At 34.3% G+C, this 144,179-nt stretch overlaps 5 protein-coding genes and 6 pseudogenes across 6 annotated transcripts; 5 read left to right on the top strand and 6 right to left on the bottom strand.

Moving 5' to 3' along the window:
- The first annotated feature begins 18,206 nt into the window (after positions 1 to 18,206).
- LOC120196786 lies at positions 18,207 to 22,292 on the top strand (annotated as a pseudogene).
- A 1,279-nt stretch (positions 22,293 to 23,571) lies between these two features.
- On the top strand, positions 23,572 to 40,886 carry LOC120196787 (annotated as a pseudogene).
- Positions 40,887 to 49,877: 8,991 nt separating this feature from the next.
- On the bottom strand, positions 49,878 to 58,564 carry LOC120196900 (annotated as a pseudogene).
- Positions 58,565 to 62,069: 3,505 nt separating this feature from the next.
- LOC120196597 (receptor protein kinase TMK1-like) lies at positions 62,070 to 65,778 on the top strand. Its single transcript, XM_039198367.1, is given in 6 exon segments — positions 62,070 to 63,187; positions 63,190 to 63,387; positions 63,390 to 64,304; positions 64,307 to 64,552; positions 64,555 to 64,752; positions 65,045 to 65,778. Coding segments are annotated over 6 exon segments (2,853 nt in total). The 5' UTR covers positions 62,070 to 62,421; the 3' UTR covers positions 65,575 to 65,778.
- A 9,488-nt stretch (positions 65,779 to 75,266) lies between these two features.
- Positions 75,267 to 76,683, top strand: LOC120196608 (U-box domain-containing protein 21-like). The gene has a single exon (XM_039198376.1). It carries the CDS (start codon positions 75,295 to 75,297, stop codon positions 76,615 to 76,617), a length of 1,323 nt encoding a protein of 440 aa, XP_039054307.1. The 5' UTR covers positions 75,267 to 75,294; the 3' UTR covers positions 76,618 to 76,683.
- Positions 76,684 to 77,965: 1,282 nt separating this feature from the next.
- Positions 77,966 to 92,235, top strand: LOC120196496 (tRNA threonylcarbamoyladenosine dehydratase-like). Its single transcript, XM_039198299.1, has 11 exons — positions 77,966 to 78,113; positions 78,462 to 78,505; positions 80,402 to 80,501; positions 82,066 to 82,213; positions 83,064 to 83,276; positions 83,954 to 84,088; positions 84,797 to 84,928; positions 85,226 to 85,441; positions 90,170 to 90,294; positions 91,197 to 91,254; positions 91,924 to 92,235. The coding sequence occupies exons 1-11, from the start codon at positions 78,025 to 78,027 to the stop codon at positions 92,032 to 92,034; spliced, it is 1,371 nt and encodes a 456-aa protein (XP_039054230.1). The 5' UTR covers positions 77,966 to 78,024; the 3' UTR covers positions 92,035 to 92,235.
- A 362-nt stretch (positions 92,236 to 92,597) lies between these two features.
- On the bottom strand, positions 92,598 to 98,750 carry LOC120196696 (annotated as a pseudogene).
- Positions 95,524 to 110,168, bottom strand: LOC120196695 (condensin complex subunit 3-like). Of its 2 annotated transcripts, none has more exons than XM_039198435.1 (13): positions 109,710 to 110,168; positions 109,420 to 109,623; positions 109,136 to 109,281; positions 108,776 to 109,050; positions 108,482 to 108,579; positions 106,638 to 106,794; positions 106,135 to 106,562; positions 105,185 to 105,699; positions 105,025 to 105,085; positions 104,634 to 104,912; positions 103,956 to 104,217; positions 103,076 to 103,731; positions 95,524 to 95,536 (listed from the first exon to the last, which is right to left on the bottom strand). In XM_039198435.1, exons 1-12 carry the CDS (start codon positions 110,160 to 110,162, stop codon positions 103,391 to 103,393), a joined length of 3,219 nt encoding a protein of 1,072 aa, XP_039054366.1. In that variant the 5' UTR covers positions 110,163 to 110,168; the 3' UTR covers positions 95,524 to 95,536; positions 103,076 to 103,390. The 2 variants fall into 2 exon arrangements, with proteins under 2 accessions (XP_039054366.1, XP_039054367.1); XM_039198436.1 differs by having other exon boundaries at positions 106,647 to 106,794.
- Positions 101,109 to 102,286, bottom strand: LOC120196697 (probable methyltransferase PMT19). Its single transcript, XM_039198439.1, is given in 2 exon segments — positions 101,109 to 101,610; positions 101,612 to 102,286. Coding segments are annotated over 2 exon segments (1,161 nt in total). The 5' UTR covers positions 102,284 to 102,286; the 3' UTR covers positions 101,109 to 101,121.
- An 18,616-nt stretch (positions 110,169 to 128,784) lies between the features above and the next one.
- On the bottom strand, positions 128,785 to 132,667 carry LOC120196805 (annotated as a pseudogene).
- Positions 132,668 to 140,659: 7,992 nt separating this feature from the next.
- On the bottom strand, positions 140,660 to 142,827 carry LOC120196598 (annotated as a pseudogene).
- Between the last annotated feature and the right edge of the window lie 1,352 nt (positions 142,828 to 144,179).

Genomic DNA, 144,179 nt, shown 5'->3' with positions numbered 1-144,179 from the left:
TGAACATTCTTATGGAAATGAAGGTGAGGAACTCTATTGTGCTGGTAAGTTAACCTGTCTTTAGTGATAACATGAGAATGGGAGATAGAGGGAATCTAAGTTCATAATTGAAGAAGCACTCATGCATAAACAACCAAAATAATAGGTAGTTCGTTAGGTGTGAACAAAAATTGGTTGGATTTTTTTATTTTGAATAATTCGAATTAAATTAATAAAATTATTCGAATTAAAAAGTCACTTTTTTAGTTTGGGTTAAATTCAGATTTTACCAATTCAAAAAACTAAATTTCAAGAAGATATTATTTGGATCTTTAAGAAAGTAATTTGATAATTTTGTGGTTTAGTCATTAATTTTCTTATATTTTTATCAAATTTGAATCATCTGCTCTTAAATGACTGTAGAATACTTATGTAGCTTCAATTATTTTGTTTAAAAATAAATTTTCTCTTTTAGCAATTTAGTCTTTTGACTTTTACGATTTCTTATTTCTTCAATTTCTTCCATTTTAAGTCCATTTTGATCAAATTTTTATCGCATGTTATCCTAAAATGTAGAATACTTGTGTAACTTTAATTTCTATTTTACCAATAAATTATCCCTTTTTAAACTTTACATTTTATTCAATTTGATCATCTAACTACAATATTTTGTAAATTATTTCCACTTATCAATTTCACGACTCCTTTATACTTTCATCAATATTTTTTCTTCATAATTCTTTCTTTCAAAAAATAATATCACATATTTTTTTAATAATTTTAGATGATTTTTTTATAATACAGAAATAACAAATCTAATTTATGGAAATATTGTCCTTATCAACTAGAGCATCAACCTCACTTGGAGGAGAATGGCAAAGAACTATCCTATCGTTTTGCTCCAATCGTTAGAGAAAATAGTTTAAAGTGGAATCAATTTGTATCATAATATTACAAATAATTACAATTAAATTTGAATTAAAACTCACAAAACATGACATAAAAAATTTTAAATAATTTTTTGATTAATATAGGGTGATTACAAGGTAGTATATATTCTAAGATTATCAATAATTTGAAATGAAAACTCAAACACTCTTACAGCCGCTGCTCGAACCTGAGACCTCTAGATATAAAATCATCCCTTTAAATGAAATTTGAATGACAAAATATAGCTCGTCAACTCGACTAAATTTTTCTTTTATTTGACTCAAATGAATACTAACTCTATTATTTGTATCTCACAACCTTTATTTATACAGTAAAGTTCACAAGCTGTCACTAAATAATTAAAAACGATTTTTTATCATTAAACTTCCAAAAATTACAAAATAAGTGAGTAATTATTTTATTTTATTTTAAAATAGATTTGATGTAAAAATAAGTTCTCAAACTATACCTTAAGTTAACTTTAGGTGCCAAAAAATTGTTTTACTAAAAATAGGCGCTTAACGTTTTTTCTTTACACTTTTAGGTGCCTAATCCGTCACCGTAATTTAATAGTTATCTAACACATGTCACTATTTTTTTTCAAATAATAAAAAAAATTTAAACTTTTTTTTAAAAACCTTCGCGTTACCTTACCCTTTTTCCCTCGTCCCCTTCCTCCCCTCCCATTTTCCGCATTCTCCCATTTCCTAGATTCCCTTTTATTCGAATTAAAGAGTCACTTTTTTAGTTTGGGTTAAATTCAGATTTTACCAATTCAAAAACTAAATTTCAAGAAGATATTATTTGGATCTTTAAGAAGTAATTTGATAATTTTGTGGTTAGTCATTAATTTTCTTATATTTTTATCAAATTTGAATCATCTGCTCTTAAATGACTGTAGAATACTTATGTAGCTTCAATTATTGTGTTTAAAATAAATTTCTCTTTTAGCAATTTAGTCTTTTGACTTTTACGATTTCTTATTTCTTCAATTATTCTTCCATTTAAGTCCATTTTGATCAAATTTTTTATCGTATGTTTATCCTAAAATGTAGAATACTTGTGTAACTTAATTTCTATTTTACCAATAAATTATCCCTTTTTTAAACTTTACATTTTATTCAATTTGATCATCTAACTACAATATTTTGTAAATTATTTCCACTTATCAATTTCACGACTCCTTTATACTTTCATCAATATTTTTTCTTCATAATTCTTTCTTTCAAAAAATAATATCACATATTTTTTCAATAATTTTAGATGATTTTTTTATAATACAGAAATAACAAATCTAATTTATGGAAATATTGTCCTTATCAACTAGAGCATCAACCTCACTTGGAGGAGAATGGCAAAGAACTATCCTATCGTTTTGCTCCAATTGTTAGAGAAAATAGTTTAAAGTGGAATCAATTTGTATCATAATATTACAAATAATTACAATTAAATTTGAATTAAAACTCACAAAACATGACATAAAAAATTTTAAATAATTTTTTGATTAATATAGGGTGATTACAAGGTAGTATATATTCTAAAGATTATCAATAATTTGATAATGAAAACTCAAACACTCTTACAGTCTCCGCTGCTCAAACCTGAGACCTCTAGATATAAAAATCATCCCTTTAAATGAAATTTGAATGACAAAATATAGCTCGTCAACTCGACTAAAATTTTCTTTTATTTGACTCAAATGAATACTAACTCTATTATTTGTATCTCACAACCTTTATTTATATAGTAAAGTTCACAAGCTGTCACTAAATAATTAAAAACGATTTTTTTATCATTAAACTTCCAAAAATTACAAAATAAGTGAGTAATTATTTTATTTTATTTTAAAATAGATTTGATGTAAAAATAAGTTCTCAAACTATACCTTAAGTTAACTTTAGGTGCCAAAAAATTGTTTTACTAAAAATAGGCGCTTAACGTTTTTTCTTTACACTTTTAGGTGCCTAATCCGTCACGACCGTTAAATTTAATAGTTATCTAACACATGTCACTATTTTTTTCAAATAATAAAAAAAAATTTAAACTTTTTTTAAAAAAACCTTCGCGTTACCTTACCCTTTTTCCCTCGTCCCCTTCCTCCCCTCCCATTTTCCGCATTCTCCCCTTTCCTAGATTCCCTTCCCACCACCAAAATCTCCTCCATTCCAAATGCCCATTAAATTTAGGGTTAGAAAAGTAGGGTTTAGGGTTTTAGGGGTTTGAGGTAATGGTAAGGACCATGATCAGTTAATGATTGAGCGCTGACAAGTATGTGACCTTTCAGTGGTGGAGATGGTGATTGGAGGTGACCAACAATAGTTGAAAATAGGTTTAATATTAGGGATTTTAGAGTTTTATTTTAAAGAAATCTAGGGTTTTTAAAAAAAATTATAATTTATTTTTTTTATTTTAAAATAAAATTATTAAAACTTTATAAGTCTGACATGTGTCACTTAATAGTCAAATTTAACATCAAACACCTAAAAGTGTAATGTTGGAAACATTAGGCAACTATTTTTTAAAAAAAAATTCTTTAGGCACCTAAAGTCAACTTAGATATAGTTTAAGCACTTATTTTACATTAAGCCTTTAAATAAGTACCACATTCAATGGCAGATGTATTATTTGGTTAGGGCGAGCATGAGTTTTCTTCGAGAAATTACTTATTAATGATTGTATCCACTCTAAAATTTTATTTATGCTCACCATATAAAAACTTTATATTATTAATATATACGTGTGGCCATCATAAAAAAATATTTATGGATGCACACTGACCACGTTGTTAACTTCCGTTAACTATTGTCAAGAGGGAGGTAGATCGCTAGATAACTTTTTATATTCATATAATTTCTTATCATATCATATATTTTATATCATCATAACATAGATATTCACATCAAAAATGAAATACATATACAATAACATGTCAATACATACCATAACATATAACTCAGACACTCATAACAAACACATGTTCATGTTCATGCACAATACTATAGAAAAAAGACTTGTCGCAAGTCTTATTTCCCATTAAGCATCATATATAAAATAATGCGCACTCACCTTGGCCTCACTAAGTTCCAATACATTTTTATAATTTCCTCTCTTGCGATCGAATCATAACTTGATAATCGTTCCGGGACTTGTTCGTGCTCGATATCTATATAATCATACATTGATACATATTAATATACAATTGATATACACTAATCTATAATTTCTTAGACCAAAAGAAAAGTATAATTCTATTTCCCTTGAAGTGCATCGATGCACTACCCATGCATCGATACACAAATCACCTTTGATGTTTTCATTTTAAGGGGGTGCATCGATGCACTCCTTATGCATCGATGCACTAATTGCATTCGATGTTTCCATTTTTAATGGGTGCATCGATGCACTAATTGCATTCGATGTTTCCATTTTTAATGGGTGCATCGATGCACTTCCTGTGCATCGATACACACTGAACAATTCTGGAAATTTACCCTTGATGCATCGGTGCACATTGAATGTGCACGATGCACATAGCCCAGAATTCATTTTTAAGCCCGAAAATCTACTCAAATCAACTCAAATGCTTCATCTTTCATCCCCTTTCATGTTCTCAACTCATATGCACATGCTTAAACCAATTTATATCCATATAAACCATCTTTAACTTCAAAATTCTATTCCTCATATGTAACTCAAGAATTAAACCAACTTTGCAATATGTTTTAATTCTAATTCTATGGCTTCTAACTTCTTAATTATACCCTTGACAAGTCAAATTTAACTTCCAACACTAGTTATGAACTCTATTTCAAGATTTCACCCAAGAACCTCAAATATTTAATCCCTCCTAACTCCATCATACTTTGGTTTTAAGATAACTTAAGCTTTCCTTAAGCTTAGTTATCATCTAATCAAAACCCAACCTTAAAATCAACAATTAATCCATAAACAAGAAACTCACCTTTGAGCTTGGAGATACGGGAGGAGGAAGAAGAAGAAAGAAAACTTTGGATAATTCTCTCATTTCCCACGTGGTTCATTTTCTTATAAAAGGAATACAAAAAATCTTACTTGTCAATTTATCATTTTACCCTTTAATTCATTCAATAATTACTAAATAACCTTCATAATATTTCCAATAAATCATTGAACTATTCAATTATCCTACTTTAATCACCAATTTCTGAAACTTTATAATTTGGTCACTAACCCGGTATTGAGAATGTTACAAATCTCCCATCCTTTAAAGAAAATTCGTCCTCGAATTTTCACTGAACAAATCAATAAGAACATATCTTCTATAGTTCTCATATTACCTCCTTTCTTAATCTTTCATTCCTTTATTTCTTCAACTACCTTTTTCCTTTATACATTTATCTACTGTCACTGATCATATAAACAGTAACTAGTAACTTTAATCCCTTTCTGTCTTTTCTCTCATTCCATTATGCATTTTTCTTTGACCATTTCTATTACTTCATATACTATCACTAATCATGTAGACAATAACATCTATTTTCATCACTTAACCTCATAAATCCCTCTTTAATTGTCTTATAACAATAACCAACTCATTTTCCAACATCATTTGACCGAGAACACAACATTAGATCTTCTTTAAATATAATTAACATACACTTTTAAAGAATCTTTTCACATCACCTTGCACACTTTTCTTACTTCTATATCAAAATTGTCATCTACACTTCCATATAACCTTTATCGTATCTGATCATTTAACTCATCCCTTTAATTTCTTTATTCCATTATTCCTCTATTTATTCCTTATACCCAAATCATATATTTCCTTTCATGTTCATATACTCTTGTCTTATCACCTATACTCATCTCTATGTACCAATCTTCATGGCATCCTCATAACTTTGATAACCCATTTACGTATACAAAACTTCATTCTTTATCATTTCTTATACTTGTATTTTCCTTCCTTAAGGTTCCATGCAAATACTTATCTTCTTTTCTACATCATAGCTATCTGATCAGAATACACAACTATATTCAGTTTCACATCATAATTGATTAACTCAACTCTATCTTTTCCTCCAATTTATAACTCTATCACCACTCTGACAGCTAGTCAATAACATCTGTCCAATCTAGGGCACAAGCCCTAGTCAACCAATCATATACATTCTTTCCAATCGAAATTATCTCAAAATTAGTTTATTTAACTTATCAATTTCACATCTATTCTCATACATCCTGTAATTTTCGTTGCTCAAACTCAACATTCTGACTTTCTTTGTCTTATAATCTGTTCATCGATATACTCATTCTTAAACTTTTTATCAATCCTCAACTTTACTCAAATATGCAAATCCTTACTTCTTTTCCTTTACTACCACATTACTATGATCCAAATATACAACTATATCTAGATCCATTTCATATTTGGTTATCATATCTTGATAATATCTTATAATCTTATAATTCCAGTACATTTTATCACGTACTCTGGTTAGCCAACGCTAACTCTTTCCATCTTAACTGCAAACCCTTATCATATAAACACTCTTGCTTATACACAATACTATCCCTTCGTTTCAAACTCATAAGCTCTGACTTTATACATTTTATACGCTTGTCACTGATACACTTATTCTTGAACTCTTCTACCAATTATCACTGCATCATTTGATCTTTTAACGCTATTATGGTGACACTTGTTCATCTTATTTTATCTTATCCATGAAATAATAAAACTACTCCCTATCACTTTTCCGATTCAAAACAATGAAAACATGCTATCACTATTCTAATGTGATTTCAACTTTCCGAAATCAATCTTTGATCTTATGAGGCATTTCCTGATGTGTCCGCTCTTCATCGTGCCTGGCCAAGGCAGGTGAATTGCTATTACAATCAGATTTACCTCTCACTTCATTTCGAAACTATTGCAATCAGATTTCTAATATCATACAATTATTTTATTAGCAAGACATATACTCCTTACACTTATCAGATCAGAAATTATTGACTTTGTGTTAACATGTACACATTTTAAATCTCATTTATATTCGGTTCAAGCCTAGAATCGGCTAACCTTAGCTCTGATACCATTAAATGTAACACCTCCAACCCGTATCTGACCCGGATCCGAGTCTGAAGTGTCACATTGACTTTTCAAAACCTTTACTTGTATAAAATAGTGAGTAATTTAAAATTTATTATTACATATAACTTATTCAAAACCTTTACCGAACTATTCAGAGCTTATACAATATTATTTTGAATACATGCCAACTAGAACTTTATATATTAAAATACATATTATTCACCTTCTTCTGATCTGACCTTTGGTAAGGAGAACTGACCTGTCTTGCTCCACATTGCTCTTTACTCTTCTCACTTGGTAACCTACGTGTGAAACAATCACAAGCTAAGTCTATGACTTAGTGAGGCAATAAACATAAATATAAACTATAGATTGTAATCATGCATGAACAATTATTACTATCACTCATACCCTTATTCATGTAACGAATCCCTATAACACATATGCAATATATCATTACATATATGAAATATACACACATATATTCATCACTCATCATTTCCATCATTAGCCTTATTCATTATCAATATTATCGTTTATATCACTTAATACATATTCTCTTATACCTAGCATTTTAACAATATTTTACTCATTTAATATACGATCCACATATCATCATATAAATCATATAATATCATTCATAGCACAAAAGCATACAAGTACATGTAATATATTATTGTTATTTTATTAGCCCATGTACACATGTGAGAACTATAGATATGTGAGTCTATAGAGGTTGTGCATAATGCTGTCACCACAGCTTGTATAAATGCACCGAAGTGCCACGTAGAATTTGCACCGTAGTGCACGTAGAAATGAAATGCACCGAAGTGCCATATAAAGTTATCCTAAGGACCAGTAGAAAATTCCTTAAGAATTATATACATATACCAAGGATCAAGTATGTGTCTCAAAAGACCTTACACATGTTCCAAAGAATACATATATGTCCCGAAGGACCGCGTAGACCCTCGACTCTTGGCATGCCAACTATACCCTAGCTCTCATGACACATAACATGGGCATCATCATTTATGTCATTTCACATTTTCATATAAACACGTATTTCACTTCACATAGCACATAGATATTCACATAAGTTGAATCACATATACGTATAAACACGTAAATCACTTTCACATATCACGTAGCTCATATCCACTTTTCATACTATTTCACATTTCCTTGTCATATTGTTTATATCTTATTTTTATGTTATCATATAACTTCTTTTTATTCATATAATTTCTTATCATATCATATAGTTTATATCATCATAACATAGCATATATTCACATCAACCATGAAATACATATACAATAACATGTCAACACATATCATAACATATAACTCAGACACTCATAACAAACACTGTTCATGTTCATTCTTCAGCACAATACTAAAGAAAAAAGACTTGTCGCAAGTCTTATTTCCCATTAAGCATCATATATAAAATAATGTAATCACCTTGGCCTCACTAAGTTCCAATCCATTTTTATAATTTCCTCTCTTGCGATCGAATCATAACTTGATAATCGTTCCGGGACTTGTTCGTGCTCGATCTATATAATCATACATTGATACATATTAATATCCAATTGATATACACTAATCTATCATTTCTTAGACCAAAAGAAAAGTATAATTCTATTTCCCTTGAAGTGCATCGATGCACTACCCATGCATCGATACACAAATCACCTTTAATGTTTTCATTTTAAGGGGGTGCACCGATGCACTCCTTATGCATCGATGCACTAATTACATTCGATGTTCCCATTTTAATGGGTGCATCGATGCATTTCTGTGCATCGATTCACACTGAACAATTCTGGAAATTTACCCTTGATACATCGGTGCACATTGAATGTGCATCGATACATAGCCCAGAATTCATTTTAAGCCCGAAAATCTACTCAAATCAACTCAAATACTTCATCTTTTATCCCCTTTCATATTCTCAACTCATATACACATGTTTAAACCAATTTATATATATATATATAAACCATCTTTAACTTCAAAATTATATTCCTCATATATAACTCAAGAATTAAACCAACTTTGCAATATGTTTTAATTCCAATTCTTTGGCTTGTAACTTCTTAATTAGACCATTGACAAGTCAAATTTAACTTTCAACTCTAGTTATGAACTCTATTTCAAGATTTCACCCAAGAACCTCAAATCTTTAATCCCTCCTAACTCCATCATACTTTGGTTTTAAGATAACTTAAGCTTTTTAAGCTTAGTTATCATCTAATAATCAAAACCCAACCTTAAAATCAATAATTAATCCATAAACAAAGAAACTCACCTTTGAGCTTGGAGATACGGGAGAATGAAGAAGAAGAAAGAAAAGTCTGGATAATTCTCTCATTTTCCACGTGGTTCCTTTTCTTATAAAAGGAATATAAAAAATCTTACTTGTCAATTTACCATTTTACCCTTTAATTCATTCAATAATTACTAAATAACCTTCATAATATTTCCAATAAATCATTGAACTATTCAATTATCCTACTTTAATCACCAATTTCTGAAACTTTACAATTGGTAACTACCCGGTATTGAGGATGTTACATTGATTTTCTCAATCTTCACATTTACATCAACATTGCATCTAATTTTAAATAGAGACATGGAGATTATTGATAATTGTTATTTTTTTAAATGAAGTGTTTACCTAAGATAATATTTTGATTTTATTTCTCTTCATATTTTTAGATTCTTATATTGAATTTTTTTTATCTTTATTGTATTCTATCTTTTTATTTAATGAAAAATTAATTTTTATTTTAAAAGGTACAAACTAAACGACCTTTGTGGTAAAGGAATTGTTATTATTCCTTAAGGTTTCGCATTCGAGCACCATGAATATCAGAGGTATGAGCGTTCAATATCAAATGGACTTTTGAACATCACACGATGGAGAAAAATACGAAGTTGAGGCTGAAAAGAGTCGAAAATCAGCATTGAGCCGTCCAATTCAACATCCATTTTCGCTATGAAATCCGCAGCCGCATTTGTTTCGCGATGGACTTTTGAACATCAATGGACCAAGCTCTGTTCCAAAGTCTTGCAATGGATCGAGCAAGGGCAAGGGTTGTCCATGGAAGGAGGGGGAGAGCAAGTGGAAGGCATCAGAACTGTCAGTTGCATAACTATGCATTCAAAACCATTGTCCCAGACGATCTTGAGCCATTCTAGGATGGCCCAAAGCTCTGCTTCAATTGCCGAGGATTGATTGATGTATCTGTAGAAAGCCAATAAAAAGTCACCAGAGCAGTTATGGAAGAGCCCCCTACTGATCCATGCCCCGATGTATGGGAAAAGGCCCAATCAATATTCAAGCAAATGCTACCATCATCGGGCTTTGCCCATTGCGTGAGAATAGAAGAAGGTGAGGCAGCGCTCCCTGATAGAACCGCCTGCTCAGAGTAGAATCTACTCCACAAAATGGAGTGTAGCAGCGTTTTGTTGTCAACATTCGTTCCTCGGAAAACTAAGACTTACCCGGTTGAACAAGTACAACATTATACTACCCTTATATTAATAAAAAATTATTTTAAAATAAAATAAAAGGGTAAAGTATAGTAATGGTCACTGAACTTTTCTAAAGCTTTCATTTAGGTCCCCCAACTTTTAAAACTTGCAATACAGTCCTCCAACATTTTATTTGTTTGCAATATGGTCCTCGATGTAACCGACCGTTTGATGTCGTTACACTACCGTTAGTACGTTTTCAATATGGTCACTGAACTTTTCAGGCGCTTGCATTTAGGTCCCCAACTTTTAAAACTTACAACACAGTCCTTAATTTTATTCTAAACCCCAAATTCCTTTTCGATATCGAATTTCTTTTTTCGCTTCTCTCTTCTCATTTCCAGTGAAACTTTTCAGTCGGAGATGCATGGGAAATACTAATCTAACTTTGAATTATGTGGAGATGTTAACTTGAATAAGGGTCTATTGAGAGAAGACTCGACCAAGGGACTATCAGGACCATCAACGACTCAAGGTGTAATGTTAGATACATGTCATCTCAGGTGAAGCATAGATGTTCGATGAAATGCTTGTGAGAAAAAAATGGGCTTATAAATGCAGAGATGATAAATACTACTAAGATAAACTACGAATCATTGTTGAAATCACCAACAAAGATGGAATTTTTGTATAAATGGCATGTAATTGTCATAGCGTCTCCCTGGGGATCTGTTATACTTAAAAAAATTAATTAGAGGAAAAGATGATGAAATGTAATTGGAAAACGATTTGATTTTGGAGTCCGCCAATCTTTAAGTTAGGTAGGTTGAAAACCTTAAACGTCAAAAAATGGTATGTGTTTTACCAAATATTCGTTTTTAAGAGTTCGAGAGTCGGTTACATGTGGGGAAGGGTGAACACCCCCACAACACCCAAATTTTGGTACATAAACGATTATATGTTGTTTAAATATTGGGAATTACAAAGTTCGAAAATATATTTAAATTACGAACCTTTTATTCATTTGATTTTATTCAAAAAGTGTAAATTTTTAGATAATTAATGTCCTTTTGTGTGAACAATCTTCGGGAATGCACTTCCTTTGTAGTTAGGAGACTTTCTCATATATTCCCCTAACAAAAGACGTTATTTTGCACTTTTCGCAAAGATAAAATAAAATAAAACAAAATAAAAGTGAAAAGTGGTGAAAAATACTTGGAATAAGTAAGCGTATAGCAAATAAAATTATCGAATATAAAACAACATTTATGTAACAAATCCTAGAAAATACATATTCCCTTTAGTTGGGAGATGTCTTCGTAGATTCTCCTTACAATGAAACTTTGAAATTTTTGTATATTCGAAAAGAATGATGGTTCATAAAAATGTTAATAATTATCTAAATGTGCACATAATAAAACAAAGAAAAATAAAAATTTCCATACAAAGAATACTTATAACAATTACATAATTATATACATACATACATACATGAAATTATAATGATAGATAAAACAAAGTTATAAATTTGGACTAAAAATGCATATTTACAATCATGGCATGCTAAAATACAAATAAAAATAGACATGCTTAGTAAAATAAAGGACTAAATAGCAAAAATAGAAATTTATATGACTAAAATAACCAAAACAGAAACTTAAAGGATTAAAATAGTAAAAATAAAAAGTTAAAGGACTAAAATAGAAAAAAAAATAGAAAGTTAAAGAACTGAAATAACAAAAATAGAAAGTGAAAAGGCTAAACAGTAATTTCAAATAAACCAGAACCAAAATCACAAACATTAAACAGTACATGTACTAAAAATGAAAATAACCCAAAAATAATACTTAGGACGAAAATGAAATAAACAGAAACATAAAAGACTAAAAAATAATTAAATCAAATACCAAAAAGTGACTAAAATAAGATATTTACAAGTGTCATGGCCAGATTCAAATATTAACAAAGATACATAACATACAAAATCAATGACTAAAATGAAACAATCACAAATCACATGAACAAATTAAAAAATAAACAAACATATAATGATATACAATCTGATGACTTAAATATGAATTAAAAATTAAAGGCTCGAAACAAAATAAAATAATATTTCATTCAAATAATTGTACAAGAGTACAAAGATACATGTACCTAAACTGGGATTTACCCCAAATATAAAAACACGTTGGGTGAGTATACAAAGCCACATAGATTTAAGCTGAAATTACCCCTTCACATTAAAAAAAAGCATGTGAGATTATAAAGCTACAAGGACCATCCGAATAATTAACCCTAAAACTTTAAAAAACACAAAGATGAGATAGTCAAAACTGTGTCGTTTTGATCCCAATATTTAACCCCCAAAACGGGCTTGTTTACCTACTTCCTTCCCCATTTCTCATTTGCTTCAAAAACAGAAGGAGAGAGAGTTATAAAACTCTCTCAACTCCCTTCGTTGGGGAGAGAAAGATAGACGCCGCTGGCGTCAACCACGGCGGCTCGCGACGATGACTGTGGCGGCGCACAACTGCCGGAGTAAACCCAAACCCTCAAACCTTCATCTCTTCCCCCAACCTGATTCCTAGCCCACTTTTTCCTAAGACCTCTCCTAGAATCCTAAATCTAGGTTTATACCTTTTGGGAAAACGAAGATCCGGTGACCTCTTTTCGCCTCTGCCAAACAAGGTATTTGGTAAGGCTTCTCTTCCCTTTCATTTTATTTTTCTTTCTTTGAAACCCCCAATCTCTCTGTGTTTGGTTTTTTTCTTCCCCTTCATCGAATGGTTTTCCTCTTTCCATTCTCTATTTTTATCTTTGCATGCATGATTGGTGGATGTTTTGTGATGACTTGTGATATATATACTTTAGGAGATAAGCTTGATATGCCTCGGGATAGGGTAGATTTGTTTTCATTTTTTCTATGTTTTTCTGACTTTGGTGTGACTTTCTATCACTGTGGATGAGGGTGTCGACTCTGAGACGGTCGACGATAGCAACAACACTCACTGTCGGCAGCAGTTAGGTTTAGGATTTTAGACCCTAAATGACTCCTGATCTAGATCTTTATATGGGCCCAAATCTAAGGGTTACAGTTGAGCGGTGCTGGAAATCTACCTGAAACCCTAATATGTTTAAGGTTTCAGGTCGGGTCGGATCTAGGCTCCGGGTTGCAATCGGGCTGAGTATGATGGGTCACAGTTTTGTTGGGTCTTGTACTGGGTTGGGTAATTGGACCCTATTGGGTCAGGTCTTGTACTGCTGTTGGGTTGGCCTCCTGGTAGGCTTGTATTATTGGGCTTCGGTGGCTTGCAAAAATTTGTAATTAAACTTGGTTAATAATAATAATAATATTAATAAAATAATATTTTTGGTAGACTCGGACAAAAATGGGTGTCTACAATAATAATTTATTCGTTTAATCCTTGTGGTTAAATATTTTCCAACAGATGATCAAATTTAATGAAATCCCAAACAGTGCATTCACCTCTCTCAGTCTCTTTCGCTCACATGCACTCTCGTTTGGTTTTTGTTCTTCAATTTTCTGCCATGTAAAATTGTAAACCCAAGCAGTGCTCTATCTTTTAGCCTTTTATTTGCAAAGAAAAAAATGGAGAAAGAATTGTTGGAATGCAACACTGATTGTGTTTATTTCTTAGCTTCTCCCCTCACTTGCAAGAAGGTATTTATTTTCTCTTTTGGGCTATCCGGAAGTAAGCTTTTCCTCTTTCGCACTTTCCCATTTTCAGCTCGCATTGTGTGTTTTTTTTGAATTTTTATGTTTCTGGAACTGCATGTCAATGATCTGGATATTCAGTGTTAGTTTTGAACCAAAACCATTAACTTTTCTTTCTTTCTTCTTAATAAAAACATTTAGTACTCCTTATGAAAGATATTCAGTCCATTAGAATAGAAGTGACAGAGGGTCCTAAACTAATTTTTTTATCTTCTTATTTGTTTTTTCTTTAAATCAGGGATTTGGTTGCGAGTATCAACATAGTGAAATCGTCAGGCTCAATTCAAGATACGGCTGGTACTAGTTTACTGGGAATTGTATTGATCCGACCTGTGGTTTTCAGCGTCATGTGAGCTCGTATTCTTTTTAATAAGTTCATGTTGATTATGAGATTGATATATCGTGAACGAATTGGATTTTTTTTACATGTTTTGGAAATTGAGGACTGTGTTGCAAGTTTTAAAAGTTGGGAGACCTAAATGCAAACGCCTGAAAAGTTCAGTGATTATATTGCAAACGTACTAACGACAGTTGTAACGGCGACAAATGGTCATTTACGTCGGGGACCATATTGCAACAGACTAAATGTTGAAGGATTATTACAAGTTTTAAAAGTTGAGAGATCTAAATGAAAGTTTTAAAAAAATTCAGTGAACATTATTATACTTTATCCAAAATAAATAAAATAAAAAGTGAAAAGCAGTGAAAAATACTCGAAATAAGTAAATGTGGAGCAAATAAAATTATCGAATATAAAACAACATTTATGTAACAAATACTCGAAAAGACATATTCCCTTTAGTTGGGAGATGTCTTCGAAGATTCCCCTCACAATGAAACTTTTTAATTTTTGTATATTAGAAAACAATGATGGTTCATAAAAAAATGTTAATAATTATCTAAATGTGCACATAATAAAACAAAGAAAAAAATTTCCATACAAAGAATACTTAAAATACGTAATTATATACATATATACATGGAATTATAATGATAGATAAAACAAAGTTACAAATTTGGACTAAAATGCACATTTACAAACATATCATGCTAAGATACAAATAAAAATAGACATGCTTAGTAAAATAAAGGACTAAATAGCAAAAATAGAAATTTACAGGACTAAAATAACCAAAACAGAAACTTAAAGGATTAAAATTGTAAAAATAGAAAATTAAAGGACTAAAATAGAAAAAAATAAAAAGTTAAAGGACTAAAATAGCAAAAATAGAAAGTTAAAAGGCTAAACAGTAATTTCAAATAAACCAGAACCAAAATCACAAACATTAAACAGTACAGGTACTAAAAATGAAAATAACCCAAAAATAATACTTAGGACGAAAATGAAATAAACAGAAACATAAAAGACTAAACAATAATTAAATCAAATACCAAAAAGTGACTAAAATAAGATATTTACAAATGTCATGGCCAGATTCAAATATTAACAAAGATACATAACATACAAAATCAATGACTAAAATGAAACAATCACAAATCATGAACAAATTAAAAAATAAACAAACATATCATGATATACAATCTGCTGACTTAAATATGAATATTGAAAATTAAAGGCTCAAAACAAAATAAAATAATATTTCATTCAAATACAATTGTACAAGAGTACAAAGATACATGTACCTAAACGGGGATTTACCCCAAATATGAAAACACGCTGGGTGAGTCTACAAAGCCACATAGATTAAAGCTGAAATTACCCCTTTACATTAAAAAACACGCATTGAGATTATAACACAAGGACCATCCGAACAATTAACCCAAAAACTTTGAAAACAGAGATAGGGAGTCAAAACTGCGTCGTTTTGATCCCAATATTTAACCCCAAAATGGGCTTGTTTACCCACTTCCCCCCATTTCTCATTTACTTCTAAAACAAAAGGAGAGAGTTTTCAACTCCCCTCGTCGGGGAGAGAAAGATAGATGCCGTCGGTGTCAACCACGGCGGCTCACGACGATGACCGTGGCGGCGCACGACGGCCGGAGTAATACCCTCAAAACCTTCATCTATTCACCCTCAACCCAATTCCTAGCCCATTTTTCCCTAAGACCTCTCCTAGAATCCTAAATCTAGGTTTATACCTTTCGGGAAAACGAAGATCCGGTGACCTTTTTCGCCTCCGACAAACGTGGTATTTGGTAAGGCTTCTCTTCTCTTTCATTTCTCTATTTTTCTTTCTTTGAAACCCTGAATCTCTTTATGTTTGGTTTTTTTCTTCCCTTTCACAGAATACTTTTCCTCTTTTCTCTCACTATTTTTATCTTTGCATGCATGATTGGTGGATGTTTTCTGATGACTTGTGATAGATAGACTTGAGGAGATAAACCTGATATGCCTCGGGATAGGGTGGATTTGATTTTTTTTTTTCATTTTTTTCTGTTTTTCTGACTTTGGTGTAATTTTCTATCACCGTGGATGAGGGTGGCGGCTCTGAGGCGGTCGACAACAACAGCAACATTCACTGGCGATGATAACTAGGTTTAGGATTTTAGACCCTAAATGGCTTTTGATCTAGATCATTGGATGGGTCCAGATCCAAGGGTTGCAGTTGAGCGGTGCTGGAAATCCACCTGAAACCTTAATATGTTTAGGGTTTCAGGTCAGGTCAGATCTAGGCTCCGGGTTGCAATCGAGCTGAGTCTGATGGGTCACAGTTTTGTTGGGTCTTGTACTGGGTCAGGTTATTGGACCCTCTTGGGTCAGGTCTTATACTAATGTTGGGTTGGCCTCCTAGTAGGCTTGTACTATTGGGTTTCGGTGGCCTGCAAAATTTGTAATTAAACTTGGTTAATAATAATAATAATAATAATAATAATAATAATAATATTTTTGGTAGACCCGGATAAAAACGGGTGTCTACAATAATAATTTCTTTCTTTAATCCTTGTGGTTAAAGATTTTCCAACAGATGATCAAATATAATGAAATCCTAAACAACGCATTCACCTCCAGTCTCTTCGCTCACATGCACCTCGTTTGGTTTTTGTTCTTCAATTTTCCTCCATGTAAACTTGTAAACCCAAGCAGTGCTCTGTCTTTCAGCTTTTTATTTACAAAGAAAAAAATGGAGGAAGAATTGCTAGAACACAACACGATTGCGTTTATTTCTTAGCCTCTCCCCTCACTTGCAAGAAGGTATTTATTCTCTTTTGGGCTATCCAGAAGTAAGTTTTTCCTCTTTCGCACTTTCCCATTTTCAGCTCACATTGTGTGTTTTCTGTTGAAATTTTATGTTTCTGGAACTGCATGTCAATGATATGGATATTCAGTGTTAGTTTTAAACCAAACCATCTAATTTTCTTTTTTCTTCTTAATAAACTTTTAGTTCTCCTTATGAAAGATATTCAGTCTATTAGAATAGAAGTGAAAGAGGATCCTAGGCTAATTTTTTTTATCTTCTTGTTTGGTTTTTCTTTAAATCAGGGATTTGGTTGCGAGTATCGACATAGTGAAATCGTCAGGCTCAATTCAAGAGACTGCTGGTACTAGTTTACTGGGAATTGTATTGATCCGACCTGTGGTTTTCAACGTCCTGTGAGCTCGTATTATTTTTAATAAGTTCATGTTGATTATGAGATTGATATATCGTGAACGAATTGGATTTTTTTTATATGTTTTGGAAATTGAGGACTGTGTTGCAAGTTTTAAAAATTAGGAGACCTAAATGCAAACGCCTGAAAAGTTCAGTGATATATTGCAAATGTACTAACGATAGTATAACGGCATCAAATGGCCAGTTACGTCGGGAGCATATTGCAAACGACTAAATGTGAAGGATTATATTACACGTTTTAAAAGTTAAGATCTAAATGAAAGTTTTAAAAAAATTCAGTGAACATTACTATACTTTACCCTAAAAATAATTATTCACTTAAAAGTTAAAAGTGATTTACAGCATCATGTTTTCTTAAGATAATTGAGATATTCTTATTCGTCTCTTATACTGTGGATGTCAAATTAAACATCAGATCTGTATATTATAAAAAATAATATATCACCGACACCATTTCACTTCGAGGTAAACCGGTTGTGAACTCATTATCACCTTACCTCGCTCGTCTTTAGCTTAGGACTTGGTCTTCTCTTTTGAAAATAAACAAAATTGGTTTCCTTTCACAAAGTTTTTGCAGTGAGGGAGGAATGGAGAGAATAAGGGCTTATTTGTTTGTCTTAGCCCTTGCGATTCTTTGCTGCGTAGCCCCGGTTAGATCCAGTGCCTCTGATCATCGTTACAAAGCTGGAGATGAAGTTCCTCTTTACGCTAATAAAGTTGGTCCCTTCCACAATCCCAGGTTTATTTTCTTTCCTTTTCCCTCTTAATTTCCCATTTTCATTTTCCTTAACGTATTTTTTCTTTGATTAACAGTGAGACATACCGTTACTTGATTTCCATTCTGCTCCTCAGGTTCGTTTAATTATTTCTGTTTGCTTGATTATTTTTAGTCATTTTTTAGAGAGAATTTAAATGAATTGAGATAATGCTATGCAGCCCCGGTGAAGGAGAAGAAGGAAGCTTTGGGAGAAGTGTTGAATGGCGATCGGCTAGTGAGTGCCCCTTACAAAATCGACTTCTTGAGTGAGAAAGATGCCGAAATTGCTTGCAAAAAGAAGCTCACAAAGGAAGAAGTTGCCAAATTCAGAACCGCCGTATCTCAAGACTATTATTTCCAAATGTACTACGACGACCTTCGATCTGGGGCTTCTTTGGCAAAGTTGATAAGGAAGGCCAGACCGATCCGAGCAACTACAAGTATTATCTTTAAGCATCTCGTATTTGAGATCCTTTACAATAAGGATCGTGTTATCGAGATTAATGTTCAATCTGATCCCAACGCTGTTGTCGATCTAACTGGAGATGAAGCGATCGACGTGGATTTCGTGTACACTGTTAAATGGAAGGAAAGAGAGACTCCTTTGAGAAACGGATGGAGAAGTACTCGATGTCATCTTCCTTGCCACACCACTTGGAGATCCACTGGTTTTCAATCATTAATTCATGTGTTACCGTTCTTTTATTGACTGGTTTCCTTGCCACCATCCTTATGCGAGTCCTTAAGAATGATTTCATTAAGTAAGAATCAATTTCTCTCTGTTTCAATGCATGGAAATCCGCATTCATTAATTCAAATTACATGGCTTTATTTCTTGTTAATAGGTATGCACATGATGAGGAATCAGCAGATGAGGAGGAGGAGACTGGGGGAAGTACATTCATGGGGATGTCTTCAGGTATCCAAAGCTTAAGTCTTTATTGGCAGCAGCTCTTGGTTCTGGCACGCAGCTCTTTACTCTGTGAGTACTGATCTTCTATTTAAGGTTAGTTTTTTGGGTTATTGTTTATAAGCAATCTGGTGACTGACTTATTTGCATCATTTTCCAGTACAATTTTCATTTTTATCCTTGCTCTAGTTGGGGTATTTTATCCATATAATCGAGGAGCTTTGTTCACTGCTCTGGTTGTCATTTATGCCCTTACATCTGGAATTGCTGGATACACTGCAGCCTCTTTCTATTGTCAACTAGAAGGAACAAACTGGGTATGTAATTCTGGTCTCTCTTCCTGTTTCCCAATCTAAAAATTGCTTATTAGTTTAGAGATGTGATTGAGATATTAGATTTTGAAGAATCCTTTTCTGGTTTATGGTAATCCTCCTCCTATCGACTACATGTAAATTGACTATGTTGGTCAAACCTACTAAATTGTTTCGGTTATATAAGTGGTATTGTTGTGTGTTTGCTTTTTCCTTTTTCTATATATTGAGATGAAGATGTAAGCCATTAGGGAGAGACAGAGAAGATTTAAGGGGAAACTTAAGAAATAGGGGGAAAACCAAAGTAATGAATTAAGGGTGAAATTTTCTCATAGTCATTATCCAAAATCCAATACAAATCTAAATAAGCTAGATATTTACTATTAACTAAACCCTAAATAGACAAAATTACCAACTAAGCAAAATAGTAATCAATACATAACAGCCTAAATAACATAACTCTACATGAATGGCATTTAACTCATAAAGTACACTACCTTTGTTCAATTGAATGTTCATATGACTATTTAGAATGTTTCAAAATATTGTCCTCTTCCTAAAATGAAAAGGAAAAAAAATTGCAATGTTACCCTTGGACTTCAGATGGGGTAACTCCGGCCTTTACCTTACCAAAGCATGCTATCCTCATTTTGGAATGGTGACTAATTTGGGAATATCTTTTTGGTTAATTATAATGTTTATTTCTACCCCTTTTTCATGACAGGTGAGAAACTTATTACTGACGGGAAGCTGTTTTGTGGGCCTCTTTTTGTCTCATTTTGCTTTCTTAACACTGTCGCAATTGCTTATAAAGCCACTGCAGCATTGCCATTTGGAACCATTGTGGTGATTTTTCTCATATGGGCTCTGGTCACATCTCCTTTATTAGTATTAGGAGGTGTTGCTGGAAAGAATAACAAGGCAGAGTTCCAAGCTCCTTGCCGCGCTGCAAAATATCCTAGAGAGATCCCACCATTACCTTGGTACCGGAAGACTCTTCCTCAGATGGCAATGGCAGGATTCTTGCCATTCAGTGCTATCTATATTGAACTTTACTACATATTTGCCAGTGTGTGGGGACATAGAATCTACACCATATACAACATCCTGTTTATTGTCTTTATCATTCTCTTGATTGTCACCGCTTTTATTACCGTGGCTTTGACTTATTTCCAACTTGCTGCTGAAGACCACGAGTGGTGGTGGAGGTATGTTATTTGTGGTTTCTGGTATTCATGTATAAAGAAGCTCATGCATTCATAACTGGGCACAAGCAAAAATACTATGAGTACATACATGTGCATGGTTACTTGAAGAATATTTTAAAGTTCTCATAGTGTTGTTCTGATGAGCTCGAATACTCTTTGTTTGTTTATTTGTTGGAGGATTTGAGGTATGCTTGACTTTCAGCTATAGTTTGCAATTTTGCATAATTTATTGTGATATATGGCTCAATTGTTGATATCCCTTTAACAATTGTCCTTTTCTTATCCACTTGTGCAATTAGGGGTGAGTAAATGGTTTAAATGGTCAGTTTGGTCCGTTTCTTTAAACTGACTTAACTGACTATTTAAACCATTTTAATATTCCCTTTCAAGATAGAGCAGACGTGATGTTTGCATTTGCTTGTAATGATATGCCTAAACTTAGAATAAGTTAACCAACAAACTATATACCTTGCTCACTGACCACGATGCTTGTGTATGAATCACAATGTTTATTTTTAAAATGTGGCAAACATTTCGATTTGAACAAAATGTTATCTGCTTGATTAACTCTGTCCAAGGTTTGTAGGAGTTTACTTCTGGAATCTGTGCTCACCCTGACAAGTATTTTATGCAAGAGATTCTCACATGTTCAAAATAATGTCACAGACATCAAGTTATCAGTTTCTTGTCAATCTTGGATCTCGTTTGTAGAATTATTAATATGAATTATTTTGATGATCAACTGACATTCATATAGCATCTCAGGCACGCCAAATAAATCAGTTGTCTTAACTAACATTCTCTTTGATATGTTAGGTCCTTCCTTTGTGGCGGGTCAACTGGGTTGTTCATATATGCCTACTGTTTGTATTACTACAATGCACGATCGGACATGTCAGGCTTCATGCAAACCTCATTCTTTGGGTACATGGCTTGTGTTTGCTATGGCTTCTTCCTCATGCTTGGGACCATTGGCTTCCGTGCATCTCTGTTCTTTGTTCGTCACATTTACCGCTCTATCAAGTGCGAGTAAAGGAAGTCACAAATGTTTTGCCTGTTCAAAAGAGGTAATGCTTATTATTTTGGCTCAATAATAGAAAGCGATGGTATTAGTTCTATGGAGAAATTTCACCATAATTGTCAGTAGCCATTTTCGTACCACAGAAGGAGCTGATTGGGACATTGTACTCTGCTTCTAAGCAGCACCGAAAGTGAAACTTGTATTTTTTTTCCTCATTACACTGACTAAAAACTAAAGCATTTCTCTTGTTTTGTTTATTACAAATTTTGTGATATGAAAAGTTGGATCTTTCTTTCGTTATTTATTTTTCTCCAAATTAGTATGTGATCTAGTAGGGTACAAGTTAAGATATATCTGCAGACAGATTGAATGGGTAAATGCAGAAATTGAGGAAGAAGAATATATTACAGATAACGCTAGGAGGGATTCCAACAAATCACTTGAAAATAATGTCATTAGGCATGAACAAAAAAACTACCGCATCAGCCTGAAACATTAATGGATTGCTCTTCTTTAGGCTTTGTTTCATAAGCTGGAAAGAATTTTTTCAATAAAAATATATTTTGTCAGATTGGTTGACAAATAACGTGTTTTTCTGTCATGCATTGTCTGATAGAGTTGAAAAACTAGAGCAAAAATGAATATTTTTTGAAAAATGGACGCTTGTAACTTTTTCAGTTTTGCTCCTTCCATTGTTGGAATGATTTGGCATTAGAATGGAAGATGTACAATTTTTTTTTGACAATTAAAGATGTTCAATTTCCTACCTCTTTCGTTTAAATTTCATTCTATTTTTCAATCTTACCATTCTTTCACTCAATTAAGAACGCTAAGAGTTGTAAAAGAAATGACAGTTGGAAAAGAGACAGAAAACAACAAGAAGTAACTCATGAGTTGCTCGTGAGTTTTTTTGAGTCAGTATCAAGTAACTCAGTTTAACTTGTTAAGAATAAAAAAAACGAAAGAAAGATCCAACTTTTCATATCAATGTACATGAAAATTTTATGTTGTAATTTAAAAAAAAACAATAACATATAAATGTTAATATTAATAATAATTTAATTTTAAAAATCTAAAAATTTAATATATTATTTTTGAGTTGCTCGTGAATTTTTTTGAGTCAATATCAAATAATTCACTTTAACTTATTATGAATTAAAATTTGAGTTTGATCTCGAATCTATTTAATTCGATAGTTAACTAACTTTGACCGAATTGATCTCATTCAACTGGTGATTTATATAGTCTCATTTACAACGATTGCCTATTGCCCATTGAGACTTGACTTTGACACTACAACGGCATAAAGTATAGGAGATAGGGTTGAAGTTTGATAAGCGAAGTACAAAGTCAAAGATCAGTTCCTTATTTATGGGCACCTTATAAATTCTGCTTTCATAGCAGTTTTCTATCAACTTTCTCTCACCTTACAATGATCTATATATATTAATTTCAATCAAATAATGTCAATCAAATATTTTTTAAAAGCCAAAGTTCCCCTTTGGATGAAGCCCATCGTGGCATCGTCGAATTGACAAACTGCAATATGATCCGATGGAGTCAACTAATTACAGCATCGATGAGATCCAGTGCTTCTGATCATCGTTACAAAGCTGGAAATGAAGTTCCTTTTTATGCTAATAAAGTCGGTCCGTTCCTCAATCACAGGTTTCCTTTCCTTTCCCCCCCCCCTTAATTTTTTTAAATTTTACGAACTTTTGTTTTCCATTAACCTATTTTTCTTTGAATAACAGTGAGACATACCGTTACTTCGATTTTCCGTTCTGTTCCTCAGGTTCGTTTAATCGTTTCTGTTTGTTTGATCATTTTTAGTCTTAGTGTATTTCATTTTTGAGAGTTTAAGATGAAATGAGAAAACGCGGTGCGGCCCCGGTGAAGGAGAAGAAGAAAGTTTTTGGCGAAGCGTTAAATGGCGATCGGCTAGTGAGTGCCCCTTACAAAATCGACTTCTTGAGTGAGAAAGATGCTAAAGTTGCTTGCCAAACGAAGTTCTCAAAGGAAGACGTCGCCAAATTCAGAAACGCCGTCTCTGAAGACTATTACTTCCAAATGTACTACGACGACCTTCCAGTTTGGGGCTTCTTTGGCAAAGTTGATACGGAAGGCAAGACCGATCCAAGCAACTAAACGTATTATCTCTATAAGCATCTCTTATTTGAGATCTTTTACAATAAAGATCGTGTTATTGAGATTTCTGCTCGAACTGATCCCAAGGCCGTCATCAACCTCAATGGAGATGAACCGATCGATGTGGATTTCATGTACACGGTTAAATGGAAGGAAACAGACACTCCTTTTGAGAAAATGTACACGCCAATTGGAAATCCAATGGTTTTACACGCCAATTGGAAATCCAATGGTTTTCGACCATTAATTCATGTGTCATCGTTCTGTTATTGACTGCTTTCCTTGCCACCATTCTTATGCTCATCCTTCAGAATGATTTCATGAAGTAAGAACCGAGCTCATCACTGTTTTGATGCATCAAAATCCACATTTAATTCAAATCATATGGTTTATAGGTATACACGTGATGAGGAATCAGCAGATGATGATGATGATGATAAGACTGGGTGGAAGTACATTTATGGTGATGTGTTCAGGTACCCAAAGCATAATTCTTTATTTGCTGCAGCTCTTGGCTCTGGCATCCACCTCTTTACTATGTGAGTATTGGCCTTCAATTTAAGTTATTTTTTGCTTTTATTCATGAGCAATCTGGTGACTGTCTTATTTGCATTGTTGTCCAGTGCAATTTTGTTTTTTATCCTTGCTTTGGTTGGGGTCTTTTATCCATATAACTGAGGAGTTTTGTTATCTACTCAGGTAGTCATTTATGCCCTTACATCTGGAATTGCTGGCTACACTGCAGCTTCTTTCTATTGTCAGCTAGAAGGAACAAATTGGGTATGTAATACTTATCTCTCTTGCTGTTTCCGATGTATGAAGTGTTTAGTAGTTTTGATTACGCACTCTTGCCGGCTGATCTCAATGAAAAAATGTCGGAACTTAGAACCAAAGCATGAAAATGGTAACTAAAATGTTAATATATTTTTGGTCAATAATAATTATTTTACCCTTTTCTCATGGCAGGTGAGAAACTTATTACTGACAGGAAACTTGTTTTGTGGACCTCTTTTTGTCACATTTTGCTTTCTTAACACCATCGCAATTGCTTATAAAGTCACCGCAGCATTGCCATTTGGAACCATTGTAGTATTTTTCTCATATGGGATCTGGTCACATGTCCTTTATTAGTATTAGGAGGTATTATTGGAAAGAATAGCAAGGCAGAGTTTGAAGCCCCGTGTCACACCACAAAGTGTCCTAGAGAGATCCCACAGCTTCCATGGTACGGGAGAACTCTTCCTCAGATGGCAATGGCCGGGTTCTTTCCTTTCAGTGCCACTTATATTGAGCTTTATTATATATTAGCCAGCGTGTGGGGACATAGAATCTACACCATTTACAGCATCCTGTTTGTTGCCTTTATCATTCTCTTGATTGTCACTGCTTTTATTACCGTGGCTTTAACTTATTTTCAACTTGTTGCTGAAGACCATGAATGGTGGTGGAGGTGTGTTGTTTTTGGCGTCTAACATGCATATATAAATAAACTCATGCATTCACAAGTGGGCACAAGCAAAATACATGAATATATATGCATGGCTGGTTAAAGAATATTTTTAAATTCTCATATTGTTGCTCTGATGAGCTCTAGTATTCTTGGTTTGTTTGTTTGTTGGTGCATGTGTGCCATATTAGTCTTTCAGCCATTGCATGCATAATATCTTCTGATATATGGGTCGGTGTTGATACCCTTTTCATAATTGACCTTTTTTGTCCATTTGTACAATTCAAAACATAGTATAAGAAACCCAACTGAAGTTGCAAGAGTTAATCTAAGTGCTGCAATTTGTCTAGTATGTAGTTGATAAGCTTTTTTGTAGATATGCAATTGGTCTCCGGAGTACTGGTACTATCATACTTAGTCTGATACAAATATAGCAAGCTACTTTCTGATAATTTAATGAAAAGTTTAGGAATATGGACTAAGGGTTTGTTTGTTTGGTTGTAATTGGTTTTTTGGAAATTGAATTCTGAAAAATGAATTAATGAAATTTGAATTCTGGAAAATGAATTATATTTCTGGAAAACGTTTTTCGGAAAATATTTTCCGTAAAATGAATTCCATTTTTTTGAAAAAAATCTGTAAAACGTTTTACGATGTTTGAAAGATGTTTAAACATTTTTTCCACTAGTTGATGAGTTTTTTAAAAATTATTTATTATAGATATTAAATACAATAAATAATATTATTTATCATAAAACTTAATATTATTATTTTTAAAATATTAAAATAATTTATTTATTATTAAATATTATTTTTATAATTTTATTAATAAAAATATTAATATTGGTATATTTTATTGAAATAAAAATATTATAAATTATATTAATTATTTATTAAAGTAATAGTGGTATATTATATTTTAAAAATATTAATTAGTGTATTTTAAATTTCTTTATTAAAATGTTATTAGATTATTATATTAATATTAAATATATAAATAATATTATTCATTATTAATAATTTAATAATATTATTTCTATGAAATTAATAAATAGTATAAATTTTATTAATAATTTATTATATTATTAAAATAAAATATATATCTTATATTATTATAATATAATTGATTATTTTATTATAATATTAAAAATATAATATTATATTATTAGAAATATTAATAAATAGATTTTTAATATTTTAATAATTAATATTTTGATTAAAATGATATTAAAATATTTTATTAATATTAAATTCATAAAATAAAATTATTTTGAGTATTTATTCTTTGAAGTGACAAATTTGGAAAATGACCAACGGAAAATCAGACCGTAAGTCATTTTCCAAAAAACACAAAGGAAATTCTGTTGACCAAGAAAATGTTTTACGTTGACCAACCAGTTTTCTTCTAACCAAACACTGGAAAACATTTTCCGAAAAATGAATTACGTGAAACAAACACGGAAAACATTTTTCGGAAAACGAATTACGTGAAACAAACACGGGATTTCAAGAAAAACCAATTTCGTAATTGGTTTTTCCCCAAACAATCAGACCCTAAATTCTTTTCTTTTAAAGCTTTCCTTCAACAAATCCATGTTTATTTAGTATGAATTTTATATTTTTTTTTCTTGAAAGGGCATTAGCCCTTTAATTGAAGTTAGGTGTATGATATTGTTGAGTTAATCGATTGACGGATTTGGCTAAGAGGGGGTGAATTGGCAATTAAAAATTTGGTGGAAGCTTTTGCAGAAAATTGAAAGTAATTGCACAACGATTTAGAGTGGTTCGACTTTCTCAATCAAAGTCTACGTCCACTACCTTAGCTATCCACACTAAGGATTTTCCAACAAATTCACTAATTTGTTCTTTCTTTTGAGGCCAAAGAGATAACCTTACAACACCCTCAAGAATATATCCAATTCTTGAGAACACTCTTTCCCAGAGAGAATATTACAAATTTGCAAACTTACAAGGAAAACCTCACAAGGTAAGATGTTTGCACAATTCTAGAACAAGAAAAGAACACTCAAAGATAATTACAAATGAGCACAACTGGTGTTCTTGAAAGCAAAATGAATATTGAAAGGAAAATTGGCTTGATTTGCACAAACTTGATGTTTGATGCTTTCTCTCTTGTTTCTCTATAATTTCTTGTTGATCAAGGGCTTCAGAACTTGTTTAAATACACCTTGAATCACTTCTGAACGTTGGGGATAATTAATGAAGATAATATAGCCGTTTAAGTGTGAAAACAATTAATAAAACAGCTTGGAGCGTGGGGGGAATCGGTTCTCCCTCATAGGGGATCGGTTCCCTAAGTGTAAAATTCAACTATTTCGACCGTTGAACAGGGGGGAATCAGTACCCCCTATGGGGGAATCGGTTCCCTCCGAGCATTTTGGAAATCTCGGAGCCAAACCATTCAGGGGGGAATCGGTACCCCCTTGGGGGGGAATCGGTTCCCTCTGAGCAATCTGGAATTTTTGGCTTTGAAATGGTTCGAAATACTTTGAAATATTATTTTGAAATTGTTTTAAGATTAAAACTTAATTTTACACTTAAGTAAGGATTCAAAATGATTTTTGAAATATTTTGAGTAATGTTTTGATATTCGAATAATTATATCGAATATACTTAGAAAAATCATTTTTGGAAAATCTTAAAATTCATTTAACTTAATTTGTTATATCGAAATATCAAAATGTTTTCAACAATCTCCCCCTTTTTGATATAACAAAACATTTTAGTAATTTTAAGATTTTGAAATCAAGTTTTGAAATTACTCCCCCTTACTTTAACACTTCTCCCCATTTATCATTTTAAAACACACTTAAAACACCACACTTCTCCCCCTTTTTGTTAAATCAAAAAGATTCAAAGAAACGTGAAAAATATTTAGCCAATTGATTAGGTATATGTATGCATAAGCTGCTAAGATCACAATCAAGAGAATCGTTAGCCATTAGTTCCATAATCAATATTCATAAATAATGTGGTATGGCAAAATTGGTCATATTGCTAATAATGATGTAAATGATGCAATAATGAATAAATCACACCAAACATATAAGTTCACACCATCCATAAATCAAAACAAATTCATAATCCACAAATTCAAACATTCCAAAATATTCAAAATGTTAAAACAATAAGTTTGGAAAACAAAGTAAAACATTTAATCACATATCCGGATCAAGAGGAGGAAAACGAGCTCGTATAGCGGCCATTTCGTTAGTGAGGTCATTAATACGTGCGTTGGTTGCTTCATTATTTGCATGCATTTCCCAAAGAATTTCTAATTGTTGAGCTCCCATTGTGGATAAATGGGACTCTATAGAATTAAAGCGCGAATCCATGGTCGCATATCGGTAATCAAATGTCTCCATAAAAGATTGAAAATATGAAGGCATTTGAGTCGATTGTTGTGCTTGCTCTTCGGGCTGCTCAGGTTCATCTTCAGCTTCATCGATGTCTCGCATTAATTGTTCGAGATCTTCGTCAGCTTCTGGTGGAGCTTGTGAAGAACTAGCTCCCGGAGTAGTTGCGGAAGATCGAACCCATTCACTGGTTTCTTTATTTTTGACCCATCCCGCTCTTGTTAAAGAAAGAAGAGTGATTTGTTTCTTAAGAGGAAAAGCGGCATCTAGACCAACTCGAAGCTCGGATTTAGAAAAGAGATTACTAAGGATACAACCGTAAACTAGTGAAGAACAGAGTTTCTTATTTGGCACTAGGTTAACGGTTTCAACGATCTCAGCAAAGATAATCTCGGAAAGGTTTATTTTTTATGTTGTGTTCAAAACAATGCAACCACCAAAGGTCTAAAGCTCTAAGAGTAGAATAACGACCACCGGATGGTCGAAACCACCAAGTGATCATGAGATGAAGAAAACGCTCATGAAGATCTAGAACACTTGCACTATCATTCCGTTTATATCGTGAGCCTAACACTTGTTTTTCATTTGATAAACCTTCATTATCCAAGCCTAAGGCATTGGCTATGTAATCCGGATCAAGATGGAAATATTAACCTAGGAGGTAGGAACGTACTCCTATGGTTTTGTTTTTGTCACGATTTTTGATACAAACGACATTACAGTAGAAGATACGAACAAGTTGATGATAGACAACGGGTTCAAGTTCGAAAAGTTTATCAAATTTCCATTCGTGAAAGATAGGGAGATATTTAAAGTTAATAGCAACCATAGTTTGAAGAGATGGGATACGTTCTTCCCTAATCTTATACGAGTCAAAATATTGGTAAAACCAATAACGATAATCTTTAGGACCCGGTTGATTGAAACAAGAATTTTGGATAGTCAAGTTAGGATCCAGATTTAGAATAGGATTTTGAGGAATAGGAGGAGGATTTAGAGGTGGATTTGGTTGACGGTGTGAACGACTAGATGAAGACCTAGCACGTTTAGGATTAGACATGGTGAAGGAAATCGGAATAGATTGGATAACCTGCAATTTAAAAACAAATGTATGCAATTCAATTAATCCCAAAACTCAATTGAGTCCTCAATATTTCAAGGTTCTCTAAATCAATCCTAATGGGCAAAGTTTTTGAAAAACTTTTGAAAAATATGGTTTTGAGAAACAATATATGTATAGTTTTCATAACAACAACATAATCAAAACACAATGATTTGAAAAACAAATTTTTTTTTTAAATTTCGAAAATTTAAAATTTTTGGAAAATTTTTGTGTTTTTGATAAAATTAGTTGTAACATCTAGTTTCTAATAACTAAACAATCAATGCCCGATCACTATTTCAACCTAAAACTAATTAAAATTAATCCTATGTTCAAAAATTAATCCTATGTTCAAAAATCAATGAAATAGAGAGTTTAGAAAAATTTACCTTGAAAGATGAAGATTGAGGGGATTTAGATGTTGTTTGCACGATTTAATGATGATTGCAAGTTTAGGAGATGATATTTGAAGTGTTTTCTGATTAAAATCAATGATTTGAAGGGTTTTGGATGTTCTGGCCCGATTTTAACAGAACCCCAGGGGGTATCAATTCCCCTGTGGGGGGAATCGGTTCCTATTCAAAGGGGGAATCGGTTCCCTCATGGGGGGATCGATTCCCTCTGCACCAAAATGCTAAAATCCGATTTTTAAGCACACAAAATGCTAAATTAATTTTCTCTAGTGGTATAGGCAACTCATATATTGAAAAATAATTATGTTCAAACAATTAAATTAATCTTTAATCGATATTTGAACATAAAATTAATTTTTCATCAAGAATCATAAAATCCCCCTAACTAATAGCAATGAATGCAATTAAAAATTACTATTATGAGCATTTTTCAGTATTTATTAAAAGTGCTGAATTATTTTAAACACTAAGTGAAGATAGGTCAGTTAAACCTAATTCTCTCCTAAGTGTCCAAAACATTTCCTTATCTAAGGGTTTTGTAAAAATATCCGCTAATTGATGCAAAGTATCAACAAATTCTAGAACTACATCTTCCTTAGTGACATGATCTCTAATGAAGTGATGTCTAATTTCAATGTGTTTAGTTCTAGAGTGTTGGATGGGATTTTTAGTGAGACAAATAGAACTAGTATTGTCATACTTGATAGGAATAGTACCTACTTCAATTCCATAATCAAAAAGTTGTTGTTTCATCCATAAAACTTGTGCACAACAACTACCGGCTGAAATATATTCCGCTTCATTGGGAGATAATGCAACACAATTTTGTTTCTTTGAAAACCAAAAAATTAGCTTATTTCCAAGGAATTGGCAAGTACCGGAGGTGCTTTTCCTATCTAATTTACATCCTCCATAATCCGCATCAGAAAAAGCATGCAAGCTAAAGTCTCTAGGATACCAAAGTCCTAAACTAGGAGTGTCCTTAAGGTATCTAAAGATTCTCTTAACAGCTAGTAAATGTGATTCCTTAGGACATGATTGAAATCTAGCACATAAGAAAACACTAAACATAATGTCCGGTCTACTTGCAGTTAGATAAAGCAAAGAGCCAATCATTGACCTATATAATTTAACATCTACACATTTACCTCCTTCATCTAAGTCAAGCTTTGTTGAAGAGCTCATTGGAGTGTCATGAGGTTTCCCATTTTCCAGTCCAAACTTCTTGAGCATATCTTTGACGTACTTAGCTTGATTAATGAAGATGCCATCTGTTCTTTGCTTGATTTGGAGTCCCAAGAAAAATGAGAGCTCCCCCATCATGCTCATCTCAAACTCACTTTGTATTAGCTTAGAAAATTCTTGGCAAAGAACATCATTAGTAGAGCCAAATATTATATCATCAACATAAATTTGAACTACTAATAAATCTTTACCTTTATGCTTTAAAAACAATGTAGTGTCAACCTTTCCTTTTGAAAAACCTTTTTCAATTAAAAAATTTGACAATCTTTCATACCAAGCTCTAGGAGCTTGTTTTAAACCATAAAGAGCTTTTGTCAATTTAAGAACATGATCTGGAAATTTTGAATCTTCAAAACCTGGAGGTTGTTCCACATATACTTCTTCTTTTATAAAACCATTTAAAATGCACTTTTAACATCCATTTGATATAATTTAAATTCATGAAAACATGCAAATGCTAATAACATTCTAATTGCTTCCATCCTAGCTACGGGAGCATATGTTTCATCATAGTCTATGCCCTCTTCTTGAGTATACCCTTGAGCAACAGTCTAGCCTTGTTTCTCACTATATTACCACTCTCATCAAGCTTATTCCTAAATACCCATCTAGTACCTACAGTAGATTTATTACTAGGCCTTTCAACTAATGTCCATACTTTACTTCTCTCAAATTGATTTAACTCTTCTTGCATAGCCTAATCTAATGTTCATCATTTAATGCTTCTTTAATATTCTTAGGCTCTATGCATGAGATAAATGCAACATAATTACAAATATTTCTAAGAGAAGATCGAGTTGTTACCCCTTTGATGGATCACCTATAATTTCACCATTGACATAGTTGTACTCTCTTGGATAAGATATTTCCCTTTCTTCAATGGTTGGATTCTCAAGAGGATCATGAGTTTCCTCATTTTTTGTTTCTTCCTTTGATGATGGTTCTCCAACTTCATGTCTAACATCATTTGTATTTATAACACCTACATCATCATTCATACAAGAATCCTTCCTTGGAAGGGGATTATCATCGAAAACAACATGTATAGACTCTTCTACAACTAAAGTTCTTTTATTAAATACTCGATAAGCTTTAGAATTTAAGGAGTAACCCAGAAAAATTCCTTCATCACTTTTAGCATCAAATTTGCCAAGGTTTTCTTTACCGTTGTTTAAAACAAAACATTTACATCCAAAAGGATGGAAATAGCTAATGTTAGGCTTTTTATTTTTGAAAATTTCATATGGAGTTTTCTTTAAAATTGGCCTAATCATTACTCGATTAACAACATAACAAGCAGTATTTGTGGCTTCCGCCCAAAAATATTTTGGCAAATTATTTTCACAAAGCATGGTTCTAGCCATTTCTTCTAAAGTTCGATTTTTCATCTCAACAACTCCATTTTGTTGAGGGGTTCTAGGTGCTGAAAAATTATGACTAATACCATTAGAATTACAAAATTCAATAAATCCAAGATTTTCAAATTCAGTGCCATGATCACTCCTAACACTAGTTATAGAGTAACCCTTTTCATTTTGGATTATTTTTGAAAATGTGATGAATTGTTCTAATGCTTCATCTTTAGTACTTAAAAATAGAACCCAAGTATATCTAGAATAGTCATCTACCAAGACAAATGCATATTATTTTCCACCCAAGCTAGTAGTCCTAGTTGGCCCAAAAAGATCTACATGGATCAATTGTAATACTCTACTAGTTGATACATCATTAATGGATTTAAAAGAAACACGCTTTTGTTTTCCTTTAGCACAAGCATCACAGATTTTATCATTATCAAATTTAAGCTTAGGCAACCCTCGAACTAAATCACCTTGAATTAGCCGTTGCAAAACACTCATACTAGCATGTCCTAGTCTCCTATGCCATAACCAACTATCATGTTCATCCTTAGCAACTAGGCATAAATTAGTCATATCAAAAGAATCTAAATGCACCATGTAAATGTTTCCTATTCTATGACCAATAAGCATAATCCGATTAGATGCAATGTCAATGACTTTACAACCATTAATTTCAAATAAGACATTGATCCTTTATCGCATAATTGACTAATACTCAATAGATTATGCTTTAATCCATTCACATATAAAACATTCTTAATTTGTATGGAAGAGGTATTACCTATTGTACCAATACCTTCAATGTGACCTTTTGAATTGTCTCCAAAAGTCACTTCTCCTCCATTTTTGGCGTTAAGCTCAATGAACCGGCTTTTGTCTCCGTCATGTATCTTGAGCATCCACTATCAAGGTACCATGAATTTGAATTTGTTTCTCGTGCCTTGTAGCAATGCTCCTTTCCCTACAAACATAGATTAATTTTGATTTTTGGTACCCAAATTCTTTTGGGTCCATATTCATTAGTTTTCAAATCCTAGTCCCCTTAGGTATCCATTTGTGTAGGATATTTTTATCTTTAGTAGTAATGAGTTCTTTAGGAACCCACATACTTCTAACGATTTTTTTCCATTAGAGGTTCTTTGGGGACCTCTATGATTGTAGTTTCTAAAACTTTTTCTAACAAAGTTGGATTTTGAATTTCCACCTTTTTCAAAATGTTTTGTTCCAACTTTATCAAAGAAGTTTTAAGATCATCAATTTTCTTTTGATGATCATCATTGATCTTTGAAAGTAAATTTTGCAAATCTAAATTTTTCTTTTCAAACTCTTCTAGTTTGATTTGCAAATCTTTGATTTTACTTTCAAGATCGTTGTTGGTTTTGGATATTAGTTTGTTTTCATTTTCAATTTTGAAACATCATTTTTATATTTTAAAAATAATTTCTCATAATCCGAAGCCAACCCATTATATTCCTCTAATAACTCATCATAGGATAAATCATCAAAATCAGATGAGTTAGAGGTTACCTTAGAATCTTCCCCAAATGCCATCAAGCACAAGTTAGCTACTTCTTGTTCCTCTCATCGGAACTTTCTTCATCGCTCCATGTAGCCACATGAGCCTTGTGCTTATTCTTTGATTGACCCTTTTTTTCAATTGGGCATCATATTTAACATGCCCTGGCTTTTTGCATTCGTAGCAAATGATTGGGTCCTTCTCTTTCGGTTCATTTTTGAGGCCTTCATTTCGTTTGAATTTTCTTCCTCGATAAGGTCTCATCATTTTTCTGAACCATTTGGCAAACAATGCCATTTCCTCGTCATCGTTATTCGAATCACTCTCATCTTTTATGGATTTGAGAGCAACTCCAATGTTTTTCTTCTTCTCCTTCTCCTTTGGTGTCTCGTCAATTTTGTCGAGGTCCACCTCATCTTCGAGCATCATTTCATGAGTGAGGAGTGACCCAATTAGCTCTTCAAGAGTTAAGGACGTTAAGTCCTTAGACTCGATGATTGCCTTCTTCTTTGATTGCCACGATTTTGGGAGGGAGTAGACTAATTTCCTTACAAGCTTTTCATTTGAAATGATCTCTCCATATGATTTGAGACCATTGACAATCGTTGAAAATCTATCCATCATAGCTTTGATATCTTCATTTGGTTTCATCCTGAAATTTTCATAGCTTTGCGTTAGAATACTAATTTTAGATTTCTTTACCTCATCGGTACCTTCATGAGTGACTTGAAGTTTGTCCCATATTTCTTTGGCGGTTATACACGATGAAACTCTTTCGTATTCATCTGGTCCAAGAGCATAAAAAATGATATGGATGGCTTTGGAGTTGAGCTGGAACATTCTTGTCTCTCCTTCACTCCACAACCTTGGATGAGTGAGAGGTTTGATGTATTCTTCTTCTACAGCATTCCATGCTCCCATGTCACTTGCTTGAATGAAGTACATCATTCTATTCTTCCAATAGGCATAGTTAGCTCCATTGAAGAAAGGAGGCTTGTTGACGGGCATCGAATCGAGACCGGAGTCGAAGTTTGAAGCGGAGACCATTGATGACTTTGATAATCGATATAACTCTTCTCGAATCGACTCAAGATGCGATTAAACCTTCAAATGAGTTAGGCTCTGATACCAATTATTGAGTTAATCGATTGACGGATTTGGCCAAGAGGGGGGTGAATTGGCAATTAAAAATTTGGTGGAAGCTTTTGCAGAAAATTGAAAGTAATTGCACAACGATTTAGAGTGGTTCGACTTTCTCAATCAAAGTCTACGTCCACTACCTTAGCTATCCACACTAAGGATTTTCCAACAAATTCACTAATTTGTTCTTTCTTTTGAGGCCAAAGAGATAACCTTACAACACCCTAAAAAATATATCCAATTCTTGAGAACACTCTTTCCCAAAGAGAAGATTACAAATTTGCAAACTTACAAGGAAAACCTCACAAGGTAAGATGTTTGCACAATTCTAGAACAAGAAAAGAACACTCAAAGATAATTACAAATGAGCACAAATGGTGTTCTTGAAAGCAAAATGAATATTGAAAGGAAAATTGGCTTGATTTGCACAAACTGATGTTTGATGCTTTCTCTCTTGTTTTCTCTATAATTCTTGTTGATCAAGGGCTTCAGAACTTGTTTAAATACACCTTGAATCACTTCTGAACGTTGGGGATAATTAATGAAGATAATAAGCCGTTTAAGTGTGAAAATAATTAATAAAACAGCTTGGAGAGTGGGGGGAATCGGTTCTCCCTCATAGGGGATCGGTTCCCTAAGTGTAAAATTCAAATATTTCGACCGTTGAACAGGGGGAATCGGTACCCCCTATGGGGGAATCGGTTCCCTCCGAGCATTCTGGAAATCTCGGAGCCAAACCATTCAGGGGGAATCGGTACCCCCTTGGGGGGGAATCGGTTCCCTCTGAGCAATCTGGAATTTTTGGCTTTGAAATGGTTCGAAATACTTTGAAAGATTATTTTGAAATTGTTTTAAGATTAAAACTTAATTTTACACTTAAGTAAGGATTCAAAATGATTTTTGAAATATTTTGAGTAATGTTTTGATATTCGAATAATTATATCGAATATACTTAGAAAAATCATTTTGGAAAATCTTAAAATTCATTTAACTTAATTAGTTATATCGAAATATCAAAATGTTTTCAACAGATATGCTACTAGGCAAAGAGAATTTGTTAAGCCATTTTTTTTCTTCTTTTGATACATATTGTTAACCCACATTTTTGTAGGAATGTACGTGTAAGGAAATATATTAAATTAAGAATGCTTTTAAAAGGGTTCTTGTATTTACAATCCCTTACTTTAAGGGATTATTTCTTTCTCTATGATTAGTTTTTTTCCTAACTTAAAGTTTCCTAAGATAGAGTCATAGCTTGTATATAAATATGTAACAAATCATATTGATTAAATATGGAATAACAATGATTTACTTTGATTTATCATATAATATCAGATTAGATTTCGACCATTCTAAATCCTAATCGATGGCCAATACTTCTTCTACTGAGATTACCTCAGCTTCTACCACCACTATTTCTAATTTCACCAAGGAACAAATTGCAGATCTTCAGAGGTTGTTTAGTCAATTAGTAGGGCCTCACTCGGGTAATCTAGCCATGGCTAAACTAGAAGGTAAAAGTTTTCCTACAGCACTTCTTTCTCAACAATTGACCCTTACTTGGGATCTTGACTCCGGGGCTTCAGATCACATGACTGGCAACAGGATGTTGTTTAAAACTTTTTCAACTACATTTAGTAGGGCTATTAAAACTGTAGATGGTTCCTTTTCTCAGATTCATGGACATGGTTCTATCTCTCTCAATAAAAATATACTTCTTGATAATGTCCTTTTTGTACCTAATCTTGCTTGTAACCTCATATCTGTCAGTAAACTTTCGAAGGATTTAAATTGTGCTATCAATTTTAATGAATCTGGTTGTATTTTGCAGGCACTGGACATGAAGAAGATGATTGCCAATGCTAGCTTGCACAATGGCCTCTATATCCTAAATGGTCATCCTTCAGCTTTCGAACAGAAGCCTTCTTACAGCCTTAAAAAAATTGATACTATTATGTTATGGAATTTTAGGTTAGGCCATCCTAGTTTTCAATATCTAGCAAAGTTATATCCATCTCTTTTTATTAATAAAAAATGACATTTGTTTTGCTAAACATACCAAAGCATCCTATTCACCATCTAAATATAAGCCTTCACGCCCTTTTTCTTTGATCCATAATGACATTTGGGGCCCTTCTAGAGTGAAGAATACTAATAGTTGTAAGAGGTTCATTACATTTATCGATGACCATAGTAGGCTAACTTGGACTTATTTAATGAGACAAATCTGAAACCTCTGTCATATTTGAGAGATTTTATACCATAGTTGAGATCTAATTTCATTCCAAAATTCAACTTTTTCATTTGATAATGGCAGTAAATTCTTTGCTACATCATTGGGTGATTTTTTCAAAACCAAAGGCATAGTTCAAATCAGTTCCTGTGTTGACACTCCACAATAAAATGGCATTGCCGAGAGCAAAAATAGACACCTTCTTGATGTTTCCCATTTTCTTCTCTTCACCAGCAACGTTCCAACCTACTCGTGGGAGAGGCCTTATTAACTGCCACATATTTGATAAACCATATGCCTAGTAAGATTTTGAATTTTCATACTCCTCATCCATTTTCTTGGAGAGTTGCTCATACTTCAAGCCTATTTCTTTTATTTTACCTCTTAAAGTCTTTGGTTGCACTATTTTATCCATAATTCTGCTCCTAATAGGTCCAAGTTCAATCATAGATCCCTAAAATGCATTCTGGTAGGGTACTCTTCATTAAAGAAAGGTTATAAATACTATCATCCACCTTCTAAACAATTTTGTCACTATGGATCTCACATTTTTTTGAGCATGACCCCTATTTTCCTAAAGCTGAAATTCAGGGGAGACATGGAATAATTTTCAGCCTTATCATCAACATTAGGTAACCTCTCCTAATTTTTCAATACCTTCAAATTTGTCACCTTCAAATCCACCTTTGTTACCTACACCTACTACCTTTCCTTCCATACCTTCAGATTCTTCTATATTCACTCCTAATAATCATCCTGATACTTCCAAAACTACACCTCCTAAATAGCTTCTGGTTTACACAAGAAAAAAGAAAACTATACCTGAGGATATTCTACAATCTGACATTTGCCGAGAGTTGGATTTAAGTCCAGCTGCCAATGTGGAAGAAGAAGGGAATGAGTACAGTAAGTCCACTTCTCCTAATCTTGATGTTTTTACTATTGCCATTAGAAAGGGAGTAAGGCAATGCACTAAACACCCTATTCAAAGATTTGTTGGTTACAACTCTTTATTGCTTTCTTTCCAAGCCTTTACAGCTAGCTTTAATGAAGAACAAATCCCCTCAAATATTGATGAAGCACTAAAGGATCCTAAATGGAGAAGGGTTATTGAAGAGGAAATCGGTGCACTCGAGTAGAATGCTACATGGACTATAACAGACTTTCCACAAGGTAAAAAATATGTTGGTTGTAAATGGATCTTTGTTGTGAAATATAATTCTAATGGCAGTGTACAGAGATACAAAGCAAGACTAGTGGCTAAAGAATATATGCAAACCTATGGGGTAGATTTTACAGAGACTTTTGCTCTAGTGGCTAAACTCAATATTGTTCGGGTACTACTAAGCCTTGCTGTCAAGCGTGACTAGAAACTACATGAACTTGATGTTAAAATGCCTTTCTCAATGGCAATCTCGAGGATGAGGTCTATATGAAGGTACCACTTGGTTTGGAGTCTATTGAAGGAAATCAGAAAGTGTGCAAGCTAAGAAATGTTCACAAAAGTGATCCTAAGAAATGACTACAGGCAGTCCCTTGCCGATTATACACTCTTCATCAAGAAAAATTTCAGGAACAAAAGAGATATCCTAATTGTGTATGTGGATGATATAATCTTAACCGGAGATGATGATGAGGAAATTAGCAGTTTAAAGACACTCCTAAATATGGAATTTGAAATTAAGGACTTAGGAAAGTTGAGATACTTCTTAGATATGGAGGTTGCAAGATCTAAAGACAATTTTGATTTGAAATTTCTGTGTCAGGGAACTCCTAGTACAATGGATTTTCTAAGGTAAAACTCTTCTTGGTGTTCTCCTTAAACCATACCTTTTGTTTGAAGCTCAATTTGGAAGAACAAAATTTCTAATATAGTTGGCATAAAAATATGCCCTAGAAAACCTCTTCTGTCAGGCAGCACCGTCGAAGCTCTCCCTGTTAGCTTGTTCTATCCGCCTCGCTTTCTCACCCACACATAGGTGCACACTGTTGCATGCAACTGTTGCAGACATAAGTGCACATTTGCATTCATGCACCCAAATATATTCACACTTAAGGGAGACAATGGGGTTGTACCCGAGAGACTGAGGTAATGGAACTTGAAAAATATACCTTTATGGTTCTACTGGATTTATGTTAGAAAAACAAGTACATAAATTAGTAAAACATTAATATAAGTAGGTACATAAGGGCTTATTGCCATACTTGATTTATTACTCCCATTAAAGATAGAGCATGCATGTCATGTTTGCCAAGCTTGTGATAGATGTACCCAACTCTAGAATCAGTTAGTTACCGAACAATTATTTCAGTTTCCCACTGACCTCGCTGCTTGTGTATGAATCACAGTGGTTACTTCTAAAATGTGTGGCATCCTACTATGAATGAGAAAAATGTTCTGGCTGGTTGATTATCACACGTGTCATAACTTCACAGGAGTTTGTTTCTGGAATCTGAGTTCTTTCCAACATGTATTTTATGCATAGATACTAGTGCAAAGAATGTTACAAACAACAATTTAACATTTTCTGTCAATCTTGTGTCATTTGTAGAATTATTAATATGAATTTTTTATCATTAATTGACATTCATATAGCGTGTATGGCACACCACCTTTTTCATTAATCGGCTGATCTTAAACTTACATTTTCGTTGGTATCTTAGGTCCTTCCTTTGTGGTGGGTCAACTGGGTTGTTCAATTATGCCTACTGTTTCTTTTACTACTATGAGCGATCAAACATGTCAGGATTCATGCAAACATCATTCTTCTTTGGCTACATGGCTTGCATTTGCTATGGCTTCTTCCTCATGCTTGGTGCCATTGGCTTCCTTGCATCTCTGTTCTTCGTTCGTCACATTTACCGCTGTATCAAGTGTGAGTAGAGGAAGTCGAAAAACTCTGGTCACAAGAGGTGATGGTTACTATTTTGCTTACTGATATGAAGCAATGGCGTAGTTTATGAAAAGATTTCATAATAACCGTCGACGGACATTTTCATATCACAGGAGGAGCAGATGGGGACATTGTGCACGGCTTCAAAGCAGCAGTGAAGCGCCCGTGTTTGGGACAGGTATGGTATTACTGTTGCGGTGTCTTATGAAATATGAATCATCTAAACTTTACATGATTACGACAGCCAACAGAAACTTGTATTATTTTCATTACACTTGACTAAAACCAACCATTTCCTTTGTGTTTATTACACATTTTGTCATATGAAATCGTATACAAAGTTGGCTCATGTTCTCTGTTCTTTCTTCCATTATCTGTTTCCCCTGATTACTATGGAAACGAGGTAGGGTAGGAGTTGAGGAATCTCTGCACATTTTCATAATTTAGCTTTCCATTGAATGGGTAATGCTCAAATTGAGGAAGAAGGATAAAATTTATGGAAGCTAAATAAAATCGAATTTCGTAGCCAGATCCTCATAAGATTTCATTAGTATAGTATGGTATCTTATAGACATGACAATATTAGATACAGTTATATAATATGACGAATATGGGTTCGAATCGAGTTTAGGATGAAAAAAATCTGTCTCGATCTAACCCGGTATAATATTATACTTATCATTTATATAATTAGAGATAAATAAAAAAAATATTTATTTCTATTTTAATTTTTTTCAATTCCATCTTTATTTTATCTAATAAAAATAAATTATATATTTGCTCTTTCTTTCAAACAAAACTGGATATTTCATCAATTTATTGGTTGGTGTAGTTGGAATAGGCCTTCATGATTATTATGATAAGATCAAGAATCTGTTGAATTTAAACATCGTTAAATCGAATGTAACACCCCCAACTTGTATCCGACCCGGATACGAGTCCAAGATGTCACATTGACTTTTAAAAACAATATTCTTACAAAATAAAAAAATATTTGGACTTATATTAAGGAAATACAATAATATATTGCTGAATTATGTTTTATTATAACAAATTTGAAGAAAACATTTTTATGAATAGTATCGTGAATAGTACCCATTGTTAAAAAATTTAGTATGCTACAGTGGTATCGGTACCCTGCTACAGTGTATCGATACCCTGCTACAATAATTTCGTCCAATTTATATAAAACTTATAAAAACTTAACTTTCATCTCTATAAAGTTACCATTTACATATACACATTTAAAACATTAGAAAAGTCTATCAGAGCATTCGTACTAACACATTTCTTACATGCCAACACACACTATACAACAAAATATATATTGTATCAGTTACTTATAATATGATATTCTAGTAGTGATGTTGTCTTTGCCACTCTTATTTCTGCTCTTCTCGACTCTTGGTACCTACGTGTATATTGCTTACACGCTAAGTCATAGACTTAGTGAGACATAATAATGAACACATAACAATAATATCATGAATATGTACTACAATCAATCCATTATGACATTGCAAAACACATGTAGATACCACACTATGACATATATATGATATGCATGAATGAACGTTTATGTCTCATAAGAGTTTTCCTTTAATTTGTATTTGGATGCCCATGTATATTATTGAGAATAGGAGTACATGAGCACACTGAGGTTGTGCACGAATGATGTTACCACAGTTCGAATAAATTCTCACTACGGGCACTGAATATTTGTCCCGAATGACCACTATGTCTCGAAGGACCACTGATAATCCCTCGACTCTTGGCATGCCAATCATACCTACAGCTCTCATATTAAATAACATGGGCTTAATTATAAATACATTTCTCATTTTTATATATCTTTTATCACTGTCCATGTAAACACATAAATCACTTCATATGCAAATATGTGATCACTCTCATTATTTCACGTACCTGGATCGATTCTTTTATAATGGCCTTCATTCATATAATATCATGTTAAAGCATGAATGAATTATGCATATAATCACTATAACATTAATGCATATATATATATATATATATATATATATATATATATATATATATATGCATATACATGAATTAAAGTCATAAATTCAACTATAAGATAGATTTATCACAAGTCTTATCTCCATACAATTCTATCTAGTATATACACTTACCTTAGCCTTTCTTACTTTGACTCGATCCTAATCCTTCTGTTGTTCCGGAACAGGATTACGCTCTATAACTACATAATAATACATGGATACATATCAGTATACTAATAACATATACTAATCTTTCATTTCTTAAATTAAAGGAAAATTAATTTCATTGCTTATTTAAAGTAGGTATCAGTACCCCCTTAGGTATCGATACCCTAATTGTATTCTGAAAAATTTTACTTTGTAGGTATCGGTACCTATTGAATGGGTATCGATACCCCTAGCCCAGAATTCACATTTTCAGTATGAAAATTACTTCATTTCAACTCAATACTTCATATTTCATCCCCTTTTATAAACCTAACTTACATACACATACTTAGCCTCACTAATATTCATTTATCCCATCTTTAACCTCAATATCCTCTCCTCTTTATGAAATTCAAGAATCATACTCAAATTTCAACATGTTCTAAATTCAATTCTAACACTTCTTATGTCTTAACTAGATTAATGACAAGTCAAATCCAACTTCCAATTCTACTTATGAACTCTATTTCAAGATTTCATTCAAGAACTCCTAATCTTTAATCTCTCCTATCTTCATCATCTTTTGATTTTAAAATAAGCTTTCCTTGAGCTTAGTTATCATCTAATGATTATAACCTAACTTTAAATTTAACAAGAAATCAATTAACCAGAAACTCACATTTGGTTTTATCTCCCACGCATGAAGGAAGAAGAAGAGGAAGAGAACTTTGAAACAACTTTTTCCTTCCTTTCCTCTTCCACGTATGTTAATATAAACTCATCCAAAATTTTAATTATTTTCCTTCCAAATGACAATTTTCTCCTTTTATTCCTCATTCTTTTCAATTTGATCCTACAACACATTTTTCATATAAATCCTTGAACTATTCAATTATTCTACTTTAATCATCAAATTTCATAACTTTACAATTTAGTTAGTAACCTGATATTGAGGATGTTACAAATCTGCCCCTTAAGAAAATTCATCCTCGAATTTTTATTAAGCAAAGAGATGGGGGTACTGATTCCTCATGCGGTCTTCACGTTCCCACGTTGCTTCCTTTACCTTGTGATTCCTCCACAAGACTTTAACTAATAGAATAGTCTTGTTCCTTAGTTGCTTAACCTCGTGAGCTAAGATTTGAACCGGTTCTTCCTTATAAGTCAAGTCTGGTTGAACCTCGATTTTTTCTGGGGCTATAATATAAGAGGGATCGGATATATACTTCCTTAGCATTGAAACGTGAAAGACATCATGAATTTTCTCCATTTCTGGTGGCAAAACTAATTGATATGCCACTAGTCCCACTCTTTTCACGATCTCATAGGGTCTGATAAAACGAGGACTAAGTTTTCCTTTACATCTAAACCTCAAAACCATCTTCCAATAAGATACTTTTAAAAACACTTTGTCTCCAACTTGATATTCTATCTCCTTCCTCTTTAAATCTGTATACGATTTCTGTCTATCAAATGCTTCTTTGAGATTATTCTGAATTATTTGCACCTTTTCTTCAACTTCTTGAATAAACTCGGGACCAAAAATTTCTCTATCTTTAAGCTCGAACCAATTTAGGGGCGTACGACATCTTTTTCCATAAAGAGCTTCATGTGGAGCCATTTTGATACTTGATTGATAACTATTGTTGTAAGCGAACTCAGCAAGTGGCAAGTACCTCTCCAACAATCCTTTGAACTCGATAACACAAGCTCTCAACATATCCTCCAGAATTTGGATTGTTAGCTCGGATTGTCCATCGGTTTGAGGATAAAATGTTATACTGAAGTTCAACCGAGTTCCCAACACTTTATGTAATGACTTCCAAAACTGTAAAGTCAATCTAGGATCTCGATCCGAAATAATGGAAACAGGTACACCATGTAGACATATAATGTCCCTGATATACAACTCGTCATACTTATCCATGGAAAAATCAACTCGTACCGGAATAAAATGAGCTGACTTAGTCAATCTATCTACGATCACCCAGATTGAATCTCTTTTGTTAAAAGTTAAAGGCAATCCTGTTACAAAATCCATCGTTACATTCTCCCATTTTCACTGAGGAATAGACATTGGTTGCAACAACTCTGACTGAAACTGATGCTCAGCTTTGACTTGCTGACAAATCAACATTTAGATACGAAATTTGTAATCTCTCTTCATTCCAGGCCACCAATATCGGCTTTTGAGGTTCATATACATTTTGTTTCCTCCAGGATGCATAGTTAATAAACTACAGTGAGCTTCTGTTAACATCTTTACTATCATCATTATCCGGAATCAATAATCTCGTGAAAATACAAATTCCCATCAGACTTGATCTTATAATCTTTTATTTCTTCGTTCTTTACTTGTTGCAACTTCTTCAAACACATTTCATCTTTACTTTGCAATTCCTGAATTCGATCTAGCCATGATGGCTTGATAGTTAACTCTACACATAATGCACCGCTTCCACTTAACGATGGTCTAGCATCCATAGCTCGTAAGGCTACAAACATCTTTCGGCTTAAAGCATCCGCTACCACATTTGCTTTCCCCGGATGAAAATCAATCACAACATCATAATCTTTAAGAAATTCCACTCATTCTCTGTCTTAAATTTAACTCCTTCTGAGTCATCAAGTACTTTAAACTCTTGTGATCTATATATAAATAACATCTTTCACCATACAAGTAGTGACGCCAAATCTTAAGAGCGAACACCACTGCAGCCATCTCCAGATCATGCGTTGGATAATTCTTCTCATGTGGTTTTAGTTGCCTCGAAGCATAGGCCACCACCTTGCCTTCTTGCATTAATTCACATCCCAATCCATTATGGGATGCATCATTATACACTACAAAGTTCTTGTCAGATTCAGGTTGGACTAACACTCGAGCTTCTATCAAAATCTTCTTTAACTTTTCAAACCTTTCATGACATTCCGGAGTCCAAGAAAATTTTATCTCTTTTCTCAATAACTTAGTTAGGGGTAATGCTATTATCAAAAAGTTTTTAACGAACCTTCGGTAATAATCGGCTAACCCCAGAAAACTCTGAACTTCTGACACATTCTTTGGAACTTTCCACTTTAAAATTGCTTTAATCTTTTGAGGATCCACTCGAATTCCTTCTATAGAAATCACATGCCCGAGAAATGTTACCTCATTTAACCAAAACTCACATTTTGATAATTTGGCATACAACTTCTTGTCTCGAAGAATTTGCAAAAATGTTCTCAAATGTGCACTATGATATTCATTAATTTTTTAATACACCAAAATATCATCGATAAACACCACTACAAATTAATCCAAATAAGGTTGAAATATTCGGTTCATCAAATCCATGAAAGCAGCCGGTGCATTCGTAACTCCGAAAGGCATCACGATAAACTCATAGTGGTCATACCTCATTCTAAATGCGGTCTTTGGAATATATTTCTCCTGAACTTTCAATTGATGATAACCAGAACATAAATCAATCTTTGAGAACACTAAAGCTCCTTTTAACTGATCGAACAAATCATTGATTTGAGGGAGGGGATACTTGTTCTTGATGGTCACCTTGTTAAGCTACATATAATCAATGTAGAGATGTATTGAACTATCCTTCTTTTTTATAAACAATACTGGATCTCCCCAGGGTGAAACACTTGGTCTAACAAACCCTTTATCTAGCAGTTCTAGTAATTGGATCTTTAATTCTTGTAACTCTTTTGGAGCTATTTTGCACGGTGCCATGGCAATGGTTGTTGTTCCTGGCATTATCTCAATCTGAAATTCTACCTCCCTATCCGGAGGCAAACCCGGTAACTCTACAGGAAATACATCGGGAAACTCTCTAACTATTGGAATTTCTTCAATCCCCTTTTCTTTAGCTCTAGCATCCAACACATTAGCAATGAACCCTTGACATCCCTGTAGCAGTAACTTCTTTGTCATCATCAGTGAGATTACATTTGCCAATGGATTCTACCCTTCACTAAACACCATGACCTCTACCTCTTCCGGACTTCTCAACGTTACTCTTTTCAATCTACAATTGACATCCTCGACACACCATATTCACCCGAGCACTGTGCCCTAATGGATTAGTCATTATCACCTCATTGCTAGTAACTTCTAACTAGGGATGGCAAACGGTCGTGTCGGGTGTGGATACCTCCCCCATCCCATACCCACCAATATTTTTCAATCCACCACCCGCCCACCATCCATGATGGGTAAAAATTTTCAAATCCACATCCGCCCACGAGGGTACATTCTCAAATCCATCCCCATACCCACTACCCAACAACAGTGATTCTTCAATAAATGCATGATGATTTCAACCAAATATGGGAATAGGGGATGCATTATATATGTGTGTATTGTTTCGTACTTCAAGCTCAGGCCAACGATCGGTGACAACTCAGTATGGGGCTTGCAGACCATATTTCGCTTGAATAAATATGTTAGGCAATAAACTTCTCGTATCTTCAGTTTTCTTTAGAAATTATAACTATGTTATCCAACAAGAAAATTTATATTGGATTAGAAAAGAAAGAAAACTATGTTTTTTAGTAAAACAGGAAAGGGCAATTGAATTACACACATATGATTCAATGACATTAAATATTTATATTTCCCTATCTGCTTCTTTGAGCTAAATTATTCCATCAAAATCATGAGAAAATATCATCAAATTTAACCAAAACAAAAGCTTAGAACAGTTAAGTTTTGTCGAAGCAAACTAAGATTATTTAAGACCTCCTAAAATAGCAGCTCTCTAGAAAGGAGAATACTACATAGGTCCTTTTTAAATGAGCAAAAAAAATGCAGCCTTTTAACCATAAACGAGAAGACAACCATATCATTACAAAGATTTCTCTTCAATGCATTTACTTATCATAAATAAATGTGAAAGATGTGGGTAGAACATTCATTTACTCATCTATTTATATGTTAACAGTAAGAAAAGTAGTAAATTTGGTGTTTTATTTCAAGATATAGTTTAGAAGGTGCCTAAAACAGGATTCTCGGTAGAGATTAGAAGTAAAAAAACAAATGATATTACTATACCGAACTAAAGAAGCTTACTTGACACATCCCAAAAAATAGAAAAGATGCTTACTTGACTCTATATAAATTTTTTATGTCATTATTCTAATGCCAACTCTACAGTTAGTAAAAGATAAAAAAAATATAAATTTAATTTTAGGGACAAGAATAGGGGAAAATAATATAGCACAAGGAAGACATTGAATCTCTTAACACTTAGTTCAATTCAATGGCGTTAAAAATGGAGGTTTGAGACTCTGATGGCCTAAAACGTGGGTGAGCAGTGACAAGATACTGATTTGCAGAACATTAAGAAATTAAGCTTAAAACAAACATTGAGATGAATCTAAAAATAATTAAAAATCAGTACGAGCAAATAAAATTAAACTCTTAAAACGAAATGCAGAGGAGCTTAAAACGAAATGACTACGGAAATGACTCTTACGAAAATTAAATTTCAAGTAAAAAGGGAAGAAACGTACCTGAATAAGCTAGATAGTGGAGACTAGAGGTTTGAAAGATCGGCGTAGTAACGAGAGGTTTGAAAGAAAAAAAATTATGCATAAACTTATCCCTAATATTTGGTTAAATTACAAGTTATATCTTATACATTATTAGGATTTATAAATTAGTCTCTAAAATTACACCTAAATTCATAATGGTCTAAATTTTAATGGATATTTAGCTGAGTGGGCGGATGCGGGGCGGGTAAGGTCTCAAACCCATTACTCGCCCACTACCCGCGACGGGTACCACTTTCTAAATCCACACCCTCCCTCTACCCACTAAAATTATACCCATCCCCGCCCCAATTGGAGCAGGTGCGGTGTGAAATCCACGAAATTGTACCTGTTTGCCATCCCTACTTCTAACTGAATATTCAATTTTCTCACTAACTTACTGCTAATGTATGAGTATGTAGAACCTGGATCAATCAACACTAAAACCATCTTGTCATATAATTGAAAAATACTTGCTATATTTTCGGTCATCTCGATCCTCATTGGTCTTAAGATTGTACACTCAAGCAGTGGATCATATCTGTTGCAGAGGACTCTGGCTGACTACTTCCTCTCTACCTCTTTCCCTCTGAATTATCGAAACAGATCTCTCTAGCTGTGCAGATTCACTGGCTATCATGGGATAATCTCGAACAAAATGCCTGGTGTCCCCACACTTAAAGAAGGCTCTAGAAATCATTATGCATATTTCTGAGTGATTCATTCCACAATGTGGGTATTGTCGGACTTGGCTTTGGTTAGATCTCCCAGCTCTAAATCCCACTGACTGAGTTTGTCTGACCCTCATCAGATTTAATCCTCTAGCAGAGGAGGCCACTGATTTTGATATAGCTTGAGGTCGAGAACCAACATCTCTGCCCCTTTTTGATGGTTTAGAACTCAATGATCCACCTGTTCTTTTCGATGTATGAGCTCTGAAATCTCCAAACCTCTTATTTTGAGCTCTTTCCAGAGATTTGGCACGATTTACGACCTCTTGAAATGAAGACAATCTCAACACAATCAACATTTCTTTTAACCTTGGACGTAGGCCTTCTATGAACCACTCACAAGCATCATTCTCTATAGGAATAAGCTCGGCAGCGAAACGACTCAACTTGTTGAATTCAAACTTGTATTTATATACAGTGCGATTCCATTGCTTCATATTCATGAACTCTTGATTCATCTGTCGGATTAACTGATCTTCTATGTATTTATGCTTGAATTCCTCTAAGAACAAGGACCAAGTTACTTGATCACCAAACATTCTCAATGTATCGTTGGTCCACCAAATTCTCGTTTGCCCTCAAATCAAGGAGACTACTCCATCCAGCTTGTCAGAATCAGAACAATGAAGTCCCCCAAGCATAATTTTCATGCCATTAAGCCAAAGGTCCACAGCAACAGGACCTTCTTCGACTTCACCTTTAAAATCTGGAGCTCCTAAACCCTTCAACTCCTTTGCAATATTCAATCTAGGAGTTGAAGTGGTAGGAGGTTGGAAACGTGCCAATACCGCATCAAACGTCCTAAAGAACACATCTTGATCAGCTACAAGCACTTCAGAAGGTGCATGTTCTTCACTTTTCTTACATGCCAACACACACTATACAACAAAATACATACTGTATCAGTTACTTCTAATATGATCTTCTAGTAGTGATGTTATCTTTGTCACTCCTATTTCTGCTCTTCTCGACTCTTGGTACCTACGTGTATATCACTTACACGCTAAGTCATAGACTTAGTGAGGCATAATAATGAACACATAACAATAATATCATGAATATGTACTACAATCAATCATTATGACATTGCAATGCACATGTAGATACCCACACTATGGCATATATAAATATTATATGCATGAATGAACGTTTATGTCTCATAAGAGTTTCCTTTTAATTTGTATTTGGATGCACATGTACATTATTGAGAACAGGAGGTACATGAGTACACTGAGGTTGTGCACAAATGCTGTAACCACAACTCGAATAAATTCCCACTAGGGGCACTGAATATTTGTCCCGAATGACCTACGGTTGTTCATTCGGTTAATTCGGTGGCCACCGAACGAATTACCATTAACCGATTTAATCAAATATTTTTTCTTTAACCGTTAATCGAATCGAACTTTTTTCGAAAATATTAACCGAACCGAATAAATTTCGGTTAATTTTTGAATTAACCGAAAATTTTAACATTTTCTAATTTATATAAAAATTAAATATTTTTTAATTAAAAAAAGTTTATAATTAATTTAAATAATATATAATTATAATATAAAAATTTATATAATTTTTTTAATTAATAATATGATTTAGGTTTAAAAGTTATTGGATCTTAAATTATTAATTGGGTTTTAAATGGTTTGGGCTGAGCCCATATATATATAATATATTTAATATTTTTTAATTAAAAAATAGTTTACAATTAATTTAAATAATATATAATTATAAGATAAAAAATTTATATAAAATTTTTAATTAATTAATATTGATTTAAGTTTAAAAGTTATTGGATCTTAAATTATTAATTGAGTTTTAAATGGTTTGGGCTGAGCTCATATCTTATATATAATATATTTAAAATTTAAAATTTAATTTCAGTTAATTCGGTTAATTAACCGATTTCGAACTGAATTTACCGTTAACCGAATTCTACTAATTTTCTTAACCGTTAACCGACCAAACTAATTCGGTGGCCGACAGAATTAACCAAACTAATTCGGTTTGGTCGGTTAACCGAATTAGTTTGAAAACCCTACGAATAACCACTGTGTCCCGAAGGACCACTATGTGTAATATCCCAAATCAGGGCCAGTGACTAAATTGCAAATTTGAAACTTTGTGTTCAATTTAGAAATGAAATTAAAAGTCTCGGATTTAAGTAAAGAATTTTAATATTGGATTAAATAGCAAAGATGGATGAACTAAAGGGGCAAAATGGTCTTTTCATGGGAAAGATTTTTATCTTCCCTTTTTTAGTATTATAAAACGTGGGAAATATGAGAGAGTTCCAGACTTCTCTTCTTCATTCTCTTCTTTTCCACCGTGAAGCCATAAGCAAAGGTAAGATCTCTTGTTAGTTGATATTTAGTTGAATTTAGGATTTGGTTATGATTATTGGATGATAATTAAGCTTAAGGAAAGCTTAAATCATCTTAAAAAAGGATGGTGGAATTAGGAGAGATTAAAGATTTTGAGTTTTGAATGAAATCTTGAAATAAAGTTGAAGTTGAATTTTAAGTTGAATTTGACTTGTCAATAGTTGAATTAAGAGATTTGGAGTGATAGAAAGGAATTTAGAACATGTTGAATTTGAGTATAATTATTGAATTTCATTAAGAGGAGAGGATTTTGAGAATTAAGATGGTTAAATGAGTACAAATGGGCTTAAGTATGTTGTGTTTGAGTTTAGTATATAAAAGAGGTTGAAATATGAAGTGTTTAAGATGAAATGAAGTAAATTTCGTGTTGAAATATTATTTCTGGGCTAGGGGAATCGGTACCCATTCAAGGGGAATCGATACCCCTAAAACGAACCAGAAATTCCAGAATCTCATAGGGGAACCGATTCCCTCACAGGAGGGAACCGATTCCCCTAAAGGAAAATTGTGAATATGGGTTTAATAAGTTTGTTAAGTTGCTAGTATCCAATTACAAGGTGTAGGTATCTAATGATTGCCTCAAAATGTACATTTATGTAGATTTTGCGCGTAAAGCAATTCCGGAACATTTGGCAAGTAAGATCGATCAAGGGAAACATAGAGATTGGAATTGACTAGTGAGGCCAAGGTGAGTGCATACTAGTGACATGTAGTTTAATGGAAATAAGACTTGCGATGAGTCTATTTCCTAGAGTAATATGCATGAAGTCATAGACATGATTATGTGTTGGTTATAACTATATGTGATTATATGTATTACATTGATTGTATGTATGCATGACTAAAGATAATGATATGCTTGTGTATCATATATGATTTATGTAAAACTTTATTATGTAATAATGGAAGAACATGAAATAAGTTATATGATAGAGTCATAAGAAATGAAATGAACATGAGAAAGATAATCAAGTATAAGTCATATGATATGGTATAAGTGATTATAGAGAAATGTTCGGAGACTCTAAGAGAATAGTATAAATTCGAGGGCATAAATAAGGATACATAAGTTATATAGAGAAGATTGATAAATTAAAGGAAACTATGGTTTATGTATTAAAGTGAAGAGCTACAAAGTTTATTAAAAGTATTGTGGAAGTCATGAGAAATTGAACTAAATAAATAGATGGTTTATTGAGTGAAAAGGGAAAATGATAAAATAATGGAAATTATTTCTAGGTTAGAATGATACTAATTGAACAGTAATATAAACTTTATAAAGGAGTACTTGGGTAAAATCTTATATGATACAATTATAGAATATACTATTATATTAAATAGTATATGAGAAATGAGTAAGTTTATAGGTTATTGATAGGACATATAAGAGTATAAAATGTATGAATATGAAAAAGTGAACTAAGTTTAATGATGTTGAACCCTATGAGTAGAAGTTATGTGATTATAAGTAACATGATTATATGATCACAGATATGATACATGATATGAGATATGAGATATATGAAAGAGAAATATATGTTATGAAATATTATATGACTATGCGATTATATGAAAATGTTCTACGCGTAAGTGAACCATGTGTTTATATGTATATGGGATATGTGATTTATATGACGATGAGCTATGTGAAAGAACTACATGACTATGTATATGTGAATGTATGTTAACAAATATTAATGCCCATGTTATGTGTCATGAGAGCTAGGGTATAGTTGGCATACCAAGAGTCGAGGGTCTACGCGGTCCTTCGGACATATGTATTCTTTGGAACATGTGTGAAGTCTGGTGAGACACATACTGATCCTTGGCAAATGTATGATTCTTAAGGAATGATATGTGGTCCTTCGGGACATATATGTATTCTTTGGAACATGTGTGAAGTCTGGTGAGACACATACTTGATCCCTAGTATATGTATATGATCCTTAAGGAATGATATGTGGTCCTTATGGACATTATTATATGGCACTACGGTGCAATTCTACGCGGCACTCCGGTGCAATTCTACGTGGCACTTCGGTGCAATTATACAAGCTGTGGTGACAGCATAGTGCACAACCTCTATAGACTCATATATCTATAGTTCTCACATGTGTACATGGGCTTTGAAAAGAGAACATAATTTGATATAATGATGTGTATTTCTCGTGACATGGTAGAAGTGCTATATGTCATGGTGATATGAGATGCTATGCGTTTATGTATTATATGATTATAGAAATTAGTAATGTATTGTGGCATATTAAAATATATATAATATGTTTATATTCATTATATGCTCATATGACGGAATTGAAGTAATGACAAGGGAATTAGTAAGGATAAACAGGTTTGTGATATGAGAACAATGTATGTGATATATGTATATGATGTGTGATATGAATTGCATGATATGATATGTGTGATAGGGGTTATGGTATCTGTTACATAATATACATGAATATATGTTGATGTATGTAAATGAGTTGTATAATTTGATAGCATAAACAGTCATGCATGATTAGGGTATGAATTCCATTAGATGTGTTTTCTTTATGCCTCACTAAGTCATCGACTTAGCGTGTGAGTGTTTCACACACATGTTACAGAAAGTGAATATAGAAGCTGTGAGGAGCAATACAGGTCAGCATCTCCCTTACAAGATTTCAGATCAGAAAATAGATGAGTTAAATGATTTTTGTTATTTTGAATATAGTTGGCATGTACTAATTGATTGAGTTAAATATGCTCTGATCGATTTTGGTTATTGGGTCAAATTATGTAACTAAACTGCTTTACTTTAATGAAAGTTTAAATTTTCTTTGAATTTTGTCAAGAGTCAAAGTTTGAAAAGTCAATGTGACACCCGGACTCGTATCCGGGTCGGGTACGGGTTGGGGGTATTACCTATGTCTCGAAGGACCACTGATAATCCCTCGATCTTGGCATGTCAATCATACCTACAGTTCTTATATTAAATAACATGGGCTTAATTATAAATATATTCTCATTTTTATCTCTTTTATCATTGTCCATGAAACACATAAATCACTTCATATGCAAATATGATCACTTCCATTATTCACGTACCTGGATCGATTCTTTTATAATGACCTTCATTCATATAATATCATGTTAAAGCATGAATGAATTATACATATAATCACTATAACATACATACATACATACATACATATATATATATATATATGCATGTACATGAATGTAAAGTCATAAATTCAACTATAAGATATAGACTTATCACAAGTCTTATCTCCATACTATTCTATCTAGTATAGTACTCACCTAGCCTTTCTTACTTTGACTCGATCCTAATCCTTCGATTGTTCCGGAACAAGATTATGTTCTATATACATAATAATACATAGATACATATTAATATACTATAACATACTAATCTTTCATTTCTTAAACTAAAGGAAAAGTAATTCATTGCTTATTAAAGTAGGTATCAGTACCCCCTTAGTATCGATACCCTAATTGTATTATGAAAAATTTACTTGTAAGTATCGGTACCTGTTGAATGGGTACCAATACCCCTAGCCCAGAATTCACATTTTCAGTACGAAAATTACTTCATTTCAGCTCAATACTTCATATTTCATCCCTTTTATAAACCAAACTTTCATACACATACTTAGCCTCACTAATATTCATTTATCCCATCTTTAACCTCAATATCCTCTCCTCTTTATGAAATTCAAGAATCATACTCAAATTTCAACATGTTCTAAATTCAATTCTAACATTCTTATGTCTTAACTAGATTAACGACAAGTCAAATCCAACTTCCAATTCTACTTATGAACTCTATTTCAAGATTTCCTATCTTTAATCTCCTAACTTCATCATCTTTTGATTTCAAGATAACTTAAGCTTTCCTTGAGCTTAGTATCATCTAATGATCATACCCAACTTTAAATTAACATAAATCAATTAACCAGAAACTCACCTTTGGTTTTATCACAAACGCATTAAGGAAGAAGAATAGGAAGAGAACTTTGGAACAACTTTTCCTTCTTTTCCCTTCCACGTGGATTAATATAATCCATCCAAAATTTTATTATTTTCCTTCCAAATGATCATTTTCTCCTTTATTCCTCATTCTTTTCAATTTGATCTACACCATATTTTTCATATAAATCCTTGAACTATTCAATTATTCTACTTAATCATCAAATTTCATAACTTAAAATTAGTTACTACCCGATATTGAGGATGTTACATCGAGGACGAAACAAAGAGTCGAGTAGTAAAACTAATTTAACTGACATTTAACACATTTTCGATGCACAAATTCATCCCAAACTGTTCGATGGTGATAAATTCAAACATAAAAATTCCAATTGATGGTTTTCAAAATAAGTTTAAATGTTGAAGAAGATGATGAAAAAAGGGAGGGAGTGTTGTAATTTTTATTTAAATAAATAATTATAAGATTTTTATTTAATATTTTATATCAAATTTATTTTTATTTTATTTTACATAAATCTACAATATTGTGTGAAAAGAAGGAAAAAAATTTATAATAGTATAATTTTATTAATTATTTTAATTTAATATTAAATTTTCTTCAATAAAATTCCACATATTACTTCTTTTTTTAAATTACAAAATTTGTAACATGAAAAAGGAAGGATTATGGTAAGTAAAATATTCTTAACTTAATAATGAGATTTTTCTGAATTTATTTCATTTTTAAATTCTATCAATATCCTGTTTTCCTACCATTTTCCTAACAACACGTCACTCTTTTGTAACGAAATTTCGAGATGAGTTAACGTAATAGACGAAGGGGATCATTGGTGCAACTTTGAGCTCTGAAAATAACATTCGACCCCCCAGAAAAGTATGAATATGAAGCATTCACTAAATTATTCTTCAAATAAATTACATTTGTATTACACTGTGAACTGTGATGCAATTGCAACTCAAGAAATTCTAAACTTCTTTAAAATTCCTTATTCCCAGTGGACGTTTATCGATGGTTTGATCAGAATCAGAGAACAAAAATGCTTGAATTTTGCTTACGATCACCAGAGGGCTTAAGGTGGCATCCACTTTAAATATCTCTTCACCTTCATCTATGTTAAGCAACTCTAGTTGTGATTGCAGAAGTGCCGCCGGCATGAAATGCTTCCCTTCCGCAGCTCGTTTCTCGAGCCTGGCAGCTAGAACATCGGCCTCGGCATCCAATAAAACAAACTGCCCCTACCACCATAGCTCCCAAGAACATAATCTGCATCAGGGATCTTAGAATTTCTCTGTAATGTTCTGCAGTGAAGAACACCCAAGTATCACAGTTTTTCCGCTTCTAATTTATTTTAGGACATCCCGTAGCATCTCTAGCCAAGGAATTCGATCCTCATTTGAGAGGGAAATACCTTGCCTCATCTTTTCTGTGTATTTAAATGGATAAATGTTAGTAACAAATTCAATATAAAGAGAAAACTGTGATTCATGCTCAATGGCCATGTCTACACTTACCTTTGTTCAACAGTGGATGGAAATCATCAGCATCAAGAAAGCTACAGTTCAAAACTTTGGCCAACATGTCACCTTTTGTGCTAGTTACACACACAAAGTAGACGAGCATGAGTAGGGTGATCATATTGTTACCTGTATAATGTATCTATGCTACTCGGACATAGGAGTGAGAGATCCTAATCATGCCACTAAAATTAACCACAAAATAATATATATATATATATATATTAAATTTAATGAACTACAACATTATCAAAAATGCCATACGGGAATCAAGTGAAAATAAGAGACCTATCAAGAAAAATTCAAACAACTTTTGGAGAAGTTCTAGTTGAAGGACTGATCAAAGCAAACAAAAATTACCGCATGGCATAGTAATGCCATTCTCTATCAATAATAACTGTGAGCTCCACATGATCAATTCAAATCCTGTTCAAACAACTTTAGATCATGATTGCTAAAATCTCAAAACCCCATAATTGCAATTTGCAAAAATAATATGGTGATAGAATATGGGTAACATTAATGCCATTCCAGATCTGCACCTGATACAATACATTCTCTTGAGCTTTAATCAAAAATAGAAATAAACAATTGTTCCCCTTCTAATGATTAATTATTGTAGTCAAGAGATGCCTATTAGAAAATATCAAAAGGGTATCATTAAAGTTCATGCTTGGCAATTACTATATTGTTGTTGTTTGCTGCTGTTGGGAATAAGAATGTAGCCATGAATAATTAACAAGAGTCTATGTCTACTTCCCCTTTAATGCACTCTATTCATACCTCTTCTAAGTTGGTAAAAAGGTATAATTGTAGGAAAGAAAATTGTGAAATTGGGTGAAGAGATGATGAAAAGTTACGAACAAGTAAACAAGATGTATCATAAAACGATGGAAATGAAAAGCTTATTATCTGAAACATTCATCGCTGCATGACAGAAACCTATGGCATGATGATGGTTTGATGACATTGAAGATAAATGGAATAAATCAACATATAACCTTTTCTATTCCACATACATTTGAAAAGAAAAAATAATTCCTAGATTCAGCTTTCAATCATGAATGAGAAATTCCTATAAAAAAATCATGAATGAGAAATTACAAAGCAAAAACAAAGGGGGAGCTTACGATTTGCCAGCGCCACTAACTCCCATAATCACAACAGCCCTTCCTACAAAACAGAGGAAATATAAACCGCTAAGGAAGACTAAAGATAACAGATATAAAACAATGGAAATTAGAAGGCGAATATGAGACGAATTACCTTTGTGATCAATAGCCATAGTAAGTCAAAGATAAGATACGATCTTGCCTTCACTGCTATCTGCAAGAGGGGATGCATAAACTATTTTTGAGTCCGAAAGAAAATTCAAAATAAACCCAAACAAAGTTTGACGATGAAAAGGTCGGGAAGAATACAAGTAAAGAAAACAGGTAGAATATATGATAGTGAAAAACAAAGTGGTCCGAGACATGCATTTGAATCAAACTCAACTCCCCATTGCGATCCACGGCGACTGGAAGCAGGCCTCCGAAATACCCAAGAAAATATGGGAGTTGGTCTTGCAGTACTCTTCAAGTAAAGCCCAATTAGAGAAACGAGATTTTAAGAACAGAGGACGTCATGGGGGAGAGAGAGAATTGAATAGCAACTGTAATTTGGTTGAGAAATTGTCTTACCTGCCTTAGATTTAAATTACGATTACAGTAGTATTTTCGGTCGTATTATATTTATAGCAATTACATATCATGATTTTTCTTAAAAATTTGTATAATTTATTGTAAAACATACTTTAAGGCTTAATATAAAAAATGTTCAAATTATACATTTTTTTAATTTAGACGTCTAAATTTTTAAGTATAGTTTGTTAACATATTCATTAAGTAATTAAAGATAAATTTTACATATGTATTACTGTTGTTGTTCAACTTGTGCTCATGCTTGTAATTAGGGGTGTAAACGAGCCGAGTCGAGTTCGAGTATTGTTGAGCTCGACTAGACTCGAAAACTCTGAAATAGAGCTCGACTCGACTCGAAAACTAGCGAACTTAAAACTTTCAAGCTCGACTCGAACTCGAAATCCTAAACTGAAGCTCGTGATCATTGAAAATGCTCGAAATGAAAAATCTTAAACTTAACTCGATTGAAGTCTCAAACTCAAACATGAACCTTAAAATGAAAATCTTACTGTATTTTAAAAAATCAATATATAAATTATATTATTAATAATTTATTTAAAAAAAATAAAATCTTAATATATATTTCCGAGCTGCTTACGAGCTTTTCGAGTCGAATATCGAGAACTCGTTTCGGCTAGTTAAGAACTCGAATCTTTTCTATAAAATTTATTGATTTTTTTACTTTATTTTCATTTTTCGTTTCAGTTTTCTATAATATTAGTTTGGTCGTAATGTTTAAAACTCAACAAGTGTGCTTCATTGATTGTATCTTTTTTAAGATCGTATCATATATGTAAAGTACGTTCAATCATCATGATTTTTATAAATTTCAATAGGAAAATATCCTCTCGTTGAATAATTAAATATGTATATGTTTTAATATTTGATCTTTAAATAAAATATATTTGAGTGAAAAACCTCAAATTTAAACACGTGACTGAAAATGTATAATATATATATAATGTAAAACTCTTTAATTTTACACATATTTAAAATTATTGGATGAGTAAAAATAAATTATTGAGATTGACTCGTTAATTTTTTTTTAGTTAATATCTTTTCATTTTTTTTACTGTTAATTTCAGTCATATATTTTTATTCATCTAATAATTCTAAATTTATATATAAAAAAACTTATACATTGTTTAACAAAAGATTTAAAGATTGTTTACAAGATTCTGTATATAAACTTATTTAAACAAAAGAAAAAAGAAAACTTGAATTTGGTATATGGTATATGGTATAGAAGTTTAGTTGAACGGACCTCGACCAATAAATAACAGAATGTTATTTTTTTATAGATTGAGTTGAGGTTGCAGCTGGAAAGCGGACTACGGCGTTTAGGCCGAAAGCAACGCTAAACGGACCCTAAAGTAAAGGGGATATAGCCTTTGTTTTGTTAATTTTAAAATTTTTAAAATTTTAAGAGAAAATAAATTTATAAAATTTAAGAGGTAAAAATTATTAATTAAAAATTAAAATATATAAATTTAAAAAAAATTAAAAAAAAAGACTTTCACTGCTCGCCCTATCTCATCTATCCCTACACACAGTCAAACACGAAACTGGCAAGGATTCCGAGATTTGTCAACCCCAACGTTAGGGCTCCGCACATGGTTATAAAATCTGGTGGCTTAAACTAAAAATCTCTCTCAACTATGTCCTTTTCTTTTGAGCCGTTAAATTATTTTTAATCAAAATAATCTTTAAACTATTATATATAATTATTTTAAATCTTATATTTTTTTAATAGAATTTTTGTAGACTAATGGAATATTGACATGTCATACGAAATTGATATTTGTTTAAATTAGAAAATTAATTTAAATTAAAAGAAAACATAATTTAAAGATTTGTTTAATCAAAAGACAGTTTACACAATTAAAGTGGTTGTATTTAAGATTTTTTCTAAAATATTTTTCTTTTAATAAAAGTTTGATGCGACAAAGAATTGATGTATATTTTTTTATTAAATAATTTTATTAATAATTTAAATTTAACCTTGGGTAAGCTCAAATAGACTTGAAAAATTAATTAATTTTTTAATTTTGAGTTATTTGAGTTGAGTTATTCGAGTCAAACTCGAATTATCGCTTTTTTGATTTACTTGAGAAATAAAAAATTTGATTGACTATTTTGATAGTTTTGTGATTTAGTCTCTGATTTCCTTATTCATTCAATTCATCCATTTTAAGTCAATTTTTACCAAATTTAAACCACTTGCTCTTAATCATGGTAGAATACAACATGCTTTCAATTCCTCTTTTTTGATATTATTTTTTTTGTTATTTAATTTAGTTCGTTAATTTCTTATGATTTCTTTATTTATTCAATTCGTTTTTATTTTAAGTCTATTTTTTATTAAATTTGAATCATATGCTCCTATACCACTATAGAATACATATGTAACTTCAATTCTTATTTTTTAGTAAAATATACTCTCTTTATTTATTTGTCCCTTAACTTTGCATTTTACTCAATTTGATTGTAATTTTTTACAAAATATTTATTCTCATCAAATTTTTTTGACTCTTTATACTTTACCCTCAAAATATCTTTTTTAAAATATACCATTGTAAATATATTTTATAATTTTAGGTTGTATTAGATATATTAAGTATCTTATATTGTTAAGAAATCGATAAGTTAGAATCAATCTTTTACATAATGCTATATATTATAATAAAATTAAATAGAAACTCAATAATTCGATTCGACTTGAAAAAATTTCAACTTAAGTTCGAGTCACAAAATGACACATTAACTAAAATAACTTAAAATTTTTGAATTGACTCGACTCGATTGAATGTTCACCCTTAATAAATGATCCAAATAAATTTAGAATCTATAATATAAGAGAATACAAATAAACTTAAATTCAATGTTAACTGAGGTTGTTTATTTACTTCAGAATGATTAGGCGCTGAATGATTCAAATATTGAATAATTCAGATGCTCTGAATGAATTAGGTCTAAATGTGACATGTTGTTTGATAATGGCTCTGAATTATTCAGAATGTACATCTATGCTGAATCTTCCAGCACTGTTTTATTGAATCAATCAGCACTAAATCATTTAAAGGTACAAAATAAATCCACTAAATATTAAACAGTTCAACATTAATGATTCTATTAAAAAAACAAACTGCCATAAGAGAACACTAAATATTTGTGGCTATGCTTTTAATATTATCTTCGTGACAGCCTTTGCTTAGCTAATTTAGATTCCCTATGCCATGCCAAGCCAGGCCAGTCCCCACCCCCCATGTGCTCTACATTGCCACTCCTTTCTTCTCAATTACTACTTTCGTTGCTCTTTTTCCTATCTTTCTCACCTCTTCCTATCTTTCTCACCATTTTCATTTCTTCTCCTTCTTCCTTTGATGCTGCTTTTTTGCCTTTTGGGTTTTTTCAGTTTCTCTGTTCAAGTTCAGTCCTCCCTATGTTTGCTTTATCCATCTAATGCCTTTGAGAAAAAGTTGCAACTCTTTCCTGCATCATTTCCCGGAAAATAAAAGCTAAAGCTTTGCATTTTTAATCTCTCTCACATGAACTACAAGCCCAGACTTGGTTTTTGCTTCAAGCTTCTTGCTTTAATTCTTGGGTTCTCTTCGGTTTTCATATCTGTTAAATCCCAGAAAGCTGCAAGCGATGATGCTGCCGCCATGTTAGCCCTCAAGAAGGCTCTCAGTCCACCTGAATCTCTCGGATGGACCGACCCTGATCCATGCAAATGGAACCTTGTTGTCTGCTCAAATGACAAGCGCGTCACTCGGATCCAAATCGGTCACCAGAACCTTCAAGGTACACTTCCTTCAGATCTTCAGCACCTTACTGAGCTTGAGCGTTTAGAGCTTCAATGGAACAACATTTCGGGTCCCGTCCCTAGCTTAAGCGGGTTAAGCTCACTCCTCGTGGTTATGCTTAGTAACAATCTCTTCACTTCATTCCCCACTGATTTCTTATCTGGTTTATCTTCTCTTCAGTCCGTTGAGATTGATAACAACCCTTTTTCCGCCTGGGAAATCCCTCAAAGCTTGCAAAATGCTTCAGCTTTGCTGAATTTCTCGGCCAACTCGGCTAACATTACTGGGAAAATACCAGACATCTTTGGATCTGATGCGTTTCCAAGTCTAAACATCTTGCATTTGGCCTTCAATAGTCTTGAAGGAGAGCTGCCCTTGAGCTTTGCTGGGTCATCAATCCAGTCTTTGTGGGTTAATGGTCAGAAAAGTGACAGTCAACTCACTGGTTCCATTGCTGTAATCCAAAACATGACACTCTTAAAGGAGGTTTGGTTACAGTCGAACTCATTCTTGGTCCTATACCAGATTTGTCTGGGTTGAAAGCATTGCAGACTCTGAGTTTGAGGGACAACTCGTTTACTGGCCCAGTTCCTGTTTCTCTTATGAAGCTTGAGTCCTTAAAAACTTTTAATTTGACAAACAATTTACTTCAAGGACCGGTGCCCGTGTTTAAGGACTCGATTTCCGTGGATATGGTTAAGGATTCCAATAGATTTGTATGCCAAGTCCTGGTGACTGTGATCCAAGGGTGACTTGGTTGCTTAATGTTGTGAAATCCATGGATTATCCGCAAAGGCTTGCTGATAACTGGAAAGGGAATGATCCTTGCTTGGATTGGCTTGGGATTACATGCATTAATGGCAACATTACTGTTATTAATTTTGAGAAGATGGGCCTTACTGGTACCATATCTCCTGATTTTGCATCACTTAAGTCTTTGCAGAGGCTGATTCTTGCTGACAATAATCTCACTGGTCCCATTCCTGAGGAGCTCACTACACTGGTTGCACTTAAAGAACTGGATGTTTCCAACAATCAACTCTATGGGAAAGTCCCCACTTTCAGGAGCAATATCATTTTTCACGCAGATGGTAATCCCGACATCGGCAAGGAGAAAAATAGTGCTACTTCTCCAGCTTCTGGATCTGGCAATCCCAGTGCTGGCTCAGGGTCTAAAAGTGGTGAAAATTCTGGACATGGTGGCAAGAAATCTTTGGCTTTCATTGGAATGATCATAATTTCTATATTTGGGGGTCTGGTAGTTATTGGCTTGCTTGGCTTGTTGGTTATCTGTCTTTATAAGAAGAAACAGAAACGGTTCAGCAGAGTGCAGAGCCCAAATGCAATGGTGATTCACCCTCGCCATTCTGGTTCGGATAATGAAAGTGTTAAGATCACGGTTGCTGGCTCGAGTGTAAGCGTTGGTGCTGTCAGTGAAACTCATACAATTCCGAACAGCGAGCATGGCGGTGATGTACAAATGGTTGAGGCAGGTAACATGGTGATTTCTATCCAAGTCCTAAGGAATGTGACCAACAATTTCAGTGAAGAAAATATATTGGGGCAAGGGGGTTTTGGGGTAGTTTATAAAGGTGAGTTGCATGATGGTACAAAGATTGCTGTGAAGAGATGGAATCTGGGGTTATTAGTGGCAAGGGTTCAACTGAATTTATGTCTGAGATTGCTGTATTGACAAAGGTCCGACACCGGCATCTTGTTGCCCTTCTTGGATATTGCCTTGATGGAAATGAAAAGCTTCTTGTGTATGAATACATGCCCCAAGGTACTCTTAGTGGACATATCTTTAACTGGGCAGAAGAAGGATTAAAACCACTTGAATGGACAAAGAGGTTGACCATTGCCTTAGATGTTGCAAGGGTGTCGAATATCTTCACAGTTTAGCCCATCAAAGTTTTATACATCGAGATTTGAAGCCTTCAAACATTCTACTAGGAGATGATATGAGGGCTAAGGTCGCAGACTTCGGTCTTGTGCGTCTTGCCCCCGAGGGGAAGGGCTCCATTGAAACAAGAATTGCTGGAACCTTCGGATACTTGGCACCAGAATATGCAGGTATATTTCGTCTATCTGTTTTTCCCTTTAATTTCATATAGTTTATTCTTCATAAAGTTTAATGCAAATAAGTTGCATGATGAAAGAATGCAAGTATTTGATTTGAATGGCACTTGTTGACACGTTGAGCGTATGGCCGAGTTTTGCTCGACAGTTCTTAAAATTGCAAAATTTGTTTCATCTTATACTTATTCTACCATGTATTTGTTGAAGTGTTGCCTATGACATTTAGTTCTATACACAAAATATTCCCAACATCGAAATAATTTTTTTCTTTGAATACCAATTGCAGTTACCGGACGAGTTACCACTAAAGTTGATGTGTTTAGCTTTGGGGTGATACTGATGGAGCTGATCACTGGTAGAAGAGCACTTGATGAGAGCCAACCCGAGGAAAGCGTGCACCTAGTTACATGGTTCAAGAGAATGCACATCAACAAGGACTCGTTCCGCAAAGCCATCGACCCCACAATCGACCTCAATGAGGAGACACTCGCCAGTATCAGCACCGTTGCTGAATTGACTGGTCATTGCTGTGCAAGGGAACCATATCAAAGGCCCGATATGGGTCATGCTGTAAACGTGCTATCTTCTCTAGTGGAGCTTTGGAAACCAACCGATCAATGTTCCGAAGACATATACGGCATCGACCTTGAAATGTCATTGCCACAAGCACTAAAGAAATGGCAAGCTTATGAAGGCAGAAGCAATTTGGAGTCTTCATCTTCTTCACTTCTTCCCAGCTTAGACAACACTCAAACCAGCATTCCTACACGGCCTTACGGATTTGCCGAGTCATTTACATCAGCAGATGGAAGATAAGCAGCAGTTGTATATTATCGAATCAGTCAATCTTATGTTCATTCTGATTGCTTCTTGCTTCTTAGCAGAACTTGTGTAGCCTAATTATTTCCTCCAACGATGTTGTTTTGCTTGGAATATGATTCGGATGCTCTCCGGTTTCGATGCTCTCGAAGCCAAACAATTAATGTTTCGTTTAATTCATGCAAATGTGTTCATGCTTCATCCTGCTCGACTGATCATGATCGACATACGAGTGCATATGAGTTATATTCATGTTAGATATATATTGGAATTCGTCGTGTCGAAACAGTAGCTTGGAACACCAAACTTTGGCCATTAAAATAGTCACAAAGTTCATGTGTCTGGGAATAAAAACAGAAAAAAGCAGAAGCGAAACAGCTCAACGCCATCCAATGAAGAAAGAGATGGGTAGTGGTGGGGAATAGCGTTGCTGTCTGTAGTATTAAAGTAATGTGCGGGGACCTGCAGGTGTTGGCGGTGAGGTGTAATTGTCCCGTTTCCAGTTTCCCACACATGGCTTACGTTCTTCTCGCAACTGTCCCCTCTGGCTTTCGGTCTCGCGCCCACAGTTGTTTTATTGTCTTTTCTTTTCATGTCTACACTTTTATCCTATAATTGTATTGTGGTAGGAAATTATAAATTTTATGCTGAGATGGAGATAGAAAATAATTGAATTTTAAAATTTGGAGTTAAAATAAATATTTTTTTATTTTTAAATATAAAAAACTAAGGACAATGCCAAATATCGAAATAATATGGAAATTGTTACCGATAAGAATTGGGAATTAGGGGTCTTTTAGTTAACCTTAGATTTTTTTTTTCTTTGGCTGTTGTTAATCTTATTTTTTCTTTATTTTTGTGATGGGTGGCGATATCGGTCTTAATGCTAATTATCGATCTTCAATATTTATTTTTATTTATTTATTTTTATTATTTAATATCTTTATTTTTTTAATTTTTAATAATTCTATCTTTATAATACATTTTTCGTTATCTTTATAGCACGTTTTTCAGTCTTTTGGCATGTTTTCGTTCGTTTAGTCGTTATTTTTGTTTGGATTTGACATCGCCACGACTAATTAAGATGACACTTATTTATTAATATACTGATATTCTATGTTTTGGACTCTCAAAGTGGATTTTGATACATTATTTGCATTCATATATAATTTTCTCATGTCGCTCGTTTTTTATTTGCGATTTGTCAGTGGTCCTTCGATAGATTGATTCCTTTTGTGGTTCATTTATCTATACAGTCATATCTGTTCATATCTACTTTTGTAGTTTATTTGATTAGATTTTAACATTTTCCTTATATATAGTTATTGTGTGATCTTAAGTATTAGTTTCGTGTGTTAATGATTATAAGAAATCTTTTTATTGTGTGTTTTAATTTAAAATTATAATTATAAAAATACATTATAATTTAAATATTTTTTATTTTTAATGAAATTAGCCGCTTTAATCTTATAAAAACAATTAGGCACTGGGAAGGAATAAGTGTTGCGGAAGACGGCTATCGGATAGAGCAAAATCGCAACTGATAATTTGAGAAAATAAAAATGAAGATAAAAGAGATACAAAATTTACGTGGAAAACCCCTAAAAATTTAGGGTAAAAACCACGGGCAACGATAGAAGAATTTCACTATGAGAAAATATGAATTACAACCTCTCTCGATCTACCAAGGAGAAAATAATGATAATTCTCTCTAGATAAAAAGGAGAAAACAACTCTCAAGAAACTCTCTAAAATCTCTCTAGTATTGGAAGAAAGCTAGAATGCTTTGAGATGATTTTGAAGCTAAATGAGCTAGGGTATTTATAGTTGAAACTTAAGGACTAATCTTATAAATACCCTAAATTACAATGACTAAAATTAATTATCCCATTACCCAATTTCAACAAAAATTAGGTGCCTAATTTTTGACTTTGACAAAGCACCATTTGGTGCCTAAATTATTTGACTTTTAACAATCTCCCATTGAAGATTTGATTCGAATAATCATATCTTCACACCATTCTTTCTACCTTGTACCTTCATGTTGCTTACTTTTCTGACAGGCCACAGGAGGATCGACACCAGGTAAATTTATCAGCATTGATTGCCTTCGTCATGAAATCTGCTATGTTGTCTTTGGTATGGATCTTCTGCATATCTACCGTTCCTTCTTCCACCTTTTCACGAATGAAATGGTACTGAACTCGTATGTGCTTTGTCCTTGAATGAAATGTTGGATTCCTTGCTAGATGCAAGGCGCTTTGACTGTCACAAAACAGAGATACATACTCTTGATTGTGCCCAAGCTCCTCCAATAGCATCTTCAACCAAATTGCTTCTTTACTGGCTTATGTAGCTGCTACATATTCTGCCTCTGTTGTGGACGTAGCCACAACTGACTGCAATTTTGAAACCCAGCTTACAGCTCCACCAGCAATTTTGAACACATATCCTGTAGTAGATTTGCTTTTATCCAAATCCCCTGCATAGTCAGAATCTACATAACCATTGATTAGTAAGTTTGATCCTCCGTAACATAATGCAACATTTGAGGTCCCTTTGATGTATCTGAGGATCCTCTTTACAATATTCCAATGCTCTTTGCCTGGATTCGCCATGTACCGACTAACCACTCCCACTGCTTGTGCAATGTCTGGTCTTGTGCATATCATAGCGAACATTAAACTTCCCACTACTGATGCATACAGTACTCGAGATATCTCCATTCTCTCTTCTTTACTGCTAGGACTCATACTAGAGGATAATTTGAAGTTAATGGAAGGGGTAGAAATTGGCTTACAATCTTGCATCTTGAATCGTGACAAGATCTTCTTCAAGTAATTCTTTTGTGAAAGCCAAATCTTCCTATTACTTCTGTCTCGGTGAATTTGCATCCCTAGAATCTTGTTTGCTGATCCCAAGTCCTTCATTTCAAATTCCCTAGCCAGTTGTGCCTTCAATTCTTCAATATAATCTTTGTTGGGTCCTGCAACCAACATGTCATCCACATACAACAGCAATATAACAAAATCGTTATCACCAGACCTCTTAAAATAAGCACAAGGGTCTGCATTAAGTCTGTTGTATCCAAGGTACATAATGAATGAATCAAATATCTTATACCAATACCTCGGCGCCTGTTTTAGACCGTACAGATATTTGTTCAACCTGCAAACCAAGTTCTTCTTTTCTTTTTCTTAAAAACCTTTAGGCTGGAGCATGTAAATCTCTTCTTCAAGATTTCCATGAAGAAAAGTGTTTTAACATCTAGTTGCTCTAGATGTAAGTTCAATGTAGCACACATTGCCAAAACTACTCGAACTGTTGTTAGTCGAACCACAGGAGAAAATATTTCATTGAAATCAATACATTCTTTTTGAGCATATCCTTTGACCACCAGTCTTGCATGATACCTCTCAACTTGATCGTCACCATTTCGCTTGATTTTGAAGACCCATTTGTTACCAATTGGCTTCCTTCCTTGTGGTAGTGGCACAAGGTCCCATGTATTATTTTTATGAAGGGCTTCAATTTCTTCTTGCATCGCCATCATCCACAGTGAAGCATCTGAGCTGTTTATTGCCTCCTGGTATGTTGATGGCTCACCGTCCTCTGTTAAAAGGCAGTATGCAATATTACACTCTATAACATAATCTGAGTGCCAATTGGGACGTCTTCTCACACGATCTGATTGACGAGTTGTTGGAGCTTTAGAACTCTCTGGTTCTTGTTCATCATGTGCTGGTTCTACTTCAGAAGAATCTCCTTCTTCAAACTCTTTTTCCACATGTATCTGAGTAGTCTCTGACTTTTCAGCGCTATCATCGTCTTCTTTTCTTTGTAGTTTATCTTCTACAAAGATAACATCTCTACTAATGATTACTTTGCGGGCAGTGGGATCCCACAAGCGATACCCCTTTACTCTATCAGCATACCCCAAGAATTTGCATTTCCTGGATTTTGGATCCAACTTTGAAATTTCTTGGGAGTTGTACATCACGTACACTATACTTCTAAATATATGGAGGTTTGAATAATCAGCTGGTTTTCCAGTCTACATCTCCATTGGTGTCTTCAGCTCTATTGCAGTTGATGGAGCTCGATTCACCAAATAACAGGCGGTATTGACTGCTTCTGCCCAGAATGATTTTTCTAGGCCTACATCCCTCAACATTGCTCTTATTCTTTCTAACAAGGTTCTGTTCATCCGCTCTGCCACTTCATTTTGTTGAGGAGTGTTCGCCACTGTGAACTGTCTTTTGATGTCTTCTTTCCTGTAAAATTCATCAAATTCTTCGCTTGTGTATTCTCCTCCATTATCTGTTCTGAAACACTTGATCTTATTTCCAGAATCAAGTTCCACCCGCGCTTTGAAGTTTTTGAAAGTTGAAAACACGTCTGACTTCTTCTTAATAGGGTGCACCCAACATCTACTGGAGTAGTCATCAATAAATGAGACAAAGTATTTTGCTCCACCTAGGAACGTTACTGGTGCTTGCCATACGTCAGAGTGAACCAATTCTAGAACATTTTTGCCTCTAGAATTTGATGTGTTGAATTTCAACCGGTGTTGATTACTTGTTATGCAATGCTCACACAAAGGAAGTGATACCTTTGTTAAGCCTGGAAGTAGCTTTTGCTCCACAAGGACTTTCATTCCTTGTTCTGACATGTGTCCAAGTTTCTGATGCCATAGCATTGCCGAATCTGAACTACATGAGGCAACAGAGGCTTCTACTTCTACCAAAGTCTCTCCCTTCAGTATGTACAAGTTTGCAGCTATTTTTTCGCCTTTCAGCACCACAAGCGCTCCACGGAACACCTTCATGATTCCTTTCCGTGTTTCAATCTTGCTTGCATTATTATCCAACAATCCGTAGGATAATAAATTTTTCTTCAAGCCTTTCACGTGCCGCACATCTCGAACAACTTTAATTGTTCCGTCATACATCTTCAATTTGATGGTTCCCACGCCAACGATCTCTAAGGCATGATCATTGCAACTATAAACAGATCCTCCTAAGACAGGTTCATAATGATGGAATCATTCTCTTCTTGAGGTCATGTGATATGTTGCTCCCGAATCAATGAGCCATATATCTGCAAATCATTTTTTTCCTTCCACGGTGGTTGACGCTTCACAGCATAGAGCATCTCCATCATCTGAAGTGTTTGCGGTATTGCCTTGTGGATTGGAGTTTTTATTTAGACTCCAATAATCCTTCTTCAAATGACCCTTCTTTCCATAGTTGTAACACTTTAAATTCTTCTTGCTCCTCGACTTCGATCTACCATGTTTGTGACTGCTACTTTGGCCACGTTCTGTTGATCTCCCTCTCATCGTTGTCAACGCTTCTGCTTGTTGCAGATTTACTTGTCTGTCTTCCTTGTTCTTGCGCCGATTTTCTTCTTGTAGAACAACAGCTGCAACATCATCAAAGACTAGACTAGTGACATTATTGTTTGTCAAGTTGATGATGAGTTGATCATACGAATCCGGTAGACTTTGAAGTAGAAGTTCAGCACGTTCTTGTTCTCCTATTTTACAGCTTAAGGATGTAAGCTGAGAAAATAAAGTATTCAGTGTATTTAAGTGCTCCGTCACTGAAGTAGATTCTGGCATACGGAGAGTGTACAATTTTCTCTTAAGGAAAATTTTATTATACAACGATGTGGCCTCGTACAATTTGGTGAGATGGTCTCATATCTCCTTAGCTGTCTTCTTCTCCTCGATGCTTGACAATACTTCATCTGCTAATGTTAGATGAAAGTTTGTCATAGCATTCCCGTCCATTTCGATCCATTTGTTGTCATCTGTGAAATCCACTGGCCTTTCACTGATAGTTGCTAGACAACTGTCTTTCCTCAGGATTCATATTCAATTTCCACAATAAGAAATTTCTCCCATTGAATTTTTCAATATCAAATTTCGTTGCCATAGCTTCTATTATTGATAGCTCCCTCTATTTCACTATCGTGAATAGTTCTCTAGAACCTCAAAGAATGGGTAATACCTTCTTATTTTCTTATGTTGGAGGATCCACCTTTTGGTGGCAACCACAAAGACAATAAGCAGATATTACACACTCAAATCTGACTCGAATACCAATTGTTGCGGAAGACGGCTATCGGATAGAGCAAATCGCAACTGATAATTTGAGAACATAAAAATGAAGATAAAATAGACACAAAATTTACGTAGAAAACCCCTAAAAATTTAGGGTAAAAACCACGGGCAACGGTAGAAGAATTTCACTATGAGAAAATAGGAATTACAACCTCTCTCGATCTACCAAGGAGAAAACAATGATAATTCTCTCTAGATAAAAAGGAAAAAACAACTCTCAAGAAACTCTCTAAAATCTCTCTAGTATTGGAAGAAAGCTAGAATGCTTTGAGATGATTTTGAAGCTAAATGAGCTAGGGTATTTATAGTTGAAACTTAAGGACTAATCTTATAAATACTCTAAATTACAATGACTAAAATTAATTATCCCATTACCCATTTTTCAACAAAAATTAGGTGCCTAATTTTTTACTTTGATAAAGCACCATTTGGTGTCTAATTTGGTGCCTAAATTATTTGACTTTTAACAATAAGTTAATCTGATGTGTGGACCAACCGAAAGATGTTATGTTGTTGTTGATAAAGTATTCTCGTGGTTCATCCACCCTCTGAATCTTCAGTTTGATACGAAACTCTAATGTGGTCGGTTCACATTCAGTTGCGTATATTAGTTTTTAAGGTACAACCACATAATATTAGCATTTTATGGTTTGGGTTTTCATATTAATTGCTCCTTATCAATATGAACCGATTTGATTACTAAAATTGTATCAATGGTTTTTGAACCATGCCTATTTTCTTAGTGTAGTTTTTATATTTTAAATATAATTATTTTATTAATGTGATTTTTTTATTTTAAAATATAAATTTTAATATCTATAATTTTCATCTTGACATGCGTGAGTAGGGATGTTAATGAATAACGCGTTTGGTGAACTGTTTGTGAATCGTTCGTTTATGTTCGTTCATTAAATTAAATAATGAGTATCAAAAAAATTTGTATGTTCATTTAATAAACGAACAGACACGAACAAATGTGTGTTCGGTTCATTTATGTTTATGAAAAACTCGTTTATCAACTCGTTCATTTATGTTCATGAACAAGCTCATTTACCTGATTTTCCTTTTCTTTTTTCTTTTTTACATTTTAAATGTTGGTGAAGGTAGAGACTAATTGAACACATGGTAAAAGTTAAAATTTAAATTGTGGATTTTAAAGTGGTTAAGCACTAGTGGTGTAATTTTATTATTTTTCTTTAGCTTGCAAATGAAAGGTAAAACTAAAAATTGAATATAAACCGAACAATAAACAAACACTAAATGAACGCTAAACGAACACTACACTAACGCTAAATGAACACGTTCGTGAACATATAAACGCGTTCACGAACATGTTCGTAAACAATAAATAAACGAACACTGACACCTTCAAAAATAAATAAACCAACATGGACACGATATTTTAAACAAACACAAATCAAACACAAACACTAGAAAATAAACACATGAACATAGTCTTATATTTTAAACAAACATGAACCAAACACTAGAAAATAAACACACGAACATAATCTTATTCGTTCAAACTCGATTCATTTACACCCCTATACGTAATCTATGAAGTAATGTGAATCACCTCATTCATATATATATATATATATATATATATATAGATTAAGCATAAATATATTTATTTTAAAGATAAATGTTAATATTTGAATTATATAAATTGGAACAATATATGAATCTTGATTAAATATATATACTTACTTTTTATATTTATATATAATATAACACATAATTATTTTATGTAATTAGGTTCTTAAATTTTTTAATTATATGTATTTAATTTTGATTCATATTTATAGTTTTAATATTATTTAGTTAAAAATAATATATATGATATCATTTGTTTCAACAAAAATATTTTATGTAATGTTGTATCAAATTAAAAAAAAAAAACTAACTATTTGATATGAATATTTGCTTATGGATATTATAATTAGAATATTATGTATTAAACAAGAGTTTGATTAAAATATTAATATCCGTTGAGATTAAAGTTTTATTTGATATCTACTTTTATGCCTATAAATATATAAGTTTTTTTTGAGAAAAAAATAAAAAATTATACAATTCATATTGAGATAACAATACAAATTTCTCTCCTTATTCTTATATCTTTTCTTATTATTATTGCTTCTTTCGTTTTATTCCATTACACATTATCATTACAACTCGCTCAAAAGCAATAACTTATTTGCATAGGAGATCATATTTCCAACCATGTCAATACACCACAATCTCATATAAGAATATTATATAGTACTTTTGATAGATTAATACATTATGTATCTTTTTCTAATTATCGTCTATATATTTATCTTAATTTGATTACATGTTAGATTTTGAATGAGATTGAATCATAAGTTATTGTAGATCAGAAGTTTACAAGTTTTAAATGAGATTGAATTATATGTTAATGTAAACCAGAAGCTTTCAAGTTTGTATGAATGAAATTGAATTACATGTTATAGTAAAGCAAAAGATTACAAGCTTAGAATGAGATTGAACCACAAATTATGGTGAACCCGAAGTTTATAAGTTTAAAATTTTTAATTAGTTGATATGATTGGTTAGACCATCCCAATCAATAATGATGTAAAAAATTATTGCGATGTGCATAAACATTAATTAAAAGGACTTGAAGTTCTTATGTTTGTTATTCTCAATGGAATTTAGAACTTCACTAGTTGAAAATGAGATTGAGTGTCTTATATATGATTGAAATATGGGCCCATTTATCCATAATATAAAAAGTTTTAATATGATTTCAATAGAAACATCTACAAGATAAATTACACATATGTAATCAAATTACATACATGCATGTTTCCTCATTGTCTTATATTACTCTATAAATTTAGATTTTTCACAAAATTACTTTAAAACTCACAAAATTCAACCTCAAATCTAAAACTCATGAAATCATAAACCATTATAGTCTATAATATCTACCATTCAATCAACATGAAACTAAGATACACATCTCGCTTCTTCCTTCACTCGCTATTGGGATTTGGAAGAAGATCCTTCATTATCGAAAATCAAAAAGAATTTGACACCATAATTTTTTCCATAAAAAAAATAAAATTTGGGATCATTTCATTATTTTTAGAAGAAAAATATCAAGTCATAATTTTGTTAAGTATTTAACGAGGGAGATTAAAATAAAAGTAAATAGAAAAATTAGTGAATAAATTAAAAAGTTTTAAACTTTAATGATCAAAGTAAAAAGTAAGAATAAGAATAAAGTTGAATGAGTTTAACTAAAAAAACTGGATAGAAAGTTTACCCAATCCCGCGCCGTCACCGGTCGCCGGTCATGTCAGAGACTTGTTGACTCGATGACTCAGTCAGCTTGTCAATACTTAGCCGACCCCAAGATCAATTTCAATATTTTACCTACTGATTTCATTTCATTTGATTCTCTTCCTAATTGGCGGTCAAACCTCGAATTCTTTTTCCCTAACAGTACCTAGCTTTGACCCGACTTAGTTTTACCTTTACCTTCCTCCTATAAATACCCAAACCTTAATCGCCAAATTTCGCCCGACTTCGCTTGCATTTGGTTCTTTCAATACTCCAAAATGATTTTATCTTGGAAAAATCGCAGAGCCCTCAACAAGAAGAACAACAACCATCGTCTGTGTGAAGATTTGGATGCGGAAATCAACATTCCGACTCACTTCCGATGCCCAATTTCTCTTGATTTGATGAAAGATCCCGTGACGATGTGTACTGGGATCACCTATGATCGAGAGAACATAGAGAGATGGATTGAAGCCGGCAACGAAACTTGCCCATTCACCAAACAGATATTGAACACCTTTGATCAGATCCCCAATCATATACTGCGACGGATGATCCAAGATTGGTGCGTTCAGAACCGTTCTCTCGGCGTTGAACGGATCCCTACCCCACGAATTCCAGTTTCTCCATTTGAAGTCTCCGAGATTTGTTCAAGGATTGCCAGTGCTACTCGACGTGGAGATGAAAACAAGTGTGGGGAATTGGTTAGGAAAATCAAGAATTGGGGCAAGGAAAGCGAAAGAAACAAGCATTGCATTATAGAGAACGGAACGGGTTGTGTTTTATCAGCTTGTTTCGAGTCTTTCGCCGGTGATTCATTCGAGAAACACGTAAATCTGTTGGTGGAAATTCTATCGGTGCTGTCTTGGATGTTCCCTTTTGTCGAAGAAGGCCGATCTAAGATCGTTTCTGAGTCTTCTTTACGTTGTATCATTTGGCTTTTGAGGAACGGAGATCTTTCTGCTAGACAGGCTTCGGTCTTGGTGCTCAAGGAGATTCTTCATTCGGATGAAAGAGGGATAATTCCAAACACCTTGCGAGCAATTGAAGGAGTTGCTGAAGCACTGTTTTGTTTGATCAAGGAATCAATTTCACCAGCTGCCACTAAAGCTTCGTTGATGTCTATTTACTGCATGATTTCTTCAACGGCGAAGAACGACAAAATTACCTCCAGATTTGTGGAAATGGGTTTGGTGGGTGTGATCGTAGAAGCCATTGTTGAGGCGGAGAAAAGCGTTTGTGAAATTGCTTTGGGCGTATTGGATGAAATTTGCAATACTAAAAAGGGGAAAGAAGAGGCCTGCAAGAACGCTTTGATTACGGCGGTGTTAGTGAAGAAAATTTGGAGAGTTTCGAATTGGGCGACGGAGCTTTCGGTGTCGATATTGTGGAAGCTTTGCTCGGAGGAAAGTGTAAGGATAGAGGCTATTCAAGTGGGGGCGTTTAAGAAGTTGTTAGTGAGCTTGCAGGTTGGATGTGGTGAAAATACGAAGGGGACGGTGAAAGAATTGCTGAAATTGCTTAATGTTTACAACAATAGAGTAGATTCTTCTTGTTTGGATTCATCCATGGATTTCAAGTATCTCAAAAGGCCATTTTGATTTACATCAAAGATAGTTTATACCAAATGGGAAACATTCAATGAAAAAAATCATTCATTTTTTAAATTTTCTTGCCAAAATCCGGATCTGCTGGTAGAAAGATGAAGGTAGAGCTGCAATAATATATCTGGGCTAACAAAAACGAAAGAGATTAAAATAAATAAATAAAATTAATGAAGAATCAATTTATTCATTTTGAAATGCATAAAGATTTAATTAGTTTATTTTTTTTTGGTAAAGAGACTAAAGTACAATTCTGGAATAGTAAAGCGGTTGACATGCTTTTTTATAGGGAAAACTCATGTACGACTGAAGTTTGTCTGCTAATTTATTTATGTTATTGAACTTTTAGTTTTATTAATTATAAAAATGAATTTTAATTTCCGCTTCAACTATGTTATTATGCTATTAAGTCAGTGAAGGGACAATTATATGATTAACGGTTGCTGACACGGTATGTCACACCAAAATTATATTGTTTTAGACACTAAATTTTAGGGGTGTATCAATTTTATCAGTGAGCTTTTGAACATTTTAATTTTTTGACAATGCACTTTTCGACTGCTTTCGGCAACCAATTACCGCTCGTCACCGATCGTTTTTCACGATAAAAATGGTACCAAAATATTCATATTTCACTCCTCATTCTTCTCATATGATTAGTTTTCCATGAAACCCATTTAAAATCGACAAAAGTAAACAAAATAAAAATTACTAATTTTTAGATGTTTGGAGGCTTTCTTAGATTTATGAGATTTGAGGTGTTTGTTTGAAATTATGGACGGCAAAAATCATATTTCGGGAAGATAAACAACATACCTCAAAACTAGCCTCATCAGATTGTCATCAAAAGAGATCCGCATATTAATACGTTGAACTTTTAAATGAATTTTCGTCGATTTTAAGTGAGTTTCGTAGAAAATCCTAAGAGGAGAAAGAGGAGTGAAATATGACCATTTTGATGTCGATCTTACCGTAAAATATGACCAATGACGGGCGATGCTTGGTTATCAATGATAGCTAAAAAATACGATGATAGCTAAAACGACGTCGTTTTAGGCATCATAACAATCGTGCCAAAATGATTTTATTTTAATATGGCAAATCATGTTAGCAATTGTTAGCCATATCAATGTCTAGTTACTAACTTGACGGCAAAGTGGCATAATTAAAACAGAAATCAAAATTCAGTATTATAATTGACAAAACTAAAAGCTTAATGACATAAACGAGTCAACAAGAAAAATTTAGTGGTATCTAAAGTAGTTTTCTCTGTTTATATTATTCACATCAATGGGTTTGTATAGGGTTAAGTCTAAACCCTAGCCAGTGTGGCAGTATCCCGCCTAAAATCCTGAGCTGCGGACATTGAAGATTAAGGACCCAAAGCAAAAGCGTAACATAAAAATGGAGAAGCTGAAAACCTTGGCTTTAGTGGGAGGCGGAGCTTTTGTAGGTTCTGTTTCTACCTTGTTTCTTCTTAAGCTTCTCCCAAGGCAAGTGTCTTCTCATACCGTATGAAATTCAGTTGATCTCATTGATTCGTCGATTGTTTTTTTCTCTATTTTCCCTTGAAAGTGTCTGTTCATTTTTGTTTGTCCACATCCATCTCGCTAAAATTCCTAAATCTGAATAAAATTTCTTGGCTATGCTTTCTTTTCAGGATTTTTTTTTGAAGTTATTAATTACCTTTTAGTTGCCCAGGAAAAAAAAAGAAGACTAACTATAAGAATTTTGAACTAATCGTTTACTTGATCTGATTTCGTAAATGATAGAAAATTGGTTATATCCTTTAATCAGTTTATCAGATTTTTTTAATGATTGAATTATCTTTGTTTTTGCAGAAGGAATTCAAATCAGTGCGACAGCAAGGCTATCGGATCGAATGGTAATGTCTGTTTTATTTACTTAGTAATTGTCTTGTTATACAGCATTTCTATGTTTTAGGAAATCGGATTAATTGTGGAACTTTCGCCTGAAAGAAAAGGCTTGCTGTTGTATAGTATTCTCTCCTTTGTTGGGGTTGCTGAATAATATTCTCTCATTTGATGGATCTCTACATGGTTTTAGCTATTATCTCTATGCCTTGTAACGTTTTTGACAATTGACAGGCAAGACGCTTTTCTTTAGCTGAAAAAGTATTTCTGCTACATAAACCGATATCTGAGATTGTTCTGGTAAATATGATTAACTTAGACTAATATTTAGCAGTCTTGTCAAAGCGTGCGCCCAGGCATGCCTGTGCCTTAGCATTATTCAACAAAATTGCACTAGATCCTTTCAGGCCAGGCTCACACCTAGTGTGCTTAGGCACCCTCTTTGTTAAGGGGATAGGCATTTTTTCTTTTATTTCTTCTATTTCTTCCCTTTTTTTTATTTGGTATGCCTTTAGTAGTATGAAAAGGATACTATCAAACTCTATACTTCCAAATATTTACGCATTCAACAAAAAACATTGACCAATAAAGTTGCATGTTTTGTAGATAAACTAGACTCCACTTTAGAGTTTATCATATATCTTAAGCTTTATATATATATATATATTACAAAATCTCACTCATTTACGAATTGTGCTTTATTTCACTCAGGCTAGTGCCCTTTTTTGTGTCCTGTGCTCGAGTATAAGGGTTTAAGCACCTAGAATGCACCTTATGCCCTTGACAACATAGATATATGGGCAATTACTAGTTATAAGCTTATCAGTTATCACTTACTCGCTGACTGATGAATCTCTATGAATTTGATATTATAATGAACCCATGATTGTTTGAAAAACAACTTCTAACAGGATTTTGTAGTGTTCTGTTTAATAAAGAGGCTATGTGAAATTGAGTTTATTGTATTATTTCATTATTTTTTAGGATATGAATTAGGGCAAACACATGGTTATTATTATTTTTTGACAATTTTGTTTTATTTTATTAATATAATGAATTATGGATTTTTTATGACCAAAATAATGTTTTATGATTAGGGGTGAAATCGGTTCAGTTCTGTCGGATTTATTGAATTTTTGAATCATACATTTCAATTCGGTTTGAATTGGTTCTTGGTTTTTCCATATTAATTTTTGTTTTCGATTTTTTTGACTTTATTTTGATAAAATGGATTTGTTTTATGTTTTTGACATTTATTTGATAAATTTTCAAAGTCTTTTATGTAAATATTTGTAGAAAAATTTACTTTTGAAATAAATAAACAATTCATAAATCTTATATAATATTTGTAGTTTTCAAAGTCTTCTATGTTTTGCTTATTCCTCCTCTACGTTTTTCAAGTTATTTAGTGAGAGATCTAAACTTTTGAGAAGCTAGGAGATCAAGTTTGGGAGTAATCTTGTGAGAAGCTAGGAGATTCAAGTTTGGATTAAATGATATGGCAGTGTTGCATCTCTGTTTCTGTATGTGACAGCATCACCAAGTTAAAAGATTCTTGATATTTTCTTTTGGCTAGACACTTCTAAGGAAACTTGCATGACGTGGTGATTGTTGTTTGATTGTGTAGTATGCTTGTCACAAGTGATGAAAAGCTGCAGGTATTTTAGTTCTTTTGTTTGATGCTCTAATTGACCTATAACGCACATAGAAGGCTAAGCATGCTAGATTTGGTAGAGGCAATCGTAGTTGTTAATTATGGGTTATTTTAAATTTTCAACATCATTTACCTTTCAAATTTGAACTCTTTCTCGTTAAGCTTTTTGTATGATATTAGAAAGTTGGTAAAAATGTTTTTGTAATTTGTTCCATTTCTTTGATTGCTATTTCTGGAACTGGAAATGCATCAGACACAACATTCAGATATGGGATTGATCTTGGAAATGGGAATTGTGGGCTGGCTGCCTTGAACCTTCTAGCAGATGAAATAGTTTCTGAACAACTGACTAGGTAAATCTCTTTAACCTGAGGTCTATGGTTGAATTATTTTTCAAAGTTGACCCACTTTACGAATTTAAAATGCTACATGAGAATTGTGGTTTTTTGTTCATTTCTCAAATTCTTAGGCAATGCTTTCCCTAAATCTTGTATTCTCACTTGTAAAGACAAGCCGAAAGTCAAAGTGAGAGTATTGGTCTTTTTGTGTTTGTATAGCATGTGCACTACTCTCTCACTTTCTGGACTTACGAAAAATGTTTATTTCTATGATATATTATCATACTATATGTGACTCTTGCTATAACAAAGATTTTTATGTGGATGATCAACCTGGCAACTTTCAACAATTGGGAGAATTTCTGGATCAAAATAATTGAGGTTTCCGAACAACACACTCCACAATAAGCAGAAACCCTGTAGCTATGTACAATGTCTACATTTGGGGTGTAAGCTACAAAAATGTTGGTTGAATAGTTTGTGAATGAGCACAATTTTAGCTTTTTTATGTGCTGTTACTAATTAAATAAACAAATTTAAGCACATTTAACTAGTGAGTCATGTTTTACTATCATAAAAAAAGTGAGCCTTGCTTTATTATAGGTGAGATTGGCTTGTTTAAATTCATCTAGCTACTATATATGTATTACTTGAAAGTTTTCCTTTTAGATTTTTATACTTCTACTATTTTACTTTCATTTTAGACATTTTGTAGTGTTCTAGTCAAAACCTGCATTCTTTTTAAATTACAGCTAGAACTCAATTTTTTGGATAATTGATCTTAATAAGTAACTTATAACATATAGACCTGGTGTTTAAAGTTCATTTAAATGGCTAAAGATACTGGCTCTAACATTTCTCTCTTTTTCCTCCTTGTTGACGCTTCCTACACCTCTCACCCTCATCCACGCTCCTCTCACTGATCATCTTTCATTTCCAGTAACTCAAGTTAAGAGTGTCATGTTGTTTGGAATTAATTTTTTGTGATGAATGCGTTACTTGCTGATTTTTTCCCAATCTAATCAGCTAAAAGTTTATGGAAACTGGTATCGAGTTAGCTTGAACAGAACATTGAAACTCAACATTGACCAGCTTAAGCTCAGTTCCTAGTATAAAAGTTGGGTCCGAGCAGATCCAAGCTAGGTTGATGATTGAGAAATTTGTCTCAGAAATTGATCTTGAAAATGATTGAATACTTTGTTAGAGATATTGTAGTGGTGTTGTATGTCTGATGTAGCCAACCCACACATTTGAAGCAGATCAGGGGTTTCTTGGGAAAACATTATCAAAGAATTCATGTTTCTACAAAATATTTTTAGTGAAGGGTGTTACTATGTAGCCTTTTTTTCTCACTCGTCTTTTATCTATTTTAGTTAATGCTTTACACTAACACTTTGTATTTTGGAGGTATCATGTGGGAGCCTTATATTGTTATGGATATAATCATTGCAATAGTGAAAGTTTGAGAATGATTTATTTACTGTTAAAATTCTTAGGCTATTGTTATGAACTAAAGTATGGTCATGCATTGACCAATATTCATTTAGTAAGTGAATATGTCTTTTTTGCTTGTTGCTAGGAATATTCAGTTCTTTGGCCTTGACTCTCAAGAAAAGGTTACATCATCCTATGTTGTGGTCATTGGTCTTGGAGGTGTTGGAAGTCATGCTGCATCTATGCTTTTGAGATCCGGAGTTGGCAAGCTCCTATTGGTGGACTTTGACCAGGTATCTTATATCTAACATTAATCCATTGTTAACTATTTTGGCTTTGCTAGTATATGGTATGTATATTGCATATTTTTCCAAATTTTGTGTGCGGTATTGCTTCTCTGTTGCAAGTTGTCTTAAGCTAGAATTGCTGGTCGATCACAATTGATGTGTCAATATGTTATTTTCCTTGGGTCCTACATTTATTGCATCTATTGTCATGTTCTTAAATTTCTGTAAAACTTAAATTATTTAGAAAATATTGTGACTTCACAAATTTGGAAACGTAATAAATGTTGATATCATACTTAAAAACAAAAGAATTTTATAAATTCCACCTCAAGAGTCGAATTTTAGATGAGATATTAGTGTTCAAAATCCCACATCCAAATTCCAATTTTTTTTAAAATTTTGGAAGACTAAATAATTTAATTTTACTTTTTGAATTTGTTTCTAGAAATAAGTATCCTCCTTGGAATCCTTCATCCAAACATTCTCGTAACGGAAGTTTGAAATTTGGACAAATTTGCCCATGGAAAAAAACCAGGAACTTACTGTCTGTGTCATTACTATCTTTATACCATTGGATGTGCCAATTAAATTGAATATTTTGGGTAAAAGTGGATTCCCGCTTTCTTGTGACATCATTGTTTTGTGGCTTGCTCCTTTTGGAACTTCCAAATATACAATTTAATAATATTATATAGAACTTTTCCATCAATTTTCTTGTTCAAATTTCACTTTGCTAGTGCGAGGAGCAAATAATGTAAGTTGCATGTGGATGTGAAGCATGTATTTTCTTTAAAAATTCATCTGCATTAATTTCTTTTAATAAGAAATCTATACTTATTCTTCATTATACGAGAAGGTCTCTCTTTCATCATTAAATAGACACGCTGTTGCAACACGAGCAGATGTTGGTATCCCTAAAGCAGAGTGCCTCAAGAAGCATTTCTCTTCAATCTTCCCTGAGTGCCAAGTAGATGCAAAGGTGCTGCTATATGATGCGTCATCTGAGGAAGAAATTCTTTCTGGCAACCCTGATTTTGTTTTGGATTGCATTGACAACATCGACACAAAGGTGTGATCATAATTCATGAACTTTCAGTTTTACCAACAGGGTATATCAGAAGTTTATAAATGTTGCAGTCAAATGGTTTTTGACCATATATACAAGTAATTTCTTTCTGCGATTCATTTTATGTTTTAATTTATGTAATATTTTTTTATCATGTTAGTGCATGGGTAATCCTTCTTTATGCTTGTTTGAAATTCTACTCATCTAGAGCATGAGTAAGCAAGCGACATAGTTTCTAAATGACTTAATATGTGATTAGGTACCTGAATTTGGCACTTTTTTCTAATATGATGCCTGTGTTTTTTATCCAATTTGGTACCCGAATTATTTATTTTTCTAATGTGGTACCTGAATTTGGCACTTTTTTCTAATGTTGTACATGAAATTGAAAATTTTAACTTTTATGATGTGGCCTTTGTGCCATGTGTCACAATCTCATTGATTGTTGAGATGCCACATCATCGCATGTATCACATTGGAAAAAATTGAAAAATTCAGGTATCAAATTGGAGAAAAAGACTTTCAAATACATTATTGACTAAAAAGAACACAGGTAACACATTAGGGAAAAGAAAGTGACATTCAGGTACCAAATAGTATATTAAGCCTTTTTGGAACTGCTCAGATTGTTGTAATGGAAGAAATTCTACCTAAGATGACTATATTTCCTCTTGTAATAGGTAGCACTTCTGGCTGCCTGTGTGCGCAGAGGTCTGAAGGTACTATCTGCAACAGGAGCTGGTGCGAGAGCCGATCCAACGAGAATTCGTCTAGCTGATTTAAGAGAGTCGACAAATGATCCATTGTCTAGAGCTGTAACCTCTTGGCCCTGTTTCAATTCTCAAAACTGTAGCTTGTTGAGATATTTTTATTTGCCTATCTCTGTCTTTGTGCTTCAATTTTTATTTGTTTTATTTTGGTGGCACCGAATGTTTCATGGTATTCATTAATTAATTTAATTAATTATTTTAAACTTCTGATTCTTTCTGGTACATATGAAATGGATTTAGATTTTGTTGCAATGAAATCTGATGTGCTCTTGTGAATCTAAATTGGTATATTATTTAAGATGCAAACTGTATTTTGTGTGAAAAGTTCGTTGTTTCTTCCACATCATCTATTAAGGCTTGGCTTAGTAGGGAGAATAGAAAAATGGAAAGTTGGAGAGGAGAAAAGTGGAAATACGAAAAATATATTATTTTATTATTGATTTTGAATACAGAGAAAGTTGTTTTGGAGTTGTCAGTCATTCTGAACTGGAGGCTCTTTTTATCTCTAGCTTTTGTAATCTACACTTGTTACTGCAGTTTTGTGGTTGTTGCTGACTTATGATTGGTGTTTACTTTTGGGGATCTTAGTGAGGTAGTTTTCATTTGGTTTTGAAAATCTTGAATATCTTATGCATGTGTTTGTTAATTTTGGAGATCCAATTTTGGGCTTGTTCATCTATTACATTATAAAACATTGTTTAGGGGGTTCATTGCTATTGTTTGCTTAACTCATTGTTAAATTCTTGCTTCTAGGTAAGACACCGTTTAAGGAAAGATCATGGGATTGAGGGTGGAATTCCTGTTGTTTTCTCTTTAGAGAAACCTAAAGCTAAGCTGCTTCCTTTTAGAGGACCAAGTGGTGAAGAAGACCCTTCAGATTATCAAGTGAGGATGCTTGCTTATTACTTTCGCAGTTTCAAATTTGATCACTTAACATCAAGCAGTGGGGAAATTTCATCCACTATATTGCAGCAGAATTTGGAATTTAAAATGCATTTGGATGGAGCTAAAGTTGTGTTTCTTCTAGAGAGAAAATTTGAAATTGCTACTTGCTAGTGTTAGGACCCTGGTTTCTACTATCACTAGATTTATAGGTAGGAGTAGAAGGGAACTGTCTTGGTTTACATTAGCATGCAATCTACATGATTAATCCAAGAATTTAATGTGTTATTCTGCTTTCAGATTGTACCTGGGTTTAGGGTCCGCATCATACCTGTTCTGGGTACCATCCCTGCAATTTTCGGACAGGTTATGGCCTCCTACGTTGTTACACAACTTGCAGGGTTTGATGTTCAAACAGAGCCAGTGGTAAATCTAGATGTTGATCATTATCAGACACTCCTGCAACGGCTTATTGAGCATGAGGAGTCATTATATGGTACAGACATGCAAGTCCAGGTAGGATTTGGCCCAAAACTCTTTTCATGAAGAGTCATTATTTTCTGGCATTCTGTCAGCTTCCATTTCATGAACTGAAGTCGAAACCTTTGGATGTCAGCTTTCAACTTAAAGCTATTGAACAAATGTGAGAAGAAATGAAATTCTTACTTTATTGCTCTAAACGTAAATTACAATTTATAAGGAAGAACTACTCTAAGTTAGGAAATAATTTCTAAGATCAGGGAATTAGATTAGTTGACTATTTACATAAGGCAAACTCCTAGAATTAAGAAAAAAAAGATATTGTTCCTTGATTCTAGGAATTCCAACACTCCCCTCAAGCTGGTGTATAGATGTTCATCAAACCCAGCTTGCTAGTGAGATCTTCAAACATGTTCTTGTTTAGGCTCTTGGTAAACAAGTCTGCAATTTGTTGTTTAGTTGGTAGGTAGGTTATGCATACTTCCCCTGATTCGATCTTTTCTTTGATAAAATAGCGATCTATTTCTACATGTTTGGTACGATCATGGTGAACCGGATTGTATGCTATGCTCACTGCTGCCTGATTGTCACAGTACAGTTTCATAGGTCTGGTGTGAGGCATTTTTAATTCCCTCATTAGTCGTTGTATCCAAATTCCCTCGCATATACCATGTGACACAGCTCGATATTCAGTTTCAGCACTACTGCGGGCTACAACAGATTGTTTTTTACTTCTCCACGTCACAAGGTTACCCCACACGTAACTGCAGTAACCGCTTGTAGACCTTCTATCATTCACCGAACCTGCCCAATCAGCATCTGTGTAGATGTCTACATATCGGTTATTTGTTTTCTTGAAGTATAGGCCCTTACCCGGGGTTCCCTTCAAGTATCTCAACACCCTATGGACAGCCTCTAGATGCTTCTCCCTTGGGTTATGCATATATTGGCTGATAACACTCACACTGAAAGCAATGTCAGGACGAGTGTGGGATAGATAGATAAGTTTTCCCACAAGTCGTTGATATCTCCCCCTGTCTACTTCCTCTCCATCTTCATTATTTCCAAGTTTCAAATTGAATTCCATCGGGGTCTCAACAGGTCTGCAACCTAACATGCCAGTATCCTTCAGTAAATCTAGAAATATTTCGTTGAGAGATGGAGATACTTAGAAATATTTCGTTGAGAGATGGAGAGTCGAGACCTTGCTAATTCCATTCCAAGGAAGTATTTTAGATTTTCCAAGTCCTTAAGCTCAAATTCAGTGCTAAGGAACTCTTTTAGGCATCTGATTTCATTCGAATCATCTCCTGTTAGAATGATATCGTCAACATAGACTATAAGGATGGAGCATTTACCTTCCTTTGAATGTTTTTAGAACATGGTATGGTCAACTTGTCCTTGGGTATATGCCCTGCTGGTCATAGCCTTGGCAAATCGACTAAACCAAGCTCTTGGGGATTGTTTCAACCCATATAGTGATTTCTTTAACCTGCATACCCGACCTTTTTCTTCTTCGAATCCTGGTGGAAAGTCCATATACACTTCCTCAAGCAATTCACCATATAGGAAGGCGTTTTTAACATCCAACTGAGTCAAAGGCCAATCAAGATTGCAGCAAGTGATAGAAGACCCGAATAGTATTAAGTTTGGCAACAGGTGCAAAGGTCTCATCATAGCGAGCCCATATGCTGAGTGAATCCCTTTGCCACAAGTCGAGCCTTGTGCCTGTCAATAGTTCCATTAGTTTTGAATTTGTGGTGAAAATCCATTTGCAGCCTACTGGTTTTTTCCCTGTAGGCAGATCCGAGATTTCCCATGTTCCAATGTTTTTTAGAGCATTCATTTCTTCCATTACAGCATGTTTCCATTCGGGTGATTCAAGAGCTTCCTTCACATCCCTTGGAGTTTTTACATGGTCAATATTTGTCACAAAGTTTTTGTATGACTTGGATAGATTTCCATAAGACACAAACCGAGAGATAGGGTGTTGGGTGCAGGTCCTTGCACTTTTTCGAATATCAATTGGGAGATCAATAGATGGAGAATAAGGGGTTACCTCTGTTGTAGAACAGTCCACGGTTGTAGATGAATTTGGCACTGCTATGTCAGTTTCAGGAGAGTAATGACGCCTTGAATAAACCCGGAGTTCCGAAGCACAGAGTTGTTGAGTTTCAAGAGCAAGCTGTTGCTGTTTCTGCAGACTAGGATCATCATTGCTGCTGGGAAAGGGGCTACTGTGAGGGGACTATGAGGATGTCATTAGGTGGCTGCTGTGAGGGGACTATGAGGATGTCATTTGTATGAAAATTTGTGGTAGATTAGGATCGGGTGGTGGAGTAATAAGGAGGGTATTGAGGTTCTCATCTTCATTGAGAATCTCTCTTGAAGATGAGTTGCTGAAAAATATGGTTATGTTTCAAAGAAGGTTACATCTCGGGAAACAAATGTACGATGCAAAGTAGGTGAGTAACATTTGTACCCTTTTTGCGTAGGGGAGTAGCCAACAAAAACACAAGTATGAGCACGAGAGTCAAGTTTAGATAGGTTGGGTTGATGGTTATGGACGAAGGCTTTACACCCGATATTTAACCGGTAAGGTAGAAACATGGAAAAGAGGGAAAGCTTTTTGAAAGGTATTTAGAGGTGTTTGAAATTTAAGGACTTTGGATGGCATTCGGTTGATTAGGTAGCATGCGGTAAGAACAACCTCTCCCCATAGGTATTTTGGGATATTTGTGATAAACATTAGGGCTCGAGCAACATTTAATAGGTGCCGATTTTTCCTTTCCGAAATTCATTTTGTTGTGGTGTGCCTGGACAGGAGCTTTGGTGTATGATGCCTTGTTCTGCAAGGTAAGGACTTAAAATCGAGTTGAAGTACTCTCTTCCATTATCGGTGCGGAGCGTTTGTATGACGGAATTGAATTGGGTTCTAATCATTGAATGAAAATTTTGAAATACTTTGGGTGTTTCGGACTTTTCTTTGAAGAGATAAACCCAACAAACTCTAGTATGGTCATCAATAAATGTTATAATCATCTAGCCCCCGTAATATTTTTCACTCGGCTAGCCCCATAGATCACTGTGTATTAAGGAGAAGGTTTGGATTGGATGTAAGGTTTTAATGTATAAGGAACACGAGTATGTTTTGAGAGTTGGCAGATTTCACACTTTAGGGAATTTGGATTTTTAGTTCAAAATAACAGTGGAAATACATACTTCATGTACAAGAAGTTTGGGTGTCCTAGCCTTTGGTTCCACAACATAATTGTGTCCTCATGTGAAGCAGATAACGCCAAACTTCTTTCTTATCGTCTTTATTCCATATGTAGAGTCCATCATCAACCTTAGCAGTGCCAATCATCTTTCCCGATTTCTGTTCCTGTACAACACAACCACGAGCAGGAAATCCAACAAGAGCAGCATTATCCTCAATTAGTTTACTAACTGACAGTAAATTGCAGGATAAACTTGGGACATGTAAGACTTTGTCAAGAGAGTTTTTCAGTGAGTTGAACTGCCCCAATCCCAGCAACAGGCAAGTATGAACCATCAGCTATTCGGATACGAGATTGATTGTGACAGGGGATGTAGCTGTGGAACAGGGATGAGTTACCTGTCATGTGGTCGGAGGCAAGTGGATTGATTAGTTGAATCCGAAGTAATATTAAAAGCAATACCTTGAATAGCCAAGGATCCATGAGCAGTAGGTGTTTCAAGTATCTTGTGTAGGGCTTCGAGTTGAGATTTGGTTAGGCGGACATCGAAGGTATTTTCTGTAGAGGATGAAGTGTTGGATGATACAAGGGCTGAGGTTTTAGATTCAAAAAGATTTTCTGATTGTTCTGCCATAGGAAGAAAACAACGCAAGAACAATTTTTAGAGGAAGAGCATAATAGGATCGAATGAGTCCTACAGTTCTGATGCCATGAACAAATGTGAGAAGAAATGAAATTCTTACTTTATTGCTCTAAACGTAAATTACAATTTATAAGGAAGAACTACTCTAAGTTAGGAAATAATTCCTAAGATCAGGGAATTAGATTAGTTGACTATTTACATAAGGCAAACTCCTAGAATTAAGAAAAAAAAAGATATTGTTCCTTGATTCTAGGAATTCCAACAGCTATTTTATTGATAAAGGCAATGTATTATTGGCTAGTTGAAGCTGTATTGCCTAAATACTTGGAATAATTACATTCATCTTTATTATTTCCACTGAAGACTGTTTTTATTAATATAAGCAACTTAAAACTATTGTTTTATAATATACATATTCTTCCTCATTAATTGACCTGGAGCACAGAAATCCATTCTAATTTAAATAATGCCTATCCACATTCACTCATTTGTTGAATACTGAAACGGATTGTCAATTGCTTAACCCAGATTATCCCACATTTAAAAGAGGTAAATAATAAATGGTAAATGATTAACAAACCCTTAAAAGCATTTTAAAATGACATTTATAATCTTATTATATATTTCAAATATTTGCGTCATAATATCATTTACCCAAGAAAAATTAAACAGAAGTCTTAAGTCCTTATGAAATTATGGTCAGTGGCATTGTTCCAAAATCTCTTTATTAGTAAACCGTTATATTCTGACCCTCCAGCTGGTTATGGTGTGTCATTCTTAGTTCCCTTGTCTGGGAAACCATTTCGACGTCATATTAGTACTTTTGTTAGTGATCTACATCATATTAATATTGTTCTTCAAATTTATGTGTTTTCCATTTCTTGTTGCCATTACCTGTAGGTTGATGTTGAGGAAGTGCGGTACATCGTTAAAGAGTTGTGGCATGGGAGAAGTGTAAGAGAACTATCTGCAAAAGATGTGGGCCGTGGCATGTGGCGATCTGTTAATGAGTTGATGCTTGTTAGGTATGGTTTGCTTCAGCTGTATAACTTGGAGCATTTGGCTTTCACTTTTTTTTTGGGTATAATTGCATAGGATCATCATGCTTTTTCTGATAGCGAGTTTATTACAAGTGTTTTTTATGTTGTTTATTCGTTATGGTCTGGGAATATCCTGAAACCCGTCTTATTTTTTATTTTTGCTAGTGTTGAATTATGGTGACATTTTTTAGTCCAACAGTACATTCTTTCCTGTAAAGCTCCCCCCAGTGGGGGTGAAATTGCGTAAAGGTGCTTTGTCCACATAACTAGAGGACTACCTCTATGTGGAATCTTATCATGTACTAAGTTATATGAGTATTGAGAATTCTTTCTCCCTTGGATTATCTTATTTTTGTTTTTATTAGTTCTGAACGATGGAGATTCTTTAGTCCTCTTACAATTGAAACTGGACACAAGTGCCTTGTCCAAGGACTAGGGGACTTTACCTTGTATAGAGCTAATATCATTTTATGTATGTATATTATTTCAGCTGCCCTCTCTAATCCAATTATGGATACATCCGTGCGTCCAATATATATTGGATAACAATTTTGTTACGTGGTGCATGGATAACATTTTAAGCTCATTTTTAAAGGAAATTGCATCAGTCTTTCCGCCATGAACTTTGAGTAGAGCCATTTCTTTTAACGTGTCACTAGTCCATTTCCGGCCATCTTGCAGTTGCACATGCTCAAGAATCAAGCCTAAGTGTAGCCTATTGATTGGTTCATAACCTTTGCTTGTACTTTTTATCTACTTAAAGCACAATATCTGTTACTAGAGTTGTGTTATAAATATAGTCTATGAATTGAAATCATACATGACTTGCACGTCTATGGTGATATTTGATTTACCTTTAATGCATTGTTATCCATTATTCATTTCAGATGGGATCAGGCAAAGCCAGCATCTGTATCAAATTTAGTTCTTTTAAAATTTAAAGAGGTATTGTCTTAGCAAAGACCCTTTGTATTTCTTACTTAATACTATACTTTTCCAAGTATTCTGAATTCTTTATATATACGTACCTTACTTTTCAAAGTATTAGGAATTTTGTTTTGTATTTAGTATTTACAATTTGTTAGGGTTTTGGGTTTAGTTATGAATATTTAATTCTTGATTAGATTTTACTTTAGCAAGTGCTTTTTTACAATCTTTTCATACTATTCTATAAAAGTCCAATGAATTCTTAGGTTTTTGTTTTGCATATATTCTTTTAGATCATCCTTCCATTGACAATTATGATGATATTTGTTTAATCTTAAGATTTTTAACATCTTGGATGCACTTAAAGAATGTACCTTTCTTGTGCTATTAATTCTTACTGTTAATCATCATTTTTTTTAATTCCCTTGGCGGATTCTCTGTTTCCGGATTTTGAATTCCATTTGTATGTTAGAGGAAGGAAATAGTAATTCATACTTCCAGGGTTCATCTTAGAGGAAGGAAAGTGAACAATTATGTCTTAGTGCTCACTAAATCTACATCAGATGATGGATCCCATGAAAGCAAAAGCTTCGATAGAACAACAAATGTTTATTTTCCTTTCATTTAGTCACTGTGGAATGAGCTTATTGCTGTTTCATAATTTGACGTGATATTTGTTATTTGAAGGCTGATGAACATGAGCAGAGGAGTCTAGAGGATATAAAAGAAAACGAACCAGCTTTTTTCAAGAGGGTGACATCCGTGCTGAAGCGAGCCGAACAAGACTTTGGCTTGTAACATGACGCAATCAGTTGAGTGGTTAATTTATGCAGTATATTTCAATGTGACTGTTCTTTATCCTTAGATGTTGATGTTCACATCCAACTTATGAACCATAGTGTCGTTTATACGCAATTTCCGTCTTTTGTTTCTTTTGCCTGTACTCTTTGCATAACTCGTCATTTATGTTTAAAATATGTTCTGTTCTCGGCCGGTTCATATCAGTGGCTTCAAGACATTTTTGGTTCAATCGGCTGCAAGAACAAACTTCATTTGATCTAAAAATGCATTCAAAATTTGAAGGGAAAAACATAAAAGAATTCCACGGATTGATTGGGAAGAGTCTATCCAAACCTCCTTTTCTTGTGGGTTGAATTTTGGCTCCAAAATTAGCAGTGGTCAGTCATATTCAATGAGAAATCAAGGCTTTCGTATACCACTTTAGATGCAAAATTTAATGATTACGGCAAATATTATGCTATAAAGAAAAGTGACAAACAAGCAAGCATAGAAAGGAAATTAAGAGCAAAGATGTCAAGACCGCCCTATCTTTGCAAATTCTCTCATTCTCTCGACTTTTAGTCTCTGCCACCGCCACCGCCATGACTAAATTTGAGCACATCTTGTGGCCGACGAATATTGTGAAGCATGTCCTGAATCACATTTTCAAAGTTGCTCAAATTTTCGGTGATTATATATTATTTCTTTTTCCTCTGCAGAGTGTAGAGACAAATTCGAGATCTTTAAAAGGCAATTAAAAGAAGGGAATGAAAATATAAATCATTGTTCGTCAGACACAACTAAATTAAATACCTTTAAGATGCTGATCAGTTTTTTGTACAAATTTTTCATGTTATTGTAAGAAAAAAATCAGCAATAAATACAATATATGCAGAGCGATGGCGTCCAATTTGTTTTTCACAAAGAAAAAATCACCATAAGATCAACCTAAAGATCAGGGGGAATGCTTTACCATGTGAAGAACCAGATGCCAATGCAACATCGATTTTAAAACTTGATCTCATTCTGCCTATTAGCAGGTGCGACACACTGCCATAAGGATCGGTATGCATCTATATCGGCAGCTTCCACTCCCAAGGCAGCAAGGTTCCGTCCATACTCCTGGTAACAGTATACAGTTCAATACAATACAATCGAGCTGCATAAGATATTCAATGACAGGATAGAGGGAAGGATACCAAATTCTAGGGATGGTATTCACCTGAATATCAAGAAATAATTGCATGCAAATTTTGTCAGTATCGGACACATTATGATCCGAGATATCTGAGCTCGCCCCAGCCCGTCTTTGTGCACCTTGCCTTATTCTTTGAAGTGAAGACTCTGTCTTCCGTGCCTGGACAAGATAATTTAGAGGTTTTATTCAAAGCATGTTTAATGTCAAGAGGAAAAAACTAGGGAAAGAAATTGTTTGTGATACTAACCACACTGACAAGGTCAGCAGCTAATTCACAATAGCGAGTAGTTATGTCTGTCGCAGTACCTAGCAGTACATTATTCCTCGCATTGCTAGTCAAATACTTTGTAGCTTGTTCACCGTCCAGGAAAGCCTGAAAGCATTGAAAAATGCGGACTAAGCAAAGTAATATCCACTGATTGCCGATGCGTGCAGCAGAAAACAAACACTTTACGTAAAAGTATAAACATTCCATGGAAAATCCATGCCACAGAAGTAAAAAATCTGGACTGCAGCTAAAATTGTTATATTCTAAGCAAAAAATATATATAATTTCTATCAGATTTTGTATTTCAATTTTATGTTCCTTGGATTGTTTTCTTTGCTTTAAGAAAAAAGAGGGGGGGAAAAAGTGGAGAAAGGGTGTGTTTCTTGAGGGAAACATTAAAAGATTGCATACCTTCAATGGGCGCAATACTCCTGCCACATAAGGTGAATGTCTGACAGGAAGAGGTTTGTTTGTCATCCTGTAAGTTGCAGTTATACCCTTCAGCTGTCTCAAGTCCTGTGGAGTTTAAGATAAACAGAGAATGAACAAAAAATTCCAGAGTACAATGAAATTGCAAGCAAAAGATAAAAAAAAGAAAATACAATTGAACCCATAAAGCTTGTCACAGTCATTTCATAGTGCATGGTGACTCGAGGCGCTAGACAAAAAGAAGAAATGTGCTCATAGTGGTGAGGTGGAATGTGGATGTATGTAAAAAATACACTTCAGACTCCAGATACATGATTTTTTTTAATAAACTCTAAAAGAGTTTCAGAAATCCAACTTTGCAAAATTTATTTTTTCAGCATTTTCTGGCTAATATGCATGATTTGTCTATGATATCAACTAAGTATGTTTTCATATTGAGTAGGGAGTTTGAATTGTACTCATGTTTACTATTAAATGTACGGCTAATGCAAAATAAAATAAAAATAAACAAGCGCAAGAGAATTTCAGTTAGATGTTCTGCTTTTGTACTTATTGCCTTACAGGAAAACATGCCTATGTACACCATGCATGTGCCTCATTTGAAAGGGTATGAGATGCTTTCGTCGTTTGGCAGGTTAGCACCTAGGCACACGCCTTAACAACACTTGAGTTATATGCTAACATTGTAATTCTTACCTCAACAGACTTCTGAACTAAAGCCTCTAACTAAGGGTAACAAATCATCCAATGATTTTCTACAGTACAAAATGCTCTGCTTTACGAGGTCAAGGACTTCAGCAGAACATGAAGATAGAACATGAAGAACATGATCAAGGTAAGAACCAGAAATCTCCTTGGACAGACAATTTATGTCATGAATAACCTGCAAGCACGAGTGTGTTCATACATATGCGCAAAATTCTGGATAAACAATAATTAAGTCTACATTATATATTTATATGGTGCTCGACTTGGAGAATGAAAGCAAACTATAAGTAGATTTCAGAAATAAAAAAGAAATAGATGATAGAATCCTCAAAGTCCCGTCAACAGTAAGGTACATAAACTCAGCAGATTGAACTTTGGGGACTGAAAATGATAGATTTAAAGCAGTTGCATAACTACGTTACTTATTTTCCCACATTTTAATAATGAAATTTAGGTATATATTTTTATGCTATGAGAAAGTATAATTACCAGTTTTAATTTCTCTCTAGATCTTTCAAGATTAGAAATAATCAAGTGGATAAGTGGAGAACTAATAATTTCTCCATATTTATCTCCCCATTCAGGTACCCAAACAAAAATAATTCTTAGTTCTTCCAGCAATTCTCTAAATTTTAAATTTCAAAACTCAAACATAAGAACACCATTGATTAAACCTCTATGTGTTAAAGAAGGCTCAGTGAATTTAAGTTGAAACATAATAGAATAAAGACATGGGCGTACATAAACAAAATCATCTGGAGCAGCTGAAAGAGCCCACTCACATCCAGGGTTGGAGCCAGCACCACCCTTCTTCCATGCAGCCAATCCAGAGGACAACCAATTTGAGTATCTATCAATCACAAAATACAATCAGATGTTGATAGCCGGTGTATCTAGACTACCCAAAACTATTTGATCTGAGGAATGACCTTGAGAGCAGCTGCAGGGACAAGCGAAGAAACTTGTCAGAACAAGAAAGGACAAGAACTTCTTCATTCCAGCAGGATCTCAAGCTATCCAAAAGAATAACACTTTGTTTAAGTGTTAAGTTCTTGGGATCTTCTTCACCAGAACCAGAATTTTGAACAAGAACAATACTAGGTGCTGTAAGTGCAGAGTCCAGAGCACCTGCTATTTCTTGAAACCTGAGCAGTTGAAAATAAGAGAAGTTCATATCTAAGTAATAATAGAATATTGTATTAGTAAAATAAACATCTAATGGTTCCACTCAATACCTTAACGAGAAATAAACACCAACATTCCACTGCTTCATGAATTCAACATAAAAAGGTGCTGCTCGAAATTTGGCAACAGCAGCTCTGGTTGGGCAATAGCCTGACGATGGAAAATTCTTTTATACAATAAAATAATGGTCTAAAGTTTAAACACTTTAATTCTTTACCAAGGTAGCCTTAAATTTTAGTCTTAGATACGAAATGAAAGGTCAGATGGCTACCTTCAAGATAAGCCAAGAAATCTAGGCTTGATTTGTAGTTTTTGAGGAATTCCTTAGGTCTTCCTGGAGAAAATGCACCAGGCTTTCCCTTTTGGATGGCTTCTAAGACCTCTTTCAGAATTGAATTTGCTAAGAAGTCAAATACATGTAATCCTGAATTCTCTGGGGAAAAAAGCAAACAAACAAAAATCAGGAAACTGAAGTTAAATATACAAAGACCATGAGAAGACAGATACCATGCACCATATGGACAATGAGTTTTAACAACTCTGATTTCTATATTCAACAAGCTCAAACAAATTCTTGTCAGGACACAAATCCATGTCTGTCACCAAGTTCATTATAGGTAGTAACGGCCAAAGGCCAATGAGAAACAAGGTGAAGTTGCAGTATTAATAGGATTGATATGGGATACAAACAAGTAGATATGTACCTGCAGAAGCAATTTCCAGTATGAACTTAAAATCCTTCTCAACATGCTTTTTAATTTGTCTATAATCATTCTCAAGTTCATCTCCAGATGCCCCAGCAACAACTCCAGAAGATCCACGTGGAATAACATTTTGTATCAATGGAGCCACGATGATTGTGCGAAAAATTTCTTCTGCATTACCATTGTTATCAATAGCAGAATAAGCACGTAAGCAATTATAAATTGCAGTGACATCCCTGTGTTCCAGCCCATCAACAAAACAGTGGCCCAAGCTTGCATTTAACAGTTGGCTAGCACTCTGAATCCTCTTCTCAATGTTCTGAACGAAAGGAAGGTTCTGCATTTGTGTAATATAGAAAACAGATATTCTATGAATTTCTACATCCAAAGAAAAAGGATTTTAACCTGGTGTTGGTCACATCATTCTGAGGTACATATCCATAATGCATATGATACAGATTTTAGTAAAATCATTTTGGTGTCAGTCACCACAAAGCAAAATTACCCTAATTGTCAACCATTCTTATAAGTTGTGAGATTTGATATGAACTCTATGTTTATAGCTGATATGAGGCATATATACATGATACATGATGCTTAAAAAGATTTCACGCATGAGTTTATTAATGAAGAGGTTCACACTGCTCTTATGCAAATGCATCCTTCTAAATTGTCGTGGCCTGATGGTATGAATTAAATGTCTTAAAAACGTTTGGCATGCTGTTAATGGTGATGTTATCAAAGTTGTTCTGGATTTTCTAAAGAGGAGTGATTTTGATGATGTGATTAACCACATCGAAATAGTGCTAGCTTTTTTCTAACTGTGAGAATCTGGAGAGGAAGTTGGACTCTAAACCAATAAGTTTATGCAATGTTCTTCAAAACCTTATATCTAAAGTGACGGTTAACCGTATTGACTCTTAAGGACATTCTTCTTGATATGATATCGAGAATCAGAGAATAAGTTACTTTGTAATAAATTTCCATTACTATAAATTTCCATTCAGAAAACAAATCCAAAAGGAAATTACATAATTAGATGTGAAATATTTCAGCAGTTACAACATAAATTTGAGGCTGAAAAGAAAGAGAGGTACCTGTGCATGGGCAATATAAAAGTTGAGGCGATTCATCTCGCTGGCAATTCTCTCAAGAAGCATGCTTTGGGTCTCTCTGATATTTGTTGTTCCATTCTCAACATGTGAGCTCAAAGCATTACTCTTTTGAATTGAATTAACATCTCCATTCGACAAATCTGAAGACACACTAGGAAGCTCCTTTATAAGTTTTTCAACCTAATAAAGGAGTTTGTTTACATCAAAACTATTAGAAACGGAAATGGAGATGAATCATGAAGTATACAACTGCAATTACCTTGGAAACAACATGAAAAGTGTCGAGCAGCAACTCCAGCACCTCTCTAGCAGCAGTAGCCTCAGCTCGTTGGCTCATTCCATTCTTCAAAGAGGTAAGTGAGCTCTCAACAGCTCCCCTAAAGCCTTGGATCTTGTCACGGAGCTCAAGAAGTGGAGCACGCATACGAAGCACTGCAGAATCCACATCGACCAGTTTGGTGGAGAGGTTTACAAAGTCGGCATAATCGCGGTTGATGAGATCAATCAGTTCATGGTTGAGAGATGAGAGATGAGCCTGGAGTTCAGATCGGAGGGTGTCAAATGGAACAAAGGTTCGGAGCTCCGCAATGTACGATTCAGAGTCGAAATCAGGGGAAAGGAAGAGAGAGGGCTTGAACCACATTGGGTGAGAATCAAGAGGGTCAGAGAACAGATCCGTGGCGGATCTTGGGGCTGGAGATGGGATTTGATCCGGCATTTTCACACTTCGACTGGAATTCAAATCCAAATCAGATTTGAATTATAACAATTCCTATATTGCAAGCAGACATATTGCCATAAAAAATCAATATGCACCCGATTTTATATTATTATTTTTTCATTCAAACTCAATTACTGAAATATCAATAAACATGCGAAATAAACGCTGCTCCAGATTATATACTTGAATGAATTACTTCGAAAATGAAGCAAAATTGTAACCAAATAAAAATCTATAGATTAATAGCAAGAAAAAGGATAAGTTGACCTATACGACGTCGTGTGCAAGATGAATCTGAAAGGCAAAGCGTCGGATTAAAACAAAGTAAAACGGTAAAACCAAGAAGTAAGGAAGGGAGGAGGCCACCGCCGGTAGAAGTACAGCAGCGAGAGGAGGGACTGCTTAAGCAAGAAGAAATAACAATTGAGGCAGATCCAGAGACCCAACGACGTAGTTTTATTTGAAAACTGAAAATGATCATTTCGTCGATTAAGTGGCAAAAATTACATGTTGTCTACTCAAAAAATCGGTAATGCATTTTTGTCATGTAATTTTAAAATCATTAGATTTTGTATATCAAATTATTCACCCTTAAAAACTTTAACAAAAATAATATAATTTGATGCAATTTTAATTGTAATTTTAATTTTTAAAATTTAAATTTTATCATTTTGATCCTAATTCCACAAATTTCTCTCATATTTTATGGTAGTGAAGGAAAATAGGGAAAGCATTTTGTTGAAAAATGAGATACAGAGAAAGGCAAAGTATGAAGAAAATGAGCAAAATTCATAAAACAAAACTTATAAATCTAATTTAGTCACGAGTTGAAAATGAAGAAAACGAAAAAAAAATGAATTGAATGGATGAGGGAGAAAGAAAATGATTTTTTTTAAATAATATATATAGTAATATTTTTCATAAATATATTAAATAATATATATAATGACAATTTTAAATATTTCAAGATAAGTATATTTATATGCGGAGATGAACACATTATTTTATGTTAAAGAGACAAATGTTAAAATTTTCGGAAGGGACTAACTTATAAAATTTTAGAGTACGAAAATATATATTAATAAAAATACATAAAAAATCTAAAATATATAATAATTTAAAAAATTTAGAGATGATGGTTCCTATCTGTCTCCCTCGATCAATCCTTATTTATATTTATCTTAAATTCAAATTTATTCTAATCTTATTGTATTCTTCCATGAAATTTGTTTCGCTTGAGGAAAATATCCATCAAATTTAAGTGTCTTATCTTCAAATAGGTGTGAGTAAAGGTAAGTGACAAGGATGATTGGAAAAGAATAAGGGTACGTTTGGTTCACGGAATGTAAGATTACCAGTGGGAATGTAAGATTATTAGGGAATAGAATTACTGGGAATATTATATTTTGTGTTTGGTTGGTTTAGCAAGAATGTAAGATTACCGTGTTTGGTTAAAGGAATAAAAGATTATTGGAATGTATATTTGACAAAATTGTCCTTATTATATATTTATTTTTTAACAAGTTGGAAAATATTTATATAATATTTATATATTTTCTTTTAAAAGATTTAAATTCATAAAATTTATATATATATTTTTTTACAAAATTGAAAATATAAAAAGGTTTAATGAAAGGGTAAAATTTTATTTAAACCCCTGAACTTCATATAAAATTTTAATTATAGACTTTTTTTTGTAAATCTAAAATATTTTAAGGATAAATTTGTAATTTAACATTCGTAGAATTTTATTATTCAATGACAGAAGAATGATATTTTTGAAGAAAAAAAATTTAAGGGCTTTTTAGTCCAAAACGTCGGTAATCCAACAATACCTAAGGAAATGGAGGTAATGACATTCCTGGTAATATACCCAAAAAATCTACTATTGGTAATAAAACATTACCGGGAATGAGATTCCCGGCCAACCAAACATGGGAATCTGGATTTCATTCTCATGAGAATCTCACATTCCTTGATCCAAATACCCCCTTAGGGTAAGTATACTGGTAGTCTCTTGATTATAAGATGTTGTTTTGTTGAGTCATCTGACTATTAAAAGTTAAAAAATTATCCTCAAACTATTGTACATTATTTTCTCAAGTCCTCAGACTATTAAAACTTACAAAATGGTCACTCAACCATTTATATATTTCAAAATTGTCTTTTTTCGTTAAAAATGTGATAGTCATCTGAGCTAAATGTTAACCTATTGAATGGATATGATAAAATTATATTTTTAATGATGTCTATTGTACCATCGTTGCTTTCAAGTATTGACTCAATGACATAATGTTTCAAGCACTAGCTTGACGACATAATGTAAATGGAGAGTCTATTCAGAAAATACAACTCAAACAGTTATGAGATCATTTTTTATAATATCTCATTCAATAGGTTAATGTTTAACTTGAACGGCCTCCAATTTTTTAACGAAGAATGACAAGTTTGGAACATACAAAAAGTAAAGAGACCAATTTATAATTTTTAATAATCAAAAGACTCAACAAAACAACACTTATAGTGAGAAGACTATTACCCAGAGCTTCTAGCTAGCTACATACTTTATATATTATTGAATGAGATTTAGTTATTAAATGCTAATGTAAAAGTGTTTTTTACAATTTATTAATTTGAAAGTAGTAAAATGAGTCATTCCAACTGATCCAAATGAACTTGGGATTAAAAGTTTCCTAGGCGGTGGTCCAGCCCAACTCCTCAACACCATTCTTTGAATGTTAAAATGGACAATGATGGATTGTACTCTCCATATATAATCACCAAGAGTTGTTCAACGGCTTTTCCAGCAAAGCCGACAGATAAACCTCCCTAAGCTCCGCTCCCCTATCAAGCTTACGTCCGACCACCCACTTCAACTCATTGAATCCGACGCTTCGAATAAGCGGCGCGTACACCTCCTCCAACTGCTCGCCGGCACAAAAGAAATGATCCAACCAAAACAAACCTCCCGGCCTTAACACCCTGTAAACATCAAACAACAAGAAATGGAGCACTGTCGTCGGAACCCAATTGCTCAAAACATGCATCGAGTGAACTATATCCAACGTGTTATCGAAAAATGGCAGTCTCTGCGATATGCTCATGTACAAAGGGACAACCCCTCTTGAAGCAATGAAACTATTGAACGGACCGTTTAAGTTCATCGAAGTTGTGACGATGTTTATGTTTCTTTCCATCAATTTCACAGCGAAAGTCGCCACCCCACCGCCGATATCTAGCCCTATTCTAATCGTACCCGGTTTTTTTCGTTGCCAGCACTTCGTCGATGGAGAAGTTAAGTTCTCCGTCGGATGTCGTCCAACGAGTTCTATCGCGACCTTTGAGATCAAAGCAATCTTTGCAATCGTCGAAGCCCTTTTGCTTCTTTCGATTGATCAAACAAGTGTAGTTCTTGCAAGAATAAGCTGTCCATACGACTGATGAATCGGGTGGCGTTGTCCATAGGCTGAGTGGTAGCGGATAAGGTTCGGGGTATCGAAGCGGAGCAGCGGGTCGGCAACGGCGACGAGGGAGTGGCTCGCAGCCCTTAAGGAGGAGTTTCTGGGCAAGAAGCTCATCGTCGGGACATGAACCATTAACGTTGTAAGACATGTAACGTCGGAGTTCATCCGGGAAGAGAGAGCATGCGCGTCCCACGGGAGAATAGATTATGTTGGAGCCGAAATTTGCGTTGAACCCTAAAGGGAGTGACTGTTGAGAAACGAAGGTAAGTAACTCGTCGGGTTGTGAAGTAAGTTGGCCGGAAAATCTTGCTCGGTCATCTGTGGCAGTGGCTGCGGCGGTGGAAGTGAGGGACCGGAGTGAACAAGAAGAGTAAAGAGAGGAAGATAGGAACAAAGTGAGGAGATTTGTCGATAAAAGAACGAAAAAGAAGAAGAGATTGGGTGAAAGAGTGCTCGACTTTGGAGGGGAATCCATTGCCATGGCTCCTCGTCCGATTGGTAGTAATATATATAGAAAATAGAAAACCAATTAATATTTGGACATATACTAATTTTTTTATTTATGTTAAAACTTTATTTGTAAAATAAATACAATTATATTAATAAAGTTATTATAAAAGAAAGTGTGTGCGTATATATTGACAGAGCAGAGTAGGAGTGGAGTAGGAAGCTGGTGAATATAGTTTAGCAATTACTCTCGTAAAACTTTGAGAAAAATAAAGAAAAGCTAATGCTACAAACACCCAATACGATACAATAATTGTAAAATGGTCAACTGATTATAAAATGACATACACCTATGAAAATGACAAACTCAACAACCAATATATTTTAACTACAAATAAATGACAACCTACAAAATGTTGAGATCTTAGAAAATGGTTGGCTTTCTATATTTGAAATATACAGTATCTATAAATCAAATATTCACTCCATTCGCATGTTAGAATTTGTGTGGAAGTAGATTTTGGTAAACCATTGTTTGTTGTCGCAACTTTGCATTGGTAATTTTGTGCATTGTATTGAATACGAGGGTGTATGTTTTGGCCATTGCTCGGGCTTGTCCACATTGGAATCTTATTCATTGGTAACCATTTCATTGCTTTTGGAACTTCAATGCTGAAAACAGAACTTATTCATACTTCAATGACCATTTATGTAGTTTACCCATAAAATTTTGATCAAACTCGACATCACAAATTCACAATGCATTTTGTGCTCTACTTTGTCTAAAGTACCCTAAAAAAGCATGAAAATATGCTCTGACCAACAAACATTTCCCAAATTGTGTTTACAACAAATCGAACGAACCTCAACCCCAAATGCATACAACAACAATACCATGTCTGTAACGACTTATGAGGTACAAACATCGTGAATAATGATACAACAAAGATGGTAAAAGTAAAGCATAACTATCTATATATCTAGCTTAACTCAACTCAAACGTTGAACCATTTGCACCACAAAATATCCATATAAGACCCTGGAGACTTGTTTTGATATTAAGAAGTAAACATGATCATAGGCAGCAACAGATAAAGGACGATGGCTCAGGCAATGATAATTAACCGGCTTGATTTTATTCGGTTAACTGATCTGATTCATGAGAATCCTCAGATGTAACATCCGAGTCTTCATCATTGTCTTCGTCAAAACCTTCTTGTATCCTTACAGCTCTACTTGAGGTTATCTTGCTCAATGCTGCAGTCTTGCTTGCTCTTTGTGAACGAGGGCCTATAGTGCCAGGATTGGTAGGAGCCACAGACTTAGCATGGTCAGGTGAGTTTTCTTCATCAGAACTAACTTCTTCACGTCTCACTCGTCTCCTTAAACGATTTGGCCGAGTTGAGCATGGGGCTGGAGTTTGTGGAACTTCAGTTGAACCATCAAAATCCATGTTGAATTCCAGGTCTAACTTTCCTGCAAATTATTGGGAGACGATATAGTTTGATATTAATGACCAAAAACAAACCCAACCAATTGTATGCATCAAAGAAAACGAAAAACAAATGTATATTTTACATTTATTATCTGAAACACAAGAACTAAACAGAGGTAATAAATTCTCTGAGCATTCTTCATATGATCAAGCAAATTTGTATAATATATTCTAAAATTTCCATTTGACATGATTATATACTCACCGAAAATATACTTAGCTTCGTCTTCCAACAAATCCAGATCTGGATTTGTATCTAGTCCTTTAAGACGTTCAGCCATCTGCTTCAACTCCTTTAAAAGATCTTTCTCAACCAGAACACATTCACACACACTACTCAAAAGCCTCCTCATAATCTTTACTGGCCCTTGTTCTGATGAACGGAAATGGAGAGAGGCAAGTATTCTGCAAAGAGCAGCAACATATGACTTCTCTGCAGATGTCTTCTTTGCTTGGAACCTCAACACCTTGGGAAAAATATATCAATAACAAAGTCGTAAGTAGCAAATTTTTTTGTTCATAGATTAGGTATTCCTTGTAAGTAGCAATTCCTGGCTTTCAATGCAGCAACATAACACTTTGTTTTGCATCCATGGAGAAACATAAATCATCAGAATATGAGATTTGCTATGAAGTATGAAGTGAAATTTCTAAACATGTCTCTGTGTGTGTATTGGAGTGTGGGTGCGTGTAGGTCTTATAAGACGTTGAAGTCAGGTTCTGAATAATGATATCGTGAATTAAGATTTGAATTGGAAAAAACTGAAGAATTGAGTTTAAGCAATTGCAATTTTCATATTACTATTGAGTGAAGACATTATAGTCCAAATGTTCATCAGGTATTATAAAACTGCAGAATAAATTAGCAGTTGCAAAGAATTACCTCTATCGCTATGCGTATTGCAAGCCCCTCTTCACCATATTCTACTGAAGGCTGTGCCGAGCCATCTATGATTTCTGGTGATACCTTACAACCATTATCATCCTCTTGTTCAGTCTCCTTTGCATATAGGGGAGTCTGCATCATCTGTAGCATGAATCTTGAAGCTTGTATTGCACGCTTACGCATGCTGGATATCATATAAGTAGAACCACCAGAATTATCATCTATTCCAGGCCACATAGAACGCATGACAGGAATGAAAGCCTTGGACAAACACTTCTGTAGTAGCAAAATCAAATTTATTTATCATCAACAAACAAGACTTTGAATCTATAGACATTACTTCTGTGTGACAAGAGATGCATATCATCAAGGAATCAGTGCTAAATACCTTGTGATTTTCTGAGAGAGAAGCGTAATGCTCAAAGAAAACAGATAAACACTGTTTCAATCTAGTCAACAATAAAAGACAAATATGTTGTAATGGCAGCCATATTGAAAAAGAAAAGTAAAAGAGAGACAGAGGTAGAGACAGAATCATATCCACCCACCTCAGGTCCTTTGATTCATTACTGAAATATAAGCTAATCAGCTTGGATAAGAGCAAAGGATGAAATGAGGTAGGAATACTCGGATACTTCTCACTCAACAGAAGAAGAATCTTGGCAAACCCCTCTCCAAGAACAGCTTGGACTGATTCACTATCGTCATTTTCTAGAGCTTTGCCCCAATTTTTTGTCGCAAATCCAGCATATAAGAGATCAACCAATTTAATATCCAAATCTCCATCTGTGTCAGTAAAGTTTACAGGACTAGAGGGCAGAGTATCTTCTTCAATCTGTGATGAAAAATCCAGTCTCAAAGACCTATCAACTTCCTGAGGACCATGCCACATCCCAATATCAAATAAAGCCTTACAAGCAACTGAGCTAATTTGAGAGGGGCCCTTAACATAGGAGATTCTCAACTGCTTTACTAGTTCTTCACTTGGCTTATTCTCTAACAACCCAAACAGGCCTAGGCACCGGACAGATACCCTTTGCACATCCAAGTGAACATGTTTTGCCTGCAATTTATACTCCATATCAATTGTTAAATCCTTCCAAAAACAATTTTTAGATGCTTTTTTAATAGGCAATTTAAAATATCCAAAATCTGTTCAATCCCATGAAAATGGCTTGTAAATGGAATGCATATTATGTAAAACTATGTCAAGTTTAACACCTAAAGAGAAGCTGTCTATCAATAGCTACAAGTTCTGTACAAATTCTTAAGTCCCTTTGAATAGGTACTTCCTAGTAAAATCACACTTGGAAATATGAACAGAATCACAGGTTAATAGCCAAACTCTTATTTTGTCTTGCATATAAATTAAAATGTTCAAATAGAAAACCATACTTTTTAGAAGTTGAAGCTGTTAGATTTAGGGCTTAAGGATTTGATCGATTACGAATAACAAAGTGGAATTCAAATAGACAGAAAGATGAGACCAGGTACATACCCCAGGAAGCAACAAAGATTGAAGCAGTTCAGTAAGTTCAACAGTCCAATGGAATGATTTTGCATTTTCCAACAGAAGACCAGTAACAGCAAGGCAGTGCATCCATTGTATAAAGTCAGCAGTTCTCTCCCTGCAAGGACCTGCAAGCTCTTGTACAATCCCAAGAATAACTTCTTCAAATTCACCAGCAGCAGAGTGAACCTTCCTTGCCAACCTTGCCACTGCAATAGCCCAATCTCGGTTGCCACCCAGATTTATGCCATCTCCAATCACAACTTTGTTGCCTTCATCATCCACTTCATGTTCAAGAGGCTTGTGCAGTAAGTCCTGCACAAAGGAGCTAGCTATCTTCCTAATTGTAGCATCAGAAAAATCAAGCATTTCACCTAGCAATAGCAGCTGTCGAGATGCAAAGTGATAGTTCACCCCTGAAATTATGTGGTAAAAAAATTAGAAAATTAAAGTTGAATAAATTCTTTATGCATTTTCTGATCATAAAGAACCTGAGCCACCTGCATTAATATGAGCCTTGACCAAATCTATGTAATCGGAGACAGTTTCAGGAAGAATTCTATCTAACAGATCATTGTTGTCTGAGGCTTCAGCAGCATATATAGCTGCTTCAGTGCCCATTGTAGCAGCAGCATCAGAACCTTTTCCCTGTTCAACCAGGTGTTACTTTGTATATTATCATGAAAGTGCATGTATTGTCTTTAAATTAAAAAAATAATACTTAAACAAGTCATTATCATCAAAGGTCTAAGAACCAATCTGTGTTTTAAAAAGCGCGCCTGAGGCGCTTTGAGGCGCTAGGCGAGGCGAGGCGTTTAGAAAAAAGCCTCCGACCACCAAGGCGGCGGCGAGTACATGAGGCGGCGATTCAGTCGTCGGAGGCGGCGAGAGGCGACGAGGCGATACTTTTAGCGATTCACGTACAATGACCCATTTTTAAATTTTGAGTCTGGGCTCGATTTTCTTCGAACAGTCAGACCTTTTAAATTCCAATTACTTACATTAATGTATTCCTGGAACTTTGAACTGTCTCTTGACCTTCTAACGTCCAATTTTTTAATTACTGTATGTCTATAAATCATGATCCAAGCTCTCTAGTTTCTCCGATGGATACCCTGGAGCTTCTTTTCCCTCCTAAAATTTTCTCTCCCTCCTCCATTCATGCTTAATTCAGCGATTGTTCTACGTTGAAGTTGAAAGCAGACTCCTTTCTCAGTTTCTCCTATCTCCTTTCTCGATTTTCTCCATTAAGGTAAGTCTTAATTTTAAAATTTGTATCACTGTAGTGTATGTACAATCTGCTTTTCTTTTCCCCTCCACTCCTACATGGTTAATTTACTTCACTGTAATTTGTTTAATTGCTTCATCTTCAATGTAATTTGTTTAATTGTTTATATATTGGAAGACACAAGCTTTCTTTATCGGTTATCATAGCTGTAGATATATAATCCGCTTCATTGTTAAGGTGATCTACTTACTTGTTATTTTGTTAAGGTAATCTGTTTAATTGTTTATCTATAATATGTTTAATTGTTAGGTAATCTGTTTAGAATTTAGATATATAATCCGCTTCATTGATGTTGATGACGATGATGATGAAAACGAGTTTTAGGCATTTTGATTATTGATGATGTTTTTTATTTGTCTTTTTGAGATACAATATGACTTATGCTACTTGGTGTTTTTGCTTATTAAGTTGTTTTGTGTTTGAGGTATGATTATAAAATATTTACAAATGTTTTGTAAAATTAAGCGCCTCGCGTACGCGAATCTCTCGCCTCAAAGCGCCTCAAAAAATTGAGGCTCTCGGGTAGCTAATCGCCTTGGAGCGCCTCACGCCTTTTAAAACACAGGAACCAATTAACGAATATGAGAAAGTGAAGCAGTAGTACACAGTAAATAAATATTTTAGGGTGTTGTACTTAGTTTTACTGATGAATAAATGGGATATAGATAGTTAAAGGTTATGTTTAGCAACTATATGTTACGAGGGATGAAATAAGATTATTGCATTAGAAATGAAGACCAAGAAAGGGATATAGAAACAAGATGCAAGAAGGAATCAAGGAGAAAGAGAGGTTTGCAGGAAAAAAAACATGGAACTGGAAATATTACCCTAGAATAACCTAGAAATAAAAATACAACAAAAAATAAAACAAAAAAATTATATTTTTTTAGATATTTAGATTTAATATTAATAAAAAAACACCCTGTATTCATCCCAAAACCAGATGAATGAAAAAACAATTAAATAAATCACCTGCTTAAATATAAGTTCCATAACACTGGGAATAATAAATAAGCAGAAAAACAAATGAATGGATTAAAAGCTTACTTGTGCTTCCATCTGCAAATGTTTGCATACCATCCGCCAATACAGAGAGACCTCAGGCTCCATTAGCTTGATACTAACAGAATAATCCACTGAATCTCCTAGAATAATATCAGGAAATAATCAAGATAATTGGTATGCAAATTTTTCTATATAAAAAGACGTGTTACACCAACCACTATACTGATGTTTACAAAGTCATCATTATAGTTTGTTACCAAAATGGCAAGACTGTAAATGAAAATAAAGGTGATAATATTTACTCATTTAGCAAAAATATCTAAAATATCCACAAACCTTCTTTTATTTCATTTGTTGATGCTCTTAATATGAACTGCTGGATACTTTCCAGCTTTTGCAGTTTCACTAAACCAGCTTTCAGAAGAGATTCCATAACAGACTCCCCAACAGATTCATAGGTTTCAACATCGAGATACTTGAGAAGTTTTACATGATCTCCATTGCAGCACTTTGCAAGCCACTGATCTATCATTAACTTTAAACACTCCTTTGAAACAGCCACAGAACGATCAGCAAGTCCTCTCTGAAGAATTGTTGTCCTATGCTTGATACTAAGGGGGACCAAGCATATTAAGCAATACGCATTAAAAAAAATAAAAACAATATAGCAAACCCACGAGATTAAGGTCATCTTACCTTAGGCTTTGAAGAGGAAATTTGTTAGCTATAACACAGTACGCTGCTTTGCGGACTGACTCACTAACATCCATTGTACAATCTATGATTACTTGGGAAGTTGTATTCGAAGGAGGAAAAGATAACACAATGGTCTTACGAACCTCCTGTATACAGAAGCTCCAGAACTCTTAAAAAGAATTTCAATTAATTTGATTATTAAAACTTCCAATAAATTAAAGTATTCATGCCAAATCCGGGAAGCCATCAGAAAACCAGAAACAGAGTATAAGTTGTAGACTGACCGAGTTCTGCTCCAAAGGAAGGACCTCCAGAAATACATCAAGAATGTCGGTATTTTCAGAATCGTTTACAAATCGTGAAAACGCCCTAACTGCAAGTGTACGAATTAAGGGAACCTTGTCCACCACCCGAAATTTCATTAACTCTATCACCTCGTCCCACAGTTCATCGCTCACTTCTGAGTCATCGGGCAGCCGTAATATGATCTGTTTTATATTTTTTATACATGTTCCTAAAATTCAAAACCCTAAAAAAGAAGGGGGAAATTAAGCCATAGTTTGAGAGAGCTGACCTCGGAAATGATCTGGCAAGCCCTGAACCGTACGGTTTTATTAGCGGCAGTAGCACCGACCAAAAGAAACTTCAAAAATTCTTCCAAGAACTCATCGCTAGCGGAAGCGTCATTGTGGTCCCGGGCGCTGGAAAAGGCTGAAACGAAGCGCACGACGCGTTCCACGGTGGCAGTTCGCTTTAGGGCTTGAAAGAGAGGGGTTAGGGTTTTGGTGAAGGCGACAGAGAATTGATGAACGGATGAGCATTTTGAACGGACGGCTGAGAGCTCCTTGAGCTTCCGCTGATGTGTGGCGATCGATGCTTTAGCCTCGTCGAGGATTTTGGCAATTTTGCAAGTCAACTGTGTCTCTGCCATTTCTTGCTCTTTCATCATCGATTTCCTTCTGTGTTTTATGTGAAGTGAACTGATCTCGTTTTGAATTTTTGGTTTGGAAATTGAGCGGGAGTTCATTTTTAATGTAGGTTCCATGGGCCGGGCCGGTCAGATTATTTCCACTTTTAAAAGAAAAATAAAATAAAAGGATATCTTCATAATTAATTTAATTAAAAATACTATATTTATTGATAAATAATTATAAGTATAGCATATAAACAGTCATTATATTATTTTAAATGATGTTTATGATTATTGAACTTTTTAAAAATACAAAATATAATTTTTTTTAAAAATAGACATTACATCGTTAATTGATATCGAGTGAATGACGTGATATATTAAATTAATAAAAAATATTATTTGATATCTCAAATGTAAATTAAAATTTTATTTTAATACTTTTCTAAGTAACTAAAATGTTAATTTAATACTTTTCTAAGCAATAATATATATGTAAAAAATTAAAATTAATGAATTTAAATATATTTAAATTAATAAATTTTAAATATTATAACAAAATATCTGAAATGGATATTTTATTCTTTCAAAAATAATTTTTAAGAGTAGTTTAACAATTAAATCTTAAATCAATTTTTTAAAACATACTTTTTTATAATATTTTTATTTTTTTGAAATTATATTTTAAAAATAATGCTAAAGTGACTCTAAGTATTATATATTCTTCAACTCTTATGAATTTGTGGATTTTTTTCCGAAATATTTTATTCTTATATTTTCAAAAAAATTGTTTTTTTAGGATTTGTAAATGAATATAGTAATTTTTGAACTACTCCTAATTTGTTCATAAATTATTTGTTTATGTTTATTTATTGTAAATGTCACGGACCACGAGCCCACAACCGAGGTCAGCACAAGAGAAGTAGCCCAAGATTACTTAAGTGGCGTTTTGGGCCTTCCTAGGCCCATGAAGATTGGCCCATGCCATGGAGATGAAGAGCCTTGCACGTTTATGGCAGGAGAATCCTTGGTTTAATGCAAAATCCTCATGATTCTTTCCATAAACTTTGTAATCTTTTATCTAAGGCAACATATAACTAGCTTGATAGAGTTTCCTTAGTTAAGAGAAGATCTTGTAAATACAATCCCTTAATTGGGGGGACTTAGGAGATTGTATTCGATCTAGGTCGTCGAAGTACTTAGATCTTAATCGATCATTGAGAAGAGCTTCTACTATAAATAGATGTCTCTTCTCCTCATTTGTACTCACTTCTTCATTTTGAGAAATCACAGAGCATTATCTCAAAGTTACTATTGTCTTACTTTTGTTCTTGTTAGTTCTTTTGTTCTTTGTTTTCGTTGGGAATCTAAGCATATTTGTTTGGATTGTTTTCAGGCTGACTTAGCCGCAATCACAAATAAAGCGACTAAGGTCGCACATTCAAGGCATTGAAGTTCCAAGGGCGTGACAAGTGGTATTAGAGCTAGTTTTGTGAGAGATGGAACAACAAAACCATGACGAGGCCTCAGTAGTCACCGAAGTGATAGAGACTCATGTTGTTACGGTGAAAAAGCGAGGAAGCTCGAAGGATGTCATGGCATTATTTGAGCAAAGGGTTGGTAGGCTTGAAGACTTGTACAACGAAGTCAATGAAACTCATGATTCAACTGAATCTCTCTTGGAGAAGCTGGAGTCTATGGAGGAAGGATTTGGCCAGGAAACTCAATCACTCCTCGACGATATGGCAGAGAAGGTTGATAAGTGTACTATGGACCTCGAGAGCATGTTCTTGGCCATGAGGGCAGAATTGATGCGGGAGATGAAGGAGCTTAAGAGTGAGTTGTTGTTGCGTGTTGTGAGTACTATAAAACTATACACAAATAATGTGAAAGTATACACAATCGCTCAAGTAATACAGTGATGAGTGAGTATCGTCTCCACAGGGATTGGGTGGAATTACAAAAGTCCAACCAAAGCTAAGTGATAATCTATTTATGTATAGTTAATCTTGATATATACAAATGTTACGGCAAATGAAAATATGTATGCTGATGGATATGGATTGATGGTCTGATGGTGTAGTGGCAAGAACAGATGTTTAGTGTTGAAAATGATGTAATGTCGAGGCAATAAGAAATGGTAAAAACAGTAAATAAATAGCAAATAAAATGGTAAGAAGATATTCCTCACGTGATAAGCTTAATGAATGGTAGAGATTGATTTAAGGATGCTAGACTTATTTCTCAAGCAGATTTATTTTATCCAATATTTGCTTACTCGACAGGGTTTTCCTAAAGTGTTCCCTCTATCTCTAGTCAAAAGAACCTAACAGAATAGGATGCCAACACATATGCTCTCACTCAACGATGTTAATAGCCCACTCTATTGATAAAAACACCATTTTTAGTCGTTGAAATCCTCCTAGTCTCTCTCGAGTACTAAGGGATTATGATATAGTATTCCTAGGCCGGTTCAAAGCCCCTTGAAAACACTATAGCTCATTGCTTATGAGGATCTTGTCTTGTGTTTCTCTCGAATACTACAAGTATTTTTAGCTTAGGTTTCTCTCGAACACCTAACATTCATCTAAGAAATGGACACTCTCATGCCTCTTAAAAGCTTAGATGGTGAAGCATTTATAAGCAAAGCAAACAAATAACCAAGATAAACATAAATATATCATTGAAAATAAAACAACCATTAAAACAACCACCACCAAATAAGTTAGTTCATGGTGGGGTTCGAAATATCCAAACACAAAGTCATGAAAATATTCATTCTAACAACCCACAAATAAATGGAAAAAAAATAGCAGCAAAGGGAAGTGAGAAGAAGCCTTCGATGCGCGCCACCAGAGGTCTCCTCAGCCACCACGAACCACCTTAGCTCGCTAGCTCCTTTCGACTCATGTCGCCACTCTTTGGAGCTTTATCAATGGAGGAAAACCCAAGGAAGAAGAAGGGAAAAGAAATAATAAAAATATGATTTTTTTGCTCTATGCGTGTGCAGCCCTCTGTTGTATATCCTTTTCTCCCTTGAGGTGTCATATATAATAAAAAATATCTAGGGGTAATAATTAGGTTTTTGGGTGCAAAATACCCCTCATACCCCTAGAATCACACTATAAGCATGATCCTTTTCTCCATCTGTTGTATTTTTTTGTCATTTTCTGCGCCAAGAATGCCAAGGCATTTCAATCTGCTTTAGCAACGTGTGATGCCACGACATTACTTCCCAAAGAGTCTTTTTGTATGCTATTCCCTGCACACCACAAACAACTACACCTTCCTCTCATACATCACCATTAAGAAATAAAACATCACTACCACCACAAATGCAACTATATACAATTACATTATCCTAAAATGACTAGAATGGGCTTTTAAACAAACAATAACTTAAGTGAAAAAGGCCTTAAAAGTAGCCTTTTTAGGAAGTGAACACACCCCTAAACTTAAGTTATTGTTTGTCCTCAAGCAATGGATATCAGTTACATAAGCAGAATGTCATGGCAATTTTCAAAAATAGAACAGTAGGACAAAATTGAATTTCAACCCTCAGAAAAAATAGGCTTCAACATGCTAGACATATCAAGAAATCAAGTACTTTTCCCTAGGTCAAAATCCTTTGTGGTCATGTGTGTGCGTGATTGTATCCAATCTATACTTAGCAAATTTAGACAACTTCTACTCAAATCCCCTAGTTTTTGTCAAGGCATTTACTTATTCATTAAGCACATTTTTACTCCCTTTTTGCTGAACTTTTTTTAAATGTTGTTACGAAGGGAGTCAGCTCATCACACCTACTCTTCCACACTCTAGGTGAAAGGGAGCATATCTTCCACCCCCAAGCTAGTCAGGTAGAGTCATCCCGTGACTACTTTCATTCACTCGTATGCGCATGGATGCCATTTATTAAAGAGAGTTCCAGGCAATGCCACAACAAAGAGGAGTGTCCCTCTACAGCTATGCCGAAGCATTTATTCATGATTAAACAAAATTCATACATAAGGGAGTTCTTAAATAGTGATTTATCATTTAAACATAATACTATATTTTAATGCCAAAACTAACTAGAGTTTCTTCATAAAAATGTTCCAAATTTTCTAAGTATTGAGAACATACAAATCGTATAAAAAATTTTCACAAAACATCAAGCCCTAGAGTGAGTTTATCATTCTCAACAGTCATTTACATTCAAATTCTAGCCAAACAAAATCATCATAATCAGGTATCCTCAAAACATTCTATCTAACTGTCCTGCCATTTACTAATGCCATGGCATAATACTATGTTAATGCTATCATACATATGCTCTACCGAGAACACTACCTCCCCCAAACTTAAGGGAAGCGTTGTCCTCAATGGTTAAAGAGAACTAAACTAACTAACACTAAATGACATGCAATGAAATGCAACTAAATTAAAATGAATGCAAGTGAGGTACCTCAGGATTTGCGTGGTGGTGTTGCCTTGGAGCTACTAGCAGCTCATTGTCTGGTGCGCTTGCGTAGGGGTGATGGGCTGGACTCTGAAGAAGTAGAGTAATAATGCGTAATATTCTTACGTCCAACCGTGGTTTTTGTACGGCGGTCACTACGTGGTGCAGGAACGGGACTTGGTGTTTCTTCAACAGGGAAAGTGGGCAGATATTCAGGGGTGTCAGAATGGTGCGGATCAGGAGTCGGGTCATCAAGTGGAGGATCGACTGCATCTTGCTCGGGCTCTGGAGATGCCTCGACATTGAATGCTGACAGAATTTCGTCTGGAAAGCCAGGGAAATTCCGTTGACCGTGGGGAATAATTTCTTGAAAAATGTGTTGTCCTTTCCTCCATTTGGTAACTGCTCCCTGCACGGTTGGCAGTACTATGGTCCCTACGAATCAAATCAAAAACTATCTACAAAATAAAATTAAATTAAATTAAAGAAAATATTAAATTTAAAATTTTTATTTATGAACAGACATAAATTAAACGACGTGGCATCGAATTTGGTTATCCTCTAGGCACGCTTCAATATCGTGCAGATGTAATACTTCCTTGTTGTGCGGTGGTGGAACTCCAGTATAGGCTTTGAGACGCTAGCCATTAACTTTGAAGATCGTTCCATCTGTATTTTTAATGTCAACAACTCTATGGGGGTAGACATAACGCACCTCAAATGGCCATGACCATCGAGATTTGAGCTTCTTAGGAAAGAGTTTAAGTCTGGAGTTATAGAGTAAGACTTGTTAGCCCACATGAAAATGTCGTGGCATCAGTTTCTAGTCATGCCACTTCTTGGTTTTCTCCTTGTAAATCCGAGCATTCTCATATGGTTGTGCTCTGAACTCTTCCATTGCATTAAGTTCCAGTAGTCTCTGCTCCCCAGCTAGTTGAGCATCAAAATTCAATTGCTTGATGGCCTAATAAGCTTTATGTTCAAGTTCAACCGGGAGATTACAAGTTTTCTCATATACTAGCTTGAAGGGTGACATCCCCAAAGGAGTCTTGAACACTGTTATATACTCCCAAAGTGCTTCATCCAACTTTGGTGACCAATCCTTACGCATTGGGTTCACCATTTTCTCTAAAATCTACTTGATCTCGCGATTGGATATCTCAGCTTGGCCATTTGTCTGTGGATGATATGCCGTGGCAATCTTATGTCGAACTCCATATCTCTTCAATGCCTTGGTAATCAACTAGTTATCAAAGTGGGTTCCCTCATCACTTATGATAGCACGAGGTACTCCAAACCGAGTGAAAATATACTTGTGCAGAAACTTGAGTACGGTCTTAGAGTCATTCCTTAATGTTGCTAGTGCTTCTACCCACTTTGACACATAATCCACAACAAGCAAAATATATAGATCCTTCAGAATATGGGACGGGTCCCATGAAATTGATGCCCCAAAACATCAAACAATTATATCTCCAAAATATTACAGTGGTATCTCATGTCGTCTGGAGATGTTTCCAGTCCGCTGGCATCGATCACAAGCTTTGTAAAATGCTTGGGCATCTCGAAACAGCGTGGCAGTAAAAGTGATTGCAGGACCTTAGCAGCAGTCCTTGCTCCAACAAAATGGCCTCCACATGGGGCCGAATGACAATGGTTCAAAATGTCGCGATGTTCCTCTTTGGGTATACATCGTCTAATGAGCTGGTCGGCACAATGCTTGAATAAATATGGCTCATCCCAAAAATAGTGCCTTGTATCATGCTTGAACTTCTTTTAGCCTGACTATCTAAATCAAAAGGCAGAATTCCAATAACAAGAAAATTAACAAGGTCAGCGTACCACAAGATTGCCAGCGACATATAAAATTGTTTCAAGGAAATTCCTCTTGAATATCTACGGTGTCATGGCATTCAGAATTGTTCTCTAGCCTAGATAAGTGATCAACAACTTGATTTTTAGTTCATTTTCTATCTACCACCTCTAAGTCAAATTCTTGCAAAAGTAAGATCCACCTAATAAGTCTAGGCTTGGCATCCTTTTTGTTCACTAAGTATTTTATAGTTGAATGATCAGTGTGAACAATGACTTTAGTTCCTATTAGGTAAGGTCTAAATTTATCAAACGCAAATGCCATGGCAAGTAATTCTTTCTCAGTAGTGGTGTAATTCAATTTTGCTTCATTTAAAGTGCGGCTAGAATAATAAATAACATGAAAAATTTTATCTCGGTGTTGCCCCAAAACAGCTCCTACGGCATAATCGCTTGCATCACACATCAGCTCAAATTGTGATGTCCAATCGGGAGGAACTACAATGGGTGCCGAGATCAATTGTCGTTTCAGCTTAGTGAATAAGCCGAGGCATAACTCGTCAAACACAAAGGGTTGGTTTTATTGAAGCAATGTGCACAAGGGCTTAGAAATCTTGGAGAAGTCTTTGATAAACCTTCTATAAAATCCAGCATATCCAAGAAAACTTCTTATACCCTTGACCGAAGTTGGTGGTGGCAACTTTTCAATCACTTCAATCTTCGCCTTGTCCACCTCAATACCCTTGTATGAAATTTTGTGGCCTAATACAATGCCTTCAGTCACCATGAAGTGACATTTTTCCCAATTTAATACTAACTCAGTCTCCTTGAATCTTTTGAGAACTTTTGCTAAATTGTCTAGGCATCGTTCAAAATCATCCCCACAAACAGAAAAAGCATCCATGAAAATCTCCAGAAAATCCTCAACCATGTCTGAAAATATAGCTTGCATACAGCGCTGAAATATTGTTGAGGCATTACAGAGTCCAAAAGGCATTCTCCTAAAGGCAAATGTACCATAGGGATAAGTAAATATAGTCTTTTCTTGGTCTTCTAATGTGATGGCAATTTGATTATACCCCGAATACCCATCCAAAAAGCAATAGAATGCTTTACCGGCCAATCGATCCAACATTTGGTCGATGAAAGGTAGAGAAAAATGGTCATTCTTTGTAGCTTTGTTGAGTTTTAGATAGTCCATGCATGTCCTCCATCCGGTAATAGTGCGAGTGGGTAATAGCTCATTCTCCTCATTAGTAACCACTGTCGTGCCTCCTTTCTTCGGAACACATTGGACAAGGATCTCCCATGAGCTATTCGAGATAGGGTAAATCACTCCAACATCAAGCCATTTCATAATTTCTTTCATCACCACTTGCTTCATAACAGAGTTGAGTCTATTGAATTGTCGTGGCAATCTTCAAGCAGAATCTTGTGCATGCAGATCGTGAGACTAATGCCTTTCAAATCGGCCATCGTCCAACCATTGCTTCTTATGCTGCATCAAAACACTTAACAAACTTTGCTCTTGGTTAGCAGTAAGGTTAACGGAAATAATCACCGGTAAAGTCTCATTACTACCTAAGTAAGCATATTTAAAATGACCTGGCAAAGTCTTAAGCTCTAAAGTAGGTGCATGCAATAATGAAGGCTTAGGAGGAATAAATTCATCAAAATTCAGAGGTCCAAAATTCATACCTGATCTAACTTGTAGTAAGCTAGATTGCTCATCCAAAATTGAAAAGTTGTCGGACTCCACTAAGCTTTCATCATCCACATAATAATCATTTTCTGCTAGCTGAATGAAATTGTTCTGGCGAAGCTCTTCAGTCTCTTCTTTAATTACTGAGTTCAATTCAGAAATGCCTTGGCATTCTTCAGTGTCATCGATATATTTGAGTGTTTGAAACAAATTAAAAGTCACACACTGATCAGCCACTCTCATGGTGAGTTCACATTTTTCGTAGTCTATCAATATACGTCCAGTGGCTAAGAAATGTCTTCCCAGAATGATTGGTGCCTTGGCATCAACTTTGTAGTCCATAATTAAGAAGTCGACTGGAAACACAAACTTATCCACCCGTACTATAACATCCTCGATTCTCCCTTCAGGTTTCACATGAGATCTGTCAGCAAGTTGTAAAATAACCGAGGTGGGTCTTGCATCTCCTATGCCAAGTTTCAAGAATATCGATTTCAGCATTAAGTTGACACTTGAACCAAGATCACGTAGAGCTTTTCCAACGAAATTAGCTCCAATCGAACAAGGAATAAAGAAGTTGCCCGAATCATTTCACTTTGGAGGCAACTTACTCAATGAATAACAAAATTCTGTTGTCGTGGCAACAATCTCTACTTTCCTCTTCTTGGTACAGATTTCCTTTAGAAATTTGGCATACATCGACATCTGTTCAATAGCTTTCAAGAGAGGTACATTGATATGGAGCTGATTAAGAATGTCCACAAACTTCTTGAACTAAACTTTAGCATTATGCTTCTTCAATCTTTGCGGGAAGGGTGGTAGAGGTCTAGCTTCCTTAACTGCAGTAGTAGGAATAGCTTTTTCCTTGGCATCAGAATCTGGTGCCTTAGTTGAATTCTCCTCCTTGTCTTTCTCAGTAATGCTATCATCATGCAATTCAGCTTTACCATTGTTAGTAGTGGGAGTAGAGTCTTCATATTGTGCCCCACTAACTTTGACTTGTTGATTGATTTGTGTTCCACTCCTAAGAGTTAACACATTGCAATGCTCTTTTCCATGCCCTTTAGTGACTTCAGTATCACTTGGCAATTGTCCTTGCTGACGCTCTTGCAATGACGTTGCAATCTGACCAACTTGACCTTCCAAAGCTCTCAGAGACAAGCTATGGCTTTAAAGTAAGGCACCTTGACTATGAAGTAAAGCCCATTGATTCTTAATTGAAGTAGAATGGTCTTGCAGCATTGTCTTCGTAGTAGATATGAACTCTTGAATTGTAGCTTCCAAGGAACTCATGGTTGCTGAAGTTGAAACTCATTTGTTGACATTATGCCATGGCATATAATTTTGGTAACTTTAAGGCTCATTGTGATTCTGTTGCCTAGTAGGTTGACTAGCATTGTGGGTTCATTGATTTCCCCATGAGAAATTGGGATGTTGGCGCCATCTAGTATTATAAGTGTTAGAGTAAGGATTGTTGTTGCCTCGATTGTAATTGCCTACAAAGTTGATGGACTCATGGTTGGTCAAGCATTCGTTCTCATGATGATTGCCTTGGCATAACAGACATGCCAAGCTAGTTGCTTTCACTTCCTTCACCTCCGTAGAACATTGTAAATTTTTCAGCATATTGGTGATAGTTGAGAGTTGAGCGGACACCGAATCTTTGGTATCTAATTCAAATGCTCCAGGTTCTCTCCTCCCACTCCCAAGTCCTGAGGAAAGAAATTAATAATCGTTGTTTGCAATTTTGTCCAAGATAGAAAACGCCTCAGTAGTTTATTTATCCAGCAATGTCCCATTTATTGAGGCATCCAGTAACATCCTTGTGGGTGCATTGACTCCATTATAGAATATGACTACTTGAGTCCAGTCATGAAAACCATGATTTGAACACTTTCGAAGTAAACTCTTGTAACAATCCCAACACTCATACATGGATTCGTCGTCGCCCTGGCGAAAAGATGCTATATCATTCCTTAGATGCGTATTCATGTTCGGTGGGTTATACCTCAATAAGAAATTCTTGCAAAGATCATCCCATGATTCCATCGAACCGAACGATACACCACTCAACCAAGCCCTTGCTCGGTCACGCAATGAATACGAAAATAGCTTTAATTTCAGAACAGTCTCATGCATTCCTTCTTGGTGAAAAGAATCACAAACTTCAAAAAAATTATGAATGTGCTACCTGACATCTTCATTTGGCATACCCCCAAACTGCCCAATGGAATTCAACATGTTGAACATGACTGGTTTAAGCTCAAAATGTGCAGCTTGAATTTCGGGTGCCACAATTCCAGGATTTAGATCTTCCAACATTGGATTTAAGTGATCACGAATAACACGCGGCCTACCAACATGTTCAACATTGTTTAATGCCGCTACATTCTGATTTTCATCATCCTGACCAATGCCTTGGTTTCCAATCTGATACATTTTTCCTCTAGCGCGTTGAGCACGTCTCCTTTGTCTAAAGAGTCTTTCAAACTCAGGTTCTATCGGTTCCAAAGGCTCTTCATAATTTCTTCTAGGCATAAACTAAATAAACATGAAAAATAAAGCAAAAATAACAAGTAAACTATACACAAATAATAAAAAAATAAAATAAAATGCTCTAGCAAAACTAAATAACTTCAGGCTATCAATCCCCGGCAACGGCACCAAAAACTTGTTGCGTGTTGTGAGTACTATAAAATTATACGCAAATAATGTGCAAGTATACACAATCGCTCAAGTAATATAGTGATGAGTGAGTATTGTATCCACAGGGATTGGGTGAAATTGCAAAAGTTCAACCAAACCTAAGTGCTAATCTATCTATGTATAGTTAGTCTTGATATATACAAATGTCACGGCAAATGAAAATGTGTATGCTGATGGATATGTATTGATGGTCCTGATGGTGCAGTGGCAAGAACAGTTGTTTAGTGTTGAAAATGGTATAATGTCGAGGCAATAAGAAATGGTAAAAACAATAAATAAATAAATAAATAAATAGCAAATAAAATGGTAAGAAGATATTCCTCACGTGACAAGCTTCCAATGAAATAAATGGTAGGGATTGATTTAAGGATGCTAGACTTATTTCTTAGGCAGGTTTATGTTATCCAATCTTTGCTTACTCGACAGGGTTTTCCTAAAGTGTTCCCGCTATCTCTAGTCAAAAGAACCTAACAGAATAGGATGCCAAGGCATCTGCTCTCACTCAACGATGTTAACAGCCCACTCTATTGATAAAAACACCCTTTTTAGTCGTTGAAATCCTCTTAGTCTCTCTCGAGTACTAAGGGATTAGGATATAATATTCCTACGTCGGTTCAAAGCCCCTTGAAAACACTATAGCCCATTACTTATGATGATCTTGTCTTGTGTTTCTCTCGAATACTACAAGTATTTTTAGCTTAGGTTTCTCTCGAACACCTAACCTTCATCTAAGAAATGGAAACTCTCGTGCCTCTTAAAAGCATAGATGGTGAAACATTCATAAGCAAAGCAAACAAATAACCAAGATAAACATAAATATACCATTGAAAATAAAGATTAAATAACCATTAAAACAACCACCACCAAATAAGTTAGTTCATGGTGGGGTTCGAAATATCCAAACACACAAAGTCATGAAAATATTTGTTCCAACAACCCACAAATAAATGGAAAAAAATAGCAACAAATGGAAGTGAGAATAAGCCTTCGATGCGCGCCACCGGAGGTCTCTTCGGCCACCACGAACCACCTTAGCTCGCTAGCTCCTTTTGGCACCTAGCTCGCCACTCCTTAGAGCTTTATCAATGGAGGAAAACCCAATGAAGAATAAGAGAAAAGGAAGAATAAAATTCTAATTTTTCTGCTCTATGTGTGTGCCTCCCTATGTTGTATATCATTCTCTCCCTTGAGGTGTCATATATACTAAAAAGTATCTAGGTCTAATGATTAGGTTGTTGGGTGCAAAATACCCCTCATACCCCTAGAATCACACTATAAGCATGAACCTTATCCTCCAGGTGGCAGTGGTCCTCTGGCAGACGGATACAACAATAATTTCACGTGCAGAGCCAGCTTTCCTCATACAACTATATCTTTTTGTCGTTTTCTGCGCCAGAAATGCCAAGGTATTTCAATCTGCTTCAACAACGTATGATGTTGCGACATTACTTCCCAGAGAGTCTTTTTGTCTGCTATTCCCTGCACACCACAAACAACTGCACCTTCCTCTCATACATCACCATTAAGAAAAAAACAACACTACCACCACAAATGCAACTACATGATCCTAAAAAACTATAATGGGCTTTTAAACAAACAATAACTTAAGTGAAAAAGACCTTTAAAGTAGCCTTTTTAGGAAGTTAACAGTTGTTTGTCTACAAGGATGTCGTGTTGAATGGGGTGACTGGGGAGGCGCAAGAACCTAGACCCAGGATCGATGTCCCTAAGTAGAAGAAGTTTAAGGGGAGTTGAACTGCCCAAGATATGGAGAACATCATCTGAGGCATGGAGTAATTCTTTCGAGGTATGAGTATCGGGGATGATACCACCAAGGTAAATGTTGCTTTAAATTATCTTACTGATGTCGCTCTCTTATGGTGGCGACGTAGGTGTTCCGAAGAAAAGAAGAAGTCAATTCTGATCGGGCCATGGGAAGAGTTTGTGGATTAACTCAAAGAGCATTTCTATTCGAAGAGTGCTCTGCTCGAGGCTCGAGCAAAACTGAAAAAATTGAAACATGATCATACTATCTTAGAGTATGTCAAGAATTTCACTGAGATCGAGATACAAATTACGGAATTGGGTGAATCAGAAGGGTTCTTTGCATTCATGGATGAACTAAAACGTTGGGCTAACATGGAGATCCAAAGGAGGGGAGTGACTGAACTCTCTAAGGCATTGGATGCAGTCGAGGCCATTGCCCTGTTTGAAGTGAAGAAGATTGACTCTCTCAAACCAAAGCCAAAACCCAAAGGTAATAGTGGGGAGAAAAGGCCAATTGTGGATCCCATAAGCCATCAGGGGGTAATGGGAAGTAGAATGATCGACCCAATAAGCTCTCCAGACCTTGGGAGAAGAAGGGTGACTTAGCGTATTTCAATTGTAGAAGAAATCATATGAGGAGAGATTGTCCTCAGCTCATGAAAGTTTTTGCCATCAAGGAGACTGATAGGGAAGAGAATGAGACCTTGAAGCTTGGTTCCATCAATAGTTCTATGGAGATCAAGAAGGGTCGCAAGAAGAAGGGATTGATATATGTAAGTGTCACTATGATAGGCGAGAAGATGAATGTACTAGTAGATACAGGTGCCTTAGAATTGTTCTTGTCCGAACAAGCTGCCAAGAAACTTAATCTTCGTGTGGAGAAGATAAGTGAGTTTATTAAAATTGTCAATTCCAATGAGGTTCTGATTGTTGGGGAAGCAAGAGAAATCAAGCTCAGTATTGGAGAATGGACCGGGAAAGAGTCCATAAAGGTAATCCCACTCGTTGACTTTGGCTTTGTTATTGGTATTAGTTTTCTTGATTGGATTAATGTGTTCCCCTTGTTATTTGTTGATTGCCTAGTAATTTGTGATCTGAAACACCAATGCATTGTTCTGATGAGTCGATAGTCTAGATTCGATGCCAAGATATTATCCGCGATTCAGTTCTCAAAGGGGGTGTGTAGGGATAAACCCACCTTTGTGGCATCATTGATAGAAGATGAACCCATAATGACCGAGAAAGTCCCAAATAAAGTGAGACAAGTATTGGTGGAGTTTAGGGATATGATGCCAACCGAGTTGTCGAAGTGTTTATCACCAAAGAGAGAGGTGGACTACTAGATTGAGCTCATGTTGAATACGAAGCCACCCGCTAGGGCATCCTACCATATGGCTCAATCGGAGTTAGAGGAGCTTCACAGACAGTTGAAAGGGCTCCTATATGCGGGTTATATCCGATAATCGAAGGCATCCTTTAGTGCACATGTGTTATTCTAAAAGAACAAGCTCACCGTGAAGAACAAGTACCTCATTCCGTTGATTGCCGAGTTGTTTGATCAACTTGGTGGTGCGAGGTGGTTCACCAAGTTAGATGTGCGGTCTGGATATTACCAAGTCAGGATAGCCGAAGGTGATGAAACGAAGACTGCTTGTGTGATGTGCTATGGTTTGTATGTGTTTCTTTTGATGCCCTTTGGCCTCACAAATGCCCCCGCTACCTTCTACACGTTGATGAATAAGGAACTACAACATTTTCTCGATCGTTTCATTGTAGTTTACCTTGATGACATTATGGTGTATAGTAAGAACTTGGAGGAGCACGTTGAGTACTTGAGAATGGTGTTCCAAGTATTAAGGAGAACGAACTCTCTGTCAAGGAGAAAAAGTGCTCATTTGCGTAGAAAGAAGTATCGTTCTTAGGTCGTTGGAGAAGGCAAGCTCCAGATGGATAGGGACAAGATTCGGGCAATTGATGAGTAGAAGCCACCCACCAAGGTGATCGAGTTAAGATCATTCATGGGATTAGCTAACTACTACCGATAATTTGTGAAGGGCTATTCTAGGAGGCTTTTGAGAAGATCAATGAAGCCATGGTGAGTGAACTTGTGTTGGTGTTGCCATATTACACCAAGCCTTTTGTATTTTTCACCAATGCATCCGATGTTGCCATGGCGGAGTCCTTATGCAAGAGGGACATCCGGTTACATATGAGAATAGGAAACTCAATGAGACCTAGAGAAAGTACTCGATTCATGAGAAGGAGATGACTGCATTAGTGCACTGTGCGCACTTGGCATCACTATTTGCTTGGTTCCAGGTTTATGGTTTTTACCGACAATGTTGCAAATAATTATTTTCTCACCTAAAAGAATTTTTCTCCTAAACAGGCTCGTTGGCAAGAGTTTCTTGTCGAGTTTAATTTTTCCATGGAGTATAAGTCAGGGAATGTGAATTGTGTTGCGGATGACTTAAGCCGGAGGTATGCCATTAAGACTGTGGAGGGGCCTTTACTCGAGAGGATCAAAGAAGGGTTGCCCCATGTTCCTGTAGTTAAAAGAATCATTGATGAAGCCAAGGAAGGGTAAAACCAGGGAGTTTTGGGTCGAGGGGGAGTTGTTTTATTATCAAGGACATCGTCTCTTTGTGCCTCGATATGGAAATTTGTGCAAGGAGCTCACGAAAGAATGCCATGATTCCAAATGTGCGGGACATCCGTTAGTTGATCGGACTTTGACACTACTTTCGTAGCAGTATTATTAGCCACACATGACTGAAGATGTGCAGTCCTATGTGAAGACTTGTCTTATGTGACAACAAGAAAAAATCGAGGCGAAGAAACTTGTGGGATTGCTGTAACCTTTGCCCATTCCTAAGCGCCCATGGGAGAGTATTTCCATGGATTTTATCATTGATTTGCCCAAGACTGATGGAATTTCGAGTATAATGGTTGTAGTTGACACGTTTTTTGAAGTATGCAATGTTCATTTCAGCATCTAAGGTGTGTCCAGCCGATGAGGCGACTCGACTTTTCCTCAAACACGTGGTGAAGTTTTGGGGGATGTCGAAAACCATCATTAGTGACCGAGACACACGATTCACGGGGAGGTTTTGGACAGAGTTGTTTAAGCTGATGGGATCGAGCTTGAACTTTTCCACCATGGTTTAGCCACAAATTGATGGGAAAACTGAGCGAGTGAATGCTCTGTTGGAGATGTACCTGAGGCACTATGTAAGTGCCAACCAACGTGATTGGTCGAAGTTGTTGGATGTGGTCCAGTTTTCCTACAACTTGCAAATGAGCGAGGCAACAAACCAGAGTCCGTTCGAGATAGTGATCAGGCTACAACCGTTGACACCCAACACGATTGTTACAAGTATGAGGGGCCAAATCCATCAGGCATAGGGTTTCCAAGGAGTGGTATGAGCAACATGACTTGGCCCGAGCTTGTTTGCACAAGGTTGGGAAGTGGGCTGACCGAAAAAGTAAAGACGTGAACTTTGAAGTTGGGGATCTTGTCCTTACAAAATTGGCCAATGTTTTGCGCAATACAGATGTGTACAAGGGGCTTGTGCGAAGGTACGAGAGTCCATTCCAGAGTTGTGTAGTGGGTAGGCACTATGGCCTACAAGTTAGAGTTACCTCCAACCATCCGAGTGCATCTCATGATCCATGTTAATCTACTCAAGCCGTACTATCAGGATGCCGAGGATCCGGATCGAGGCAAGTCACACCGAGCGCCAGTCGGAGTGAATGTCTCCTATGACAAGGATATTCAAGACATATAGACGGAAAGAGTTATTCGACGACCAGGACACCGCCCGAGGCATAAGTACTTTATTCTGTGGAAGGGACAACTCGAGTGTGAAAGGAGTTGGGAGCATATCGAGGGACTTTGGCAATTTAAGACCATGATAAACCAGTTTCATGCCAGACGAGTGACGAGGGCGTCACCGGAACCAGTGAGGGAGAGTGTCACGGACCACGAGCCCACAACCGAGGTCAGCATAAGAGAAGTAGCCCAAAATTACTTAAGTGACGTTTTGGGCCTTTCTAGACCCATGAAGACTGACCCATTCCATGGAGATGAAGAGCCTTGCACATTTATGGCAGGAGAATCCTTGGTTTAATGCAAAATCCTCATGATTCTTTCCATAAACTTTGTAATCTTTTATCTAAGGCAACATATAACTAACTTGATAGAGTTTCCTTAGTTAAGAGAAGATCTTGTAAATACAATCTCTTGATTGGGGGGACTGAGTAGATGTGTTCGATTTAGGTCGTCGATGTACTTAGATCTTAATCGTTCATTGAGGAGAGCTTCCACTATAAATAGATGTCTATCCTCCTCATTTGTACTCACTTCTTCATTTTGAGAAATCACAGAGCATTCTCTCAAAGTATCTTGTCTCACTTTGTGCTTGCTAGTTCTCTTGTTCTTTGATTCCGTTGGGAATCTAAGCATCTTTGCTTGAATTGTTTTCAGGCTGACTTAGCCGCAATCACAAAGAAAGCGACTAAGGTTGCACGTTCAAGGCGTTGAAGTTCCAAGGGTGTGACATAAACTATACAAAGAAATACAAAAAAATGTGTATTTACTAAATGAAGTAAGTTTGGATAGATACGCTTATTTCATTTATATTCATCAAAAAATTATTTATTTAAAGATAATATTTTTTTATAAAAGATATAATTATATTTATTATATTTATTATATTTATAATATATTTATTAATATTTGATTATTTTATATCTAAAAAAAGAAAAACATTCATTTATGGGTTGTTTGTTTATTATTCATGAATAATTTTTTTATTATTTACGAACATGTTCAATTGCATATTTATTATGCTCGCAATCACTAAATGAATATGTTCACAAATATAAAATGAAGAAATACAAATATATATAATTTTAAATAAATAAACATAAAATGAAGAGAAAAAAAGTGTGTTCTTTCAAGCTTATTTCATTAACAACCCTGACTATTCTTTATACTAATCGAAGTTTAATATTTAGGTACTATAATTAAAAAGTTAAAAAATGATTTATTTTTTATTTAAAAATCGTTTATACTATTGGCATTTTCCGTCAAAATTTCTTAACAATATGCGCGTGCCATTATATTATTGGTATAAACAAATTATTATGAACTTAAAAGCTTGCATAGGCAAAAATTGACTGAAAGTACTGGTATCCATATATTTTTTATTAAGCTAAGGTGGTTATAAAGTAGTATATGTTTTAAATATTCTCAATCATTTGACAATAAACGTTTAATTACCTTTATGGTCGTTAGTGCTCGAATCCATGACCTCTAAAAATAACAATAATTTCTTTAACCACTTAGGTAAAAAAATATTTACATACAAAAACTTAGTTTTTAGGTAAAAAAAACTGTCAAAATACAAAAACAAATATATATTGACGTTTATTTTTAGATTCACTTTTTAAAATTCTTTTCTTAGATTCAACTTTTAACAATATAATATAGAGTTGATTGCATCATATTTCCAATTATAACTCACATTTTAGATTGGTCCTTAAATTTTTGAAGATTGTAATTTGAGCCTCAAACTATGACTCTCATTCTAAATTAGTCTTTAAACTTTTGAACATTTTAATTTCATCCCTAAACTATGACCATCTTTCTAAATTGGTCCCCAAACTTTTGAATATTTCAATTTCATTCCCAAATTCATCCAAATATGTAATTAGTTTCGACCATAATTTAACCTAATTTTTGTTCTTCAAACATGTAATAATATAACTTGGCCTAATGATTTTACTAACAAGGGATGTGATTAGCATATGCATATAGTTTGGGATGAAATTAGAATGTTCAAAAAGTTTGGGGATCAATTTAGAATAAAGGTCAGTTCAAGGATAAAATTGAAATATTCAAAAGTTTGAGGACTAATTTAGAATGATAGCCATGGTTTAAGGATGAAATTGAAATATTTAAAAGTTTAAGGATCAATTTAAAATGATGGTCATACTTTGAGGACACGTGATACAATTAACTCTATAATATATATTAATCAGTACATCCTTGTATAACAAGAATCATATAACACATTAGAAGTCAAACACGAAAAAGAAGACTTACAAAACGAGGAAACTTGTGTTGAATTATTAACAACTATAAATACAAGGAAAATTATATATTGCAGAAAATACATGCCTTCCTATATGGGAAAAATACAAGTTTTTTTTCTTCCAAAAAATTTAGGATAGGGGGAGAGGCTAAAAATGAACATAATTATCAAATATTACACATCGAGTGAGATTCAATGATGTTAATCAATGAATTCTTATCCAAAATTTAGAGTTAAGGCATCCCTTTGGATTCTGTCATGTAATGACAATTCAATCTTCGTAAGCATAAAAAACCCGTCGGATTTGCTTTTACATCGGCGCATTCATCGCATTAAGGAATGTCCCGATCCCTCTGTTCTTGACTCCAGCCGCCACTTGGATTCCCGTAATCTCGACTCTTCCAACTACCTTGACTGCCGCTGTCTCGACTCCTCCAACTGCTCTGAGAGTGGTTATAGAAACTTGAACTGTAATCTTGACTGCCAAATGCTATCCTCTGAAACATTCTGATTTGGCAGATTGTTGTGCCGAAAAAACCTCGCTTTGCCAGGTTTCATTCCGTTTGTGAGATCCGACGACTCGTCCAATGAATCTAGAGCTCTTACCACCTAAGAAAGTAGAATCGAAAAAATAATAAACGTATAAGTTCCTTACCTTTATTACTTGGATTCTTCAGTTTGCATCAAGTATCCAGATCCGACACATTCGGATGTGGATATGAGACATGATCCTCAAAATATATGAAAAACCTTTGGAAAAACAAATTCGAGTCCAAGCAACATAGTTCCTTAGTACTCCAACCTAATTACCTGACTCATTTTTGGCCTTTTAGCCGCTGAATGTCGCACGCAAGCAGCAGCAGCCTCTATCATTCGAAACATTTCAAATCTACATAGTGCTTTTCCAGCCTTGGATCTACCAATGCATCAAAGTTTTGATATTCAATCGCTTCAGCAAGCAATGGTCGAGCCTGAGTAACAAGTTTGTATCATATTAGTAACATTTGAAATCGGAATATTGCCACGAGATCCATTATGAACAAAGGATCAATGTCATATGACATTAGATTGCCAATTCAGATGTTATTCAAGAAAAATATCAAATCTCTTAAAGATTAGAACAGTAAAAGCTAAAACTACTTACAAAGAAGTCAAAGGAAAATGCATGAAAAAGCAAGCAATTTTTTTTTATAACAACCCTAAACATAGCGGAGTAGTAGCCTTTACCCATTCAACCAGGCTCTCATCGCCTAGTGGCTGAGAATCATCGACAGGCTTACGCCCGGTGATTAACTCCAAGAGAACAACACCAAAGGAATAAACATCAGATTTTTCAGTTAACTTGCCACTTGTTGCATACTCCGGTGCCATATATCTGTAAAAGAACAAATTACTTTATAAAAAAAAAAAGCGTAAATATTCAGTAATATACAAAATAATTTTCATGATACAGATTCAGTATTTAATTTTTCAATTATCAAACAATATCGAATGTTAACTTGCCCGAAGGTTCCCATCACCCGCGTGGTTACATGGGTATTTGAATCCAAAGCTAATTTTGCAAGCCCAAAATCCGAAACCTGAATTGCAAGACAGAAAGTTACATGGGAAAGAGGTATATCAAAATAACGGGAAAAAATTGCCCATGTAGGTCCTAAAGTACAATTGTAAATTCTAAAATTAGCGCAGAATGTCTCGAGTTAACAGCACTTGACACGGTATTCGTAAAACACTGCCAACATCCCCCAAAGCAATTCAAGATCAAAATATTGGGCTTTGTAAAAATTATATTTGCAGAAATGGGCATACCTGAGCCTCAAAATTGTTGTCGAGAAGAATGTTCGATGACTTGATGTCCCTATGAATGATGCGAGGATGACCTGATCAAAGGAAAACCACTTTTATAGGTTTTCAATTGTATATTACTTCAAACTAGCAAGCAGATCTTTTAGGTGCTTAAACTTTACTGTCTTGTTCTTACTAATAGTTTGATGCATACGTCAGGGTGTCAAAGTACAAAAAAAGGAACAAAAGATTACAGTCTTCATGGAGGTAAGCTATCCCGCGAGCTGCACCGGCAGCGACCTTCACTCGGAGAGCCCAATCCATAACTGGCCTGCCTCTACCTGCAAAATTCCATAAAAGTGCATGAAACTAAAACATCATCATCCGTAAAAATGTTATTGTGCATGATTGCATGAAAGTGTTCATTGGGGAAGTAGAGATGCTCAAGCAGATAGAATCCAAACAAGTTATTGAAAGGGAATCCTCTCACTGAATTGGTATAAATATGCATCATATTAGTTTAATTTGAAACATATATTTGTGAAAACTACTTTGACTCTTGAACTTAACTATATCCTACTCCATCATAACCAGAGAACTCATGCACGGAAGTTGTTACCATGGAGATGGTAATGAAGGGTACCGTTCGGGACATAATCATAGACAAGCAACCTTGATGCTCTGATATACAGTAACCCACCAGTGAAACCAAATGGCGATGATGTACTCGGCTAATAATCTCAACTTCCGCTCTGAACTCCCGCTCCCCCTGTCCACCACCGATTTTTAGCTGTTTTACAGCCACTTCTCTACCGTCTGTGAGGATACCTTTGTATACACAACCAAATCCACCTTCACCCAAAAGATATGTTCTGAAAATCCATCTGTTGCTCGGACTAGCTCATCATATGTAAACCATGACCTGGAATTATTGACACCACCAGTGTCTGATGAATAATAACTACCACTAGGACCACCTCCGACTAGTTTATGCGGAGACTGGGGCCTTAGAAATGCTGAATCTGCGGAGCAATGCAAGTTCCTATATCATTATAGGGTGCAATTGAAGTAATATTCAAAAGGAATAGAAATATCATCTGCACAAATTACATGCGACCTAAGAGTCCCTGAGACAATTAACCAGAAATATATTTTTACCCTTTGTTAACTTGAAATTTTTGGCAACCGAAAACTTAGGGTAACTCGATTAACAAGCATCAAAGGACACAGATTTCACTTGTCAATAACATAGTAATTTAACACATAATATGCATAAAACAGACAAATATCAAAAACATAAAATCCCTTACAAAAGCAATGTTTCAATTATTTACCTGAATTTTGAGAAGAGGCAAATGGAGAAGGCATGGTGTACCCGATTTTAGGTCTAGCATTCTTCCTCTTTCGTTTTTGTACAAACCACACAGCCATCACAAGAAGACTGAGCACTATAAACCCAACAACAATGCCGATTCCCGCAGCACCAACACTGCTTAAACCATTTTTACTTGCATTTACAGATCCATTGGTGCCATTAGTTGACTTAGCAATTGGTTTTTCAGTTGGAATTACAGGCAATGAACTAGGGCTCCCAGTTACCGATGGGGTACTTGGAGTTTCCGGAGATGAAATTATAGGTGGTGATGAGGTTGAGGGAACTGAAGGAGGGGGTGATAATGCGGGTGTCGTGGGAGAAGTTGTGGCAGCAGGAGGAGCAGCCTGAGAGCTAGATGGTGGAGGTGTAAGAGTGGGAGCAGGATCCGAGGACGAGCTTTCTGGTGGTGTTGCTGATGGTGAAGGTGGAGACTTTGAGGAAGGAGGTGTTGGAACATTATCAGGGGGTGGTGGGGAACGCAAAATGACCTGAGGTGGAGGTGAAGTTGCAACTGGAGGTACCGGTTCAGCTTGGGGAGGGGAAGGATCATTGGATTTTGGCGGGGGAGAAAATTGGTGATGGTGAATTATCCAAGGGTGGGGGAACAACAGGAACTGAAGGTGGAGGAGATGTGGGCAGTGCTGGAGGTGGGGAAGCTGGAGGGGATGGAGGAGGAGAAGCTGGGGTCGAAGGTGGAGGTGCGGTCAATGCCGGTGGTGGCGAAAGAGGTGGTGATGGAGGAGGAGCTGTAGAGACTGCAGGAGGTGGTGAGGAGGATGGTGGAGGATCAGTAGTTTGATTTGGCTGAGATGATGTGGGGGATGGTGAAGTGGTTGAGGGATTAGAGGACAAGGTAGGAGATGAAGGTGGTGGTGAGATATCACCAGAAGTTGGTGAAATTAGAGAAGGTAAACTAAACATATTTCTACAAATGATCAACACTAATATATTTCCTACACTATCATATCCATTTTAGAAAATACACCCAAATCCCCTATTATTCCACACCACCAAATGCCAAAATTAAAGCCTTTAAACGTGTATTAAAAGCTCTTAGCTAAAAATACAAAGAAAACTCCAAAGAACTGACACAGCAACACCCAGAGACCGAAAGAAATGTCTCAACAAGTCAGTATCGGCCAAAAAAGGGGAAAAGATTCAACCAGCTAGATTCTATAAAACCTAAAACTTCACCAGAAATGAGGAAAACCCAGATCTTAAAATCCTTCTACAAGCAAAACCCAGCTCGCCAAATTCAAAATTTTACATCAGTGGACTAAGTTCTCACTTCCATGCAACATCCAGAATGATAAAGCAACTGTTAATAAGCAAAATGCAAGATTACCATATGGATAAAAACTGGGAAATCAAAAGCAAAGGAAGAAGGACAAGGTGCAAAGTGAAGAAGAAATGCATACCTGTGTCTCCAAGAAGTGAAGAAAACTTGAATCTGAAAAAGCATCCAAAGATGAAGGTGTTGATTTTGGGCAAGAAAACAAGGAAAGCTGAAAAGCAAAAGGATGTCCTTCCTTTTTTTTCTTTTGAGGAAATTGGTAGAGAGAGAGAGAGAGCGTATTATTGGGAGAGAAGAAGTGAGCCCACAAATGGTGGAGAGGGGAACGTGGGGGCAACTTGGAAATAGGTGGGTGAATAGTGAGTCAATCGTGTCTTTCCATCACATGTACAAGAAAAGCCTGTCACTTTCTTAGCTGTTTACAAATTATTCTTTCCTTTTTTTTCATTTTATGGTAAATGCTAATGCCCTCAGCCATCAAACCCTGCTGATTCCACTCTCTTCTTCCCCTACCAATTCGATCTCTTATATTGAATTTGATTAGTTTTAATTATGTCCAATTGTACCTCAAAATGGAATTATCAAACTTTTCAACGAATTTTATTATGCCCTTTTCACTATTAAATTATAGTATCAATCATGATGTTAATATTTTTAAAGAGAGATTAATTTACACATATTGAAATTGAGAGGGGTCTAAGAGGTCATTTTACTTCTTTTTTCTTAAACCAATCTTAGTGCTCCCTTGTTTTCCATATATATTGAAACTTGCTTAGTCCAAAAGTTTAAGAATAAACTACATGTAATATGAATTATCACTTTTATTTTAATTTAATCACCTAACTATTTAAAAAAAACATACATAACATTGTGTTTTAGTTTTATTTTAATATCTTATTGTTAAAAAATTAATATAACTGATGACATGATATTTTTATTTTTTTATAACAACTAGTTATAATTTTTAAAAAATAATTCAATAACTAAAATGAAAAAAATAATAATTAAAGTACAAAACTTGTAGTTTATCCAAAATTTTATTTGGGACTACTGGTATTTATTGAAAAAGATAAGTAATATAATGTATTGAAGATAGACTACAATTTGATACCTCGAGCCGCAAGCTCCAATTTACTATATATTCAATATTAAAATAAAAATTGTTTTACATTGATACTTTATATTAAATTAAGCATTTTTAATTAGTATATAACGATTCTAATGTTGTATTCTTATTGTCCTAATTAAATAATATATATATATATATATATATATATATATATATATATATTCCAGATTAGAAATTTGTATTTTCAATAATTTGAACTGAATTAAATGGATTAGAAATATTAAAAACTTTAAAATCTGATAAAAACAAACAAGTTTATTATTATTTTTTTATTAATTTAGGGTAAGTACAAAATAATATATGTTTAAAGATAACTTTCAACTATTTAATATTGAACGCTCATATCCTTGGCATTATGGACTGCTCAAAACCTGTGATATCAAAGAATAATAACAATTTATTAATCACCGATGTAACTTGATATGTGCACCAAGCTTATTATTTTGAATGGAATGAGCAAGCAATTCAATCCTTGAATAATTTCAAATTAATTTCAACAAAAAAATTGTAAAAGAAGAAGAAATAAAAAGAATCTTCAAAAAAGTCATGTTTAGATAGTATAGATATCTATAAAACATATTAAAAGCAATATACATGGTTGAGTAATGTAGGAGTGCTTAGCTTATAGTTTGACACGTCTCTAGCATTTCTTTCCTTCTGTCTTTTATGTTATGTTGGGTGGAGAAATAAAGAATTATTCTACAATCAAAACATTAAAATAAGTTAAAAATGCCAACTGTAATATATCAAAATATACGATATACATTTGTCACTATTGTATTATATTAACGTAAATATAATTTATTATGTGGGCTCAATAATAAAAGAAAATGATACTTTTTAAAATAATTGAATTTAAGTAACTGCATCTATTATGATATATATATAACCGCAAACTTTATTAAAATAAGAAAATATTCAAAATTATAATGAAATTCATAAACTAAACACATAATTAATTTTTTTCCTATGACAAATAACACAGGATAATTGGCCACTCAATATCATATAAGAACCATACAAAGAAATGTTAAAACCTATCCAGAAAACTCGAACAAAATATAGATACAAATAAATCTGATTACATCGGTAAACAAATCACAATATGGGATTAAACTACTAAAAGATCATCGACATCCGCAAATCAGAATCGAACGTCATGAGAAAATTATATACGAACGCAAATCGTGTATCCAAGTTCAACTCGATGGTCCAAAGCATGGAAGATCAGTAGAATAATAAGCTCATCCTAATCAGTCGTGGTCTAACCCTGAAAAAATAATCAAAAGAAAAAAGATCAAACAACCGATTAAGAAAATAAAAACGTGCCAAAACACATATGAAAACGTGGCATAAAGACGAAAAAAACGTCATAAATATAGAGTTATTAAAAACTAAAAAGATTAGAACAGACAAAGATTTGATATAAAAATAGAGAAAAAATAAGGATTACAGACGGTCGATGACCATAACTAAGATGATGTTGACGCATGTCAAACAAAGAAGAGAAAAAGGGCAAGCGGCTGGGGTTAAAGGCATCTATTATGATATTATCTTATAATCATTTAGACATAATATATATTATTGTAAATAATAAATCATTATAAAATATATATATTAAATTACTGGAATAAAATAACGTTATAAAAGTACTAGTATGTATATGTACAAGTAATCACCATTTTTTAGACCCAAACCCACAGTATCCAAAACCAAACCAAACCTTAAATAAACCGACCCAACCTAAATCTAAAACCCGACCCAAAGCCCAAACGAATCAGACCCGACCCGGATCTGACTAGCTGCCCACTTCAACAACCAGTCCTGCCGAGCCTCTACCCAATCCTGCCAGAGCCACTCCCACACGCCACAGTCATCTCCACCTACAACAGAAAACAACAAGGAAAATAAAATAAAGAGCATCATTTTTATGTTTGGTAACGGGAATAAGACCCCAACATGTACGTTGTAATTTTTCGAGAATCCATAAGCAAAAAAGCAGTGTAAACTCTCTCATTTTTTTTGGAGAGATCTAGGCATCAATAAACATTGTAGGTTATTATCCCTTTTTACATTATTATTTATTTTTATTTTCTTTCCTTTTTCGATTAAGATTGAATATCAGCTAAAAAAACAAATTAGATTTGAAAAAAGATGTATTTTTTTCCAGTTTTTCGAAAAAAAAAAAAACCATAGCAACCAAGATAATTTTATAAAAAAAACAGTACGAAAAAATATAATGAGGCTAGATCAGAGGTTACATGAGCCCGGAGGAGGGTCATCGGATTCCGGGGTAACCGAACGGTTTTGGCTGGTTTTCAGATAGTTTTAGGAGGGTTTTGGTGTTCTAGGTCCTAAAATAGGCTTTAAGGGGTTAGATATAGATTTGGGGATTTTTTTGGGGTTATTTTGGTGTTTTCAATCGTATGTGGAGTTTTAGGGTCGGCCGGCAGTGGGTCGATCGAGGAAGGGGAGAGTGTTTGGCTTTTTTCCCCTGTTTTTGGTTTGAAATGAAACAAATTAAAGAAGATTTGGTATATATAGGAGAAAATTATGGTTTAATTGCATTTTACCCCCTGTACCTTTCTGTTGTGCTTGCCTGTTAAGATTTGAAGAGGCTCAAATTGAACAATCGAAAAATGCAAAGGGGGTTAATTCAGAATAATTTGATAAGGGAGTAAGGAGAGAACAAATATAGAAATAAGGCACAAAGATTTAAAGTGGTTCGACTTATCAACCATGTATACATCCACTACCTTAGCTCCTTACTAAGGATTTTTTAACAAATTCACTAATTTGTTCTTTCTTTTTCAGGATGAAAAGTAACCTTTACAACCATATCTTTTCAATGGCTAAGATAGAACCAACCCTTTAACAAAAGGATTAAAAGAAGTGACAAATAAACCTCTACAAGGTAGGGGTTTACAAATTAAGCTCACAAAAACATAAATATTTACAAGGGAGATGAAAATAAGATTGAAAAACTCTTCTCTTGTGTTTGATTTCTTGGATAGGTGTTATAACCCTTCTTCAAGTGTCCTCAACTTGTATTTAAGTGTTGGAATGTTGTTGTGGTCGTGTCTAGCCGTTGAAGGTGGTTTGGAGCCGTTGGGGATCAATTTTCGTACAAAATAAAGTTTCCCAGACCAAGGGGTATCAGTACTCCTAAAGGGAGTATCGGTACTACCTTTGTTATATTTAAAATCAACTAGTTGTTACCAACCTTTGAGGCCTTATGATATCGATTTTATGCCTATGGTATCGATACTACTATACATAGTAGTATTGATACCCTTTTTGGGTATCGGTACCATTTTTGCATTATGAAATTTGTGCAAAGATTGTAGTATCGGTACTACCTAGTGAGTATCGATACTTTTTCAATTGGTATCGATACTTGTTCAATTGGTATCGATACTGTAAGAACAATATCAGTACTATTTGTCCAGAAAATTGTTTTGTGCTCAATTTCAAGTTTTAAGGACTTTGAATTATTTTTGAAAACTTTGAATAAATTCAATTCAAGTCCAAAAACATTTTGCCTTAAATTGTTATATCAAAATATAGTTTAACAATCTCTCCCTTTTTTATATAACAAAATATTTGAAAATTTGTTTTTTACAAAACTCCCCCTTACTAAAATGTTTAATGGAAAAGATAACAATTGTTGTAAAATATGTGAAAGTGTTCAGCTCCCCTTTTTTTATTAAGAAATTGAATTTTTTTTCAAACTCATATTTCCCCCTTTTTGTATATAAAAAATAATTAAACTTTATATTTCTAAAATAATTTTGGAGAGTAAGTTGTAAAATTACATTAAAAGCATTTTAAAAATCAAAACTCTCCATCAAAAAGTGCATTCCAAACAAAATTTAGCTTTAAAATATTGACACTTAAACAAAATTGAATTTCAACAAATATTAACAAAAATGTTAGTAACACATTAAATTCAATATATCCAAGTTTAAAATACTTTATGTAATACTAATAATTTAAATTAAGTACATGTGCATAAAGCTTTCAAAAATGTTAAGCATTTGAAGAATTTGATAACAATTGTTAGAGATATATCTTTAACATTTAAAACACATGCATAAACATTTAAATTTAGGTCAAAAATTTAAAATTTGTAAAAACAAAGCATTTGAAAAGTAGATATCAATTGTTAGAGAGATATCATTTGCATTGAAAATCAATTTTTGATCAAAATTCATTAAAGATTCACTACAACAAATTTTCTTATTAGTGGCATCTATATTATTGTCACTAAAACTTCAATTTATGTCACTAGATGTATTTTGTGACGTAAAAAGTCAATGTCACGACGATCGTCACCCTAGGTGTGTCACTAAATGTCAAAAGTCGATGTATGTGTTATCGTCATGTATTGTTAAATATATAGTGACGCTAATAGATAACGTCACAATTTAATTTGCATTCATTGACAATTACTTTTGTCATCGAATGATGTACATTTTTGTCATTAATAAATCATATCGTCACCAATAACACAATAATTTCATTGTATACGTGACGAAAAGAAAATTGTCACATTTTTAGTAACGTAGTATATTGTCACCTAATAGTAGCATGGATGACATTTATATATAACGTCACTATATAATTAATATTCAATGACAACTAATTATGTCACTAAATTATGTAAAATTTCGTTATTGATGATTTATATCATCACGGATAATACATTAAAATCAACCTATATGACGAAAGAGATATTGTCAAATTTTTAGTGACATAATTAAATGTTACTTAATAATATTATGTATAACGTTTATGCATAACGTCACTTTATAATTTATATTATATGACGTTACGTCACTAAATTAAATAAGATTTCGTTATTGATAGTTTATATTGTCACAAATAATGCATTAAAATCAACTTATATGTCACATTTTAGTGACATAAAATATTGTTACCTAATATATTATGAATGATGATTATGCATAACGTCACCATATATAATGTCACCAATATAGTGGCAAAACTAAAAATTCACATTTTTAATGACAATATATATTAAAAAAATTATTTATACAAATCTAATTAAAAAATTAGCTCACTTATTGCAAAATAATAAGATTTAAGCAAATATTTCACTAAAAACATAATAATTTCATTTATATAAATAAAAATATTTAAATGTTTACAGAAAATAAAAATAATATGCTAATAATATGACTTGTGGAATATTTCGTTGTAGCAATCTCAATTCAAACCTTGAGTCGATTGTGATTCTATTGATGTTGAGTTCGTGGTATTATTTGAAGCTACAAATTAAAATAATTAGATTAGTTACTACAATTAATATTATATAATAATTTTTATTTGATTAACTATATTGTTCACTTGAAAATTGAAGTGATGGCACTTGATTTCCGACAACTAACAAAGCAGATCTCATAGCTTCTATTTGAGTTTGAATCAATTCAAATTTCGATTTATAGTTATTAAGTTCATCTTCTTTATTCTTCTAACTCTTTTTTTAACTTGATTATATCTGCACTTGAATTTGTTTTCTTAGGCTTTGGTCCATACCCAAGCCCCTTAATGTATCCTGGTCTCGTACCAAGTACCTCATCCATTATATCATCAATATTCTTAGGTTTTGCTACTTCTTCAACTGGAGTTGATTGCAACTCCTCCATTTTCTCCTAAAAAAGTCATTCATAAATAAAATAATCCTTAGATGAAAAATTACAATTTAATACTTAATTTGTGAGGTCTTACATTTTGCTTGTGCCTCATATGTTGTCCATCATTTGTCATTTGAATAATGAGTTGCCTTGATTTCAGGATCGTCTATTGTCTTGGTTGGCTGCAGCTCCTGAAGTGGATGGGATGTGATCTGATCTGATCCGTTAGGCATTAGCAGCACACTGAATTTTATATGAGCAACATAATCCCCTGCAGGATTACAGTCCAGATTGCATCAGCTCATAGTGTTGGCATGATACCATTTCATCTCATATCACTATTAAACTAGATTTCAGCAATCATTTCTTACCGGGCTTCTCATGAAGAACAAGATATGGCTGCAAGTGATCATGATTCACACATTCGACTAAACCCAGACGAGCTCTTTTCTTACAAAGCCTGTACATAGGAAATCCACATGAAGCACTTCACAGCAGTAATAGCAACCAACGCATATTCAAACCAAATACTTTTAACGATTACAGACCTAGCAGTGAATGGGAGAATAGGAAATTTCTGATTTATTTCACTGAAAATAAATCTAGAGGTCTTCATCTTTAAATGACAATTCTTGTCAACTGAAAATTTAGTTGTCTGCCTCTCATCCAAGAGCTTAGGCTGCAATTTTAGTGCATGAAAATTTCAAGCACAAGATCAATAGACATAAGCATAGGCACATAAACAACGTTAAATAAAAAGAAACAATTGCCTTGCCTTCACCAGTCGAAACAACTATATCTACTGCATAGACTTCATTCTCCTCGAACTCGTCATCATCAACTCCGGTATCGGATTGGGAGACGCTTAATATGACTTTGTTTCCATCTATCACAAACTGCTTCAGTTGATGGCTAAGAACGCCTTCAACAATTTTGCAGTCATAAGCTGCAACTACCTTCTGAATTGCATCATTACATCTTTATTCGGCCATTAAAACCATAACAAAAGACATTAAGTACAATGGATAATATCAATTGAAGTATGGATGCATGTTGTAAACAATATAAATTACAAAGGAAACTAGTAACTAGTAATGCATTCATCAGAAAAGGAGGAGCATTAAAAAACATTTCCCTATCACAGTAACTATGACAAAAACCTCACTTGGATGTTGGCCCATAGCTTTTGAAAATTATTAATCACCTAGGGAAAAAAATAGAGGAAAATTTGAAAGTCCAGACTATGTTGATAATTTAAGTTTGAAAAAGAAAACAATTGATCTCCAGTGAGTGTCTTCCCATGCAACATGAGGGTTGGATGGTTAAAACAGATGGTAGAAAGTGAGGCACAAAGGGAGATCACACATGATTCTCAATCAATGTAACTATGACTAAAAGAGGCTACATTGGAACTAAATCCATAGCTCAAGATTTTATTTATCACATAGGAATCATGTGAGCAAACAAAAGATATATAGATATATATATACACGAAAAAGAATTAAAACCAATATTTCTGGACATGGTAAACTTTGAAACAATGAAAATATAGCATTTACTTGACAATATTTCTCACAGTTAAATAAAAACAGCCATGAGGTTGTACTCACTTTGTGTTAGTTATAAAGAAAATGTTGGTCATGTAGAGCAAACTGGCATAAACCAATAAAAGATGTACTAGCCTAAGGTAGCCTAACATGACAACATAATATTGGCAACAGGGAAAAGAGGGGATAAATAAAAGATTGATCACCTCGGCAAAGTTGTCTATCCTTAAAATTTATATTATACATCTCTCAATCACCTCTACGAGTCAAATCAAAAGGCATTGTGTTGTGAGATCAATTTCCCTATCAGAGTAACTATGACAAAAACTTCATTTGAATGTAGATCCATGGCCAGTACAAGACATTCATCATTTAGGGAACCAAAATTCAGAAAAGTAAAAAAATTGGTTCAAGAATTACAAGATAAAATGCACAATAGCTAAAGAAAACACAAGAATAACAAAGAATATTGAAGCAAGATATGCAGAACAATTACATTTTTCCTAGGCCTGACAAGCCTCAAGGTAACTTCAGCAGCAGTGTTTGCAGCAGCAACAACATCAGCCTTCATGCCAGAGATTGGCCATTCCTGAACAACATGGGTGTGCGCAACTACGGCAATAAACCCGTCAATGAGGCAACCCATATCGCTGCATCAAGGGTAAAAAAACATTAAATCCTAACAAAATATTAAAAACGCCAAAATTAAGCAGAAAAACAGTATTTGAAGCTTACATCTTCACTATATCACCTTCTTGCAGCTCGGATGTGTCACTAGCAAGTGGAGAGAAATGACAAACAGTGTTGTTGACAGAAATACAAGTGGGGAAGACAACACCCCTCTCAATCTTCTTCTTATCATTCTTACATATTGCATGTTTGCCTTCACATTAAATAAAACAAACAACAATCCAAAAATCACTAATTTCATCATCAATAGTAAAACATACAAAAAAATAAAGACTAAATCCATCAGTAACTAAACACTTACTCTCTGATAAATGCATCACCTTTCTCACAAACGTCAACAATCTTAGCTTTCGGCTTGCATTCTTTTACAACTAACTGCAAAGCCTTTACAAATTTCCAAACAGTATTAAACATAAACACAAAATAGAAAAAAAAAACTCACAAAAAAGATAATATCAAATTCAAAAGGAGATTAATTGTTGACGATCTCAACAGCGCTATTGTATTTAGTAACAACTTCAGGGGAGGTGAGATCCAACTCCTCCTCATCTCGTTCCTCGTCCGACATCGTTTTCGAAGCTTATCTGTTGAATTCTGGAAGTGGGAAAAGAAAATCAATATCCGAAAACCAATAAATATAATCGAGAGCCGAGCAAGAGAGATTGCGAGAGAAAGTAGCTCACTAAGTGGAATCGACGGCAGCGAGTGAAGGAGCTAGGATTTTGGAGAGGCGATTATTGAGAGTACATTAAATTAGTAAAAAATGTAGGCAAAAAATGAAAACGGGAAAGATATGGTATTTCTATAATAAGAGTAATATTTATATTTTAAAATTATGGATATTATATGTATCTAAATATACTAAATTTTATGGGCATTTATATGATCAAAATAATATCTATTTTTTTTAAACACTTTGATGTAACATCATGAAAATCATAGAATTATAATAATATATAAAAAATCATCTGCTCATTTTTTTTAACGATTTATTATTTATGTTTACTCTAAAAAACTTTGAATATGAGATAATCTATATAATAATGTCAATAAAATAAAAATAAAAACTCTATAAATTGCATTATTTATTAATATTGTTGATTATCTTATTTTTTATATAACTGACATAATTTCATGTCGCCTTTCAAAATCGTCATATAAAAAGAGAGATAAAAATAAGTGACAAATAATTGATTTCGTCGTGCTAAACTATTTTTGTGACAATAATAAAATGTCACTTTTAGTGTCTTATAAAATAGACAAATTAAATTGCCACGAATAAAACTTATTAGTGACAAATGTGCAACGCGACTAATTCAAATTCAATCGTCATTATAATAAATCGTCACTAAATATGTTTTCATTGGAGACGATTTTACAACGTCATTATTTTATCTAAATGTCATTAAAAGGTTTCCCACCAAAGAATTGAGTAAACGATACCCTTAGTCTGGGCAAATATCGATATTTCCCTTACCAATTTATCAGTACCATTTTTGCATTATGGAATTGAGTAAAGCTGGTAGTATCAGTACTACCTAATGAGTATCGATACTTCCCTTACCTTTGGTATCGGTACCATATGAACAATATCGATACTTGTTCAATTGGTAACGATATTGTAAGAACAGTATCGATACTACTTATCTAGAAAATTGTTTTGTGCTCAATTCCAAGTTTTAAGGACTTTGAATTATTTTTGAAAATTTTGAATAAATTCAATTCAAGTCCAAAAACATTTTGCCTAAAATTGTTATATCAAAATATAGTTTAACAATGCCTTATGTTTTTGGTAAATTAATTGTTTAGTCCCCTACTTTTAGCGTGTTTTTACACTTTAGTCATGTGTATTGACTTTTTAATTTTTTTATTTTGTATATGATTTTGTAATTTTGCCTTTTCTGTGCATGTTGTTACTTTTTGGGTTATTATCATTTTTAGTCCCCTAAACTTTGTCATGCTTTTGCATTTTGGTCACTGGACCTTTCGTTTCTAATTTATTTCAATTTATCATTCTGTTTTGTTTTATTTTAATTTAGTCACTATTAATTTATGATTTAGCTAATATTATTTTAATTTTTGCATTTGGTCACTATTTATTCTTATTTAACTGCTAACTTTTATTTTCTTG

This window comes from Hibiscus syriacus, unplaced genomic scaffold (genome assembly GCF_006381635.1).
Source record: "Hibiscus syriacus cultivar Baekdansim isolate YM2019G1 unplaced genomic scaffold, ASM638163v2 tig00117034_pilon, whole genome shotgun sequence".
Lineage (NCBI taxonomy): Eukaryota > Viridiplantae > Streptophyta > Magnoliopsida > Malvales > Malvaceae > Hibiscus > Hibiscus syriacus.
The sequence above is the reverse complement of the archived record's forward strand: the minus strand, read 5'-3'. Positions and strand labels throughout refer to the sequence as shown.

Bases quoted from the DNA above. Each gene is read 5' to 3' on its own strand.
- LOC120196608 (XM_039198376.1), top strand. From the start codon at position 75,295: ATGATTTTATCTTGGAAAAATCGCAGAGCCCTCAACAAGAAGAACAAC.
- LOC120196496 (XM_039198299.1), top strand. From the start codon at position 78,025: ATGGAGAAGCTGAAAACCTTGGCTTTAGTGGGAGGCGGAGCTTTTGTA. The intron at 80,502-82,065 runs GTAAATCTCTTT...GCTTGTTGCTAG, and splicing joins GTTTCTGAACAACTGACTAG to GAATATTCAGTTCTTTGGCC. The intron at 82,214-83,063 runs GTATCTTATATC...TTATACGAGAAG, and splicing joins TATTGGTGGACTTTGACCAG to GTCTCTCTTTCATCATTAAA.
- LOC120196695 (XM_039198435.1), bottom strand. From the start codon at position 110,162: ATGAACTCCCGCTCAATTTCCAAACCAAAAATTCAAAACGAGATCAGT. The intron at 108,580-108,775 runs GTTTGTGGATAT...ATATTATTCTAG, and splicing joins AACAAATGAAATAAAAGAAG to GAGATTCAGTGGATTATTCT. The intron at 105,700-106,134 runs GTATGTACCTGG...TATAAATTGCAG, and splicing joins AATCTTTGTTGCTTCCTGGG to GCAAAACATGTTCACTTGGA.